We start from the raw sequence: 144,179 nt of genomic DNA on the forward strand, positions 1-144,179 counted from the left end.
GCCAGAGTGTAGGAAGTAAAATCTGCGAATCGATAAAATAATTTTTCATTCCAGAGACATATCGTGATGTGGATGTTACGACTAAACCTTGGAGAAGAGGTTTGTTCACTTACCTTTCCAAATTTCAAAATATTTTGGCACTCATCATCGTTGTTCCAACAAGGTAGTGCATCTGTGAATCCAATGACGTATGGCTTTCGTCGAACGTACATCTGTTGCACGAAATAGTAAGGTTTAACCACCAAGAAGCATGAGTATGTCATAAAAGCAAACAAAACAACAATGGACCAGACATACCATAAAATAAGGGTTAATGATGCGTACTGTATTGCTCGTTGGGTTGCTTTGAATGTAATTGACAAAATCACACATTGTCTGGTTGCACAAAATTACGAATTTCAATACATACAAACCGATGACCTAAAAATTGATAGTGGTCAAATACTTACAAAATTACTGATAGTGTTCCCGTCTGCAAATTCATCTTGCATCTGCTCGATGTCATCTACGAACTCGTCAGGGCGTTGCCGCCCACCCTTTCCTGTGGATGTTGCACTGAGTGCACCATGAGCGTGGTATTCAGGATTCGACATTGAAATTATTGTCTACAGTAAACAACACAAGTCCAAATACGACATGAAAAGGCAAATATTGATTAAACCGCTCAGGCGTTTCAAAAAATATACGTCTTAAGCGCTAGTGCTGGTACTGTGGATGTGATTGTTTTCTTTTTCGGCGTCGTGTTTGGCTGTTTTGCTCCCATCGTCCTCTCTGTTGGCGTTGTGCCTGGTCGTTTTGCTCCCATCGTTCTCTCTGTTTGCTCTGTGCCTGGTTGTTTTTCTTCCATCGTCCACTCTTTTGGCGTTGTGCCTGGTCATTTTGCTCCCATCGTCCTCTCTGTTGCCGTCGTGCATGGTCGTTTTGCTTCCATCGTCCTCTCTGTTTGCTCCGTGCCTGGTCGTTTTTCTCTCATCGTCCACTCCTTTGGCGGGCGTGCCTGGTCATTTTGCTCTCATCGTCCTCTTCGTTGCCGCCGTGTCCGGTCGTAGTGCTCCCATCGTCTTTGGCGTCGTGCTGGGTCGTATTGCTCCCATCGTCCTCTTCTTAGCTGCCATGGTTGGTCGTACTGCTCTGATTGTCCCCTTCTTTGGCGTCATGCCTGGACAGAGATATCGATGACACCTTTGCAACGCAGATACGAAAACACCCTCCTCAGTCAAATACAAAGGTAAAGTTCTTTAACATGCTGCCCTTTTTCGAAAACAGCTCGCTAATTAAATGATTGTGTTTTAAATAAATAAAAATATGTTTTTTTGCATGCCGCCCTTTTTCGATAACCGTCGGCAAATTAAATGATTGCGTTTGAAGTATTTAAAAATACGTCTTTCTATACGCCGCCCTTTGCGTTTTAAATATTTAAAAATACGTCATTTTACATGCCGGCCTTTTTTCGGAAACACCCCGCAAATTAAATGATTGAGTTTTAAATAATTAAAAAACTGTGGTTTGTCGATCGCATTATAACAATCGTTCAGTGGAAGATTGACACGACCCGAACAAACCCGTTTTTCAGGTATGAATACTCTTTCACGATTATTCTATTGATTATCGTATGTGGATACATCGATATATTCATGCAACATACTTTTCTTATCGATTTTTTAACAACAAACGTTCATTATCGCGGTTTGTATTGAAGGTGTCCTTGCCAAATGAACAATTGCTGACCGGGAACCGTACCGTACAGATTTTGGAGCATCAACCTTTTCTTATCGCTATTGACTGTTATCATTTACTCCATCAGAACTCGTTAAATTATTGTTCACGGCTTACATCGCCAATCCTTTTTGCGATATTCTTTCGAGGCAGAAACAAATACAGCGATTGCTAAACAGAAATGCTCTATCTTAGCGATGCCAAAGAGGTTAGGCAATGCCATGATTTCTGAACAAACATCTATTTTCGATTAAAGTTTATTTATTACCGAGATCCACAGACGAAAGGATGTAATAATAAAGAATTAAACAATAAAAGAATGTCACGTTACGACAATTCATTATACAATTACAACAAAAACCTAGCGTGATAAAAATGAAAATCTAGGATTTATTCCGAGGCACTTGACGAATCAGATAAAATATCATAGACTTGTCTCTCACTTTTTATTGGTGGACTGTCTATCCTGCGTGGCCTCTTGGTTGCACCCATCTTATTAAGAAAACTGGTCATCATCTCTACCATTGAGTTCAATTGAATCCCCATAGTGCTTACTTTTGTCCTTAATTTCTTATTCTCCCTCTCCATAAGTTCGAACCTTGTGGCAGAGACAATGTTCTCTTTTAGAGCAAGTGTTTGCTCTTTCTCGCGCTTTATTACTAAGGGACTAGTCGTAGTAACCAGAGAGAGACGCCGTTTTGGTTGTAGAGGCTGGGATACAACATGAGAAGGGGCAGTTGGGAGGCATGAGTTCACAATTTTCTCAATCTTCCAATTTCGTCGCATTGGTTCCCAATACCTTTCGAAATAGAAGGGATCAAATTGTCGTTCTTCATGATTATATGATACGGCAAGGAAACCACTTGAGTTCCAATTTAATAATTTGTCCCTGTAGCGATCGCGCCAATTCACGTTCCTGCTCCCACCACTATTTATCTTCCTTCTCACTTCCAATGGCTTATTTGGGATAGACTGCCCCAAGCCAGATTGTAGGAGAACTCGACTACCTTGCTGCAACTCGGCTTCAAAATTGTAGAACAACCACAAATCGCGGTCAGACAATCTAGTAGCCTCCGCAACAACGTCTTGATCATCGTCCTCCCCATCTCCATAAGGTCTCCAAAAAACTTGTACATTGGTAATTCTTTTTAATAACAAATGACAAATATATTACAATTTATTTACGCATGATATGGCAACAACGATATGTACTACGGAAGACAATCCTATAGCAATGGATACTTAAGAATGCTAAACATTACAACGATTTATAATACTCAATGGTAAATGCTGACGCGATTATAAACAATTTTAGAAAGCTTACTTCATTTAGTTGCAGCCCATCTAAAATGGATTTAGCATTATGAACTGTGACGTTTATTCTAGCTCAGCGACCGATCTTTGAAAAACCACAAATTGGAGGGTCACAACGTGGACTCAATGGGATAATATGTTCCAACGCCCAGGCCTAACAAAAATAATATTATTAGTAACACCACAACCTGCAATGAGATTTGTCTACAATTACTAAGTATGTAATCAACAAATACCTGAACAAATGGCCAAAATCCCTCAACTATTTTCGTACCATTACTCGCACGGTGGAGTTGACTGCACAAGTGTGCGAGCATAGTGGCACCCCAGGCATAGTTGTCGACTTCGTCTGAGTCTACCAGGTACTGCAGCCACATGAAACTTATTCTCGAACCAGAACAATCGAAAAATAATGTAAGACTAAAAAAATATAGAAGGAAGTCGCGCAACTCTTGGTCAGTTATTTCAGATGCACAAGTAGCGGAGTGGCCTCCCCATTTATTTTGAAAAAATGACACTTTCATTGATGTGGAATTGATTCCACCAGAAATACATTGACTTCATTCTTCCATCAACATTCCTAAAAGGGACGTGCATTTTTCTCTTGCGTTATAGTTTGAATGCCGTAATAGGACAGCACTGTCATCTCACTTAAGGTCAGTGATCCTCACCACATCTTTTAGAGTCATGGTGATCTCAAAAGAATCAAACTGGAATGTGTTCGTCTTATCATTCCACTTATTTACCAGGTGGGTCATGGTATTCTAGCAAGTTTCAAAATATTGTTGGTCCAAAAGGCCACCGAAGTGCATATTTCGTAATTGGTCCTTCTGATATGCACAGAGCTGGCCATACCACGACAGAACTACAGGCCATTGACACCGACCTCTGAGCTTTTCACCTGGTGCTCTACTTCTCCTGTGACCTTCATGTAACACAAAATAATATATTATTTCTACAAATTGTAAATTAGTTCCATTTATACTTATAAATAATATTCTACTAATTGCTATAAATAATAATGGTTGCACACAAACTATCACAGTAATCGCTATACATATTAATACGTAACACAGTAATCGCTATACCAAAATCGTTAAACATATTATTAAATCTTCACAGACAAGACAAATATATTTACCTTGGTCGTTATTTTCTTTTGTTCTCCCTCCAACCTGGGACTTTCTGGTGGGTCCATAGTCTTCAACTGTCTTTCAATCTCCATCTTTACCGGCTCCACCATCGCCTGCCTTTCTTTGACCTTCCTTTCCTCGTCCACCTTCTCCATCCTTTCTCTATCCTTACTTTTCTCATCCTCCTTTTCCTTCCTTTCTCTCTCCCATTTCTCCTCCTCCTTCTGCTTCTTTTATCTCCTTTTTCGCTTGCTCCTTCTGCTTCATTTCTCTCTCCCGTTTCTCCTCCTCCTTCTCTTTCCTTTCTCTCTCCTTTTTCTCCTCCTCCTTCTGCTTCCTTTCTCTCTCCCTTTTCTTCTCCTCTTTCTGCTTCCTTTCTCTCTCCCTTTTCTTCTCCTCCTGCATCCTTTCTCTCTCCTTTTTCGCCTCTTTCTCCTTCTCCTTCTCCTTCCTTTCTCTCTCCTTTTTCTCCTCCTCCTTCTGCCTCCTTTCGCTCTCCCTTTTTGCCTCCTCCTCCTTCTGCTTCCTTTCTCTCTCCCATTTCTTTTCCTTCTTCTGCTTCCTTTCTCTCTCCTTTTTCGCTTCCTCCTCCTTCTCCTTTCTTTCTCTCTCCTTTTTCTCCTCATTCTTCTTCTCCTGCCTTTACATTTCCTTAGCTTCCTTAAACTCCTTCTCCCTCCTTCTCCTTTCCTTTTCTTCCTCATACTGATGAATATTCTGTTCCTTCTCTTCCTCCTTATTCATTTGCCTTCGCCTCTCCTCCGCCTCCTTCAGTAGCCTTGCCTTGTTTCGTATTGTTCTACGCTCCAAGTCTCTCCTCTGAAATTCTGCCTTAGTCTCCTCCACTATATTGCTAAAATACTTTTCCCACTCCTCCACATTCTTCTTCTTCCTTTCCATCTGCTCTGCGTTAATCCTCCACCTTCTATTTATATTCTCATCAATATTTCTTTGCTTTGCCTTCTCTTTGTCATCCTTGTTCTGCATCTTTCGTTCTTCAGAGTTCTTCCTTTGGTCCGCAGCCTCGATATCTGATGGATAATCCTCCGCATAATACGATTCCAAGGTTTTTTCCCTGTCTTCATCGTTCTCAATCTTAAGTATATTTTGGTATCTTTCAAAAACCTTAGATAGATGGGACTGGCGGATCACTTCTCTAATAGACAACCCATAGAACGATGAGGTATCTCTAATCTGATGAGGCGCAGACATTGCTAACCTGCACAACACATTATACAATCATCATGATTAGAAATCGTCGAAATATTTGGGTTCATAAGTACACATCGTTGTAAGATTTATCAAACTTACAAATCGTTGTATAAGAAGCAATCTTGAGATTGAAGAAAGAAACCTTACACAAAACTCACCGAAACGATGGGATTTTGGATACTCCAATTGTAGAGTCAGCAATAGTAACAACTAATACGCAACAGAAGGTGGCAACGATGCTGCGACTGTGCGTAAGACAGAAACTAATGCTCTGGAACAAAGGAAAGGATGCTCTGGCAACAACAGATGAAAGCAGAGTATGCTCCGGTAGAGTTTTCTGCTTAGAGCGAGAATGGATTGTTTTGAACTATTTAAATCCTACAACATAAGGCTTTCTACATACGCAAACTTTGCATAACGTTTTGGCACGATAACGATGGAGGGCAGTTTTGTCCTTTTCACAAACCGACGATTCAGTTTTCTAGAAGGAGGGCATTTATGTCCGTTCGAGGAAGAGGAAGCGAATGGCGGTAAAGGGTACTTAAGTCTTTGTTGCGGCACCAAATTATGATGCAATATGATGCGGACACACATGGGGATACATGTCGGTCTGCATCTTATACGTGGCACTATTTGGAACCCCCGAACATGAGATCTCAGTATCGGCCCTGTTCGGGGGGGGAACATATAACCTGCTTTGGGTCTGGACTAGGAGATTGGGGTTGTCAATTGTGAGCGGTTTCTGTTTCTATATTATCTTTCATTTGGAAGGTGAAATGAAAAACTTGGCAAAATATGCAAGCTCGACCACAAATCATGCCCTTTCCTGTGAAAGAGTCTCTTTCTTTCCTAGGAAATAGAATCCCTTTCTTAAGAAAACAAAGAGAAACAAATCAGCAACTTTCCTGTCAAGATGGGTTAATACCTCCCCTTGAACCCTCCAAAATGTGCCTTCTACAACCTGTCAATTGTGGTTACCAAGAGAAGATGGAGAGCAGATCGTGTTCAACAGTACTGATTGGACTTGATCCGCCTCTTTATTTTTGGGTATGATATCAGTCTGAATCTGAGTCTAATCGGTCTCACCCTAAGAGAAACCATACTCGAACCCGATAAAAACTACATAGACCATATCCACTAAAACAATATTTTTTTATCATTTTTACATTGAAAATTTGCAGATCTTAATCAGAACTCGGGTTGGGCCAGAATCTAGTATAAAATTTTACAAAAGATACCCAAGTCCATGTATTAATAGCACCTTAAGATCTGAACCCGAGTCTTCTTATTTATCACCATGCTCGGACCCTATAGGGTTTGGGTGGGACGGATCCTGACCCTCTGAGCATAAAAAGTTTACTTTGTTATGGATTCTAACTTTTATGATGTTAAAATATTTTGTTACTATAAAATGATATGTTTTTTAAATTATGTTATTAAAACATGCATATATAATTAACATCTTTTAAGGAAAAACTCACAAGGTTAAATAAAGTAAAAACGAAGGTTTTTTTTTTCATTGTTACTTTTTTCATGCACAAGAGGCATTTCTTAGGCACCCGCTTCTTTTCTTCACTTGTGGGGCACTTCTAGGGATGGCAGTGGACCAGGGAAACAATGCCCCACCCCCACCTTGCTCCGTTTGGACCGGGGATGGAGGACATGAAACAGGAAGGGAGATGGGGATGAAGGTTAAAATCAAAACCCGTGCAGGAATGGAGGCAGGGATGGACTTAGGCTTTCCCCCGCCGCGTTCCCGTCCTAATCCCCGACTTGCCCCACCCTGTCCCCAATCCTTCTTTAGGGATGGCAATGGACCTAGGAGAAGCGAAGATGGAGGACATGAAACAAGGGTGGAGGTCAAAATTAAAACCAATGCTGGGATGGAGGTCCGGATTTTAAGACGGGCCAAGGTGGAGACCTTGTTCTCCGCCCCGATCCACTGCCATCCCTAGGCATTTTGAGAACACTCACTTCTTACACTGGTAACTTTGATGCCCATTCATGTGCTGAAACTTTTAAAAGAGCAGTATGAATAGTGAGTTTGAGGGAGTTTGAGGATCTTAAAATAAAGGATATAAGATATATTGTTTGGTAAACCATCTGGTCTAATTTGAGCCCCATATCAGTAATCTGATATCCGACCAAATGTGAATCAGATTAGAAAGATTCGGTGGCCAATTATGAATCAAATTAGAAATCGGGTTAGAATTCAGTATTATTTTTGCATTGAAATCCAAATCCAATGAAAACCCAAAATCAATTAAGTGTAAATATCGGTTCTAGACTAGTCGGATCAGGATTCAGTTTTATCTCTTTATATTGAATCTGATTAGGTCAGATCCAATTCGATTTTAACTTTTCCATTAGAATCCGTCACGTTGGCATCCCTAACCGGAGACAATCAAATGCACCCTTATTGTTCAATTAGTGGGCTATGTAAACCTTACTTTCTAATCACTAGAGTATGTACATTATTCTAAAATCCACAAAAATTTAAGTTCATCAAGCATATCTTGCATATGCACAAGTAGAGCTTTCAATCATCAGAATTTATGTTTAGAAAAATGATCTGTATGACAAAAATGATATGTTTTAAAAATGCCTCACAATTTATTAAATTTGCCAAATAAACAATTTTGCTGGTTACCATTTTTTTATGCTTCACGACGCTAAAAGTTGATGGACCCATGAAACTTGTCAACAAAATCTCACATGAGGTTGCGATATTTAAAAAAAGATTGTAAAATTTCATCACTTGTGAAACTTGTGATGAGTATCGCAAGGCACGTTGTGAAAATCCTTTGACTGTTATAGAAGTTCATACATTGCGAAATTCCAAAAGACTATCACATGAAGTATTGCAGAATTATGAAAAACTTGTGAAAGTTTGATATTGCAAAATTGCGATGAGTATCGCATCGATATTGTGAAATTCGGTTTTATATAAATAATGCTTCATTTTTTACCCTTTATTTGCATTTGGATGGCTTATTTTCGTAATCATAAGGTTTTTCTGGTCTCCAATCCTTTCGACAAACTTTTGATGACATCCAGGCTTTACAAAAATCCTTCATCGGTGGTGGTTCATCGATAGCAGTTCACCGACGATGGTAAATCCCGAAAGCATGGGCGACACTTCATTGACAGTGAATTTTTTTTATAAAAGCATAGACGGTGAGAAGATCAATGACACTTCATCGATGATGAGTTTTTTTGATAAAAGCATCGATGACAAAAAGATCAATGACACTTCATCAATGATGAGTTTTTTTAGTAAAAGCATCAGTGGTGAGATATTATTAGGGATGGCAATGAACCGGGGGAAAGCGGGGCCCCGCCTCACCCCGTTTGGACAGGGAATGAAGGGTATGAAACGGGGATGGAGGCGAGGACGAAGGTTAAAATCCATCCCCGTCCGGGGGTGGAGGCGAGGATGGACGTGCACTTTTCCCCGCCCCGCCCCGCCCCGTCCCCGCCATGATCCTCGCCTCATCCCCGCCCCAACCCCGCCCCGACCACTTTTCCTCGCAATATCCCCACCCCGCCTCATCTCTGTTTGAATCGGGGATGGAGGACATGAAACGAGGATGAAGGCAGGGGTGGGGGATAAAATCCATCCCCGCCAGGGAGGCGGGGCAGGGTGGAGGATAAAATCTTGAGGCGGGGCGGGGGTGGAGACCTTGTCCCCCGCCCCGCCCCACTGCCATCCCTAGATATTATAGTATGGTTATGTTCTCATCATAGAGAACGTGAAGGATGTTGATGTAGGAGGCCTTCACTCTAAAGAGTTGTGATAGCCGAAAAGATATAATAGACAATGATGATATAGAGTTGACGTATCTCATAGTCATTGTTCGTTCAATCACATGGTATGAGTGGGATAGGAAAAATCAAAAGGACAACACAGAGCTTAGAATCAACGATGGTATTCTGTGTTTTTTTTCATCAAATATACGATGAAATACAATATTCTTTAGGCCAAAGAGATGAATGTACATCTGCACATATTATGATTTCTTCCCATCAAAGAGGTAACGAGAAGAAATATTCTTGTGAAATAATTAAATAAATGCAATGTATGAGTAACTTCATTTTCTGAAAAATAAAAAATTCACACTTATACATATGAGTTTCTTTCAAAGATGTGTTTGAAGATGATAATGTAGAGTCAGCGTATCTCACACTCAGCGTTCGATCACATTGTATAGTAGGATAAAAAATTTATTTTGTGAAAGAATAAAATGAATGCAAAAAGTATGCGCGATTTTATTTTATGAAAGAATGAGATGTATGAGCGACTTTATTTTGTGAAAAAGTAAAATAAATGCAATGTATGAATGACTTTGTTTTGTGAATAAATGGAATGAATGCAAAATGTTTAATCGACTTTGTTTTGTAAATGAATGGAATGAATGCAAAATGTTTGAGAAACTTCATTTTGTAAAAGAATGAAATGAATGCAAAATGCATAAGTGAATCCATTTTTGTCAAAGAATGAAATGAATGCAATGTATACGCAACTTTATTTTGTATAAGAATGAATTGAATGCAAAATGTATAAGCGAATTCATTTTGTGAAATAATGGAATGAATGCAATGTATGAGCATCTGCATTTTGTGAAAAAATAGAATGAATGCAAAATGTATGAGTGACTTCGTTGTATGAAAAAATAAAATGAATGCAAAATGTATGAGTGACTTCATTTTGTGAAAGAATTGAATGAATGCAATATCAAAATTGCATTGAAATGACATCCGTGAATGAACTTTACATCGAAATGTCGAAATGTATGAGCAATCATGAATGAACTTTGCATCAAAATGATATCTAAGTTTGTATTCATTTTGTCAAAATTGCATTCACATTTTATGTTGTCAAAATATAATATACGGGTTACAATAAATGATATTTTGGCAATTTGTGTCCTACTTGCAATAGCACTTCAGTATATTTTTCATCAATCTTTTCATCGTCGTTGCTTTTATCAAACAAATTCATCGTTGATGAAGTATCGCCAATGCTTTTAGCGAAAAAAAATCATTGTCGATGAAGTGTCACCCATGCTTTTATTGAAAAAACTCAACATTGATGAAGTGTCGCCCATGCTTTTGGGGTTTACCACCATCGGTAAACCATTGTCGATGAACTGCCACTGATGAGGGATTTTTGCAAAGCCTAAAAAAAGCGTAATACTAGTATGATATTCATCACAATTTTGTAATATCGGACTTTCAAAAGTTTTTCGTATTTTTGCAATACCTCACACAATACTCTTTTGAAATTTTGTAAGGTACAAACTTCTGCAACACTTAAAGGATTTTTGCAATCTTTTTTAGAATATCGCAACCTCATAAGCAATTTTATTAACAAGTTTTGTGGGTCCATCAACTTTTAGCATTGAGACTCGCAAAAATAAAAAAATTGCAATTGCAAGGAGTAAAAGCATTAAAAAAAAGTGAAAACCTGCAAAATTATCCATTTGGCAGATTTGGTGAATTATGAAGCATTTTTTAAAACTCATCATTTTTGTTGTACAATTATTTTTTGTCTATTTTATGTATTGTAAAGCTGAAAAATAGCAAGAAAATCACACTCGGATGGTAATAATATCATGATTTTGGGTTTCGTAACTCTTGAATGCCATGCAATAATATCATTATATCATTCACAAAGTCTAAACAATATTAGGGTGTGTTTGATGGTGTGTCCAAGATTAGACAAAACAACAGAACATAACAAAGAGAACACATGTTACTGTTATCTAATAATTGTACTATATCTAGTGTTTGTTTCGATTGAATAATAAGTTGTGTTCTTTGTGTTCAACATTTAATTTTTACGTTATGCAAACAAATTGAACACATATGGATAATGGGTTGAATAACTTAGTTTTGGATTGTACAACTCGATCAGCCTGCCCAACCATATAAGTGTTTTAACATATTTATTATGTATTTTAGCTTCAAATATGAATCTTAGATTTAACTTAAACACTAAAAATTGTTTAAAATTTGGTAATTTAAGAAAAATAAGAATTAATATTATATATATGCTTTAATTGATGCCATATTGGATCTAATTGTGAAAGTTTATCAAAAAAATATGGATTTTAGCCACAATTGTGGATCTCAAATTGAATCCAAGTATGAAAAAATATTTAAATTTTGGGTAATTAGAGAAAAATAAGAATTCATATTTTTTATATAGAAATGCAAAAACCACAAATAAAGCATAAACCCCTAAAATGCAAGAAAATAAACTTAGAAAATACCAAGCTATAAAAAAAATAAACCATAAAGTCAAAGTAACCATAAATAAACTATAAAATTAAATATAAAATACCCTAATTCAAACTCTAATTAAAGAATATCAAAGAAAAACAACACTAATCAAATACAATAAAAGCCTTAATCAAATTAAGTATAAGAAACCATAATTAAAGAAATTTGATTCAAAACCCTAATCAAAGAAAATCAAAGAAAAAGCTCTAATCAAATAAAATATCAAAAACCCTAATTAAAGATATTTGATTCAAAGCCTTGATAAAAAAAATCAAACAAAAAAAAGCCCTAATCAAACAAAAAAACTCTAAAAAATAATTAACAAAAGCTCTAACCAATAAAAAATACCTAATCAATGAAATTTTTTAAAAAATGTAATCTGAGTAAAGGAACAAAGAAGAGAGAGAAAGAGGAAGAGAGAGTGCAAGCCTCACTGTCGGCCTCGATGCCCACTGCTGGTCTCGCTGGCCTCACTGCCCGGTGTCTAAATAGGAGAGAGAGATAGAGGGGTGTGGAGGGGGTGAATGAGAGAGGGTGAGGGTTAGACCCCCTTTTGGCCAATGTTTTTTTTAGTGTTCCTCTTGTTTCGTTCTAATCGTAACAAAGGGTGGAAGGCGTTTCACCATTTTGCTGACACACATTTAACCACCGCAATGCCGCACAAGACACGCGATCAAACACCCTTGTATGTTATATAATACCTAGGGGTGGCAATCGGGTCGGGTCGACGGGTCAGAATACCTCAACACAAACATGACCCGTTTAATAAACGGGTTGGATGTGACAAACATGAACACGATCCATTTATTAAACAGGTAACCCGACTCTGACCTGTCAACTCGTTTAATAAACGGGTCGGGTCGACACGACATGATTACACGACACGGCGACCCATTTATTAAACGGGTTGGTGGGTCAGAGTTAGGGTTATATATATATATATATATATATATATATATATATATATATATATATATATATATATATATATACAGGTCGGTGGGTTGACGGGTTCGTGTAAACGGGTTGACCCGCCTGCCTAACCCGTTTATTAAACGGGTCAAACGGGTTGGCATACCCCTAACACAACATGACCCGTTTAATAAACGGGTTAGGCGGGTCGACCCGTTTACGACACAAACCCATTTAAGCCGAACCGTAACCCGGCTAAGAAGCAGGTTGGCGGGTCAGGTCAGATTTTGCCACCCCTAACTCATGTCACAAATAATGCACTTATATTGAATTAATGATACTAATAATTATTTAAAAAAAAATAGTTTTTTTTATGACGAGAAACCTTCCAAGAACCGGGTGGTCATTTAATGGTCCCGCCCCTCTATGAGAGTGGGATCACTACCACCCAAATCAATTGGGAACCCACCGATTTAAGGCACATGCACACCCGGTGAGAATCAGACCTTAGACTACTTATGTGTTTTTTGTAAGTTTTAGTTGTAAAATAATTGCACAAAGCAAAACTCTCTGAAAGATATGGGCCAGCATCAGCTTGAAATGGACATTTAAGACTTTGATTGGACTTGATGATATAGTGACCAATCCCAAGGTGGATTCATAAAATAAAAATCCATAGAAAAGTCTAATTCATCGCTGTTATTTTATATGGTATTTGTTATTTTATATGGTATGATAGACTCCCAATATGAAAAACTGGTGGCAAGAGAAGGGATGGTAAGCATATAAAAGTAAAATAAAAAATGTTTAGTCCCATATGGAAGAAATAGAGTAAGATCATGCCAAAGTGGTGAGCCATACTTGCCTGGACGAGGTCTATCGGCGATCAAGAAGGTCGATGGCTTAAGAAGACGCTTGGACGGGGTTTATCGGCGATCAAGAAGGTCGATGGCTTAAGAAGACGCTTGGACGGGGTTTATCGGCGATCAAGAAGGTCGATGGCCTAAGAAGACGGCCTGCATTGCACATAGGAGGAGCGTCTTTCTACCATCTCCTCAAACGGAGGAGTGGACGTCATAATTTGTGGTAGCGAGGGAACGCGTTTGTGTGGCCTCAACAATGCGCAAAGTCTAAAATTAGTTTTTGTTTGTTTGAAAGGTGGTAAATGGATATGCTGAATTTATTCTTAATGAATTATCTTATTTTTTACAATTATTTTGTTTTTTTATTTCATAAATAAATCAATTATAACACATTGTGAATTACAGTTAAGTTCTTTTTAAATTGTGATACGACGGCCACAAAGGTGGGAACAATTTGCTTCCTTCTATCAAAGCAAAAGATGAAAATATTGCATGCAGATAACACCCCAGGGATGCCCGCTTGGCCAGCAGGGTGGTTGTGAAGGTGTTGAGAGGAAGGTGTTAGGTCAAACCCCATTGATGCACGGGTGTGTAGTTTTTCACAACGTAAGGCAGGATGGTTGTGAGACCCACCTGAGATTTTACTCTTTTTGACAAGGGTTCCTCCTCACCAGAAAACAATAATGCATGTTATTGCCTAATCTGGTACCATTTGGAAAGAGTCAAGAATTTGAAGTCTCAGCCCCCACTTTTTCTTCGGCTGATGACAACTTTTTTTTTTGAAAGCCAAGCTGGGGTTAGGCAGACCCCTACCAGTTATACAATGATATCATTGGGATTCGAACTTGCAACGCCGCCCAACACAACACAAGGTGATGTGTAGGGGTGGCAATCGGGTCGGGTTGGCATGTCAGCATACCTCAACCCGACCCGTTTATTAAACGGGTCAGCTGTGGCAAACACGAACCCGACCCGTTTAATAAACGGGTAACCCGACACGACCCGCCAACCCATTTAATAAATGGGTTGGGTCGGGTAAACGGGTTTTTAGGTTCGCGGGTCAGGTTGACGGGTTGACGGATCGGGTTGGCAGGTTGGCGGGTCGGGTTGACGGGTTGACGGGTCGGGTTGGCGGGTCGGGCAGACGGGTTGGCGGGTTGGCATACCCCCAACCCGAACCCGACCTGTTTAATAAACGGGTTACACGGGTCGACCCATTTATTAAACGGGTTGGCTTAAGCCCAACCCGAACCCGCCTAAGAGGGGGGTTGGCGGGTCGGGTTGGTGGGTCGTGTCAGAAATTGCCACCCCTAGTGATGTGCACTAGCCATAGGCGGAGCGGGGGGGGTAGCCCAGTCCTACCTCCCGAAACAGTTAATTTTTTTTTTAAAAGCCCAGTCCTAACCCAGTTCATAGGTTTTTATCCATTTTTTTAGCCCAGTCCTAACCCAGCCCAACCCAACCCTGACTGCAGCAAATAGTTTGATTTGTCCATATGACATAGAATTTTATTAATAATTGTAGCCATTTTTTATTTTATCTCAAAAAAATTTTTTTTTATCAAATTTGCCTAATTTAATACATTTTTTTAATGAAAAAAATGTATTTTTTTAATCAAAGAAATATTCGACATTGTAAGCCATTTTTTATATTTACAAGGAGAAACCACCCCGAAGATCAGAGACAAAAATCATGTCTATACATCCTAATAAGGCAATCTAAGGCCCTATTTTTACTAACCTAAAATGTAGATCACATTTCTAAAGTTAGTTTCATGAAAAAAATAAACAAATAAAAAATAAAACTCATTTTTAAGTAATAAACATGACCAAATGTTAACCCTATTATCATTATTCTGAAATCATTTCTCAAATTAATCAATGGTAACCAAAATCCCAAAGTAGGGTTAAAAAATGAACCCAATAAACCCAACAGGGTATCTTTGGTTTGACTTGTTTACCAGTAGAACGAGCTCGTGTCTTGGCTCATGTTCATGTTCAGCCAAACCGTGCTCAAGTTAGACTCATCATTGAACATGAGTAGCTGGCTCACCTAAAAAAAAAAATTGTGTTATTTATATATGAAATATATGAGTAACTAGAATATGAGAACTACGGTGTGAACTGGGCGTTTTCAACATTTTTTTTGGAAATCCAACCATGTAGATGTGTTTGGCATGAATCATGTATGAAAAAATATGTTTTTTGGGCGCTTGAATATTTATGAAGATTATGAGCTATTGATTTTAAAGCCTTAAAAAAATCTGGTTTATGCATCATAATCGGATCGGATGATTCGAGATCTAGTTCTTATAAAACCAAGCATGATGATCGTATCCATAAAGTTAGATTCAAAAGAAAAGAACAAAAAATCTATGAAAATCGTGGTTCACAGTAGTTCTCATGTTCCAAAATATATATATTTTATATACTATACTTGATATATATATATATATATATATATATATATATATATATATATATATATATATATATATATATACAATGAATCATACTTTCATTTCATCCATCTTACTTTGTATATTACACTTAAAACATATACCACAACTATAATAATAATATATTTTTTATCTATTGGGGCTGGACTCGTCTACTCGTGGCTTGGCTCACCAGCCGTACGAGTCAATCATGACCGAGCCGAGTCGCGAGATGTTCTGTTCATTTATCAGGCCTACCTCAAAGATTTAAGTTCGTCCTTGACCTACGGATTAAAGGCAATTTGGTCATTTGAGATTTGAGGTTGGGTCTTTGACTCTTAGCCTCTTAGGTCTTCGCCTCTTCGCCCCCTTGTTCGCTATAAAAGCCCCAGTCGACCCTCTCTCTCTCTCTCTCTTCCACGATGATCTACGACGCCAACTCTTCCCTCTTCAGATCCTTCCTCAGCCAGAAGGGCAGCAGCGCCTCCGATAAGAGGTCTCTCTCTCTCTCTCTCTCTTCATGCCTATGTTGGATGTAGAGGCCAGTATATTTTGTCAAGGTAACATATGTTTGTATGAAGTGTTTTTTTTTATCATTTTGGTCCTGCTGCCACATAACTGGTGTCATTTAAACGCGCGTTTTCGGGCGAATCGGATATCTTAGCAAAGTTTGGATATCACAGAGTTTTGTGTTCTACATCATTAGTCCTGTGCAATTTTATGCGTTTAATGTATTAGTGGTACTTTTCAGTTTCATGCTGATTTCATTGCGCTTTTAGTTTTTTCTCATTAACGTTATCATGATCATCAAAGTAGTTTCTACTCAGCACCACATTTTTGGCAAACCATATTTTGGCAAAATATGAAAATGGTGTTTCACTAAGCGATTCTCTAATTCAGATACGTTAAGAAGATTCACATTAGTTTCGTTACGAATATTGGGAATTTTACTTTGATTAATGTTAAGAAAACTACGAAGATTTATAATTAAAGCTTTCTAATAAAGCTGTGCTAATAGCATAGTGCTTTTCTCTCCATTATATAATGTCTAATTTAGGGGTCAATTTCAGTTGTTTGGATTGCTTGTGACATGTGCTTGTTGTAAATCAAATTTTTTTTTGTGCTTTACTATTATTGCAATTGCTATTGAATATAATTGACCTTTGTGAAAAAGATATAAAATCTGATCTGATGTATTGATTTTGCAGAAGGTCTCTTATGAAGAAATATAATCGCAGTATATTATTTGGTGTATATTTTTGGTTTGATGAAAATATGTTGCAAGACTCATGTAATTATTTATACAGTCTAAAGTTGAAATTGATGCATTTAAAATTTCCTCTTCTACTCGGTTTGGTGAGCAGCCTGAAAATTATTGCAATTATATGACCAAATTAACTTGTATTAAGGGTTCAAGGTCATAGAAATGCATCTATTCTTTCCTGATAAGACAACTTTTAACTGGTTTTAGATTATGATTAAGTGGGTATGTTATATAGTACTTCTTTTTCTCTTTTCTCCCTTTTTTGCACTATTATAATTACCATTATAGATCTATATAAGTCACCGTGAGTAATCCATTTGAAATCATAAATATGGCCAATTTTCAAGGTTCCTCAAAAGCTAGACACTTGCGTAAGCGAATTTATCAACTCCTTTACCAGCGCCAACGACAGAAACGTGGAGAAATGAGAAAAGAGAGGCTGAAAATTTTAGAAGAGCTAATAGTGGGAGTCAGTTGAGAGAAGCACATTGGACTATTGAAGCTAAAGAAATGGACAGTGTTAGCCACTATTTGTGTGATTGGGAGAAGGAGGAGGGTGTGTCTAGTTTTCAGGGTCAGCCTCCTCTTGTAGGATATTCAATAAGTCAAGGTCCTCACACTTGTGCAAGTATCATTATTTCATCTGTGGCACATATCGTGAATTCCAATATCTGACTTTCTAACAGAGTTCATGCCGATAACACTCTTTTTCCAGTTTGCTTTGTTCCCCACGTGTTATTTCTGTCATTACAAATTTGTAATGCTGTCTGGTACCTGTTTTGAGCAGTGGATGAATGCGGTAGGATAGTCCAGTTGCCTCCAACAACAGCAGCCTCGCCATCATTTCATGTGGATGATGATGGTCACAATCTCAATGGTTGTATGTTTTTCATCCCACCTTCTTGTTGCTGTCTCAGGCACCATCTTCATTCATTTATTCATACATTCTGCTACTACTCATTTAGGCATCGTACAGTTACTTTCTGAACAATTTTGTGAGACATCAAAAGTAAAAGTAAGTAAACAGTGCCCAAGGGATCAAATACAAATACAGTCTAAGTGATCTATCTAAGCCATCACATTTTGACACACCATATGCTAGACTTGAATATCAACGTATTTATCAAAGAGAGCGGCGGCAACATCTTGCTGCAAACCACAAAGCTCTCAGAATCCACAGATTGCTCCAGTACAACTCTGGAATACAATCACAGAAGGATGAGAATCAAGGTTTCCTTTTTCCTCATCTGTTACCCTTTGTGATTGCCTCCAATAAGGTCATGTAATCCGTTCTAATCAAAACTTCTTTATCTTCTAATTTTTCTGTCATGGAGTTGTGCTCAAGAGAAATTATCATGGTGACATATAACAAAATTTGCAGTTTCTGATCTAATTACTTTAGTTGCATTGCCTTCACCTATCAATGCTACCCAAGAATCACAATTAATTGGGCACATCAATGAAAATGTTAAGTTAACTTTTATGCGCTCATGTTGATCTGTTCTTTTAGCATTGACAATGACTACCTGTTTCCCGATTTACCTATTCATTTTCCATTACATGTGTAGCACTGTAGGTTTACTCCATGCTTTTTCCTATGTAGTCAAAGGCCCCGACTAGCCACCGACTAGTCCGCATAGTCGGTCTAGGCTTAAGTAAAATGCCCAGGCTTTGCAATTCCTAGGTAGGTACCTTAAAAGGTACCAATTTTTTACTAGGCAGTAGGCACCGACTAAGACGCCTAGTCGGCGACTAAGCTGCCTCTGCCTAGGCACGAGGGCAGTTTAGTTATTTATTATTCTTATATATTTTGTTATTTTTTTATATATAATTATATATTTGTGTGTGTTTGTGTGATTTGTTCTGTGAAATCATGAAAACATGCTTAGTTATTATATATATATATATATATATATATATATGTGTGTGTGTGTGTGTGTGTGTGTGTGTGTGTGTGTGTGTGTGTGTGTGTGTGTGTGTGTGTGTGTGTGTGTGTGTGTGTGTGTGTGTGTGTTACTTTGCTTTTGGGATTTTTTCGGTGAAACATTGAAAGCATGCACAGTTATTCTTAATTGATTATGCTTTTTACATATGTGTGTGTTACTTTTTCTGATGATTTTTTCTATAAAAGCCTAAAAGAATGTTTAGTATTATGAATTATGTAATATGTTATTTATATATGTATGCGTTATTGTGCTTTTGTGAAAGGTTTGAAAGCATATTTTGTTGATTATACTGAATATGTTATGAATAATTGAAATTATATATATATATATATATATATATATATATATATATATATATTGTGAAAGCATGTGTAATTTTGTACGTGTAATGAAAAATCTTATTAGTAAAAGAATTAAACATATTTTTATGTATATTTTGTGTACTTTTTGTATTTTAATTGGGGTACCGACTAGCCCCACCTACTCCTCAACTAGTCTTTTTACGGATCAACTGACTAGGCACCGCCTAGCGCTTTTGACTCTACATAGAAACTGCTCAGGATGTTAAAATTCCAAATGTTGAATCACAAAATCAAAAGACAATCTCATAGTCACTTGCACGAGGTGAACAAGTAGATGTGTTAAATTTATCTAGGTGCTTCACTTTCACTTTCTGAAGTTAGACAAGAACAGAAATGCCTCTATCAACGGGAACGGCGGGCATGACAGAGGTCCTTCCAAGACAATCATCAAGAACAGTTTTGTTCTAGAGGAAAGCCACATGATTACAAAAATCAAGGTCCCTATTCCTTGAGTAGATGTCTTTTCCCCCCTTTTTCATTCCGCCAAGCTTCAGCTCCATCATATTCTCCTATGATTGATCCCCCACTGATTATTTTAATTATTGAAAAGCTTGATTGATGCTGCATACTTGTCATGCAGTGCATCAACCTGGTCCATTACATGAAATGCCTCCAATTGGAGGTGCTTCTAATGTTGAGCTAGTCGTAGGTATTTGTGGTTCCTACTTAATAATCTTAATTTCTATTCCAGCAGTATTACATTGCCAGTTCCCATCTTCTCCAGTAACTTCTAGTCTCCTTCCAATTGTGTAGGACAATGGAACAAACAAACTACTTCCAGTCGTATATGTGATCTCTGCTTGTCTGGTAAGATCAGTTAGTGCACGTCACCTTGTGTTGGGGATGTTGCAAGTTCAAAACCCAATGGTATCATCGTATAACTGGTGTGAGTCTGCCTAATCCCAGCTTGCTTATCCAAAAAAAAAACTACTTACAGTAAAAAAAAAAATTGAGGATCAACAAGCCAAGGCTCTGAAGTTTGACCCTTCACGTGCTTCCTTAGAAGCAGTAGCTAAACATGAGCGTAGGCGACTTTATCAATGTCTTTACCAACAGCAGTGATGCCAGCGACTAGCTACAGAAAGAAGAGTTCAGTGGCAGTCATTGATCACATATTTCATATTAAATCACAAAGTGAAACCATGTAATATATGCCCACAATTGTACAGATGATGCCGGATATGCTGTTCACATTGGCTCAAATTTTTGCATGAGCATGAAGCTGTTTGACCCATAGTCACAAATATTAGCGATATTTTCAAAATATCGTGATATTATTGTTGTATTTTCAGCAAATTATATTATAGGTAAATTATCGTGATATTTGAAAATATTGCCAATTTGATAATATCACAATATTATCAATTGTTTTTACTGTTTTTATTTATTTTCTACATCTTAAATGTGTTTTCTTCTTTATTTTGTATTTTTGCTTATTTCTTTATTATATATGTATTTTATTATCTAAACATGATATTTTCTTACTTATTTTGCTATTTTTATATATTTTTTATTTTTTTAAGCCTCAAGACTTTGCTGAGATTTATCACCAAACCTATAATACCACGAGAAATAGCCTCGCCGAGATATAGCCAATACCGATATTTGTGACTATGGTTTGACCATCACTTTTGTATAGCAATGATGGCTGTAAATTTATTTTGATATATTATCATAATTATTATCTTTGATCTGAGTACTTGCTTCTCCTGCTTATTCTCATATTTTTAATGTTACATGTGATCTCTCTCTCTCTCTCTCTCTCTGTGGAGCAAAATTGTGTACCACAACCAACAATCTTGTTGTATGTAAAAGTTTTGTCTTTTGCTTGTTCGGCTCATATGTTGAACTTATGGTTCAGAGAAGAAGTGGAAACCTGTGTAACTGCACAACCATCAGTAAGTGTCTGGAGCAACTTTATCTCTGCCGGCAACTTGATTTTAGTTTGAGACTGTGATGAATTGCAGCTTTGGCCAGGGGCTGAGCCAGGATTCTAACCTAGGGTGGGCACAAATACAAAGTAAAAAAAAATAACTACAAACAATGTCTTTTTAGGAAAAATTACTAACAATATGTTTCAAAAAACCAAATCAAAATGTTATTTTCTACAAACATCATAAATGGTTCATTTATGCTAGATAAAAAACCTTAATCTTCTAACCAAAATCAAATCACACAATATTCTTGGATTCATGTCGAATGGTAAACAAAACAACAAACAAAAACCTTAAAACTATGAACTAAACATTTATATCATTTTAAAAAACTAAATCAAAACTGATCACTACAAACAACATAAGTTATGCATTTATGCTAAGTAATAAAAAAACACAAATATTCTAACCAAAATCACATCTTGCAATATTCATATATCCATGCCTAATGATAATTGAAAAAAAAAACACAAAAAAACCCTTAAGCCATAACTAAACATTTATGCCGTTAAAAAAAAACCCTAATCCCTACAAAGTACAAACATTATAAATTATGCAAATATGATTAATTAATAAAAAACTCTTAATATTCTAACCAAAATCAAACCACATAATATTCATGGATTCAGGCCTAATGGTAATTAAACACACACACCTTAAAACCATAAACTAAATTTTATGTCATTCTAAAAAAAATAAATAAAAACCGTAAATCCTAACAAACATCACATTTATAGATATGCTAATTGAAAAAAAACTAATTAAATATTTACTTCATTTGAAAAACTAGAATAGAAGACATAAATCCTAACAAAAATCAAAGATTTAGGGGTTTGATAACCAAAATCAAACATTTATTAATGGAATCACTCTTAATGATAATTAAAAAGAAAATAACAGATAAAAAACCCTAAAACCTTCATTATATGATCAAGTAATAAAAAAAAACAAATCAATACCCAAAATTCTAAAAGAAATAATAGATTTATGCTAATTGAAAAAGAACAAATAAAAGCTCCAACTCCAATGTTCTAACAAAAAATCAGCCATTCATTTTTCATGCTTAGTGCTAATTAAAAAAAACACGCACACATACAAAACCCTAACATGGGCGGACGGCCGGAGAGAGAGAGAGAGAGGACCTGATGCAGGGCAGGACCCGATTGGGCCCATCGTGCCACTCGATCCACCACACAGGGCAGATGAGAGACCCCGTGACTATGACTCACCTGCAGGGCCGGAACCACGATGCAGGGAGGTACCCCTGCGCACCTACGTCAGGCGTGGTGGAGCTCACGCGCCCCAGAACCAGCTGCAAAGAAGGACTGAACCGGATCGTGGGTCGGATCCAAATCTGGACCCACGACCCGATCCAGTAGACAGTCTTTAAAAAGCCTGTCTAGGGTTGCGTGAAGGATTATTGAAGACTCAAAAGCTCCAGCCGACTTTTCTTTTCCTGCAGTTTTCCTTTTCTTTATTTGTTTACTGTTTTCCATTGCATTCTTTCCTGTTTATTGCATTTTCTCATTGCCTATTGAGACATTTCTGAGTTTAATAAAGAAGTTCAGCCCCATCGATTTACGGTGGGCCATTATTTCTCTCCTCCTTCAACGTGAATTGCATCAAAGTGGTATCAGAGCAGCGGGCGTTCCAACTTCATCAGCGGTATGGCTCTTGAGGAGGGAACCGATCCGGTACAAGGCGAAGTGCGTGAGGAGGCGAGCAGCGAAGATCCCATGCTGCGTGTCATGGAGGTGTTGACGAAAATCCAGGAGAACGTGTTGCGTGTGACCCGAGATGTGGCAGGCCTATCGAAGAGACTGAATGGGATGGACGATCGGTTGACAGCACTTGAGGCGCGCAAGGGAACGTGCGCAATACCAGGTGCTGACGTCGATGAGGGCGTGTTTGCAGATCTGAACCTCCAAGGGGCTGAATCACACCAACCGATACCTCTACAGCGAGTGACCACGCCTGTTTCAGCATCCACGAAGGGTCCAGACACCTCGCGACAGCACCAGGGGATCCCACCGAACAACGATGCCCTGGTAAGAGCACCCCACTCCCGACAAAGGCTGACTGCGCCTGTTTCACAGGTGGGCCAGAGCCTGCAGGGCCCCAGTGTTGCGCTGGGCCCACCTGCAGGCCCAGGATCGTGGCAGGGACCCGCTCGGGCTGTGTCGCAGGGTGAGCTGAGTCGGCAGAGACCCAGCGTCACGCTGGACCCTGCTGCTGGCCCGGTCCTATCAGTCCAGTTTGGGAGAGACGAACATTTCTTCCCCGACCCCACACGGGGAGGCTCCGTAGCCGCATCCCTGCGAGCTGGAATGGGCGAACATTTGTTGATGGATCCAGATCCAAGAAGATCCAATCCAATTTGTAATGCAACAGGACCCAGGCCTGTATCACTGGGACCAGCCATTGGGTCTCAGGGAACGGGTTTGGGTCTAGACACCCCTTACCCAGCCTACCTAGTTGGTTCCGGTTCGCGGGCAACCCCGAGCCAGAACCAACCCACTAGTCCCGACCCTCAACAGATACCTCAGACCGACCCTAACCCATATCGGACTCGGACGGAGCTCCAGTTTGGATTTGAGCCGGGTCAAAACCAGACCCATAATGCTATGGATCGGGGATCGAGTTCAAACCAAGCTTCTTATCCCCACAACTCGAACCTCGATCCAACCCACTCATATCTGGGTCCGACGAGTAGTGTAGGAGTGGGCCCGATTCACATCCCATCGGGCGAGTCAACCCATCCATATACCCACCAACCCCCATACCCATACCCGTACCCAAACCCAAACCAACCTGTTTACCCAAACCTGACCCAAAACCCAACCCAATATCCGGCCCCATACCATACTCCTAACCCACAACCATATTATACCAATCCTACCCGTCCGGCACCAGAACCTCAACCGAACCCTCCCCCGAACCTTGGACATCCCGTCATCCCAGTACCACCATACCAGCCGCAGATGGTGCCCGCCCACGGGCAAACCCGACCGAGGCAATGTCAGCAGGAACCGGCGCGCTCCGACCGCCGACCCCCCATCGGGAGAGGTCGACAGCACCAGCAACCCGGCGAACAATACCACCATATGGGCAATGAAGCAGCTTGGGATGACGACATTTTCTGGAACGAGCATCCTGCAGGGATAGTGGAGCCGCGGCAACAGAGACCACCAGACCACTCTTCCACTTATGGCGTGAAATTGGATCTTCCGGAGTTTGCGGGGCGATTTGACGCAGAGCAGTTTTTCGACTGGTCTTATGCAGTGCAGTTTTTCTTCGATTATCACACAGTTGCTGAACATCGTCGTGTCTCGTTAGCTTCTACACGATTGAGAGGCCTAGCACAGACATGGTGGGTGGAGCTACAACGATCAAGGGAGCGACAGGGATTAGAGCGCGTACAGTCGTGGGAGGAAATGCAAAGACTGATGCAATCAAAGTTCGTGCCGTCGGATCACGCCGAGCGAGCCTACAAGGAATACCTGACCCTGCGCCAAGGTTCCCGAACTGTAGCAGAGTACACCGCGGAGTTCCATCGTCTTTCCCTGCGTGTGCAGATCGAGGAAACAGCTCGTCAGCAGGTCACGAGGTACATTTCGGGTCTCCGCCCTGCTATCTCTGATGATTTTAGTTGTGTCACGGTCGAAACATTAGATCAAGCCAGCAGTTATGCCATGAACATCGAGGACAAGCTGAAGCGGAGGCAGGAATATCGGACAACCCGTAGTGAGCCCTCCAACCGACCCAAGCCGAGTTTCCCAACCAGGGGAGCAAGCTCCCCTAGTGACTCAAAACCTAGGACCGACCTTAGCAAATCTGACTAGTCAGGTCCAGCTTTCCACACCCGGTCCAAAACCAAACATACTGAGTCGACCCTTCGTTGCTTTAGGTGTCAAGAGTTAGGACATGTCGCGTCCAAGTGTCCGACCGTGAGCAAGAACACCCATCTGGTTGAAGGGATTGTCGAGTCCGCAAGTGAGAGTGATAGTGAGGACAATTCATTAGTTGAGGTTGAGGATGAGCGAGGAGTTATAGAGTTCGACGGCAACGTCGAAAGTTTGTTGTCCATCCGTCATGTGTTAACCACACCCCGAGAATTGACCCCATCGAAATGGCTAAGGAATAACATTTTTAGGACTCGATGCAACTGTGAAGGTCACGCTTGTGATGTCATCATTGACACCAGAGCATGTGAGAACATGGTATCTTAGAGTGTGGTGTCTACCTTGAAACTCAACACCGAAAAGTTATCCCAACCCTATAAGATGGCCTGGTTCAAGAAAGGAAATGAGGTTCCCATCACTCAGCGTTGCCTAGTCCGGTTTTCCATGAGGGAACACTACCACGATGAGGTGTGGTGTGATGTGGCCCCTATGCATGCGTGTCACATTCTTTTGGGACGTCCCTGGCAGTTTGATCGCCAGACCACTCACGATGGCCGCAAGAACACTTACTCTTTTACCTTTAATGGCCATAAGATCGTCCTTCTACCAATCCGGGAGACGGGTTTCCCCACAGTTGACAAACCCGAGCGAGTCCCCCGGCTCGCAGGCCTCTCGTACCGGCTTTTCCTGGACCACTGCCAGGAAGATGGCTATTGTTATGCCCTGGTGGCTAAGCCAGTGATGAGTTCACCTGTGTCCATTCCCGCGGATGTTGCCCCTCTCCTCGAGGAATTCCGCGACGTTATGCCGGATGACCTTCCTGATGGATTACCTTCGACAAGGGTGGTTCAGCATGCCATTGATTTTGTACCCGGGTCGAGTCTACCCAACCTTCCCGCTTATCGCATGAACCCTTCCGAACACACGGAGTTGTTACGACAGGTTCAGGAATTACTGCAAAAGGGTTTCATTCGTGAGAGTGTTAGTCCTTGTGCCGTGCCTGCCTTACTCACTCCCAAGAAAGATGGGTCCATGCGCATGTGTGTCGATAGCCGTGCGATCAATCGCATCACCGTCAAATACCGTTTTCCCATTCCTTGTCTAGATGATATGTTTGATATGTTATCTGGTGCCTCCATTTTCTCTAAAATTGATTTAAAAAATGGATATCATCAGATTCGTATACGCGAGGGAGACGAGTGAAAAACAGCATTTAAGACACGTGATGGATTGTACGAGTGGTTAGTCATGCCGTTTGGGTTGTCTAATGCCCCCAGTACCTTCATGAACATGATGACCCAAGTTTTGCGTCCGTGTCTTGGGAAGTTTGTTGATGTCTATTTTGACGACATCTTGGTCTATAGTTCTTCATTGTCTGATCATTTGAGTCACCTGCGTCAAGTCTTAGATATTTTGAGAAAGGAAAAATTGTATGCCAATGCCAAGAAGTGTGAGTTTATGACATCCAGTGTCGTGTTCTTAGGGTTTATTGTGTCTTCTGATGGCGTCAAGGCCGACCCTGCTAAAGTCCGAGCGATTGTCGATTGGCCTACCCCAAAGACTATAGGAGAGATCCGTAGTTTCCACGGGTTAGCCACCTTTTACCGACGTTTCGTGAGAAATTTTAGTACCCTTATGACCCCCATCACGGAGTGCCTAAAAGGTACTAGCTTTCATTGGACGCCAGCGGCTAGCAAAGCCTTTACGATCATCAAGGACAAAATGACCAGTGCCCCTGTCTTAGCCCTCCCCGATTTTAGTGCAGTCTTTGAGGTTGAATGTGATGCCTCTAAAGTGGGGATTGGCGCCGTCTTGAGCTAGAATCGTAGGCCTGTCGCCTTCTTTAGCGAGAAGCTGACTCAGGCCAGGTGCCAATACTCCACTTACGATGTTGAGTTTTATGCCGTTGTACAAGCTCTTCGTTATTGGAGGCATTATCTCATTTACAAGGAATTTGTCTTGTACACGGATCATGAGGCATTGAAGTACCTGAATAGTCAGAAAAAGTTGAGTGTTCGTCATGCCAAGTGGGTCAGCTTCTTGCAAGAGTACACCTTTTCGCTTCGGCATCAATCGGGTACCCTGAACAAGGTGGCTGACGCTCTTAGTAGGAAGAACAGCCTGTTGATGACTATGTCGGTGCAGGTCATAGGTTTTGAACAATGCAAAGAGTTATACCCTACAGACCCTGATTTTCACAAAGTCTGGGAAGGATGCACCTCCTCCGCTCGTAACCTTGACCCCCGTTTTTGTATTCATAATAGTTACCTCTTCCGTGGCAACCAATTATGTGTGCCCAATTTCTCCCTCAGGCTTCAGTTGATTTCTGAATTACATGAAGGTGGGTTAGCAGGGCATTTCGGGCATGATAAGACGTTCGCTCTCTTAGATGAACGATACTTTTGGCCCAAAATGCGCAAAGATGTCAAGTTTATCCAAGGTTGTCATGTGTGTCAAGTGTCCAAGGGTCATCGTCAGAATAGTGGTCTGTACACCCCGTTGCCCATTCCTGAACGACCGTGGGAGCATGTGTCCATGGATTTTATCGTGGGCCTTCCCTGCACACCACGTCGTTTTGATTCAATTTTAGTAGTTGTTGACCGGTTCTCCAAAATGGCTATCTTTATTCCGTGCAAACGCACCACCGATGCCTCTTTAGTCGCTTCATATTATTTCAAAGATGTTGCCCGTTTCTACGGTCTACCTCACACAATCACTTCCGATCGCGACACGCGTTTTATGAGCCATTTTTGGAAATCGTTATGGACCCTGTTAAAAACTAAGCTCCAGTTCAGTAGCGCGTATCACCCCCAGACTGATGGTCAAACCGAAGTTGTGAACCGCACCTTAGGAAATTTGTTACGGAGCTTAGTGGGCGAAAATGTCAAAACCTGGGATCTCGTTCTGCCTCAAGCCGAGTTCGCCTATAACAACTCCATTAACCGGTCCACTGGTAAATCTCCGTTCCAAGTAGTGTATGGTCGGTCTCCCACCCATGTCGTTGACCTCGCCCCTGTGTCAGATCTCTCAGCTCCAGCTCTGGATGCCTTTGATGCCGTTGAATATATGCGTGACATTCACATACAAGTCCGGACCAAACTTGTTGAAAGCTACGAGACCTACAAAGCTTTCGTGGATCAGGGTCGTCGTGATGTCCATTTCGAGGTCGGTCAACTTGTCTGGGTGTACCTGCGCCCATAGCGTTTTCCCGTCGGTACCTATAGCAAATTAAGTCCTAAGAAGTATGGCCCCTTTAGGATCCTCCAACGGTTAGGTTCGAATGCTTACCTCCTTGAGCTGCCCGATGATTGGCATATTTCCCCTATTTTTAACGTGGCTGATCTATATGCTTACTGTGGCAACAACAAGTCGACAGAGCCGACTTCTTCCCAACCAGGGGAGTATGATGCAGGGCAGGACCCGATTGGGCCCATCGTGCCACTCGATCCACCACACAGGGCAGATGAGAGACCCCGTGACTATGACTCACCTGCAGGGCCGGAACCACGACGCAGGGAGGTACCCCTGCGCACCTACGTCAGGCGTGGTGGAGCTCACGCGCCCCAGAACCAGCTGCAAAGATGGACTGAACCGGATCGTGGGTCGGATCCAAATATGGACCCACGACCCGATCCAGTAGACAGTCTTTAAAAAGCCTGTCTAGGGTTGCGTGAAGGATTATTGAAGACTCAAAAGCTCCAGCCGACTTTTCTTTTCCTGCAGTTTTCCTTTTCTTTATTTGTTTACTGTTTTCCATTGCATTCTTTCCTGTTTATTGCATTTTCCCATTGCCTATTGAGACATTTCTGAGTTTAATAAAGAAGTTCAGCCCCACCGATTTACGGTGGACCATTATTTCTCTCCTCCTTCAACGTGAACTGCATCAGGACCACAGCAGGGGGGAATGGCCGGTGTCGGTGGATCCTCACAGGGAGGGCCGGAAGGCCGGAGAGAGAGCGAGAGAGGGTGGGATTGAGGAAATGCATAACCAAAGGGGGGTCGGCCTCTTTTGGTTGGGCACCAGCGCCCACCCTGACACTGCCCATGCTATCAATGGCCCACCCTGACCCATATCCCTTTTAAGGGATTTCAGCGGGTCAGGGTATTGCCCACCCTCTCGCTAATGTGGCTCCACCCCTGGCTTTGGCCATCTGACAGAGTTGGCAGCTTATGGATGTTAACTACTTTTATTTGAGATTGTTTTATGGCTTATGTTTGGCTCTTGATCTTTTCGTGGTACATCTTAGGCCTTCTATTACACCTATTTGTGGGCAACTATGCCAAGAAATCACATAGCCTTCTTGATGCTGACATCGTTTTGATCAATGCACCAGGAAAACGGAGGAGCATAAGCCCAAGGAGCAGAAACCAAAAGCTAGCGAGAACAAGCCAATCATGACCGAATGAGGTGTTTGAGACCATGGCCTGGGGGTCTATCTCATGCATAGAGGTCTCCTTTTCTTTTGTCTTGTTTTGTCTTTCTTTCGTTGAGCTTAGGAAGCAGGCTTGAAATGTGAAATTGAACTTTTCTTAATCTTAACTGGTTGACTTGTTTATGTTTGAGGCACGAAGTAAGTGACTATATATGTGACTATTCTATTGTTAGAAGTTTCTTACTATTTCTTTGATTGAGTCCATTTGCTTAGAGCCTAACTTGAGCATACTTTTGACTTCACGCCGATGATGGGCTGTATAAGCTCAGTGATCTGTATGGGTGGCTCGATTCTTGACATTAATGCCTTTGGTCATTGTGCTAGAATGCTCATGGAGACGATCTGTGTTTATTGCATGGTGGGGTTTGGTTTTCTGTCTGATGACCCTTATTGTAGTAATTCTCTTTATGTAGCAAAAGATCTTGATTTGTGTCAAAGCTCGTGCTATGTGCTTATGAGATTAGCAAAAGATCTTGATTTGTGTCAATGCTCGTGCTATGTGCTTATGAGATTCACAAAAGATCTTTATTTGTGTCAATGCTCGTGCTAAGCCCGAGCAGGTTGCGAAATATTGGTAGTAAGCTTTGTGAGTTGTCCGGTGTGGGTTCTTTGTTGGTTTTGTTGCTAACATGAGGCATACTGAGTCATGCTGATTAAGTAGGAACTTTGAACTTTCAGGCCCTTGCTATGACTGGTCTTGCAAGTAGTTACATTTCCTTTCTACCTGGACAAGTGCCTGCCTTGAAATGGTGTTATGAGTCTATGCTTCATTGGAGTCCAGATTGAGTTATTGGAGCTTACATAAGAGCATGACCTTTAGGACCTTTGTCAAGTTTATTCACGACTGAGACTAGGTTTCATGTCGAGCTCAGAAGCCCTGCCCGATAAGGTTTCACCCTTATCAAGCAGAGCATGAAGAGCCCAAACTTGGCTCTTTTACCAGCCCCACTATCAGCCATGCACCATATTATCATGTTTTTTGGATTTAATTTCTTGTTTCTAAACCAGCCAGCGATCCTAATCGCCCAAACAGAGCTGTGGTCTTGCATAATTGCTGAAAATTAAGGAAACTAATCAAGTTCACGATATTAAACGCTTGAGTTTGTGAAATCGTTGCCATCAAATCTTGACCGTCCATTCATCAAACGGGCGTAAGGTCACGCAATGCAGAATCTGCTCTCCAAAATACTCTCTCTCTCTCTCTCTCTCTTCACCATATGGTGTGCATCATTCGTTGGAATTTTCTGTGATTTCTACAGGTGTGAATTTTTGGCATTGCACATGCTATCAACGATGATAACATTTTTTCAGTTTCCATGAGAATACAAGCACAATGTCCAAACTACAGAGGCGATTCAACTCAAGCTTTCATGAAAGCAACCCAAATTAGATGCAATTTACTTTGTTCGTTTAAATTTAATCATTTTCTCATGACCTTTTTTTTTTTGAAAGGCAAGCTGGGGTTAGGCAGACCCCCACCAGTTATTATTCAAAGTACCACTGGGGTTTGAACCTGCAAAGTACCACCACAAGGAGACGTGCACTGACAGCTCCTACCAACCAGGTGGAGCCCCAGTATGTTTCTCATGACTTCTTTATTTGAAAGCGTGTGGGTCGAGCCCATTGCTTTCAACTCTTTCGTTTAAGAGGCTGTAGGGCTCAGCTAATGAATGTCAACTTGCATATCTGGCTCAGGTGTTTTCTCCCATGGTACCAAATCTTTTACTTTGCAAAGTCTCAGCATTAAGACTATTATTGACCATAGACTTTCCATAAATTATTTGCTCTACTTCATTCATCTGTAAAGAATTGTTTGATACAATTTTAGGACCTTGTTGCTTTGATGACAAAGAATCAACAAATTAATGAAGCAAATGTTTAGCCAGTGCTCTGTGAAGCTTCCTCACAAGGCTTTCGATACAATTCCATCAACAGATCTCCATAATCCATTATGAACACGAATTGTGATTCCACTAATTTGGCATGGTGGATGCAAGCGTAGATACTCGATAAATTGCACATAGCTGTTTATCCTGCATTAATGTTGTTCATGGTAGGAAAGCACAATCCTTGTCAATAAACTGGTAAAATCATGGCAAAGAAAACAAGGTATTCAAAAAATAATAGGATCTTTGTACAAACATGGGCCACAAATATCGGCCAATTTTTAAAATCTCCCGAATTTTATCAGAGATTTTTAAAAAAACAATAATTATAAAAAGAAAAAAGTGATGTTTTCAGAACATCACCTATTTTCAAAATATCGTGTTTCATCCTGATATTATTGCAACATTAATGTGAATTTTTATATTTCTTATATATTATTGTATTTTCAATGTTCTTATATTTTGTAAAACTTCTTATATATATTTATTGAAATTTAAGTATACCACTATTTTCCCAAGATTTCTTCAAGAAAAAATCTTTAATTTATCCTGAGATTTGCCTTTGCCAAGTAAATCTCAAGAACAAGATTTGTGACTATGGGAATAAGACACCGCAAATCAAGAAGGTAATCTATCGATTATATCCTCTGTTTGGAAACTGGTAGTCTGAGGGAGTTTATGCATTTGGAAAAGTGGTAGCTGCGAAATCCACCCTTAGTGCAAATATAAAAAGGGAGAGAGTCTCACTTCTCTCAAATGCATAAACTCTCATCCTAACTACCAGTTTCCAAACACCCACCACCAAGGTATCTACCAAATGCAGAAACTCCACATCTCAGTTGTCAGTCTCCAAACAGAGCCCTAAACCTAGGAGGTGGGCCACGTAAGGCAGGGTGGTCGCGGGCCCCACCCAGGGTTTTCCTTTGCTTCGGTGAGTGTTCCTCGTCATAAAAAACAATCATTACCTAGTTAGGCATGACTCGATCACTGTAAACCTACAAACAAACACAACCTTTTTTTCCTATTTGGATAAGAGACGTATAAATTGAATCGTTTGCAGGTTTGTCTTACCTTCTGGGTGTGACTTGATCCTGAACATATATAGCCAGGGTGTTGGTGTGGTCTAATCTTGCACAACCAAGCTTGATCAAGAGTGCTTTAGGAAGCCCTTGGGATCCCTGAGCTGGCTTTGACCCAACATGACTCTAGCTGGGAGCTGGAGTGCATTTTCTTTAGTCTGAGGTTTAGATCATCAGCTTCAAAGCCTGATTTAGTAAGTAATACATCAAGCAATCAAGAAGATGAAGGAAATAGGGTTAAGCACAAGGATGGATTCGGACACTAATAGATTCGGACACTACCTATGCCGAATGATTACAAGAACTTAAACACCGCAAAGTATGCGAAACATGTGTTGTTAGTGTTTGGACTCAGTTGGAGTCTTTGGGCGATGACTCATTGTTCGTGAGCGAGCTCACATATGACTATACCCTAATAAAGAAGAAGAATATGGTGTTTTGATCGCTTTCATGAGCGATATGTTCTTGTACGCCGCGTGAGGCTGAGCATGTGAATGGGCAGACCAAGTCCTCATTTGCGTACCCCGCGGAGACCACGAGGCATAAACACCTCGAATGGGCTTGCGCTTCAATGGTGAACTCAACACAGCAGCATCAAGAGCAGGACAGGAGATGCCATTTCGAGTATGCCATTTCGAGTATACAGAGTGCCAGCAACAAAGGAATCACTTGCCAGACCAGCCCTATCAATGTTGAGCCATCCACCAACTTTCCAAACTCTAAACCAGTGCAACAATAAGCAATGTTCGGGCAAGAAAAAGAAGCAAACATATAGAAGCTGATTTTGGCCGCACTCAATCAAGATGTTTACCTGTTCAACCTGTCATTGATGGCTATCAAGTCCTTGGAAGGACTTTGACCGACGCAGGCAATAATAACTCTTCCAGTTGTTTGACATCAAAGTGTCCATCTGCATAAACCATCAAGAAAGCTTACTACGAAGATAATGAAAATAATAAACCAAATTAGCTTACAGAACAAGTATCAATAATTCATCAAAAAAATAAAGCAAGATTGCCAACAATGTTGAGCGATGTTGAATGAAAAGATAAAATGGGCTTGCATCTACATATTCTGTTTTATTAATTTCTCTTTTTTCACCGGGTTAATCAACTTTAGAATAATACATTCTCTATGTAATCTAAGTGTTTACCAACATAAGTTGTGATACTTGAGAATCATGGTGTGTTTGTATATGTATATATGGAGAGAGAGAGGAAGAGGTTCACTAAAGCCTAAAAGGCAGAATAAAATAAGTTGCTTACCTTTGATGATCTCAGAGGAGAGACATAAACATTACGTGATGCAGACACTTTTTTCGGGGACATGTCCCGAAGACTAGGAAATAGTGACACTCGAGGTGATCCTGGTGGTTGTCCTGCTTATAAAAACGAATGGTAACTTAAAATGTCTAATTTATGATCTAAGGACATCAACCAACAAAACTGGTAGTACCATAAATGTTGCTTTCTTCAGACATTTGACCAGCTTTAGTGGGAGTTTCTGCAGGGCCAAGCTCCATAAGGAGAGGTTTTACTGCTGGTACAAACAGCTCATTATAGAATTTGATTATATGAACATGCTCCTGCCCTGTTTTCTGCATCCAATCCATGCAAGTCCAGTCGACAGATAATAGATCCAAGATATAATTATCAAACAAGAATTAAACACTGTTGTGCTTGCGAAGGCAGGAATGGAATCAGTACCCCACGATGACTACTTGACAGCCAATCCATGAAGACGTAAAGAAAAACTTGAGGTTTACACTGTGGTTGCTTTTTATAGTTTAAAATTCTCTCTCTAAATGTCAAGCTTAAATTTGATATCTGCAAGAAGAAACATGGTATTAAAAAGAAATTTTCTCTAATGAACCAGAAAGGAGCTAACAACTGAATAAAACCAAATCAATCTTTTGAATGAGCTTCTGGAATCTGAACAGACCTTTGAAACCCCATAAAGACTGCAGAGGATAAGCTGATCAATATGCCTATTGAAAAACAGAGCTGTCTGATTATTAAGAATCTGCTGAATGAGACTGTAAACCCTCTCCATGACAGTATTAGGTTGTTCTAATCTTTCACATAAGCTTTAGATTCTGATAGCAGCCAATTTGAAGACCTGTGATTGGTGACACATTTGACATCAGTGAAGATGAAAAAAAACAAAAACATTGATTTTCAAATAATCTTCTTCAGATGATGAAAATTCATAGCAAGTAGCCAAAATCTATATGTACACATGCTTGAATATGATGCAATAGCAAACAAAATAAGAACAATATCATTGATTTAACGAAAGAAAATCAAGTGGCAAGCAGATATTTAGTGACCTTGCTAAAGAAAACATTGACCCCTGTCTCAGCACATGTTTCACCAGCTTCTGCTGGATTTGGTCATGTTGGACTATCAAGAAACAAATATTTCCAAGGTGAAGCACTTCGCAGAACAAAATCAAAATACACAAATAGAAACCTCAAGAATGATAAAAAGAATCAGCACATATCACTCCATTACCTAGCAAAATTTGACTGTAGATGAGCATGCAGCTTTGATTTGAGACAGGTAGAGCTCACCAGGTACTCTTTAACCGGTGATGTGACAGAATTATGCTCTACCAGAACACCCACAGAATCTGTGCTGACACTTTCTGGAGACATTGAAACGTGATTATCTGATCAAGTCAATAAATTTACACCTTGATCAAGTAATCAACCTCATGTTGCATTACTGATGAAGGAAAGAAAGTAATTCAAAGGCAGGAAATAAAATATCCAAAACGGGAAGCTTAATGTGTGGTGTATGCACCAAGTATCATCCAAAAATGAGCTAATTACAGTTGGAAAGTTAAGCAGATCGATGTCATGGATTTGCTTAACTATAATTTATCAACACAATAACAATAATCCAGCATAGTATAGCAAAAGGCAGTATCCTATCTCATGAGTTTCAAGATGAAATAAAAAAATTAGTGTCTTTCCCCATTGAGAGGGAAAAAGAATGACACCTGTTTCAATTCTGTCTTAAGGTAAAACACACATGAGATTCAGATTGTTATTTCATGATTATTTTATTCAGATTGCAAGACAGATACGGTTCTCAGACTAGAAACCAGAATGCAACCAGGCCTGACTAAGGAGAATAAAATAATCATGAAATATATAAGAGGGTCACAGATTGCTGCTATAAATAGATAAACAATGAATCAATTAGGCAAGACTAAAAAAATGCTATCACATGACACTGCCCATTTTTGCCTTGTTCACACAATGTATTGTGCACTCACAAACAAACAGTTCACACGGTGCCTTGTGCACTCAAACAAACAGGACTAGACATAACACTATTTCAAAAAAGCAATGTGGACAATATACTCACCAAGTGAGGTCTCAAGTTTCTGCAGAGCAGGCAGAGTCTGCAGACCTCCAGTGGAGATGTTGTGTTGCGTTGCAATAGCATCCAGTGATGGCATCGGTTCTGCCAGAAGTCCTAGACGGTTTATCTCTGCAGCCAGAGCTGGTTTTGAAACAATTAAAGAGTTATACATTGAGGAGCCTTTTTCCCATGCCATACTCTCTAACACTTGCTCTTCCAAAGAATTGAGATGCCGCTTCAACTCCCTAGGAAGAGTTTCTTCATGTCTAACAAAAGTCTCTATGACCTTACTCAAGTCAAAGGCAGTAATACCAGTTCTTTCCAAAACTGCAGGGAGCATTATAGTCACTGACTTATGTGTTGCTAAAACCAATACAGCCGAGCAAGCAAGCATGCACCTATGAAACCTCTCATTTGTTAGCAATGATGTCAAATTGTTACTGTAGAATGTCTGAGATTCTGTCCTACATATAGCAATGAGAACCCTATAGTACAATTTCAGTGCTTCCGTCCTTTGTTCTCCCCACATGTTATTCATTTGCATCACGGTTTGCAAGCATCCAGCAATACATCTCTCTCCAGGAACAGACATGGGGAATACGGCCTCTAAGATTATGTTAGCTTGATGCTTAACATTATCAGTTAAGTCCTTATCACATAGTGAGAGAAACCGCTGCAATTCAGGTGAAGGCTGTAAAGGAAGGGGACCAAGGACTGTCCTGAGCCACTCGGAAGCAGTCATGGTTATGCTTACTGGTGTAGGTGCCATTTTCAAGTTTGAAAGACTTGTATGACTGTTCATAGTTGAAGATGGAGAACTTGGAAGCCATGAAGAGCCTGTTTCTGTCTTTGCTGTTGAGGCAAATGACTCACACTTGCACTGCACAGCATTAAACTATAATCATCAAATGGAAATTAAAATGGATGCTGAGAATGTTTACATTAAAGGCATTAATAAGTGCGAGCTGATCAGTCAAATCCTGGAAGCAAAAATTAGTTAAAAGCAACAGACCTTGGACACATAGGTGCACTTTGCAGCTCCTGACAAACTTCCAAACAAACTGTCCTCCCCATCTACTAAAATACGTACATCCAGCTCACCGGCATCACAAATTGCATCTTCATAATCTTTTTCTAGTATTTGCATACTTGATGACAATAAATGGTCCTCCATTAAATCTTGAAAGTAAGTGAAACCATCTGGAGAACAACAACAACAACTACGCCTTCATCCCAAAACAATTGGGGTCGGCGATATGAACCAAAAAAGAAAATCATTCCGGGACTTCCACATGAATCCTTCTCCTCCAATCATTTTTATCCAATGCCATGTCCTTGGTGAGGTTCAAAGCATTCATATCCTTTTCTATCATCTTCATCCAAGTCTTCTTAGGCCTACCCTGACCTCTTTTAACTAATATATTTTCCCATTTCTCTATCCTTCTAACTGGAGCATCATTAGGCCTTCGCCGAATATGTCCAAACCACCGTAAACGATTCTCTCTCATCTTATTTTCAATGGATGCAACGCCTACCTTCTTATGTATCTCCTTGTTTCGAATCTTATCTTTTATTGTATTTTCACATATCCATCTAAGCATACGCATCTCAGCTACACTCATTTTTTGAATATGATGTCTCTTGGCAGCCTAACATTCCGTACCATATAGTAAAGTGGGCCTAATTGTCGTCGTATAAAACTTTTCCTTTAACCGCAATGGCATCCTACTATCGCACAACACTTCAGTTGCACTTTTCTATTTCATCCACCCAACCTTTATCCTATGATTTACATCTTCATCAATTTCTCCATACTTTTGAATGATAGATCCCAAATATTTGAAGCAGTCATCCACCGATATTTCTTGCTCACCAAGCTTCACTACAATCACATCACTACTTCGCTGCTTACTAAACCGACATTCCATATATTTTGTCTTACTCTTACTCAACTTAAAACCTCTTGCTTCCAATGTCTGTCTCCATAATTCTAACTTAGCATTAACCCCAGCTCTAGACTCATCAATCAAAATAATATCATCAGCAAACAATATACACTACGACACATTTTCTTGAATTGATCTCGTAAGCTCATCCATCACTATAGCAAATAGGAAAGGGCTTAATGTAAATCCTTGATGTAACCCAACCGTTATAGGAAAATTGGTTGCCACCCCTCCACAAGTGCGGACATTGGTTACTACTCCTTCGTACATATCTTTAATTATACTAATGTACTTGAGAGAAACACATTTCTTCATCATTGTTCACCAGAGAACATCGCTAGGTACTCTATGGTATGCTTTCTCCAAATCAATAAAAAACATATGCAAATCTTTGTTCCTCTCTCTATATCTCTCAATAAGTTGTCTAAGAAGAAGTATAGTTTTCATACTTGATTTTTCAGGCATAAAACCAAATTCATTCTCCGATATCATGACAACCTTCCTCAACCTATACTCAATCACCCCCTCCCAAAGTTTCATAGTATGACTCATGAGTTTTATACCACGATAGTTTGTACAATATTTTATATCACCCTTATTCTTATATAAAGGTACCAAAGTACTCTTCCTCCACTCATTAGGCATCTTATTTGTCCGCCAAATCTTGTTAAAAAGATTTGTCAACCATTTTAAACCTTTCTCATCCAAGCATTTCCAAACCTCGATAGGTATACCATCTGGGCCAACTGCCCTTCTTGATTTCATTTTCTTCAAAGCCTCTGCAATTTCTTTCTTTTGAATCTTAAGCATGAAGCAACAATTCATCTCATGAAAAGAAATGGAGAAGTCTCCAAAATTCTGAGCATGACTTCCATTAAATAGCTTATCAAAATAATCTTTTCATCTCTCCTTAATCTCTTCATCTTTGACTAAAACCCTTTGTATTTCATCTTTGATACATCTAACTATATCCAAATCCCTCAATTTTCTATCTCTCATCTTTGCAAACTTATAAATATCCTTCTCGCCCTCTTTGGTATCCAACTTATCATAAACCTCCTTATATACCTTATCCCTCACGTTTTGAACTACTTTTTTAGCTTCATTCTTTGCTATCATATACTTCTCCAAATTCTCATTATCACGACTCTTACTTAGATTTCTATAACACTCTCTTTTAACCTTAATAGCTAATTTGACTTCCTCGTTCCACCATGATGTATCCTTACCTAGCGGTGCATCACCTTTAGACTCACCCAATACCTCCTTAGTCACCTTTCTCATGCCACGTAGTATCTTATTCCATATTTATTCTGAATCCTCCTCGAGACACCAATCAGCTTCCTTAACTACCTGCTCTACAAACATTCCTTGTTTAGCTCCTTTCAGTGCCCACCACTTAATTTAGGATCTATCCTATGTCTATCCCTTTTGCGGCATTTTCTAATTCTAAGATCTAAAATTAAGACTCTATGTTGTGTAGCTACACTTTATTCCGATATAACCTTACAATAGATGCAACAACCCCTATCTCTCTTTCTAAGTAAGAAATAATCTATGTGACTCGTATTAACTCTACTTTTAAATGTCACTAGGTGAAACTCCCTCTTCCTAAACCAAGTGTTTGCTAAGATCATATCATAGGACAAACCAAAATCTAAAATCCTTTCTCCACTTTCATTTTTTTCTCCTATACCATAGCCTCCATGGATACTCTCAAATTCATCCCTACTAATGCCTACATGTCCATTAAGGTCACTGCCGATGAAAAGCTTTTCTCCATAAGATATCCCTTGTACTACTCCATCTAAATCTTCCTAAAATTGACGCTTAATGGAATCATCTAAACCTACTTGAGGTGCATAAACACTAATAATATTAATAATATTCGTACATAATACTAATTTAATAAGTAAAATCCTATCACCCTTCCTACGAACCTCAACTACATTATCTATAAACACACGACTAATAACAATCCCTACTCCATTCCTATCCTATTTATTCCTGTATACCAAATCTTATATCCCCAAGGTTCTATCACTTTTGCTTTCTCACCTACCCATTTGGTCTCCTATAGACATAAAATATCCATGTTTCTCCTACACATAACATCTACTAACTCTACCAACTTACCAGTTAAAGACCCTATGTTCCAAGTGGCTAACCTAATTTTATGGTCTTGAACTATCTTCTTTACCCCCACCCGTCCAACAAAGTGAGGGAACCCTTGCCTATTTGATACCACACCCGAGCACCGGTGTGACGCGTCGCTTCTTGGCGACAACCTAGCAACCCTTGCCCATTTATCACTGCCTCCAAGCCTATAGAGTACAACGTGCCGCTCAGTAGGGAACGCCCCAACAAAATTCTCATATTGGTTCATATTCATAGGGTGTGACTAAGTTTTTATGTTGGCTGTCACTGGCCTGCCGCAACCCTCCTCCTTTATCCAGGCTTGGGACTAGCAATGTATAACTAAACAGCTATACACAGGCGGAGTTCATCTGGAGAACAAACAAACAATTTAAAAACTTTTTCACGTAAGACCCAACTGAGTTTCAGTAAATAGAATTATTAATGTACAGTCTAATATACCCTTAACAATATCATCAAGAGACTCTGCATTGCATTCTGAAGCAGGACAGGGTTTTTTTCTTCAAAATTTCAACTATCAATCTATTAGCTATCTCCATTTTTTTCTTCAGATCATCCTTCAAAGTATTATAAGTATTACGTAGAGAAGCAAGAAGATCCACGCCCTTATCACACTTCCTCACTGCAATTAATAAGCCAGTATCAATCGCTTCAGTCTTAACTTCCTGATCGGAATTCACACCACTAAGACTCTTTAAAGCATACAAAACGATCGCAAACCATAATCTTTCCATTTCTTTGGGCTGAGAACAACCAAAAAATGCGTCAACAGATCTGTCCTGATCACTCACACAAAAAGCAATCCAAATACTCACACAAAATCGAACAACTAATGTCAAAGACAAACACATTCAGAACAAAAAAAACTCATTATAACAAAATCAAACCGAGAAAGAATAGACGGCAGACATGTGCGGCAAAATAAGATGCTTGTTTTCCCGGAACAAAGCTATTGCACGGGCCGTCGTGCTATCGTCGAGCGATAATCCAGCCTGGAACGAAAAAAAAAACTTCAGCAATCAATTCGGTGATTATGATGAGCGAAAAAATGTTACTGCCAGGTGAAAAATTAGGATTTAAGGAAATGGAGATCTCATGTCTAGAGGCACGTTCTTTAGAACTTCAATCTACTCACTCCGAAAATTCCGAAGATGCGAAAAGGGGTTTGTTACGACTGAGTTCCCAGGATACAACTACATGTATAACACATATATATGATCAATTTAAAAAAAATATATTAAAAAACAAAACTTCAAATGCTTGGTAAGCTGGTGGTATGCATGGATTGGAATAGGCAGCTACTCTCTTTCTCTAATATAGATATATACATATATATGGTTAATATTTGATAATGACTTCATGATGTACAAACATTTGTTTTATTTTTTTGTTGTTTTTCATTATATTAACCTTACATGATTTAGAAATTTTGCTTAGTGGGAATCGACTCTTAAATCTTCCAATTATGACATGTAGGCAGGTTTCTACGAGGCTTTAAAAAACCAACAACCTAAAATGTATGATATGATTTAAGGTTATAAAATAATGTTTTCCATCCAAAAAACCTAAGCCAAATATTGATTCCCACTATTTTGAGCATGCTTAAATCATCCATGCGGCTGGATTGGATCAAAACAATCGTGGAAATCTAAAGACATTTGTACTCAATGACCTGTTACCAAATGGTATCATATTTATAGTTAATATTTGATGTTATTGAAGCCGCAAAACTATTGAGCTGAAAATCATAGGTTCAAGCTTTAAATACCCAATCTGATCACATAGATGTGTTCACCATAGTTTGTTTGCTAAGGATCATACCTTGAATCATGTGATTTCAATAAAAAAATGTGTGTTTTTTTAAACAACAAAATTTGAGCACATTGTGGGATGCTAGCTTTCAAGCCCTTAAAAAAACTGCTTACATCTTACAATTACATTATTCAGAGCTCATCTTTTACCAAAAGAAAAACTTGCAGATCACATCCATAGGGCTAGGTTTACCAAAAGCTCAATAGTTCTTTGCCTTTAATTGCAACAAATATTAAGGCACGCACACACACATACATATATATAGAAAGAGAGTAATGTGCAAGTTTCATACCATTTATCTCTCACAGTCCCAAAACCCTTTAAAAAACATATTGACATTATGAGATCTTTCTACTCTATTTAGTAGAAAACATGTATTGCTTTAAACATTTTTATGAGATATCATAATTAAAACTCATAGTAGGGGGTTGTTTTAACAAATTTGACCTCATGGATGTGTTCAACGTGGTCAAAATAGCATGGATTGACCCTTGGATCATAAATTTTTAATGAATAAATGTCTTTCTAAGCTTGAAAATTGGTACATTGTAGGCCAGTGATTTTTCAACCCTCTCAAAATATGACATATGCATAAAAAAAACATGAACAAAAGGTCAGTTTCTACTAAATTTAATATGTGGAGCACATCATGAGGGTCATATGTGCAACAAAGCAGAAAAAATAAAAGCATTTCATTTTTCACCAAGGGTTCTTTACCCACCTGGGTAGCAAACATTACCCCATATATAAATACATATATGGAAAATATTATAGTCAGGGCCCACTTTTGTTAGGTTCTGGCAAAAAATATGTCTGTAGGTGTTTTGGGGCGAATTAAAACCTGGAGATGTATTCACAATTGTTTATTTATCAAGGCAAATGTTTTGGATAAAATAAGTTTACAAAAAAAATGTGGACCTTATATTGTCAAATTTTACATGAGCCATTGATTTTCACCCATAAAAAAAGCTTGTGCATGAAAAATACTTAATTGAATGCATATTAACTACTAAGTAAATTATGATAAACACATTATTGGTTTAGATCAAACAAAAATCACTTGCAACCACATTTTTTGCTTGAACCTAATGAAAATAGGATCTGACTAGAACAATATATATATATATATATATATATATATATATATATATATATATATATATATATATATATATATATATATATATAGCATTTGCTTTCCACTTGAGTAAGTATGGATGTCAACAGTTCGGGTCGCGAAAATAGAATCCTATAACCAGACTCACATATTTTAAAACTTTATTTATATTATTATATATAATACTTGGGTCAGGTGCCCATAAAAAATCATGACCCAAACCCAGCCTTCATATTGCTCGGGTTGGGTTCAAGTTGACCCAAATATTATTCCGGATGGCACTTTCCTTACACATACCTAACAAATGGGGTTCAGGTCGAGAAACCGGTGCAAAGTGGACCCGTTGACAGCCCTATGGGTAAGGACTGGTTGACACTCACAGGGGAACGTTATTTTTTAACCAATCTTACCTCATGAAAGTGTTATGGTCAAAATAATAATAATCAACCCTTGGACCATAGTTTTTTTACTATGTGAAAATGTTTTTTTATATTTGAAATTTTGGTACATTATAAGCCATTGTTTTTTCCAACCCTCGTAAAATCTGGCTTATACCTCAGAAGAACATGATCCAAATGCCAGTTTCTACTAAACTTAACATGTAGGTCACATTGGGAGGGTCAGCTGCCCAAAAATTTTGAAAAGAAAATAACATACTACATTTTTTACTAGGGGGTCCCTCACCCATGAGCATAGTGAATATTATATATGAGACAATATTGGCAAAACTAGTGTCTAAGGAACCCTTGAGTTGAGATTCATAGTAGGAAGTTGTTTTGACTAATTCTAACTCTATGGATGTGTTCATTGTGGTTTAAATAGTAGGAATGGACTCTTGGATTATATTTGTTGACATAAAAACATATTTTTATAAGGATAAAAAAAATTAGGTCGTTAATTTTGTACTCCCCTGCAAAATCTTACTTAATAAGTAGAATAACATGATCAAAACACTAATTTGCGCTAACCCAAGCATGGGTGTGTTTTTTTCATTTTATTTTTAAATTCTGACCCTACATATGTGATATATGTACTTGATTTTATAGGGATCAGCTCTTGAAGAGTTTGATTCCAGCACATGGATGAGTTTTTATGAGGTTAGAAAAACCAACGATCCAAAATTTTTGTAATTTTTTAAGGCTCCAAATATCATTTTTTTATCAAAAACACGTGATCCAGGTGTGAATTCTTAGTAAATCGACTATGCACAACACATTTATAGGGCCGGAACCACATAAAAAGCACCAGAGAAGCTAAAAAATTCATTTAGCAAGCGGTTTAGCACCAACCCATCTCTCTCTCTCTCTCTCTATATATATATATATATATATTGGCTACACTTACCCATGTAAGCAATTATGGGTTAACATTTGGTCAGGTTGTCACGATGTTTGAACAAGCTGTTCATTTTTCATGAAATTAACCATATATATATATATGTGACCAATTTTTTGACTTATAGAATCACGTATTTTCATCAAAAAATTTTGATCAAGAGTTGGTTCCTAGCATTTAGCTACAATGAATGCATTTATGAGGTGTGATTGGGTCGACATGACCCGCAACTATAATTTCCAAATCATTAGGATGGAGAGGTTGCCATAACCAAATGTTACCCATATACTCACGTGCTATATGTGTTGCATGCAAACATGCTAAATGAGTTTTTTGAGTTTTTTTTTTATCATACATAATACTTGTACTTGATTTTATAGGGATCAACTTTTGGAGCATTTGGGTTAGGTTTGTATAAGGTTCAAAAAACCAATATTCTAAATTCTTTTTAAAAATTTGAAGCTTCAAATATCATTTTTTAATAAAAAATACATGATCCAGGTGACAGTTGCTAGTAAATTGATCATATCGAATACATGTATATGGTCAGAATTGCGAAAAAAACATTAGAAAAACCCAAAACATATTTAGCATGTTTGCATCAAAGAGAGAGAGAGATTATGAACAAGATATGACAGACTGTATACTATAAAGCGAATATATATTTACTTTAGTTTTTTTAGTTAGATGTTTTAAAATAAAAATATACTGTAATATGTTTTAGACATGCTTCTTTTTCGACGACTATGAACACTTGGATGGCATATCAGGTGCAATCACATTGCACACTTTAGTATGCCACTGCATCTAATCCGACCTCTATTTGGGCCCACAGCTGGCAGACTGTACCTAAGAGATGGATGGCAGTTAAGGATGGCAGTGGACCGGGGTGGGGCGGGGGACAAGGCCTCCACCCCGGTCTTGTCTCAAAATCCGGACCTCCATCCCCGCCTCCATTCTCGCATGGGTTTGGATTTTAACCTCCATTCCCAATCCAAATGGGGGCAAGGCAAGGCTAGACGGGGCAGTGCCCCGTTTTTTTTTGGCCCATTGCCATCCTTAAAAGAATTAGGGCAGAGCAAGGCGGGGATCGAAACAGGATGGGGCAGGGCCGGGTGGGAGAAAGGGTAAGTCTAACTCCACCTCCATCCCCACAGCGGTTTTGATTTTAACCTTCATCCTTGCCTCCATCCCCGGTCCAAACGCGGGGCGGGCCCGTTTCCCCCCGGCCCACTGCCATCCCTAACGGCAGTAAGGTGCAGCAGCACACTTAAGGTGTGAAATGTCATTGCACCTGATCCTCTCCCGCCGAAGTGAGGAAAACTTGGGTTAATCGGATATCCGACCCAAATCCGAACCGTTATAATTAAAACTCAAAAAAGTTAAGAAGGGAGGAGCGGTCCTTCATCTCCTTCTCCTTTTTTATTTCCAAGTTATTTCCCCTATTCCAGTCCTCCTTTAGGGTCGGATATTTTATTCATTGAAGTCTGTATTTTAAGAGATTTTTTTTATGATTATCTCGGGTTCGAAGAGGAATTGAGGGGTTGTTTCTTGTTGTTCTGGGGATTGGGGCCAGATAAGCGAAGGAGGTCACCAAAGCCGCGAAGAAAACACCTCCAGCACACGAATCGAAGGGTTGTTTCTTGTTGTCCAGCTGCTCGCCTTGATGGTAAGCAGAGGCCGTCACCCCTTTTCATTCTGTTGGTATTGTGTGTTCTTCATTTATTTTTCTTCTTTGTCCCCTGTTTATCGTTGTATCATGTGGTTCTGTTTATTCTGTTTACTTGTCTTTAGATGATCTGATATATTGGCTTCATACCCAATTCGAGTATGGTGAGCCGGAATGGACCATATCAATTTTTGATGTTTCATTGCATGTTTTGTAAATGGGTATGGTTTATGTAGTAGAAAACGTGTATAAGATTGGGGATTTCTTAGGGAACTTAAAAATCAAGGGCACCAATACTTTGCCATGAAAAAGTTGAGTTTCTTTTGTCAAAAAAATTCAATCTAAAACGTTTTATAGTAGAGAAGCAGTAGCAGACACATCTACGGAATCAAATTAAGTGAAAACCACCTGCAACTACGACCGTTTGACGTGGTCCACGGCAGTCCATACACTAGTTGGTTTAAAAATGCTAATTACTCTCTACGCATTCCCTTACGCTTGAAGTTGTGATTTGTTATTGGAGGTAAGCATGAAGAAAGGCGTTGCTATACATTTGGACGCTAGGGACTGCCATGTTAAGATAGTTTAGTTTGGACCAATGTTGTCAAGAATCGGTATCAGCCTTGAATCATTTTCAAAACGGTTCAGAGAATTGGCCGATTCAGACTCCGAACCTAATCGAGCTGAATCTGCCAATTTTTAACCAACAGATGGCAAATTTCAATAAAAATATTAAAATAATATTGAAAAGATTAGAAAACTATTTTAAATAAATTCTGAAAAATATTTAAAGAAAAAGATGAGTCGGCTTGTTGCAAAACGATTTTGGGCCGATATGGTATGAATCGGCATGAATCAGATGACTCACAATGATACTGACAACACTGGTTTGGACTGTCATTCCTTTTGGTAAGAAACCTCAGAATTAGCCATTGGCTTAACTCTATACCTCCCTTCATCCCTTCGGTAATGGATAGAGAACGAGTGAATGGTATACTTGTGCTACATTTTTAAGAGACACCAAGATTCCCCAGCTTGCTCACCAAAAAAGAAGAGAGAGAGAGAGAGAGAGAGAGAGAGAGAGAGAGAGAGAGAGAGAGAGAGAGAGAGAGATCCAACTGTTTATTATTGACACTTTGATAGAGATAAGTCCAATTGAGGCGGTGTATTTGTGAGAATTGGAGAGAGATGGTTGATTGGCTAAGAGAAGGAGGGTCGGCTATGGGGGAGAGATGAGTAAGAATGAGAGAGAGTTATAGGAAAAGGAAGGAAATCCCAATTGAGAATTCAATTGAGCCGATTTCGAACTAAGGCTAAAGCCAAATCCTTTCTAGAATTAGGGTCTGTTTGCATGTCACGGAAAAGGGGAGTTTTATGCGGAAATGCATGGGTGCCTGTGCCATTTCCGCGGGGCCACAATGCAACACAAACATGGGAGCTGCTTTCCTTACGGAAAGAAGCCCTCATTTTACACGCTGGACCCCCCCTCCACATATTCAGTTCCTGGGGGGTGGGGGGGTCCGATTCATTTTCCGCAGAAGAAGGTGCCACGTCAGGGTCTGCCACGGCACCCTCTTCTGTGACAAGCAAACGCGCCTTAGAGAGGCCAAAGAGAAATTCTCTATTCATCAAGCATTGTGAGGAAAATGAGTGCATTGGCCTATTTATAGCTTCTATAGGCACAAAAGACTAAAAAGCCCCTCACTAAGGCACCAAATACCCCATACACTCTCAAATAGGTCATGGACTATGTCACATGGATGTGGATGCAGGTACTAGATACGATGTGGATTTGCTTGGTATGATGCAACAATTTTCAAAAATTAGGATTCAGGGACATGGCTCTACATATATTATATGTTTGTATAATTATATATGATAATATATATAATCCATTACAATTACAAAATATATTTATAAACATATTTTTTATCATGTCGAACACTGTGTCTACGTGTCGGATACATATCGTGCATTGTGTCAACATGTCAGACACGGCGTTGACCATGTCCTGTACTAATCGCACCGTGTCGCACATCCGGATCAGTGTTGTGTCATACCAACACACAATTCGCCCCTTGAGGGGTATGTCCCTGTGACATAGGTTATGGACCCAAAATACAAAGTGTGAGAGGTCCAAAACAACATAAGAGACCCGCACCAAGTACAATTATTGTCCAGAACCCCCTTATATGGGTCGCGGATCCAATACAAGACATGAGAGGACCCAAATACAAAAATTTTGTTATCACATTTTCTAGAGCTGTAGGCACATTGGATTTGAGTTACTCTTGTATTCTATAAGATTGCAATTCAATTTTTGGTTGATCCATCCTGCAAGGGGTTTCAATTGTATAGGGATCAACCCAGTTGGCCATCTAGTCATCCCCACCTGCAGGACCAGACCCAATTGGATAAAACATTAGCGAACAGATATCGTCAAGCAGCATCTTTTTCTACTTTTGTATTTATTCAGTCAGATCCTGGTTGGGCCATTGTTCAACTAACATATGCTTGATGCACATCATTTCACAGAATCAGATGTCTTTACTAGGGCCAGACCCAAATGCTTTTCAATCAAGCTCAAGAATCTTGTGCACTGCTGTTCAATCGGCAAATGCCTCTTCAGAGTCTTGGGGTGCATCTTTTTGTCCTTAGAAATTGTATGGACAGCACCCACATGAAGAGCTTCATTCCTTGAGAGCCATTTTTCCCAAATGCTAATGCAAAAGGAGAGTCCTGCTAGCATTTTTTGAACCGACATGGCTTATGGTAGATGGAGGGCTACCATATTATTTCTGAATTTGTTAAATCATGGCCATTTATTATTTTACTAATTTTGTAAGGGTGGGGTGGGGCAGGGGGGGGGGAGGGGGAGATTTTTTTCCCAGCAACAAGGGTGAGAGAAAATAGGCGATCTAGGTTCTTTGTTAACTTTCCAAGGATAATACCAATTAGGCACCCAGTACTCAAATTTCTGAAGGTGAACTTGATCTTTGGCGAGTAGCCTATTGTAGGCTGCTAAATGAGGAGGCGAGTTGCTTTAGGAAGATGATTATGACTCAGATTAGATCTTTATCTCTCTATGTGCCACACTGTTTTATTTTGATGAACACATCTTTATCAATGATTTTATCCCAAGTGAAAACAACCTACAAAATAGTCAGACAGACTAACTCAAGTCAATTATCTTTGTTCACTTGAAGAATTACATTTTTAATTTTCTCATTGGAAATAAGAAGTATCTTACTCTTTGTTGACTTGCAGTCCCGCTGGCAATGTCTACATGAAGTCTTGGATACTGTCTTAGTAGGTTTCTGGAAATTCCATTGAATGACCATGCATCTCCTCCACTTGATTTTTTCACATCAAGCCTTATGTGTAACAGAAAGAATGATGCATTATTATCACCTCCATTAAGCCCCTGCACTGGAGTTTGTTCGCTAAAAAACAACTCATATTCAAGGGGCTTAAACTAATTGTCAATGAAAAAGATCCTTATCAACTGGGTTTTATATCTGCATCCCTTTTGTCTTGTGTACTATTTGTGTATACAGCTATGCTTCTAGGTCACTTCATTTTGTTCTATGTAATGATGTTAACATCAATTGAACATGGATGTGATATAGGAAATTGAATTGCATGCTTAGGACATGCATTTCTGATCAACGTTTTACAGTGTTCGGATGTGGCCAAATTTTGCTAAAATGTTCTTTGGTTAATGTTGAAAAGCATAAATCTAAGCGGAAGATCATGTGAATGATACAAATGCAGGTCATGTAGCCTTAGTAGTTAAAATTGCACCTAGATGCTTGCCTAGGTGGTGTTAAATAATGTAACATAATTTCATATGTAATCTCATAGTTTTTAGTTTACTTTTATAGTTTAGTTTGGATTAGGTTAGTTTCTTTGTTTAGTTTGGTTTCCTTCTTTTATTTTTTAGTTTCTTTTTGGACATATCAAAACTTTATGCTTTTTTGACTAAAGTCAAAAAGCACATAGTGAGAGAGTCATTGGACCCCCAATGGCTCTATTTAGAGCCGTTGGGAGCCCAACTACTCCCTCATTCCTCCTCTCCTATGTATTATAAATATGGGGTGTTACCCCCTTGTAAATTTGTAATGTATGCTTTTGAAGGGTGTTTTTACCCATTCAATAAATATATTTTTCTTCTCTCTTTTGTATACCCTTTTTTGGGTATTGTTGTATGAACCCTTGTAGTTCTTGTGTGTGATCCTTTTTCGGTATTTTGGTTGAAGCTATTTGAAGCTTCGTTTGGTGATGATTCAAGAACTCATCCTCTTACATTGTATAAGAGCGCGATTGTGATCAAACAACTCTTATCAGGGCATCGGGAAGTGTGTCATTCAAAGGTTGAGAAAAAGTGACATTCTTTTCAAGTATATGTGAAGTTGTGTTCTTGCAAAAGCTTGGAGGAGCACTCGTACTCACTATCCGTGGTAGAGTACATACTTTCTCCTATCTTCCTCTATTCTTTTTCTCTCTTTTCTTTGTCATTCCAAACCTTGTAAAATGGATAACAATGATAATGTCACCATTAAACCCATTAAACTGAACGACTCAAACTATATTACATGAGCTTCAATTATGAAGCACCTTATATGAGGAAAGGGGTTGTGGGGATTAGTGGATTGAACTAATTTAGAACCTAAGCTAATTCTTACAAAGGTTGAAGGAGAGAAAGAAATACCTCTTACGGAGGTTGAAAAAACCAAAGCCATTACCACTTATGAGAAAAAGTGGAAAGAATGGAGAATGAGACACGCCAAGATTATGTCTTGGTTCATAAGTAGCGTAGACATAAAAAAATGTTCAAGCCTTGCAAAATTTGAACATGCCAATGATGCTCGGGACTCTGAGAATGTATTCTCTTAAAGATGTTGCCCATATATGCAATTTACAAAACCAAGTTCGGAATATGGTTCAAGAAGACAAAAGTATTAGAGAATACTATAATAGTTTGTCTGAATTATGAGAAGAGTTAGCTCTTCTTGAACCAAAGTGACATTGTCTACAAGACATAAAACTCTACAAAAATCAAATTATTGCGGAGCATTCTTTTCAATTTATTAGTGGACTAAGATCGGAATTTGAATCTACCAAGTCCATTCTTCTTCATCGAGGAAAGGTTTCCTCAATAGAAGACACAATAGAGGAGTTGAGCATGGAAGAGAATAGGCTTAAGAATAGAATCACCAAGAGTGATGGTGACTCAGTTCTAGCCGTATCTAGACCGGGAAACCATGTTCGTATATACAAACCTCCAAATTATGGGAGGACAAATGATGAGAGAAATGGAAATGAGTTTGAGAAAAGGAAAGTGGTTTGTTACTATTGTCGAGAGTCGGGACTATCAGATTTCGTATGAATGGTTCAGCTTATGCACAGGAAAGTAGAGAGAGAGAGAGAGAGAGAGAGAGAGAGAGAGAGAGAGAGAGAGAGAGAGAGAGAGAGATGCACAATCGGCTGGGGCGGCATACCAACTGGGGCTCGACCTCCAAACCCTAGGATATATAAACTATACAGGTTTACAATGATCCTTGTAATATCAGAGATATTACAAGGATGCCATTAATGAAGCTAATTTGACATGTGTTTCATTTAACATGTCATGCGTATGGATCTGGATCCAGATCCATACGCAGTGTATATTTTAACACCCTCCCTCAAGTTGTACGTGATTTTGTAGCATGTACAACTTGCTCTTCAATAGCCAAAATTGACGTCCAGTTAACCCCTTGGTAAACAGGTCCGCCACTTGATCTTCTGTTCGAACATGACGTAGTTCTATCTCCTTCATCTCAACTTTTTGTCGTATAAAATGTTGATCAATCTCAATGTGCTTCGTTCTGCTATGCTGAATAGGATTACATGCAATGTTGATTGCGCTTTGATTGTCACATAGAAGAAATGATCGAATAATTGTCTCCCCAAGATCACTCAATAAGTGTCTAAGCCATGTGACTTCTGCCGTCCCTACAGCCATCGATCTGTATTCAGCCTCTGTACTCGATCGTGCCACTGCCTTTTGTTTTCTGCTGCTCCAGGACACTAAATTGTGTCCAATATATACACAATATCCAGAGACAGATCGTCGCTCATCTGGATCTCCTGCCCAATCTGCGTCTGTATAAGTGATGAGTTCATGTCCTCTATGCAGATTATCGTTCTTGCGATAAACAAGTCCGTCTCCTATAGTTCCTTTTAAATAGCGTAGAATGCGCTTCACAGCTTCCATATGACCCTCCGTTGGAGCATGCATAAACTGGGATACCTGATTTACAACATAAACTATATCAGGTCTGGTAAAGGTCAAGTACTGTAACATCCCCACGAGACTTCTATACGTTGTAGGGTTGACACAAGGATGACCATCTTCAGAGCTCAGCCTTTGATGTAATACACTAGGAGTACTGACTGGTTTACAATTCGTCATCCCGGCTCTTTCCAGAAGGTCAAGAGTGTATTTTTGTTGCATGAGTGTCAATGTGTCTTGTTGTCTGTCAACTTCCACACCAAGAAAGTACCTCAACTCCCCTAAATCTTTCATCTTGAAAGTTTTCATTAAAAACTGCTTCACGTCTTGCACATGATTATCTGAACTCCCAGTGATCACAATGTCATCAACATATATAAGAAGAAGTATAACAATGTCTGCCTTTTGGTAAATAAAGAGTGAGTGATCCAGAGAGCATCTTCTAAAACCATAACTCTGAATTTGCATAGAGAAACTTTCAAACCAGGAACGAGACGTCTGTTTCAACCCATACAGAGATTTCCTTAGTTTGCACACCCAGGCAGTAGGATCCTTCTCGGCATAACCAGAAGGTTGTTCCATATACACTTCTTCCTTTAAAGTTCCATGCAAAAATGCATTTTTAACATTCATCTGACTAAGGCTCCAACCTCGATCGACTGTGTTAAAATATGTAATCTCATATAATATCTCATATGTAATCTCATAGACATGTAATGTTTTATCTCCTTTCTAGTTAGGATTTTTCGTTTAATTAATTCTAGTTAAAATACAACTAGAATTAGCCAAACCAGTCCATCATTGGACTGATTTGGCCTTTACCTTTTTGACTAGTCAAAAAGGTACCTTTTTGACCAAGTCAAAAAGGTAAATCCAAAAAGAGTTGTTGTAAATACTTTTGTTTTGGGTTTTTATCTCAAATCAATAAAATTGTTTATTTTTCATTTTTATACCCGTTTCGGGTTGTGTGTATTCTTAAGTTCTCTTTGTGAACCTTTGTGGTTCTTATGATGTATTTGTGAGAACTTGTTGAGAGACATTTGTTGTAGCGTATTTTTCACTTTCTTACATGGTATCAGAGCAAGGTCGGTGGACGTGTATTGGGAAGCGTGCCATGCAACTACTCTTCAAGAAAGTGAAGTCTCTTTGAAGGAGTGCTCATGTGTAGCCTTGAAGGGCGTGGAAGGCTACTTATTTTCGATCTTTGTGGTTAAAATATTCCTCTTCCCACTTGCTTTTCTTCTTCCCCTCTCATTTCCAAGCTTGTAAAATGGATGACAATGCTAATGTCACCATTAAGTCCATAAAACTCAACGATTCAAACTATGTAACATGGGCTTCAATCATGAAGCATCTTATTTGGGGAAGGGGTCTATGGGGCTTAGTTGATGGAACCGATAAGGAACCTAAACTAACGCTCACTAAAGAAGAAGGTGGAAGAGAAGTACCTCTTTCGGAGGTGGAAAAAACTAAGGCCATCTCCACATATGAAAAGGAATGGAAAGAATGGAGAATGGGTCACGCCAAGATCATGTCTTGGCTAATTTCTAGTGTAGACATAAAGAAGTGTTCAAGTCTCGCAAAATTTGAACATGCTAATGATGCGTGGGAATATCTTAAGAGAATGTATTCTCTTAAAGATATTGCTCATATATGTAACTTACAAGAAAATGTTCAGAATATGGTTCAAGGAGAGAGAAGTATTAGAGAATACTACAATAGCTTATCCGAACTATGGGAAGAGTTGGCTCTTCTTGAACCAAAGTGGCATTGTCCACAAGACATTGAGCTTCGCCAAAATCAAGTAAATGCGGAGCATTTTTTTCAATTTATAAATGGGTTGAGACCCGAATTTGAATCAACCAAGTCCGCTCTTCTACATCGGGGAAATGTTCCCTCTATTGAAGATATCATTGAAGAGCTAAGTATGGAAGAAAATAGACTCAAGAAACGAGTCGACAAAAGCGATGATGATACAGTTTTAGCTGTATCTAGACCAGGTAATCACATTCGCACATACAAACCTCCACATATTGGGAGAATAAACAATGAAAGGCAAGGAGGCGATTTTGAAAGGAGAAAAGTTATTTGTTATTACTGTCATGAACCCAGACATGTTAAAACTTACTGTCCAAAGTTGAAAAAATCTTATGAGAAGAAGGTAGCTGTTGTTGAATCAAAAGAATCAAATGAGACATCCATTGGAAACATGTCCCTGTCTCAGCTGGTGGAGGCTCTACAACCTCTTCTTAAAGGAACTTCTCCCTCAGCTGGAGCTGCGATCTCTTCTGTTGGCACCTCCGATCCAGGTAAACCCCTATGGCTTCTTGACTCTGATGCTTCTTTTCACATGACACCAAATTTAAAATTACTGTCGCATTGTTATGACTCAAGTGGATCGAGTGTTTTTACTGCGGATGGAACATCCCTTGAGATAAAAGGAATAGGAAATTTCGAAAATAACTCTCAAAACTCAAAAGGATTTTGTGTTCCAAAGATTAGATATATCCCCAAACTTAATCTAAATCTCTTATCTGTTTCTCAATTAACTGATCATGGGTGTAATGTTTCCTTCTCTTCTCATGATTGTCAAGTACAGGATCACCAGTCAGGGAAGCTGATTGGGGAAGGCCATAGAGAAGGAGGCTTATATTACATGGATTTTTTGGAATTACCCAAGAAAACATTATGCTGCAATGTTCAAAAAGTAGGCTTGGATCTTTTACACCAAAGATTTGGTCACCCTTGTATATCCAAGCTTCAGTACTTTCCAAACATGGAAAAAATTTATAATTTTGAAACTTTCACTTGTGAAAAATGTATTCTTGGAAAAATGAAATGACTAGCATTTCAAGAAAGAACTTTTGTCTCCACTCGACCACTTGAATTAATTCACTATGATGTTTGGGGTCCTGCACCAGTTACGTCAAAAGGTGGGTTTTTATACTATGTAATTTTCGTGGATGACTTTACACGATATACCTGGATTTACTTTCTCAAACACAAATTTGAAGTGTTCTCTTTTTTTCAAATATTTCATAATATGGTCAAAAATCAATTTAAGAATGATATTTCAATATTTCGCACTGATTCAGGGGGAGAATTTTTATCAACTGAATTTAAAGAATATTTGAACTCACATGGAATTTCACACCAAAAATCTTGTCCTTATACCCCTCAACAAAATGGGTTAGCTGAGAGAAAACACAGACACATTATAGAAACAACTAGAACACTACTTATCACACATCAAGTTCCTAAAGTTTTTTGGGCCGAAGCTATTTTAACTGCTGTGTATCTTATTAATAGGATGCCTTCATCCTCAATAAAGAATATTTCTCCTACTGAAAAGCTTTATAAACAAAAACCTGATTATTCTAGACTGAGGGTGTTTGGGTGCAAGTGCTTTGTTTTTACAGATAAGAATGATAAATTCTCTCCCCGTGCTATACCCTGTACTTTTTTAGGATATGCAAATAATAAAAAAGGATACAGATGTTTTGACCCTAAAAACAACAAGTTATACGTTTCAAGGAATGTATCCTTTCTAGAAAATGAAAGTTTTTTTGAAAACAAAAATTCTACTGAAATAGATGAGTATTCCTTCTTGTTGGATCTAGTTCCAAAGGATAGTGAAAGAGAAATTGATCTAGATGATCAGATGGATGTGATTGATTCTGATCCTCATAGAAATAGTCAAGATTGTATTCAATACTCTAGACGAGGAAATTTAGAAAGACAATGTGCCCTGGATAAATACACAAGGGAACATGAATCTGCCTCTTCATCTAGAAAATCCACTAGGATCTCGAGGGTTCCTGCAAAGTTTGTGTCATATCAGTCTTTTTCACCAAAACATCAAGCCTTTATTGCTCTAATTCATTCCTATGAAGAACCTCCCAGTTATGATATAGCCAAGGATCAACCAGAATGGGTCAAGGCTATGAAAGTCGAATTAGAAGCCTTAGAAAAAGCAAATACTTGGACCATTCAAGACCATCCTCCAAACAACAAGAAACCTATTGGTTGTCGCTGGGTGTACAAGGTGAAAACCAAGAGTGCTGGCACTCTTGAAAGATTCAAGGCCCGGTTGGTGGCAAAAGGCTATTCTTAAGAATATGGAATAGACTATAAAGAGACCTTTGCCCCAGTAGCTAGAATGACCACTGTTAGAATCCTAATAGCTCTTGCATCAATAAAGGGATGGCATATCTTTCAAATAGATGTTAAAAATGCTTTTCTAAATGGAACTTTAGCTGAAGAAGTATACATGGACCCACCACCAGGAATGAATATACCTAAAGGGAAAACACTTCGCCTAAACAAGGCTTTATATGGTTTCAAGCAAGCTCCAAAAGCTTGGTATGATAAGTTTAGTAAGGTTATGCTTGATTTTGGTTTTCGATTTTGTCTTACTGACACAACTTTGTTTGTTAAGAATTCTGCTGCAGGTATTATCATCCTTCTACTCTATGTTGACGACATGATTATCACTGGAAGTGATAAACAGGGAGTTTATGATATTAAAAAATTTCTCAAAACACATTTTGAAATGAGTGATTTGGGTTTTTTGAAATATTTTCTTGGTATAGAAGTTGCCTACTCACCTAAAGGTTACTTGCTAACTCAATCTAAGTTTGCATTAGATATTGTTGCCAGGTCAGGTATTTCAGATGAAAGATATGTTGATACTCCTGAGATTGTGAATGTCAAAATGAAGATTGATGATGGAGAGCCACTCGAAAATCCGACTCCATATAGGCAACTTGTTGGGGCTCTATCGTATCTATCTATCACAAGACCTGACATTACACATGCGGTCCATACAACCAGTCAATTTCAACATGCTCCAAATTATGTTCATATGGGAGCAGTTTTGCGTATTATTAGATATATCAAAAATTCTATTTCTCGAGGATTATTTTTATCCGCTTCCTCTAACTTAGAATTGCTTGCTTATACTGATGCAGATTGGGGTGGTGATCCAAATGACCGCCACTCAACTACAGGTTTTTGTGTCTTTTTAGGAGAATCCTTGGTGTCTTGGCGATGTAAGAAGCAACAAAAGGTCTTTCTCTCATCAACTGAAGCTGAATATAAGGCAATGTCTACAACTACTATGGAATTAGTCTGGCTTCGACGTCTACTTTTCGATATGGGAGTTGAAAGTCCAAAAGCATCAAATCTGTGTTGCGACAACAAGAGCTCTATCTATATTGCAAGCAATCAGACATTTCATGAACGCACCAAGCATATAGAAATGGATTGTCATTATGTTCGAGAGGATTTTTTGCGTGGCACCATCAATCTTCCCTATGTTGCTTCAGAATATCAGCTGGCCGATTTCTTCACCAAGCCTCTCGCTGCTCCTAGGTTTCACTTTCTCTTAGGCAAACTTTCGGTTATCCAACCGTAAGTTTGAGGGGGAGTGTTAAAATATGTAATCTCATATAATATCTCATATGTAATCTCATAGACATGTAATGTTTTATCTCCTTTTTAGTTAGGATTTTTCGTTTAATTAATTCTAGTTAAAATACAACTAGAATTAGCCAAACAAGTCCATCATTGGACTGATTTGGCCTTTACCTTTTTGACTAGTCAAAAAGGTACCTTTTTGACCAAGTCAAAAAGGTAAATCCAAAAAGAGTTGTTGGACTCTCCAACGGCTCTAATAGAGCTGTTGGGGAGTCCAACAACTCTCTTAAGGCTTCTCTCTACCTCTCTATAAATATGGGGCTATTCCCCTTGTAAATACTTACTCTTGTTTTGGGTTTTTATCTCAAATCAATAAAATTGTTTATTTTTCATTTTTATACCCGTTTCGGGTTGTGTGTATTCTTAAGTTCTCTTTGTGAACCTTTGTGGTTCTTATAATGTATTTGTGAGAACTTGTTGAGAGACATTTGTTGTAGCGTATTTTTCACTTTCTTACAGACTGCTAGGGATATGATGACACGAATAGTACCCATTTTGACTACGGGACTAAAAGTTTCATCGTAGTCTTCACCATATTGTTGTGTGAATCCTCGAGCAACAAGTCGTGCCTTATATCTGTCAATACTTCCGTTAGGCTTATACTTTGTTTTATAAACCCATTTTGAGCCAACTACATTCTTTCCTTCTGGCCGAGGGACTATTTCCCAAGTCTGACAGTCATGAAGAGCTTTCATTTCTTCATTCATAGCTTCAGTCCAATGACGGGATTGAAGAGCTTGATTAAAACAAGTGGGTTCATCCTATTTTGTGAGCTGAGACATAAACAACTGGAAATCAAGGGAGAAGGTCTCATAACTCACCCATCATTGAATAGGATGCTTAATGCGTGACGGCCTTTGAGCTGGATCAGTGGCGATGCTGCCCACATTCTTCGGCTCTGTATTTTTGTCCCGTCTAGTGTATATCTGTCCAGAGAAGCGTTCTACTGGGGTTGGCTCAACTGGAGACTCAACTGGTGATAATTCAATATGCATCTGTGGGTCATGTATCTCCCTACTCAAGCCGAAGGAAGGACAATTTGTCTGACATGTTTCTCCTGTATTAGCAAAAAGATATGCGCTTATCCATGGATCATATACTTCTAATTCTCGAGATGGCAACGTTGCAGAGTCATTGACCTCAAAATTTCGTTCGTCAAAGACAACATTTCTGGAGGTCCTGATACGTTTTGTAGTAGGGTCATAGCATCGATAACCTTTGTATTCATCTGCATACCCAACAAATCTGCACTTGACAGCCTTGTCCTGAAACTTATTTCGCAGAGATGAATCAATATGTACATAACATACACAACCAAAAACACGCAGCTCATCGTAAGTGGGATGTTGCCCAAATAAAGTATAATAGGGAGATTTTCGATCCAAAATTGCCATAGGAAGACGATTTATGATATGAACAGATGTGTGAAAAACTTCTGTCCAGAGACTAACGGGCACATTGCTATCATGTAACATGCTCATCGCGCTCTCGACAATATGCCTGTGTTTCCTCTCCGCAACCCCATTTTGTTGAGGAGTATGAGGGCAAGAAACCTGTCGACTTATTCCTTTATCCCGAAGAAAGGCAATAAACTCGTTCGATGAATACTCTCCTCCACCATCACATTGTAAATGCACAATATCACAAGCAAACTTTGTTTTGACCATCGAATGGAATTCCCGAAATATTTGGAAAACTTCATGCTTGTGTTTTAAGAAATATATCCAAGTATAACGGGAATAAGAATCAATAAAGATAACATAGTAACGACTGCCAGAAAGAGAAGGAATAGGTGCGGGTCCCCAAACATCGGAACAAATAATCTCAAATGGCTTTGAAGCTCTTTTATTTATAATATGAAAAAGGAGAACATGGCTTTTGCACAGTTCGCATGAAGAACATTTATTATTATTATAAAAAAATGGACATAAACTAGACTCTGGAAGGAGACCATCAGATACAAGATTTTCAACGAAACCCCGACTACAATGTCCCAAACGACTATGCCAAATATCTGGCTTATTACAATGAGATGAATTAAAAACTTCCAATGAAGGGGAAAACAAAGACTCTGAAGGCGAAGACACTGAAGAATGCTTGGACGACTTCAACTGGAGGACTGGGACTGAAGACGAAGGCGAAGACACTGAAGGAATCTCCTTGAAGACGTACATGTTTCCTTGTCGCTCCCCCTTAGCGAACGCCTCCTTCGTTCGTAGATCCTTAACATAAACAGAAGAGAGAGTAAATTCGACGGAAGAATTCATATCGTCAACAAGTTTAGCTACAGAAACAATGTTCTTTTTAATATTAGGAGCAAGAAGGACATTTGACAAGTGAAGTAAGGACTTGGACATAGGGATATGTGCATTGCCAGTATGACTAATGGAGTGATAAGTTCCATCTCCCGTAACTATACTACCTTTTTCAAAATAAGGCAATAAGTGAGATAACTTACCTGCATTACCCGTAACATGTGTGGCGGCACCGGAATCAACATACCATTCGCCTTGTTCATTTTGCTTGATCGTCATCTGTGACAATGCTGACAACAAAAGTTGTTGCACATCTGTGGAAGAGGATGGCACTTTTGTGTCCACAGTAGTAGCTGATTTATTCTCAATTTTGTTTATTTTACCTCTATTTTGTAGATTGAACCAACAATCAGCTTTTACATGTCCTCTTTTGTTACATAAGAAACAAGTTGGCACTCTTCTCTGATTCCCTGTATTAAAAATCCCTGAAATATTAGGTGTAGGCAAGATACCACGTCCTCCGTGCCCAAAACGTCCGCGACCTCTGCCTCCTTGGTGCCCTCCATTCCCTCGTCCAAAACCTACATAAGTGTCCATGGCCAAAACTGAATGAGGACGAGCTGATTCATTTCCTTCTGCCCGTTGTTTCATAATCATCTCATGCTGGAGAAGTTTCGCTTGAAGGTCGTCAAAAGTGGGCAAGTGAGGAAGGCGTGATAAAGCTGTGGTAAACATGTCAAAATCAGGACCCAATCCATTGAGAAGTTGTTGAACTTTATCTTTATCTGCAATAGCACTTCCAATAACCGCTAATTGATCAGTAATACTCTTCAAGCGGCCTATGTATTCCATGACTGTCATGGAGCCTTTCTTCAAACTTTGAAATTCATTTTTTAAGTACATGACTTTGGCTTCTGGTATCTGAGAGTATGTCTGAGACAGCTTACTCCACAGATCCGCCGCAGTGCAATCATCTGAAAGAGTAACCAACACTTCTTGAGAGAGTGTTGACGTAATATAAGCAACCAAAGACTGATCTCGCTTCCTCCAAGCTGTATACTCTGGATTCTTAATAGAAATGGTAATTGTGTCACCCTTCTCATCCTTGGTTTCCTGCAAAATAAGCCGTGGTGGTATAGGAACTAAACCATCCAGATGTTCATCGAGATCCTGACTCCGTATAAAAGGGAGGATTTGCCTCTTCCAAGTCAAAAAATTAGAATGAGTAAGTTTTTCTGTAACGAGCTGACTCAAGAAATTTGCAGAGGGACCGGATGACAATGAGTAATCCATATCAATGGGACAAGAAATAAGCAAACAAAACGAATGGATAGAAACAAAGAGGTTTGAGATCACTTAATTAATCAGGAGAACTTCAACAAGACATGTACCTGTGCTAATAATATCTGGAAATAACCCAAGCCTTTTTTTTTTTTTGCAGATTCAGAATCGAGATTGTAAATTGTTACAATCTGACTATAAGCGTTGCACAGGGGACACCAAAAAAAGGAGGCAATAAAAGAAATCAAGTGATGACTGACAATCGAGATTATAAATTGTGCATAAAAAAAAAAATTCTAGAACCAAAGAATGAATAAACACTGACAGACGTTAAGAGTGGAAAACAAAGACTGATGACTGACAGTCGTCGATGGCTGCAGTCGTTGATGGCTGCAGTCATTGATGACTGACAGTCGTTAAACAAGAATAAAAAAAAATTTGCAGACGAACCTGTTTATGAGTAGCAAACGATGGGATATCACGTTAAGAATCAAGAATAAGGGACGAGTTGCAGAAGAAGATTGGATTACTCAAAGAGGAGAATAAGAGACGAGTTAAGAGACGAACCTGTTACCGAGAAGGAGAATAGAAAAGGAAGGAAGAGGAGCCAAATAAACCTATTTCTTCAGATCTCGCTGAACACGGCCTCTAATAGGATTCCGCAACCCCTTAGCTCTGATACCATATCAAATTTCGTATGAATAGTTCAGCTTATGCACAGGAAAGTAGAGAGAGAGAGAGAGAGAGAGAGAGAGAGAGAGAGAGATGCACAATCGGCTGGGGCGGCATACCAACTGGGGCTCGACCTCCAAACCCTAGGATATATAAACTATACAGGTTTACAATGATCCTTGTAATATCAGAGATATTACAAGGATGCCATTAATGAAGCTAATTTGACATGTGTTTCATTTAACATGTCATGCGTATGGATCTGGATCCAGATCCATACGCAGTGTATATTTTAACAGGGACATCTAAAAACCTATTGTCCGAAATTGAAGAAACCATATGAAAAGAAGGTTGCCTATGTCGGACCTTCTTAAGAATCAAGTTAACCATCCATCAGAAGCATGCCCTTAACACAATTGGTAGAAGCATTGCAACCTCTGCTCAAAGGAGCATCTTCATCCACTGGAGCCGCCGTATCTTCTATAGACATCTTCGATCCTGGTAAATCTCTTTGGCTCCTTGATTCAGGTGCTTCATTTCATATGACACCAAACATTGATATGTTATTTGAATGTTATAACTCAAATGGATCAAGTGTTTTTACTTTTGATGAAACATCCCTTGAAATCAAGGGAGTAGAAAATTTTGAAAAAGGTTTTCAAAACTCAAAAAGATTTTGTATTCCACAAGTTAGGTATATTCCTAAGCTCAACCTAAATCTTTTATCTGTCTCACAATTATTTGACCATGGATATAATGTTTCCTTCTCCTATCGTGGATGTCAAGTGCAGGATCACTAGTCAGGGAAGCTGATTGGGAAAGGTCATAGAAAAGGAGGCTTGTACTACATGATTTTTTTGGAAATACCCAAGAAGACATTGTGTTAATGTTCAAAAAGTTGACTTTAGATATATGGCACAAGAGACTAGGATTCAAGCTCCAATTTTTTCCAAAGATGATTTTGTTTTTGTAATTTTGAAACTTTTAGATGAGAAAAATGTATTCTTGGAAAAATGAAAAGATTACCTTTTCAAGAAAGAACTTTTGTCTCTTCACGACCATTTGAGTTAATATATTCGGATGTATGGAGACCCGCACCTGTTATATCAAAAGGAGGTTTTATGTATTATGTAATCTTCGTAGATGATTTTGCAAAACATACTTGGATTTATTTTCTTAAACATAAATCCAAAGTTTTCTCACATTTTCAAATATTTTATAATATGGTAAAAAACCAATTTAAAAATGATATCTCAATTTTTCGCACTAATTAAGGGGGAAAGTTTTTATCAAAAGAATTTAAAGATTATTTGAACATACTAAGTATTATACATCAAAGATCATGTCGCTATACTCCTCAAAAAAATGGTTTAGTTGAAAGAAAGCATAGACGTATTATAGAAACAACAAGAACTTTACTTATTGCACATCAAGTACCAAAAACTTTTTGGGGCGAAGCCACTCTAACAGGCTAACAACGGTTTGTCTCATTAACAGAATGCTATTTTCTTCGCTAAACATCTCTTCTGTGGAAAAACTTTTTAAACAAATTCCAGATTACTTTAGGTTAAGGGTTTTTGGGTGTAAATGTTTTGTTTTTACAGATAAAAATGATAAATTCTCGCCTCGTACAATTCCTTGTGCCTTTTTAGAATATGCAAGTCACCAAAAAGGTTATAGATGTTTTGACCTTAAATTTGAAAAATTATATGTATCAAGATTTTTTTTTTAAGTGAAAAGTCTACGGAAATAGATGAGTACTCTTTTTTGTTGGACTTAGTCCCAAAGATTGATGAAGGTGATATTGATGAATATAAAGACAATCAAAATGACCTGATAAGTACAAAATCATTTAGTAATGATCAAAGTTGTATTCAATATTCTAAGCGGGGAAGTTTAGAGAAACCATGTGCTTTAGAAAAATATACTAAAGAACATGAATAAATATCAACTAGAAAGTCATCTAGAGTGTCAAAAGTTCTCCAAAAATTTGTGTCATGTGATTCTTTTACATTAAAATATCAAGCCTACATTGCTTTGATTCACTCCTACAAAGAGCCCTCCAACTATGTTGAAGCAAAAGAACAACCTGAATGGGCCAAAGTTATGACAACAAAACTAAAAGCCTTAGAAAAAGCAAATACTTGGACTATTCAAGATATTCCACCAGGTAAAAAGTTATAGGGTGTCGATGGGTATACAAAGTTAAAACCAAGAGTGATGACACTCTTGAGCGGTTTAAAGCCCGATTAGTTGCTAAAGGCTATTTCTAAGAATATGGAATAGATTATGAAGAGACTTTTGCCCCCGTTGCTAGAATGACTACAATAACGATCCTAATAATCCTTGCCTCTGTAAAGAAATGACATATATACCAAATGGATGTCAAAATTGCATTTTTAAATGGAAGCTTAGCCGAAGAAGTATACATGAACCCACCATCTGTCCTTAACATTCCTAAAGAAAAAACCATTCACTTAAATAAGGCTTTGTATGGACTTAAGCAAGCCCCAAAGGCTTGGTGTGATAAGTTTAGTCATGTTATGCTTGCTTTTGGTTTTCAATCTTACCTTACTGATACAACTTTGTTTGTTAAGAATTCTGATGTAGGCATCATTATTCTTCTCCTCTATGTAGACGACATGATCATCACTGAAAGTGATAAGTAGGGAGTTGACAACATTAAAAAGTTTTTTAAAATACACTTTGAAATGAGTGATTTGGGTTTTCTAAAATTCTTTCTTGGAATAGAAGTTGCTTATTCTCCTAGAGGCTATTTACTAACTTAATCTAAATTTGCTCTAGATATTGTTGACAGGTCTGGTATATCAGATGAACGACAAGTTGACACTTCCGAAGTTGTAAATGTCAAAATGAAGATTGATGATGGAGAACCACTTGAAAATCCAACACCTTACAGACAACTTGTTGGGGGCACTGTCTTATCTTTCCATTACAAGATCTGACATTGTGCATGCCGTTCATACAACAAGCAAATTTCAGCATGCTCCTACCACTGTAGATATGGGAGTTGTTTTACACATTATTAGATACATTAAAACTTCTATTTTTCGAGGACTTTTCTTGTTTGCTTCTTCCTTTTTAGATTTAACTGCTTATACTGATGCAGATTAGAGGGGTAATCCCAATGATCGACACTCAACTACTGGCTTCTATGTATTTTTAGGAGAATCATTGGTCTCTTGAAGGTGCAAGAAGCAACAAAAAGTCTCACTTTCGTCAACTGAAGTCGAATACAAAGCAATGACTACAACCACCATGGAAGTAGTCTGGTTAAGGCGATTGCTTCACGACATGGGTGTTAGGAGTACAGGAGCATCACGGCTGTGTTGTGACAACAAAAACTTTATTTACATTGCCAACAATCGAACATTTTATGAACGGACTAAGCATATCGAGATGGATTGTCACTACGTACGAGAGAAATTTCTATATGACCCCATTGATCTTCCATATGCCTCATCTGAATATCAACTGACAGATTTCTTTACCAAACCTCTTGCTGCTCCTCGATTTCACTTTCTCTTGGACAAACTTTCGGTTCAACCGTAAGTTTGAGGGAGAGTGTTAAATAATGTAACATAATTTCATATGTAATCTCATGGCTTTTAGTTTACTTTTATAGTTTAGTTATGATTAGGCTAGTTTCTTTGTTTAGTTAGGTTTCTTTTATTTTTTAGTTTCTTTTTGGACATTACGACTTTATGCTTTTTTGACTAAAGTCAAAAAGCATAAAGTGAGAGAGTCGTTGGACCCCCAACGGCTCTATTAGAGCCGTTGGGAGCCCAACAACTCCCTCGTTCCTCCTCTCCCATGTATTATAAATATGGGGTGTTACCCACTTGTAATGTATGCTTTTGAAGGGTGTTTTTACCCATTCAATAAATATATTTTTCTTCTCTCTTTTGTATACCTTTTTTCGGGTATTGTTGTAAGAACCCTCGTGGTTCTTGTGTGTGATCCTTTTTTGGTATTTTGGTTGAAGCTATTTGAAGCTTCGTTTGGTGATGATTCAAGAACTCATCTTCTTACAGGTGGGGGTAACTAAGTTGGTATTTGTGTTTGTCTGTCTTTTATAATGTTTAAAGCATTATAATCATGTTTGGATTGCGTATGTTGAAATACTTAAGTTTTTCATGCTTTTTCCTTATCTTTTACGACTTTTTATATTTTTAGTTTAAATAATTTTTTTTTTTGCAAATCTCTAGACTCTAGGTGACTCTGGGCGCTTTTAACTACTAAGCTTGTGGCTAATTGCAATGTTACATTATTATGTTTACTTGTTTTGCAGAACAAAGGAATATAAAGTATATTCTCCACTAACTTTTAGTTTTATCTTTCATATCTTTCAATGCTTGGCATGGCATTGAATATTTGTTAGAATAATTAATAATGAGATAATCTACTCTACATACCTATGTCATCATATAAATTTATTATATCTATATTAGTTTCATCTACATGTCATAACTTTCAACAAATTCTGTCATATTTTCCTTCATCTGTGTTGTATTCATTGCCACATCTGTGTCCTAGTAACATAGGTATGTAGAGTAGCACTGATTTTAACCCCTTCTTTCTATTATCCTAGTATTAGAGGTCCCAATGGACCCTTAAGTCATGAAGTCTTAATTTGTAATCCTCAAATTATGATTTCTGTTTGAAACAAGGCTATTATGTGCTGAACATTACTGCAAATTGTATACAATTCCCTCACAATATTCTAGTTGCTTGTTCTGATCAAATCCATACAAACAAAACTCTTGGCTCTCCTTTCTTCAAAAAAGGAAAAAATGCCCTGGCTCCCCTATTTCCGCAATATGCAGTCACCTTGACTGTTGATTATGATGACCCAGGTCTTTGAGTTGCATTGGTGTTTATGAACATTGTAATCAGTATTCCACTTAAATGTGACTGAAGCTGTCTGGAGTATGGGAATAAAAAAAATGGATCATGGGAGATGTGAGTAGCAATCTTAAAGAACAGGATGCAAAATTCATGGGTGGGTTTCTTTCAAAAAAAAAAAAAACTCATGGATGGGAAACCTTTAGAGTAGCTGGGTTTGGGTTTGTCTTTTTTTTTTGGTTGGGGGTGGGGGGGGGGGTGTGCGGAAGAGGATATTTGTGGAGGTAGATTATTTTTTAATGTTCTTTTTTGGGTGATGCAGGAAACGTGCCCTTCGGTGAAGAACATCCTTCTCTTGGATTCAGAAGGGAAGCGTGTTGCTGTAAAGTATTTTTCAGATGACTGGCCAACACTCAGCTCAAAACTGGCATTCGAGAAATCTGTGTTCACCAAGACCCAAAAGACGAATGCCCGGGCAGAAGGTGAAATTCCCAGCATGTTTGTGTGTGTGTGTGTGTGTGTTTTCCATATTGGAATCTATTAATATAAGAAAGCTTTTGATAACTGGGAGGCGGGTAGAGATTGTATTATATTACATGGAAGTTTATCAGTTACATGGACATGCTAGCATATGCATGTTAGAACCCTTTAAATCGTGATTTCTTCATGCATTTGTTTATAATGTTCTTGTCAAGGTGTCTTTGTTACTGTTGCAAATCATTTGATTCCATATATATATATATCTAGGAAAGGGGAAGGTCTAGCGGACGGACCGTCCAAACGGTCCAGCATCATCTGGACCGTTTGATTGAATGGTCTAGATGAATATGGACCTTCCTCCCCCTTTCTTTCTTCCCGATGACGATTCCCTTCCTCCGTGACTTCGATCCCCACTCCACCTTTCTGCTCCAGCCTCCACCCACTAGGCAGGTGACCGGACGCCGAACGTCCCAATCGGCAGCTCCTCCGCCGTTCCCTTCTGCACCTCCTGCCACTGCTCTGCCTTCCCCTTTGCCCCACCTCTGTCTCTATTTCCATCTGTCTGCTTGCTGGTCAACGTCTGCATACCGGTGATCGACGATGGAAAGGGTGAGAGGAGGGAGAGATGGTGGTGGTTGACTTTTGGGCCTGTGTGTGTCTCCCCGTGGCAAGCCAGTTGCCAGCTTTCACTAGACGACGGTGAGACGGCCATAGGCTGGCAGCGGACTCTCTCCCTCTCTCTCTGCGGCGGCCAACCACTGTTGAGGTTGGCTCGCCAGATGGCTGCTGGATGCCGAGCCCACTACCTGCAACTACTTGCTAGTGGCAGCGGCTGGGGAACGGGAATAGACAAGGGGCAAGTGATGGTGGAGGTGGTGGAGAGACGGAATGGGTTGAGTGTTGGGTGATGGCAAGGGTGGGCCGTCGGGAACGAGAGAGAGAGAGAGAGAGAGAGAGAGAGAGAGAGAGAGAGAGAGAGAGAGAGAGAGAGAGAGAGAGAGAGAGAGAGAGAGAGAGAGAGAGATCTTTGATTTTTGATATGATGAAAAAAAATCAAAGTGGGGACTATTGAACCATATATTGACAAAAAAATCATATATCAACTTTGAGAAATACAGGACAGGTGTAACCTCTGAAAAATCCATTTTTTTTCATTCCCATATTTCAGAATGGAAGACAGTTATGAGATATATTTGTCGATTTCCATTTATGATTCTATTAAGCTTTTCAAATAAATATTCATTTCTACTATGTTGGAAAGCCAATTGCATTTTTTGCTGCCTCGTGTAAGCTATTTTTATTTTTATTGTTTACAATGCATGTTGCATTTGGAAGACTAAGTTTGTTTATGCAGAGTTAGAGCTGAGTGCTAAAATGTCCCTGGAATGCATCATGTTTCTTATAGTGCTAAAAGGAATTTGGATCCCAAGTATTAGATATATTTAGCTTATATCTGTGTGAGTGATAGTGATTCACATCTATTGAATTATTATTCTTTTTTAAGATGACATTGATGTAATGAGATATTGCGGAAATATAAAGAGTGCATACAAGCACATACAACAATGAATAAAAGAGAAAATATCACAAGTCCACGAAGGGACAATACAAGCACAAGCCTTTAAGAAGGCAACAATATACAAAGTCTCTTATTGAAAAGAGAGAGAAGCTCTCCAAGATAAGAATACACAAGGGGATCACCCCTATTTATACAAGAGGAAGAGGAGGAAAAAGGAGGGCCAAAGGGCCTCAAAAGGAGAGCCAAAAGGGGGCTCCCATAGAGTCGTTGGGAGCCCCCAACGGTCACATTTGTGACCGTTGGGGGCTCCAACGACTTCTATGTTGGAGCCCCTTTAGGTCCTCAAAAAGAATAAAAAAGAAATGAAAAAAATAAAAAATAAAGATTACATTTATTCAAAAAGGGAAAAATAGTTGTTTTCTAAAACAACTGTGAAATTACAAAAATACCCCTATCGGGTATTGATGTAATATACAGAATATATATATATATATATATATATATATATATATATATATATATATATATATATATATATATATATATAATAGGTACATTTTAACAATTGATGCCCATCAATATGGTCATATTTCTTCTTATAGTAAATAGCTTATGCATTTTGTATTTTTTTTTGTGTATAGAGTTTTTCCATTTTCTATTATAATGCAATGACTTATTGCGCTTAAGTTGGAAGTCTACAACAACAACAACAACAACTACGCCTTCATCCCAAAACAATTGGGGTCGGCGATATGAACCAAAAAAGAAGATCATTCTGGGTCTTCCACATGAATCCTTCTCCTCCAATCATTTCTATCCAATGCCATGCCCTCGGTGAGGTTCAAAGCATTCATATCCTTTCCTATCACCTCCATCCATGTCTTCCTAGGCCTACCCCGACCTCTTTTAACTAATATATTTTCCCATTTCTCCATCCTTCTAACTGGAGCATCATTAGGCCTTCGCCGAATATGTCCAAACCACCGTAAACGATTATCTCTCATCTTATTTTCAATGGGTGCAACGCCTACCTTCTTACGTATCTCCTTGTTCCGAATCTTATCTTTTATTGTATTTCCACACATCCATCTCAGCATACGCATCTCAGCTACACTCATTTTTTGAATATGATGTCTCTTGGCAGCCCGACATTCCGTACCATATAGTAAAGCGGGCCTAATAGTCGTCCTATAAAACTTTCCCTTCAACCGCAATGGCATTCTACGATCGCACAATACTCCAGTTGCACTTTTCCATTTCATCCACCCAACCTTTATCCTATGATTTACATCTCCATCAATTTCTCCATACTTTTGAATGATAGATCCCAAATATTTGAAACAATCATCCACCGGTATTTCTTGCTCACCAAGCTTCACTACACTCCCATCACTACTTCGTTGCTTACTAAACCGACATTCCATGTATTCTGTCTTACTCTTACTCAACTGAAAACCTCTTGCTTCCAATGTCTGTCTCCATAATTCTAACTTAGCATTAACCCCAGCTCTAGACTCATCAATCAAAACAATATCATCAGCAAACAACATACACCATGACACATTTTCTTGAATTGATCTCGTAAGCTCATCCATCACTATAGCAAATAGGAAAGGGCTTAAAGCAGATCCTTGATATAGGAAAATTGGTTGTCATCCCTCCACAAGTGCAGACATTGGTTACTACTCCTTCATACATATCCTTAAGTTGGAAGTCTCATGAATCAAAATTTAAAATTTTGCAGCAGAGTTCCTTTTCCCCTCTCATTTGTGGTCGAAGAGCCCATCTTTTTGAGATTTAGATTGATGCTTACAAGTTTCTTGCCAGTCCGCATTTTTTTTTACTGGTGGATTGCATCTGAAAGGTCATGTTGTTTCTTTCATATGTGACTGCATTCTCAAGATGCAGCAATATTTTACCGACTGTTATAACTTACAATGATTTGATTCCAGACATGGAAAGGTTTAATTTATAGGCCATGAAGTTAGTCGATTGATGATGTCTACTGGCTTATTATTGATTGTCCAAAAAGGTTTTGGCACATACCAATATGGCTAGATGTCCCTGTAATAAAAAAAGTGCAGTATTCTCTGTTTTTTGTTTATCGTATGTAGTTTATGCCTTGTCCATTGCAATGCAATGACTTATTGGACTCTGTCTCTTTGACATAGGGCTGTCAACGGGTTGGATCCGAAGTCGGGTACCTGCCCAACCTGGATCTGAATTATCAGGTCTGACAAGAAATATGAAAACCCGTATAAAATATGGGTGAGTTTGAGACTTTGGATTGAAACCCGACTGGGGTCGGATCTGGGTATAGGAAACATTTAAAAAAATTGCGTCAGGTACCCGACATTGTTTTTTGGATATGTATAAGGCTTCTATTAGGCCGATACTCAACCCGAATCCACACTTTACTGTGTACAGTAAAAATGACAACACTACGTATCAAACTTAGACCATCTCTCTCAAAGACAAATAGAGCACCATCCCGATGGAAACAAAAACATACATTTCGAAGAATTGAAAGTGCCATGTTTGCTTCCCATCTCATAATCTGATATCATCATGCCCCAGGCTTGAGACCCAATTATGGATATTGCATACAACCTAAGCCAACTGGTTTGACTACATACTTAAAGATCCTAGTGCCTGGCCATGTAGAAAAGCCACTCTTATCCGGATTCCTTCTTAAACATTAAATAAATTTATATTAGTTTTCCCTCATTCATGTTTTTGGTTTTGTTAGCTTAACAATTTATAAATACACAAAAGGGAAAAAGGTTTAATATTTCTCAGTTTTGAACAAAACCCACACCCATAAGTTGACTGTTTTTTCTCATTTTGTAATTCATAAATCTTTGTTACAATAAACTAATTTTTTGCTTTCTAAAATTTCAAATTGGATTGGTCAAGCTAGTTAGGTTTAGTCGTTAAAATTAAGCTGGGTTTCTTTGGGTCAAGTATCAGTTTGGGCTGAAATAATTGTCATACATTGGGTTATAGAATTTTAGGATATTAAAATAAAATGTAGGTAGGTTTGAATTTTCTTATTTCAACTAGAACTGGAACCTAATCCCATAATAATATATGTTGGCAGATTAAGGGAAGACCTGACCCATTCTGGACTTGACCTGTTGAATGAATAATGCAAATATGGGATTTGTTTAAAAAAATATGGGCGGGTTTGGGAATTTCTTTTTCTGATCCGACTATGACCTGAACCTGCTCACTGTTTATATGGGCAGATCAGGGTCGACCCCAATCCAGCCCTGATCTGACCCATTGACAGCCCTACTTGGACATCAGTTTTTTCATCAATTTGTAGTCTCATGGATCACAAGTAAAAATTGTGTAACAGAAATTTTATCTTTTCTAACCTTATGTGCAGCTGAAATAACCATATTTGAGAAATATGTGGTTGTCTACAAGTTTCTGGCTGATCTGCATTTCTTTGTGACTGGCGGTGATGATGAAAATGAGCTCATTTTAGCAACAGTCCTTCAGGGCTTTTTTGATGCTGTTGATATTCTGCTGAGGTTCACATCTATCAACATAACTACCTTGAGGAATTCCTCACATTTTTTTTCCATCCCCATAATAGGAATAGGATTTAACATTTATTTTTCTCACTCTTTGTTTACATGATTTTGGTCCAGAAACAACGTTGACAAAAGGTCAGCTCTGGAGAATTTGGATCTCATCCTTCTATGCATTGATGAGATTGTTGACGGGGGGTACGTAAATTATGCTCTTTAGTGCATTGTTTTCATCATCATTGTCATCATTGTCATCATTGTCACTTGCTGCGATTTACACCAGTAATTACTTCTTTGTTGTTCTATGTGTTTGTTCTTTCTTGCTTGTTGTATAGTATGGAAGGAAACTTGTGTATCTCTAATGATTTTTTTCAAATTTTCACGCTATTATTGCTTTCTGTTCATGCAATGTCCATGTCACTCATTTGGTGGTGCTGATATTTTTACATGGTTTTTAATACCTTTGGTCGGTTAATTAGATGAATTTTTCTCTATAAAATTCGATCCTGTTGTTCAACTTTATGCAAGATGAACCATGGTCACTGGAAATTTCTTGTTATCCTCGGATGCTCATTTCCATGGAATCTGCTTCTAGAACAAGAAGCTAGACATTTTCAAAGCTGCTTCCTAAGGCATGTGTAATTTCTAGCACGGACAGGGTATTCTGGTCATTTCTGCACACTCCAAGACAAAATTATAATATATATCATTTGTATTTCGAGGATCACATCCCTATGCGGTACATATGTAATATTAAAAGGTTCTTATGCCCTAATGTCAAAAAACACTGGTTATGGTTGCACTCGTTTAATCATAAGGAATGTCCCATAGGGTGTGAGTCCCATTCAGAAACCTGTGACTGCTTTTCTCTTTTCTTCTTCTTCCCTCCATCTTCTCCATTATGTCTCTAGTGTGTCTGACATCTGAAGTGCTACAAACCCAAGTTAACATGGTAACAGAGTAGGTTTTTCACTGTGATTGGAAAATTATCTCTCTCTCTCTCTTGCTTTCCTTTATCTTTATTTCTGCCTTCTTTTTCTCCCTCCATTCTTTGGCTAGATCTGATTTTCATTCTGGTTCTTGAACAGCTCACCACCTATGTTGATGTTCGCATCAGTTACAATTGACGTCATCAAGCTGACAGTCACTTACAAGAAGTAAAATGAAAAGGGAAGGTTTTTTCATTGCAAACCAATTTCTTTTGTTGCAACAAACTCTCCTTTTTGAGGACCTTGGATCATTTAGCCTACATTGAATTGTGGATATAGTACCAAAAGGTCTTTATCTGGATCTTTATCAAACTTGAGTTACTTGAATCTTTTGGATCTACTTTTGGATTTCGAATATGGTGCCAAAAGGTCTCTATCCAGATTTAGATTTACTTTGGAGCTTGGATCTTTAACTAGATCTGATCTGTTTTGGACATTGGATCTTTAGTCAGATTTGAATTTGTTTTGGATTTTGGATATCAACAACAACAACAACTACTACGCCTTCATCCCAAAACAATTGGGGTCGGCGATATGAACCAAAAAAGAAAATCATTCTGGGTCTTCCACATGAATCCTTCTCCTCCAATCATTTCTATCCAATGCCATGTCCTCGGTGAGGTTCAAAACATTCATATCCTTTCCTATCATCTCCATCCTAGTCTTCTTAGGCCTACCCCGACCTCTTTTAACTAATATATTTTTCCATTTCTCCATCCTTTTAACTGGAGCATCATTAGGCCTTCGCCGAATATGTCCAAACCACCTTAAACGATTCTCTCTCATCTTATTTTCAATGGATGCAATGCCTACCTTCTTACGTATCTCCTCGTTTCGAATCTTATCTTTTATTGTATTTCCACACTTCCATCTAAGCATACGCATCTCAGCTACACTCATTTTTTGAATATGATGTCTCTTGGCAGCCCAACATTCCGTACCATATAGTAAAGTGAGCCTAATTGTCGTCCTATAAAACTTTTCCTTCAACCGCAATGGCATTCTACGATCGCACAACACTCCAGTTGCACTTTTCCATTTCATCCACCCAACCTTTATCCTATGATTTACATCTCCATCAATTTCTCCATACTTTTGAATGGTAGATCCCAAATATTTGAAACAGTCATCCACCGGTATTTCTTGCTCACCAAGATCACTACACTCCCATCACTACTTCGTTGCTTACTAAACCGACATTCCATATATTTTGTCTTGCTCTTACTCAACTTAAAACCTCTTGCTTCCAATGTCTGTCTCCATAATTCTAACTTAGCATTAACCTCAGCTCTAGACTCATCAATCAAAACAATATCATCAGCAAACAACATACACCACGACACATTTTCTTGAATTGATCTCGTAAGTTCATCCATCACTATAACAAATAGGAAAGGGCTTAATGCAGATCCTTGATGTAACCCAACCATTATAGGAAAATTGGTTGTCACCCCTCCACAAGTGCGGACATTGGTTACTACTCCTTCGCACATATCTTTAATTATACTAATGTACTTGAAAGAAACACCTTTCTTCATCATTGTCCACCAGAGAACATCCCTAGGTACTTTATCGCATACCTTCTTCAAATCAATAAAAACCATATCCAAATCTTTGTTCCTCTCTCTATATCTCTCAATAAGTTGTCTAAGAAGATGTATAGCTTCCATAATTGATCTTCCAGGCATAAAACCAAATTGATTCTCCGATATCATGGCAACCTTCCTCAACCTATATTCAATCACCCTCTTCCAAAGTTTCATAGTATGACTTATGAGTTTTATACCACGATAGTTTGTGCGATCTTGTATGTCACCCTTATTCTTGTATAGAGGCACCAAAGTACTCTTCCTCCACTCATTAAGCATCTTATTTGTCCGCCAAATCTTTTTAAAAAGATTTGTCAACCTTTCTAAACCTTTCTCACCCAAGCATTTCCAAGCTTCAATAGGTATACCATCTGGGCCAACTGCCCTTCTTGATTTCATTTTCTTCAAAGCCTCTGCAATTTCTTTCTTTTGAATCTTGCACATGAAGTCACGATTCATCTCATGAAAAGGAATGGAGAAGTCTCCAAGATCCTGAGCATGACTTCCATTAAATAGCTTATCAAAATAATCTTTTCATCTCTCCTTAATCTCCTCATCTTTGACTAAAACCCTTTGCGTTTCATCTTTGATACATCTAACCTTACCCAGATCCCTCGATTTCCTATCTCTCATCTTTGCAAGCCTATAAATATCCTTCTCGCCCTCTTTGATATCCAACTTGTCATAAACCTCCTTATATACCTTATCCCTCGCGTTTCAAACTACTTTTTTAGCTTCTTTCTTTGCTATCATATACTTCTCCAAATTTTCATTATCAGGACTCTTATTTCTATAAGACTCTTTTTTAACATTAATAGCTAATTTGACATCCTCGTTTCACCATGATGCATCCTTACTTAGCGGTGCACCGCCTTTAGACTCACCCAATACCTCCTTAGCCACCTTTCTCATGCCACCTGCTATCTTATTCCACATTGATTCTGAATCCTTCTTGAGACATCAATCAGTTTCCTTAAGTACCTGCTCTACAAACATTTCTTGTTTAGCTCCTTTCAATTCTAGGATCTATCCTATGCCTATCCCTTTTGCGGCATTTTTTAATTCTAAAATCTAAAATTAAGACTATGTTGTGTAGCTACACTTTCTCTCGATATAACCTTACAATCGATGCAACAACCCTTATCTCTCTTTCTAAGTAGGAAAAAATCTATGTGACTCGTATTAACCCCACTTTTAAATGTTACTAGGTGAGACTCCCTCTTCCTAAACAAAGTGTTTGTTAAGATCATATCATAGGACAAACCAAAATCTAAAATCCTTTCTCCACTTTCGTTTCTTTCTCCTATACCATAGCCTCCATGGATACTCTCAAATCCATCCCTACTAATGCCTACATGTCCATTAAGGCACTGCCGATGAAAAGCTTTTCTTCATACGATATCCCTTGTACTACTCCATCTAAATCTTCCCAAAATTGACGCTTAATGGAATCATCTAAACCTACTTGAGGTGCATAAACACTAATAATATTAATAATATCTGTACCTAATATTAATTTAATAAGTAAAATCCTATCACCCTCCCTACGAACCTCAACTATATTATCTATAAACTCACGACTAATAACAATCCTTACTCCATTCTTATTCCTATTTATTCCTGTATACCAAATCTTATATCCCCAAGGTTCTATCACTTTTGCTTTCTCACCTACCCATTTGGTCTCTTGTAGACATAAAATATCCATTTTTCTCCTACACATCACATCTACTAACTCTACCAACTTACCAGTTAAAGACCCTATGTTCCAAGTGGCTAACCTAATTTTATGGTCTTGAACTATCTTCTTTACCCCCACCCGTCCAACAAAGTGACAGAACCCTTGCCTATTTGACACCACACCCGGGCGCTGGTGTGACGCGTCGCTTCTGGGCGACGACCTAGCAACCCTTGCCCATTTATCACTGCCTCCGGGCGTATAGAGTACAACGCGTCGCTCAGTAGGGAACGCCCCAACGAAATTTTCATATTGGTTCATATTCATAGGGTGTGACTAAGTTTTTATACTGGCTGTCACTGGCCTACCGCAACCCTCCTCCTTTATCCGGGCTTGGGACCGACAGTGTATAACTAAACAGTTATACACAGGCGGAGTTAAAATATCTTTATTTGGATATAGTGTCAAAATATCTTTATTTGGATCTGGATCTACTTTGAATCTCTGGTATTTAAATGGGTAAGGATCTGTTTTGAATCTTAGATATTTAACTGGATATGGATCTACTCTTGGATCTCAGATATCGTGACAAAAGGTCTCTGTCTAGATCTATATTTACTTTGAATCACAGATCTTTATTCAGATTTGGAGTGATCTTTTATCTCAAAATTTTAACTAGATTTGGATCTGTTTTGAATCTCATATCTTTAATCCGATCTGGATTTGTTTTGGATTTCAAATATAGTTCCATCTGGATCCGTATCTATCTTGGATCTCAGATATAATTTTGGGATCATTTAATGGATCCAATTGTTTTCAAGTCACTTGTTGTCGTTTAATTCAATAATTAAAGTACTTCTCTATGACAACTTGTACATTCCAATGTTTGTGACCTGTCCCGTGTGATTCTTTATCTACATCTCATTTTTCTGTAATTTTTTTAGATGATTGTACACATTATACATGGGTCTTTTTCTTAAGTACAAATCTAAAGTCTTCTCCATATTCTAGTACTTTAAGGCCTATGTTGAGAATCACTTTTCAGCTAGTATTGGTACATTCAGAAGTGATGGAGGTGTGGAGTATACCTCTAGTGCCTTTAAATAGTACTTGTTATATAATGTATTAAGCATGAAATTTCCTGTCCCAACACACTTCAACAAAAGAACATATTAAAAGGAAGCGTATATTCATTGTAGAGACTGTTGATCCATAGGCCCTCGTTTCTGTGAGCTTCCAACTCTAATACCACTAACGTATGCAAGTTTGCCAGCTCCCAATCCTGACTCATAAAAAGCTCCATCTTTGCCAATCTCCAGAATAGAATTTACATTTTCCTTCTCTTTTTTGAGCTACAAGTAGTCTACAAAGAATTGTTTCACATCATCCTCAACATTTGGATGTTCTTTTAACCCCTTTCCTTGTTCCAGCTCAATGTTATTTCATTCTAGCAACTCCCTTAACATTTTGTTTGCAATAGTTGCATATCAAAATTTCCCTTTTTGAAAGATCATTCGGGTCATCTTCTTTACATTGAGCCCAAGCTGGATCTTTTCTGATAATTTTTTAGGCCACAAACTGCATAAACATATGATTATGAAAACTAACATAAATTAGATAAGGAGAACATATATTAATATATTAATATAATCCTTTACTAAGGTCAAGGGGAGAAAGAGAAAAGGCTGATTACAAAGAAAAGGATATATATATATATATACTCAAAGCCTTCAAATAACCATTTGTCTAAAAGTTACAGGCATTAGATGTTCAAACATTCTGCAGTGGCTATTTGTGAAAGAAAAAAAGGTATTTGGCCACTCAACGCAATGAAAAATTAGACCATCATAAACTTGCTTGATAAGTTGTTTTTTTGAAACTTAAAAGCATTAAACACTTTCATAGATCAAAATTGGTCAACCCTCCAGCCATAAATTTACATGTCCTAGCTTGAGAGAGAGAGAGAGAGATGACATGCACCATGGACTTTTTTTTTACCTTTCTCGTGCACCACATCTAAGACATGGAAAACACATGCAAGCTATGTCACATAGGTGCGGGTGCGGGTGCGGGTGTGGCGATGTGACACTTTAAAAAAACTTGGGTGTGGGGGTGCGGGAGGGTATATATATATAATTTTTAACAGTTAGCAGTAACACTAATGAAATAAAAAACAAGTATCATAATATCATCAATTCATCATGCATGCAATAAATCAAATTTGCAATCTACAATTCTATTCTTCATCTATGTCACATGGGTGCGGGTGCGGCACTTTCAAAAAACTTGGGTGCATGGGTGTGGCAATATATATATATATATATATATATATATATATATATATATATATATATATATATATATATATATAAAGTCCAAAAGTTGGACATAAATGACCCTGGGTGCAGTCAACGCACCCAGGGTCAGCTTTCTCATCTCTCTGAGGGCTTAAGCTGTCTCAACCCACAATTTAAACAAAAAAAAAACGGACCCGGACCAGAACCGAGTCCAGGGAAGGGTTTTCCCTTTAAAATAACTTTTTAATGCCTGTGCAGCCGCGGGCCTTCGTTCCCCCCCTCCTCTGCTGATAAGGGCAACCCCTTTGGGGTTTCCTGATTTGCGTCCTCCCGTGCCCTTTAAATCACGCAAGGGTGCGGGCGCCCCTGCGCTCCTCCTCCTCTCCCTCTTGATTGTGCACTCTCTCTCGCTCCCGGCGTGCGACCGAACCCCGATGCTGACTCTCTCTCAGGTACGCATCTCCTTCTTCTCCCTTTCTCTTCTTCTTTTCTTCTTCGTCTCCTTCTTATGTTTGCCGAAGGGACAGCAGGAGGCCGACGACTCTCTACCGTGCCCTCCCCCTTTCTCTTTGCGTTCGCCGGAAGGTCGACAGCCCCCTGTCGCATCCTTCCCCCCCCCCCCCCCCCCCTCTCTCTCTGCGTTCGGCGGAAGAAAAGTCAGGACTCAGAAGCATTTTTTTGTCCAAAAATTGGACATAAATGACCCTGGGTGCGTTGACCGCACCCAGGGTCTCGTTGACCGCACCGAGTGTTGCACCCGCACGCGCATTCAAGTCGCGTCGCATCGACGCGGGTGCGGCACCCAATTTGTCGAGTCCCCATGACATAGTTTTTCATCATAAAAACTAACACCACAATTAAATCAACCTAAATATATTATGTAAACAATCAAACAAGTAAAGCAGAAAAGACTTAAATTATACATTATACTAATAAAAGAAGCAAACAATGCACAATCAAACAAGTAAAGTTGGCCTTAGTCAGGCCCCGCTCGATTCGGCCCAACTCGAGACAACAACAACATAAGCTACTGCTGTTCGAGCACAAGGGGAGATGGCTCGGCAATCAGGTCGAGCCGGCCCAGGGTGTTGGACTGAATTGCATTGAGCTCGGCCTTAGCCGGGCCCAGCTCGATTCGGCCCGACTGCTCGAGCACAACAAGGGTGGCTTGACAGTCAGGCCGAGTTGTGCCCTGTCCCAAACCAGGACAGGACCGAGCTGGTTCGCTCCACCAACAAGAGCAAGGGAAAGGGGAGAGGGGCGGAGCAGGGCTCGGGTTCGAGAAGACCGGAACCCGCGGCCAGCCGAAAGAGCAGGGCTCGAGGCCCTACCCGCCAATAGTGGCGTGGCTGAGAGGCGGTGAACCCGGCCACCACCGTCGCAGGTGGCCGAGTCGTGCCCTTCCTACTTTCGGCAGAGGCAGAGAGGAAGAAAAGAGGGTGATGGGGAGTGAGAGAGATTGAAGGAGGTTGGGGAAAGAGAGATAAATAGAGGGGAGAGAGAGCAGTACGCAGAGAGAGAGGCAGGGTGGGGGTTTAGCCGAGAAGAGTGAGAGAGACGGGAGGAGAGAGAGATTGATGGATACATACCTATAGTCGCTGCGCCGAAGATGGGTTGGGTTGGAGACAGCTCAGAGGAGAAGGGGAGGCGTCGGGGTCAGGCGGGCTTTTTTGCCCTAATCTCCTGCCCAGCCCCATTTTATCTGGTTTTTTTAAAGTTCAGATTTGGACTGTTATGACCCTATGTGTGTTGACCACACCCAATGTAGATTTGACTGCACTCGCACCCACACCTGCGTCGCGTTGATGCGGGTGCGGCACCCTGTTGGCCGAATCCCTGTGACGTAGCATGCAAGATACTTTAACTGTATCTTTAACTAGTGGACCACTATGTTGCGGGCGAGAAAAAGATGGAGAGCTTCGAAGTTATGAACTGCTGTATCATCCTCTCTCTGTTCTAGGCCTTTCCCAGCACAAGCAGATCATTCAAAGAGGAGCTACCAGGCCATGCATCTTGTTTCTGTTTTTCTTTTCCCTTTTGGGTTTCATTTGCAGTCTATGACTTATATTAGGGTGATGAATCCATGTAGGCTGTGAAGACCACATGGACCTGTGTGGTGGTTGAACCGTCGAGCCCACAGAGAGACTCATGAGCATGCAAATGATCATTTTCTCTTCTACACATATGGATCAATTCTGGTGACAGTTAGTTTAAACATAGTCACAAATATTTACACAGCTATACAAAAATGGGCTGAACCTATTCAAGTATATGTTTGAGGATAATATCATTCAACTTACAAAATGTCAATGAGGCCCGTTTTTGGAGGACCATCAATATGAAATTGAAGAAAGGGTTTTTTGCAAAATAGTCCAAACCTTATTGGCACAATAAAAGATAAGATTCGAAACGAGGAGATACGTAAGAAGGTAGGCGTTGCATCCATTGAAAATAAGATGAGAGAGAATTCGTTTACGGTGGTTTGGACATATTCGGCGAAGGCCTAATGATGCTCCAGTTAGAAGGATGGAGAAATGGGAAAATATATTAGTTAAAAGAGGTCGGGGTAGGCCTAAGAAGACTTGGATGAAGATGATAGGAAAGGATATGAATGCTTTGAACCTCACCGAGGACATGGCATTGGATAGAAATGATTGGAGGAGAAGGATTCATGTGGAAGACCCAGAATGATTTTCTTTTTTTGGTTCATATCGCCGACCCCAATTGTTTTGGGATGAAGGCATAGTTGTTGTTGTAGTCCAAACCTTATTGGCGATTTGCAAAATAGTCCCTGCACTATCAGATTTTGCAAAATAGTCCCTGCCATGATGATCTCTTCAGCAGATCTGATTTGACCATCTTAGTATATCTTCTCATTTTTGTTTTCAGGATTATCCTTGAAACTGAAGCAAGTGTGATTGCCAGCAAAGTGGCTAGAGATGGTCTTGATGGATCGGCACCCTTCTCTGAACAGGTACTATATCTTCTTGCTGCTCGATATGTTATATATTAATTTATTTGTGTGCTTAAGATCTTCTTTGACTTGCTGTTCTGCAGACAATATCCCAAGCCTTTGCCACAGCAAGGGAGCACTTGGCGAGATCACTTCTTAAGTGATCCATCAGCATTGTGGGCTAATATGGCTTCCCACTGTGCGATGGATTTTAACTGCAGGAAACATTTTAGAGATAGTTGTGCAAGATGTCCAGCTTTTGGGTATGCAAGAATATATTTATTACTTTCCTATTGAGATTTAAGTCCTTATGTGGTGTTAGAAAATGCATTATTATGGTGGGATTTTGTAAGTCTCCCCTCATTTTCTTGTGTTACCCCTGGCTGTGAAATGTTGTATGACAGGACACAAAATTCATGGTTTCAGAAACGACTTGATTTAAATCAGAGAAAAAAAAAGGTTTGTCTCATGGAAAGTGGTCATGGGCCCCACTAAGCGATGCAAACATGGGGGCCACTTTCCACTACCCAAAATCAAGATGGCGGATCAGGTGCAATCACACTGCACACTTTAGCGTGCCACTGCACCTGATCCACCCTCCATCTTCTGTTGGGCCCACAGACGAGAGAGACTGTACCCCAGAGATGGAGGGCGGTCAGGTGCAGCGGCACACTCAAAAGTCTGCAATGTGATTTCACTTGATCTGCCCTCCAAAATCGACGCCCGACCCTATTTTCTGTGGAGGGAGGGGGGAATCAGACTTGCTTTCTGCAAAAGGGGTCTCCATGAAAGTCTTCCCGGAGTCAAACTCTCCTTGAAACTTGATGTGTATAAACTTGACGCTCTGGGCAGCTTGCAGCAGGGGAAATGATCTCGACTGTGAAGTACTCTTTAAATAAGGAGGTTGTGCTAATTTTGCTGATGCTAATGCAAGTACTGGGAATTGGAGAGAGTTCACAACCACAATGACCTCAGGTAAACGAGTGTAGGTGATTGTTGATTTTTCGGCCAACCAATGGTTACATTGGTGACTTTGTTGAATGAATTTGATACATGGGCATAGCGCACAGTGTTTTGGGCACATTGACCTAGTGCATACTGCATAATATCATTGTTGGGTAGACTAGCCTAACGTGGACAGGGCCTTTCCTTAGGTCAAGTCCAACTTGGCAAGGTTTATCGTGTGCAGGTCTGTATTCGGATGAGAGTAAAATAATCTGGATGGTTTGAATATTGGGAAAATTGTAACTTTATTAGTAACATCAGAAAATGTTTAAAAGTATTACCATTAGGAGGAAAAAAAATTTATAGAATGTCTTAATTGTGCGAAGACCTATCATAATATGGAAAATATTTGCTACTAATGAAGGTAAGGAACTAATGAGCTAAAAATCATCGGGGCAAGTTGTATCAACTCAATTTAACCACAGAGATGTGTTCAGCATGGTTTGTTTGCTAAGGATCAAGACTTAGATTTTCTGATGTTAAAATGGTATCTTTTGAGTTAAGAAATTTTGGCACATTGTGGGCCGTTGATTTTTGGACCCTTTTAAAAACCTAATTACTTGTTGTAATCACATGATTCAAAACAAGTTTTCTACTAAACAAACCATGTAGATCACATCTGTAACATTTGATGTACAAAAACTTAGAAATTTTTGAAGAAAAAAGTGATTTCTGCTCATTAGTTTCTTACCTTCATTGATTGCCAATATTTACCCATTATAATACCAATAAAAAGGCTAACACCATATGCAAAGAGGGAAACTGTTGAGGACTTTGGAGGGAGGGGAGGCTGTGAGAAGTGAAGCAAGATTTAAGGTGACTGAGGTCAATGATTGGGTATATGGGACTCCCTTTAGGCATGTGGGAGAAACTATCTTGGTGTTTTCACCGTAGCTTTTTTATCTCAAAGTTCAAATCAGGGTACTTAAAATGACAAATTGGGATCCATAAACTAAGGTTTTTTGATGTCTCGTGCTTTCAACCGACACTTGATAAAGCTTAAATCAAGTGACATGTAAAGTTAAGCTAGATCTTAGTTAAATCTTTAGGGTTTCTAAACTTTGCTAGTTTCTGAGAACTTTTGAAACAAGAATTCAGAATGGTTCATAACTTCATACACGCAGGACACAGTACAATGATCCTATCTTAACTGTTTAAGGGAAACTTTGAGGCATAAAGGTGGGAATATATATATATATATATATATATATATATATATATATATATATATTGTTGTGACCATGGCCAGGGATCACTTATGGCATTTAGAGGATCTCACAGAGTGGCATCATCCTTTCATCTGCTTGGCTTGAGTACTATGTTGCAGATTGGAGTGCCTAATATTAACAGCCTAATCCAACTGGGGATGCCCTATGGTCTGGCTAGCAAGTAAACGAAAGGAGGTTAAGAAAAGGTTCAAAGCGTGGAACAACCCATCTAACAGTGAGTCAGTCTTGTCCCTAAGTTGTGGCAGGAGACCTTCCACAGCGCATTGCCGCCATCAAGGAAACTATTTCCTTATTGCAGTCAGTGTGGATGCCGATGATCATGAAGCTATTGAGCAGGGTATCGACTTAACAGATTAGCTTCATTCGATCTTTGAAATGGAGGACGCTTTATGGAGACAGAAGTCACGTTGTTGATGGATTGAAAAGGGGGGGCGACAAAAATACAGCTTACTTCCATGCTATGGTCAACCGAAACTCCATGAGAAAACATACTGCCTATCTTACCAAAGAGGATGGAAGGCAATTGTGCACAAGACTGGAGGTTATTTGGCTTACAAGTTCGTGTATGAAACAGGTCACTTAGTCTCGGGAAGAAGTGACTCTCTTGAGGTCCAAGCCTAGTTGTATCCTAGAGATTTAGTCGCACCAATTCACAATTCAGGTATTCAAAAATCTCAAAGTGGGGCAATTGAAGTCATAAAGATAACAATCTTAAGAATGTGCATCTAGGTTTGAAATCTCGATTTTTTCAAAAATCTGGTGTTTGGTTACTGCGTTCCAACAATTTTAGAACTTGAATCATGACCCCTAGTTCGACATCCAAGCGACGTGAGCTTGAGAAGCTTGATCTTTTTAATGGGTTAAACTTCAAGCAGTGCCAATCAAAAGTATTTCTTACTGTCCGAGTTGTACATCGACTATCTCCTCAAGAAGTCTTGTCCTACAGTTGTTGCTGGAGAGGTTGACAAGGCCTTTATGCGTGTACGGATCCATGGTTTGCTTCCTCAACCTAAGGCACAACTTCAAATCTTCAATTAGTGCACTCCCCAACTAAAGGGGGCATTTCACCAATATCTTTAGGATCTTCTTGTTCATTGTCTTGTCTTACACTCTTGAGTAACAGTTTCTTTGGATGGAGCTGGAACATCATCTTTGACTCGATTCCTCATCAATTGGGACTAAACTTCATAGAGAGTACAAACTTGGCGAATGAAGGAAGATAAAAAAAGATATTTAGTGGATTTTATTTGGTCCAAGTGGAATTTTTAATGAATTATTATTTCTTTCAAAAAAAAATTCAATGGGAAATATGAACTGCTAAGCCCAATTCTAAGAATTCAAAATCAATATTCATTGATTAAACCAAAATGTTTTTTTAGACCAAATAAATGTAAAATGTTATGGATCTGATCAGTTCGATCCATGAACTTATAACTGTTTCGAGTATTAAAATCTAGCAAAAGTTGCGACTTGAGCTATTAAGCTTATTTGAAATTGCCAAAATCAGAAGGATTCTTGGCAGGGATGCAAATGGGCTGGAGTTCAAACCTGCTTCTAAACTGGATCCGACCCGTATTATTAGATCTGGATAAAACATATTTAATACAGGTTGGATTCAGAACAATTGTGCTAAGGTCTAGGTGGGTACCGATCAGAATCAGGTAAGTAAATATGTTTGAAACCAGGTTGGGGCTGGGTATAACCCGACCCCATTTACATATAGCACAAGAAATTCAATATATTTGACCCATTTTCAGTGGATCCAGTACCATAGGGACTCAGATAATGTTCAGATATGGAATTCTACCGTGATATTCAAGCCAGGTTCAGATATGAAACGGGATCCATTGTTTGAAATTCGGATCCAGTGTCGGTCAAGCTTGATCCGATCCATAGGTTTGCATTCCTAGTCGTTGGATCTAATCTAACCAAGTTGATCCGATATTAGAGAAGAGCACAAATAGTTTTGAAACTTGATAAAATTGTGTATTTTCTGTAAAAGTAAATTTCTGAAATTATGTGGGTCCCGGTTTGAGAATCCATTTTCATGACCCGACAAAACCTACCATTAGCAAAATTCATTAGTCATCACCGAAGACATTTTGCAACGTCAGAATTTTCAGATCCAATGGCCTACATAGGTATGCATCTGCATGCCTGTCTGCACAGGTGGAGTCCACACCAATGCATGATCGTACGTGTACAAGGATAAATAAATAAATAAATAAATATACTTGGAGAAACCACCCTAAGCCCAGAGACCTAGCCTTGCTGGCTCAGCCTTCTGTACCTACGGTCTCTGTCTATGTCGGCGTAAAACTTTGAGGGCTTACCCCTTGACCCCAGGGAGTCGCTTCGGCTTACGCAAGGGGTGATGCCCATGGGATTTGAACCTAGACTGCCCGTCAAACGGTCTAGGCCTCATCCCACTAGGCCAAACCCCTTGGGTCTGTGTACAAGGATAAATATTGGATACAGTCATCTGCAAGTGAAATCTAGTACTTGTAAGTTGTTTTGGCTCAATCTGACGGCTTAGAAATGTTCAGCATAGTCGATCAATTCACTAGGGATCTGCCCTTGGATCAACTTTTTGATGAAAAATACATTTTTCTAAATTTATGAATTTAGTGTGTTTATGACCGTTGATTATTAAATTGCCAAAAAAAATGCTTACATTAGAATCGGGATTTAGATGCCGAAATGCTTAAAACTATTATTCTTTAAGTGAAAGAAATGGACTGGTTAGTTTAGGCCTGGTGTAGTTCTTGACCTAGTTTGGATCCCACTTAAAAGTTCAGATGTGATTAGAATATAGGCAAGAATATTAATATTCAGCCCTATATTACTGGGATCAAATCCAGATGGTGCATGGAGGCTGCTGTTGCTTTCTCATGGTTGGGACACTTAAGGCTGGGTGATCGTGTCCTCAACCCCGAGTTTTACTTCGCAGGGAGGCGGGCCTATTAAGTGACTTGTTCTCGGTGAGGGTTTTCCTTCCTTAAAAAAAAGCCCTGTTTTCGTTTGGAAAAAATCAGACTTTGATACGTGTTATCCAGATCCAATAATATGAGTTAGATGTGGTATAACCTGGTTCAAAAGTCCTACTAAGAGGAAGTGTTGAGCTGCCCCTTTTTATTTTAGATAATGAAGGAATTCAATTCTATGGAATTGATTTTCTTCATTAGGCCGCTAGGCAGGCAATCTATGTTCAAATCCCATGCGCGTCAACCTTTGCGCAAGTCGAAGCGTTGTAACTTCCTAGGAGCAAGGGGTAAGCCCACAAAGTTTTACACTGCCAAGACAACGATCATAAGTGCGATAGGCAGAGCCAGCGATCTTGTGAGTGGATTCTTCATGCAAATATCAAAAAAAAAAAGTGGAACAATATTCTAATTCCTATATACACTAAGACTAAAAATAAAAAGGTTTTGGATTCCAATTTCCCCAATTCTGTGAATCCACACACCCTAAAATAACAACCATGAAATATCTTACTGCCACATAAACCTCTTTAGTGAGCCCTTTCTAACTCTTTTACTAAAAGGATGAGGGTCAATAGCAGCGGCTCTTTAATGACGAGAAAAAAATTCATTGTTATTGATCAAACAATAACAATAATATTTTTTTCTTTGCTATTAGCTTCATCCATAACGGTGAGCCATGAATCTTACTGCTATTACTCTATGATGGTCATAAATCTGGCCGCTATTAGTTTCATCAATAACGTCAAAGAGGATATCCCTTGAAATGCCTTGCTTCTGCCTGCAAAGATGAGGGTCAATAGCGGCGAATATTTGTCCATGCTATAACTTCATAATAACCTAGCCAAGACCATCGCAGTCGCCAGCCTTGATAAAGCAATAACGACGATATTATTTATTGACCGACTATTCCATAGCTGACAAAAGTAGCCAACAGATGCATCTGTATTTTATTTGAAAAATGAATCGCTTGAGTTACCGACGTTAGGGGTCGAGTCCCTTCCGACACCTAGACTCTTTCTCACCTCCTCTCTCCTCTCACTCTAAATCGAGGTCCCCTATTGCCATCACCAACCCTGTTTCTTCGACCTCCTCTCTCTATCAGCTGAACTCTTGCCCCTCATCGTCGTCAGCCCTCTCTCTCAAGCCACCTTCATCGTCGACTTCCTCTCCCTCAGTTGAGCCCTTGCCCCCATTGTTGCCTGCCCTTTCTCTCCAGCCACCTCCATCACTGACCCTTGTTCTCTTTCTGGCCATCTCCATCGCCTGCCCCCTCTCTCTGTGGCCACCTCCATCGTTGCCTGTTGAAATATGGATCGTATCCAATTTGATGTGACCCAGCATGACATGGGTACATCATGGGATAACATGACTCATGGGAGTTACAAGACAGTTATTGCAACTGTCCATGCAGGGTAACCACTAATAGTGATAACCACCCACTACAACCTCTCACTACATGCTTTTCTTAGAAGTCTATAAAGAGGCATGGTTGCTTGATGAGTACAACCAAGGGTGTCCTCTTTCTCTCATTCGTGTTCAGGGTCCTGCTCACCATCAACTTAATGGCCTGGGCTCATCGTGTGTGTCGATAGGCTGAGAAGAACGCCGTGCACCTGCACCAACGCTCTTTGCATCTATGACCTCTATCGGTATGTGTTCTTGCTTTTATATTCTGGTTTCATTTTAAGAATGCCAACAATGGGTTATGGGCCCACACAAAGCATTTTGCTGCGTTTGTTTGTGGTGTGGGTGCATCGACATTCATGTAGCACTTGCCAGAACTTCTATCGGCATTCTCCCTCACCGGACTTGGAAAGTTGGATGGCGATGGGGAAACTTATGTTGTCATTCTCCCTCACTGAACTTGTTGTTGGCTGGTTTCTGTCAGCGATTGGCCGTTGACGCCAATGACAATATGGCAGACCGCAGAAAGGAGGTTAGCAGAGACACGAGGGTGAAACCCCAATTGTCTCTGCCTGAGCTGCTTCAACTCGGGAAATCATCGGTAGAAGGTATTACTACAGAAATCAGGGAACTGAGTTCCCTAATTTGCAGTTTTCAGCAATTGCAACTGCCAAACTTTGGGCAGATGCTATCGTCGACAGAGGAAAGTCAATGCCGGTGATGGGACATCATCGTCGATGGCATCCGGGATTGACTGTATGAGGTAGCCGATGGTATGCGTCACTGCAACAACATGGAACCGAAGTTTCCTGCCTGCAATCACTGTAATCGCTGGTGGACGACAGAGGCCGACGATGACTGGTTTCATCGACCGATTGTCGTCATCGGCTGCTTTGGCTGATCATTGGTGAAGATGACAATCGACGACTGATGTATAAAAAAAAGGGGGATTCTATTTTTTTGTTTGCTTTCGGGCATTGCAACTGCCAACGGATGACGGTGGAAGACAACGACTGACCGTCGCCGTCGGCTGCTTTGGCCAGCCGTCGGTGGTGATGACAACCTCGACGATGCATGCATATAAAAAAAATGAAAACCCTTTTTCCCTTACCTTCATCGGCACCAATAGAGAGGACACGTTGGCAACAGTCTATCGCTATGAGGTGGCCTTCGTCAGTGGAACCATCAGTGTCGGGGGCCGCTTGAAGAGGGGGGCGATGTGGGCGGTGTTCAGTTTTTGTGTAAACTGAAGGTGTTCGGTTTAAAACCGAACACCGTCGGGTTTCCACTGTAGCTACCTACAGTAGAAACCCGACCAGGAAGCTGGATCCATTATGGACTGGGTGGATAGGGTTTGGACCCAATGTCTGGGTCAGACCCAATGTCTTGGTCGGACCTGTAACTGGAGAAATGGTCAGACCTGAACAGATTAGACCCATCATCCAAATCCATTATGGATCAAGTTGGGTCTGGATTGGGTTGATGATCCGTATCTAACCCGAACATTATGGATAGGTTCTGGGTCTGGATCGGGTTGAGGACCCAGATCTGACCCGGGTCTTGTTTGGACTGGGTCTAAGTCTGGACTGGGTCAGGTTCCAGGATCTAACTCGGGTCTTGTTTCGACTGGGCCCAGATCTGGATGGGTTATGGATTCAGATCTGACACGAATCCTATTTTGGTCAGATCTGGATCTAGATTGAGTTTGGATCATGGGATCCAATATCAGACCCATTTATAAATGGGTCTGGATTCGACCTGGGATCCATTAAAACTGAATATGGATCCAGGTTGAATCAGATCAGGTCCGAAATAAGCTCTATGTACTATTTAAACCTTTAAAGGACTGAACTGGTTCTATTACCGATATGGATTATTCTAGGACCGATTCAGAGCCACTTTTGATTGGTTCCTATCAGTTTTTCACCGGTTCCTTAATGTAGAAACTCTATTTTCATGAATCTCTAAAGGAGCATGGATTTTCTCATTCAGTTTAAGGGTTTATAGGCTTTTGTACATGTTTTAGATCAATTTGATTGCTTCAAAACCAGTTCACGCCCTTAGTTGATCGGTTCAGGGCCGTTTAAGACCGGTTCGAAGTATTTTTAGACCTGTTCCATAATAAGAACCCTGGGTTTTACCCATAAGAGCATGTTTTTGCTAACTTTTCATGCTTTATAGGTGTATATTATCATGGAGGCATGACTTTTTATATGTATTTAATATTATTTAAGTTATTCATGATATTTAAGAATAAATAATGACTAAATTCATGACATATATGATGTGTTTTCATCAAAATTTATTTATACATATATGTTGAAGCATGAATTTATATTTTTGATGATATAATACATATTTCATCATGAATATACATGCATTATCATGTGTACATGAGCATGCTCTATAATACGAATATGTTTGCGGTAAAAGATCTCGATTAACTGATTTATTCAATCACCAAAGTGATCTAAGTTATGTTGATTGTGCATTCCTTGGACCATGTTAAGATTCAGTATTATGATTGTGTATGACATTATGAAACACTGATTCTTGGTGTAAGTTTTATGAAATAGATTTTTAAAACAATATTTTTAATAAAAGCAATGTGATAGCCAATAAATAAACAGTTTTATTACAGACCCAATGAATTAAATAAATCAAATAAACCCTAAGCTAAAAAGAAAAGAAAAGGTCTTCAATGATCGAGCTTTTTGTCTCTTCCTTTCTTCTTCTACCTGCTAATTGATCTACGAGGGCTCCCTGAGGGGCCTTTTGAGGAGATCTTTTTGGGATCTCAGAGGGCTCTTCAAGGGCTCACTGCATGTCTGAACGCTTTCTTGCAAGAATAAAAAGACAAAACACAAAATAAAGTACAAAAACTCTCAGAAATTCATTGTTAGTTTCAACCAAAAATTACAAAAACATAAAATAAACTATCATGAAATAACTCATAACATGTAACTACCCATTGCACTAAAAGACAAAATAGTAAAACTAACTACTAACAAGAAACTAAGTAACTAAAGATCAAGAAAGTAATTAAACTAATATGAAGAACTAATCACTAATCTAACATGAATAGCTATAACTAACTACTAAATAAAGAAAGCACTAACAATAACAAATAAAACAATGCTAACCGAATTATAATGCTTAATTAAAGCTTAAGATTAAGCTAACAATTAAACTAATGACAAATAACAAAACGTGTTGTACGGATTTCAACATCTAAAAACAATGACAATAATAAACATCAACCTATGCTAACTATACTAATTAACTAATTATTAAATAAAACTAAGAATCGACTAATAAGTATTTAATTAGAACTAAACTATTGCAACTACTAAATTGAAATAAATGATTCACAAACTAGCATGCATTAAACTACAACTATCTAACGAATTGAATGAAATAAACAGGAGAACAACACAGTTATTCAAAAAAGAATGCAACTACTGCTTTATCAAATACATGAAGATTGACAAAACCTAAATCGACTACCATTACTTAATCTAAACTAAATTTTAACTAAACTAATTTATAAAAATAAACTAATTAATTCTACTATAGTAGCAACTAACATGAATTAAAATTAGGAACTACTAAAAAAATGACTATCTACTTTGGCATGCAAAACAATAAAAATAGCTATACTAAACTATTTGCTACTTTTTTTTTCTTTTTTTTTATATTTTTAGATGCAAGAAATAAACTAAACTAAATTAAATGTAAGAAATATGCAATAGATAAATAACTACATGAAATGATATGATAAATGCCATGCAAAAACTAAAACTAAAACTAAAACTATAGAGATAGGGGAGAAGAAACGTACCTTTTGATCTGTCTCCAACAGAGGAGTTGAGAAAAAAAAAGTAATTTTTACCTTAGAGATGCACGCGCCTCCGTCAACCAAGGCAAGAAGAACCAGTGATAGAAAAACATTAAAAGCAAGATGAATCAAAGAGAGAAAGGAAGAGATCGAGGGAGAACCGGTTGAGAATGAAGAGGAGGAGAAAGAGAAGAGAAGAGGGAGAAGAGGCCTGCATTTTCTTAAAAGAGAAAAACGTGGGCTGTAGGTTGAAAAATAATATTTATACTAAATATTAGGTTAAAACATGATTTTCTATGAAAGTCTAAAAAATTTTAAAACAGGTCTTCCTCAAAAATGTGTTTTTCAAAAATAATTAAAATTAGTAAATACACTCCAAATCAAATTAGGCTACGAATTAGAAAAATTCTAAACTAACTAAAACACTGAAAAGCGCAGGGCAAGTTCTAAAATATGCAATTTTATGTTATTTTCAATTTCAATGCAATTTCTCAAAAATAAAGATAAGAATGGGTTTTTAATACAATTTTTCTATAGATCATGCATAAAATAGTATGAGTAAAATGTAAAATATATGCATGATCAAATTCTTCTATACTTATCGTTTGCTAGTCCTCGAGCAAATTGACAAAAACAAAAACAAAAACAAAAACAAAAACAAAAATAAACTAAAAAGAGCAAAAACCTAACTCACTTTCGTAGGAATCACGGTTGCATTTAGCGTATACAACAAGCTCTTTAAAACCCCCAGGTTACCTTAGTGAACGAGTAAGGTCTCATGAGGATTTGCAGTGATGCTACCCACAAACATCTCTGTCATGTATGCATAAAGATTTTAATTCAAGAAGCATTAGGCAGTTAAGGAGTTTGTTTTCATGAATATTTCATGCCATTATACTTTCAAAACATAATTAGAGTCTTTTGCATGCCACCACGGAGTAAAACCTTTTCTTTTACTTTTCTAAATATCATAATCCTTTATGCTTTATTCTCAGAAAATCAAATACATACATATCATTATTTATTTCTCCTTACTTATATGTTTTATGCATGAGTTTTCTCAATACTTATTCATAAGCAATGAACTTTTTCTTTTTCAGATTTTTTGATTTTTTTCACATTTTTTCTTTCTTTTTGTTGAACACTATATCAAATTTTTAGTTTTTGTGTCCTGTGTAATGAGCTTTGGGTCAGTGACTCCTAGGCCAGACGACCTTAGGACACCAGATACAAAGTATCCCTTGGACTTAATTGCTTGAATCACTAGACCTTCTATTTTTATAGTTCTACGTATAACTTGCTTCTTGTCATGTGCAATGTCAACATCTATTAGGCTCTCTATAAAGTCCATGTAACGGGCTTTCAGGCTGGTGGCTCCCAAACCAGATGACTTTAGGGTACCAGGTGTCATTAGAATTAATTTGTTAGTTTAACATTTTAATTGTTTAGATTCAAATAAAATAGTTTAGCCGAGTTTCCCTTTTTATCAATTATCGGTTTCTTAGAATAGTTTAGCATTACTTTCATTTAGGCATGTTGTGTTGTAGATGGTTTTTGTGCAATTCTATTATTTAGTTTAAAACTACTTCACGTCATTTAATTAGCTTTGTTCTGATTTTTTTTTTGTCTTGCATATCTAGTTTTGTTAAAAGAGAAACAACTGATTCTTGTTCCTTTAGTTTATTACTTAGATAACATTAGCTCTAGATTTTTTTGTCAAGTTAGTTTATTTTGAATCACCGTTCAACATATAGTGCATGATAATTTAGTTTAGATTATCAATAGTTTGTTAGCAAGTTAGTTTCTTGATTACTTAGTTAAATTGATTATTAGTTTGTTACATTAGTTGAATACTAGTTAGTTAGGTTGTTTTAGTTGTTAATAGTTTGTTCATAGTTAGTTCATGTTATTAGTTTGTTCCTAGTTAGTTTGAATCTTGGTTTTGCTGATTTATTTTGCCATTTAGTTATTAGATTTTTGTTTCGTTTCATTCGTACTGCTTTGTTTTGTTTTTTATTTTTGCAGAGAAGAGTTTGGACGCGTGGTGAGCCCCCTTTTCGTACCCCCGAATTGCCCTCTGAGGTTCCCTCAAGCCCTCAAAAGTGTCATTTGAAGTCCCTTCAGGCCCTCAAAAGTGCCCCTCAGGGAGCAAAAGAAAACATAGTCTACATATAAACATAGAGGGAAGGACAAAGAGAAGCAAATCAATTCAAGAGGGACTACTAAAGACTCAAGCACTGAAGCCTTTTCTTTTCTTTTTAGAATGAGGATTTTCTTTATTTAATTCAATTGGGTCTGTAATAAAACCATTTATTTATTTGTTTAAGCTCTCTGTAAAGGCAACACTTTCTTGTTTATTTAGTTAATTAATTTTTATTTTTAAGACAATAAAGAGTAGTTTAGATTGTGTGCTTGAATACAAAGTATTTTTCATTCCCTTAGGTCAAAACGTGATTTTTTATGAAAGTCCAATTTTTTTTCAGAAATTCCAAAACAGGACTTCCTCAAAAATATGTTTTTCAAAAGAAATTTTCTAAACTAATTAAAATTAGTAAATACACTCATAATCTAATTAGGTTACGAATTAGAAAAATTCTAAACTAACTAAAACACTGAAAAATGCAGGGCAAGTTCTAAAATATGCGATTTTATGATATTTTCAATTTCAATGCAGTTTCTCAAAAATAAAGATAAGAATGAGTTTTTAATGCAATTTTTCTATGGATCATGTATAAAATAGTATGAATAAAATGTAAAATATATGCATGATCAATTCTACCCAAAGGTAGGTCATTGTGTTCCAAATTCAGACAAGGTATAATAGTAGATGTGTATACCAACCCATGAAGCATGTTCGTACCCAAAGGTACAATGCCAAATTGCCTAATGGTTACATGATATACTAGTTTCACCAGTTGAAGTCAATTTCTTATGAATTGAGGAGACAAAACAACTATGAGTATTATCAATTTCACTAAAGCGGAACAATAATGACCCAATTATGCTTGTCTTAGAAAATATAAATAATAAAGGATCTCAATTTTTACTTTTTCAACACGAGTCTCATTTGAGAAATTAAAAGTTTTTTTTCTTCGTTTTTTGCAGTACCAGGTCCTTTATTATTGACGGTTCTAGTAACATCTCCATTTTAGATGGATCTAATTTCTCAGATTGAAAATAAATAATATTATTAACTTTAGGTTACATAGGCCTGGATTTGACTCTTAGAATTGATGAACCTCCCACGATTACAGAGCAGAGTACAATTGAGCAGAAGGCTATCTCTGAAAAGTCAGAGCACTCAATTAGACTTAGTTTGTTGCTTTTGCAAACTCGAGTGGCTAAAAACATTTGAGGCACCATCCGTCACTGCAAGATAGTGAAGGCATTCTTGGGAGCCATTGAGGCTCAGTTTGTCAGTTCTAATAAGGTTAGGTCCAATACACTAATGTGAAAGTTGGTGTCTATGAAATATTCTGGCAAAGGCGTAGCTAGGGGGGCAGGATTGGGCTGTAGCCCAGTCCTGCCTCCCGAAATAGTAATTTTTTTTTTAAAAGCCTAGTCCTAGCCCAACCCTGATTCCATATGAAATAGATTTTTATCCATTTTTGTAGCCCAGCCCAGCCCTAACTGCAGCAAATAGTTTGATTCGTCCATATGAAGTAGTTTTTTATTTTATCTCAAAAAAAAATTTTGGGGGGCGCTGCCCCCGAACCCCCGACTATCACACAATTTTTTTTCTACACCGCTGTTTGCCCCTCCCTCACATAAATCCTAGTTACGCCACTGTATTTTGGTGATAGTCACATCCTACAGTATATTTTGGAGATGAGGAACATTGCATCTTAGCTAAATGGCATAAAGTTTGTCATTTTAGACTCGTTTATGGTCTATCTGATTTTGACCTCGATGGCTATCAAATATGGATCCTTCAAAATCTTCTACAACACACATAATGATGAATGGTCTTTTAATGATCTCTTGACCAAGAAGAAAGACTAAAGGGTGGGAGGGTGCTGATTGCACATATGGCCTCTCATTAGGAACAACATAAGTCGGGGGCAAAGAAAAGTTCCTTCAAGAAGAAGAATAAGAAGAAAACCTCTAGAAAGAGTTCAAACTCTCAAGAAAAAGCTAAATCACAGGCATAAGGTTCTTTTATAAAGTCTTTCTTCTATAAGAAGAAGAGACATAAAAATGTGGACTACCTGAAGCATAATAAATAGCTCGAGAATAAAGGTAATAAGTTATTTATTTTTTATGAGTGCAATTTAATCCATGTTCCATTGCATAGTTGGTGGATCTATTCTGGTTCCACGATGCACATTGTCAATTCTTTGCAGGGATTTCTGAACAAAAGAGAACCAATAGAGCATGAAAGCAACATCCTCTTAGAAAATAAGATGTGTTTGCATGTCAAGAACATTGAGATCTGCAAAGTTGTGTTGGGGTCAAGATTCATTTTAGATTTGGTTAATACATTTTATGTTTTATCCTATAGTCAGAACCTTATTTCGATTTCAAAACTGGATAAGTTTGGTTTTATCTTTAAATTTGAAAACTCTAAGCTTATTATTATTAAAAATTATATTCCTGTAGAATTTGCATATGTGTGTGATGGTTTGTATCATTTAAAAACTAAATTCCAAATTCAAGAATCTCACTTCATTGAGAACATAATGATTGGCAATAAACGTGGCCTAAAAGAGCATCAATTCTATTTGCTTTGACTTCAAAGGTTAGGATACATCTTGAAAGAGAGAGTCTAAAGACTTGTGAAAGAAGCAATTATTAAATCCTTTGATTTCACAAATACAAAACCATGTGTCAACTGCATAAAGGCTAAGCAGTCAAACACATATAAGAAAGATGTCAAACGTAGCCATAAAAAATTAGAAATCATGCATACAGATGTTTGTGGGCCTTTTTCTCAGAGTTACATGGGTGAACAATATTTTTTTACCTTTATAGACGATTACTCATTGTCTATGTATCTCTACTTATTATTTGAAAAATCAGAAGTCTTTTAGGTTTTTAAAAACTTGAAGAAAGAAGTAAAGAAACAAACCAGTAAAGTTATTAAAGTGGTTAGGTCTGATAGAGATGACAAATATTATGGCTGTTTCACTGAGATGAGACAAAATGAATGGTCATTGACGCGATTTCTAAAAGAGAAAGGTATTGTACTTCAATATAATATGTTTGATAGTGCTTACCAGAATTGTGTAGCTGAAAGAAGAAACTTTACACTTAAAAAAATGGTTCAAGCAATGTTGAATCACTCTAATCTTCCTTTGACTTTGTGGGGTGAAGCTCTTAGGACAATAGTGCATATTTTGAATAAGGTTCCTACGAAGGCTATCCAAAAGACTCTTTATGAGCTATGGACTGATAGGAAACCTTCTTTGTCATATATGTGTGTATGAAGATGTTCAACTGAAGCTAAATTGTATAACCCATATGTAAAAGCCTTTGATCCTAGGATGACTAGTGAATTTTTCATTGGTTATCCAGAAAGATCAAAGGGCTTTTAGGTCTTATTTTCCATCTCATACACTACAAATAGTAAAAATAGATAAAGCAAGATTTCTTGAAAATAGTTCTATTGAGATAGATGCATCTCAAAGTTTTGAATTTAGAAAAATATAAGATTCATATTCCATACATGCGAAGAATAAGGACCTAGTTTTTCGTATCATTGTCCATTTGGATAATGCCAAGGAAAATTCGGTCAATGAACATCAATCTCAAATAGAATAAGTTGTTGATGAAGATATACAACAACAACATGATGTAAAGGCTCATTTTGAACCACTTATAGCACATGTATGAAGGTCTACGAGAACCAAGAAATCTGTTATCCATCCAGACTATGTGGTGTATTTGCAATAACCCAATGATTTCATAAACATTAATGATTATCTATTCACTTTTGCAGAAACCATTAAAAGTGAAAGATCAACACATTGGATCAATGCCATGAAAGAAGAGCTTGATTCTATGGCAAAGAACCAAGTGTGGGATTTGGTACCTCGACCTGATGAAGTAAGACTTGGTTGTAAGTGAGTCTTTAAGACTAAGATAAACTCTAAAGGGCAAGTGGAGAGGTACAATGTTAGACTTATTGCAAAGGGTTTCACACAGATAGAGGACATTGATTATAATAAGACTTTTTCTTCTGTCTTAACCAAGGAATCATTGAGGATAATCATGACCCTTATAGCTCATTTTGATTTAGAGCTACATCAAATGGATGTAAAAACTGTTTTCCTGAATGAAGATCTGGAAGAAGCGGTATATATATAATAACCTTCTGGTTTCAGTGTAGATGACTCAAATCATTTAGTTTGCAAATTGAAGAAGTCAATTTATGAACTTAAACAAGCCTTTCGACAGTGGTATAAAAAGTCCAATCATGTTATTTTAAACTTTGGATTCACTGAAAACATTGTTAATAACATATATACCTTAAGGCTAGTGAGAGTAAGTTCATAATTCTAGTTTTATATGTTGATGATATTCTTCTTGCAACTAATGATTTGAGCATACTACATGAGATAAAAGATTTTCTTTCCTCTCATTTTGACATGAAGAACATCGGTGAGGTTGCATATGTCCTTGGAATTGAGATGTGTCGTGATAGAACTAAGGGTGTCATTGGCCTCTCTAAGAAATCTTATATCCTTAAGGTTCTTAAAATATATGAGATAGAGAATTATTCTCCTAGTTCGACACCCATAGTGAAAGGGGATAAATTGAGTCTAAAGGATTATCCCCATGATGACAATGAAAAGACTTAGATGACAATTGTCCTATATACTTCGGCAGTTGAGAGTTTACAGAACGTTCTGACCTGCACTTGACCAAATATCACATTTATTGTTGGAATGCTTGGTAGATATCAGTCAAATCCATGCATTGCGCATTGAAAGACAGCGAAGAAGATCATGCGTAATTTACAAGGAATGAAAGACTATATGTTGACCTACAAAAAGGTTGATCACCTCGAGGTCATTGGATACTCTGATGCGAACTTGGGAGGATGTCTCGACAGTAGAAAATCCACTACTGGATACATCTTCATACTGGCAGGTGGTGTCATCTCATGGAGAAGCGGAATGAAATCTATAATTGTTGCTCATACTATGGCGGTAGAATTTATTGCTCTATGCGGGACTTCATCTTAGACCATTTGGATAAGAAACTTCATTATGGGTCTTGAGATTTTTTATGTGCAATTTGCAATGAACGAAAGACTATATGTTGACTTATAGAAAGGTTGACCACCTCGAGGTCATTGGATACTCTAATGCAAACTTGAGAGGATGTCTCGATAGTAGAAAGTCCACTACTAGATACATCTTCATACTGAAAGGTGGTGTCATCTCATGGAGAAGCGAAATGCAATCTACAACTGTTGCTCATACCATAGAGGCAAAATTTATTGCTCTATACTAGACTTCTTCTCAGGCGATTTAGATAAGAAACTTCATTATGGGTCTTGGGATTGTGGACTCTATTGAGAGACTATTAAAGATCTTTTGTGATAATAAAGTTGTTGTGTCTTTCTCGAATAACAACAAAAACTCAACTTTGTGTCGACATATAGAGTTAAAGTACTTTGTTGTTAAATAAATGACTGATAATTATTTAATGTGTATTGATACCATTGGTGTGAAGGAAATGACTAAGGATCCCTTTACTAAAGGGCTAGTACTGAGATTATTTTCTCAACATGTAAAGGGGATGGGTCTATTTGATTCCTTCTGATGTATGACAATATATTATGGTTATATGTGATCACATTTGTGAAGCTAAATTGATTATCTATGGTTTTCTGTATTATTGATTTTGTATAAAGGATCTCTCATTTGGGTAGAGAGAATAGTAGAATAACAATGTTAAAGGACCAACAAAATGAGTTAAAGACCAACCTATTCATAAAGATAATTTTAACATGCTAAAACACTGAAAATGAATTATATTGTAGTACATGAAAATATGGCATTTCATAAAGTGTTCATCTTCATGACTCATATGATTTATTCTTGTGATACAGGATAATGTGAACCCACATATAAATTGAATCGAGATAACAGTAAAACCTTAATGAAGTATTTTTCCATGTCAATGGATCAAATGAGAGATCATATCTAAACTAATGTGACCTAGTTTGACATGGGTACATCATGGGATAGCATGACTCATGGGAGTTACAGGGCAGTTATTGCATCTGCCCATGAAGGGTAACCATTGATAGTGGTAACCTCCCACTACAGGCTTCTCTTAGAAGTCTATAAAGAGACATGGTTGCTTAATGAGTGCAACCAAGGGTGTTCGCTTTCTCTCATTCGGGTTCAGGGTCCTTCTCACCATCAACTTGACAACCTGGGCTCATCGTGGGCGTCGATAGGCTGAGGAGAACATCGTGCACTTGCACCAATGCTCTTTTTATCCATGGCGTCTACCGATATGTGTTCTTGCTTTTACATTTCGGTTCTGTTTTAAGAATGCCAACATGACCTCCTCTCTCTGATCATGACTTCTGACTTAGATATAATATGATCTGTGGGTTGGAGGATGGGTCCTTTGCGTGATTAGTCGGTAAGAAATTGTAAATCCATTGCGTGTGTTGTTTTCTCTTGGTTTTTATGAGTTTTTATAGTTGATTTTGTCGACATTGATTTGGTTTAGATCTTTTTTTGAGATTTTTTTTTTAACTTATGGGATTTTAGTAGTTGTTTTGGACTAGATTTCCATATAGAGTCTAAGCAGCAAATCTATTGAAACTTTCTCCCTGAAAAAACACTTTTTATCTAGAGTCTTGGCAGTTCTGGTTTATTTTTGCCCCCCAAGTATATTTGGAGTTTTTTTTTGGCTTCCTGATTTTTCTCTGGTTCGTTTGGTGAATTAGTTATAAGCATTCCCTAAAGTGGGTTGTACAAGATTTAGTTGGTTGTCTTGTTTGGTAGCGTTCATACAACTGATGCGAAGGTTATCACACCAAACTTGTGTTATAGACATTTTATAGGATATCTTTTTGGTTCAGGAGAAGGCTCTATATAATGCAATGGTTGAGTACGAGGACTCTGTGGCATACTATCAAAAGTAATAGGTAAATTGGTTTGGATTCAAAAGAGTTGCATTACATGGCTGAAGTACTTTTAATATTTATGTTTCTAAGATTTTGATATTGCCCTTAAATCCAATAGGATGTTGGTGGAGATGCATCAAGTTCTCATGAAAAGTCTAACTCTAGGACAAAACAAAGTGAAGATGAGGTATTGTTTATGCTTTGTCTTTTTATGTCTCTAGAAGATTGCATGTTTGTGTGTGGTGTACGTACAATTACTTAAACTAAGTTTTGGTTGAAAGACTCAAAATGCTTTTGCTATTTGTCAATGTGAAGGCAGTTAGTATCATGAAATTGTTGTTAGATTAGCAGATACGTTTATGATTTATTAATTATCAGTATTCATGTTTGGCATTAACAATTGTGAGACAGGTTGCCAGTGCATATCTAGTGTATCAAAATGTTCTAATTATGATGAGTATTTTAGATACTATAGTAAAGCATTCTTGCCTTGGTGTTATCTATCCTCACTTAGTTCCTTATACATGGGTGGTTGCTCATTTTTATTTGGACTTTTTTCAAGTGTATTGCAGGAATATGATTGAACTACTACAACAGTAGTTGATGGAGCTGATTGATAGTTTTGTCTATACTTGGTGGTCATCTCCAAAATATACTCTTTTGCTCATTTTGTACACACTGCTGGACAATGGCATTTTACTAACACAAGCTGTGAAATTCCTCGGATTTCTGGTGAATTTCATGCTGAAAGTGGCCTGATGAAAACTCTGAGTAAATTTAGAAAGGAAAACTGTATGTGAATCTGGTCACAGACTAAAAGATTATTTCATGTCTACTGTACACGTGTACATTTTGTTGTCTCATCGACAATCAAGGCACATCGATATCGATAACAAGGCAATATGTTAGCCTTGTTATCATTATATGTTGATAAAAGCTTATCGTTATATCGATCAAGGGATACTGATAATTAAGGCAAATTGCTATAATGATAATCAAGGCAATATGTTAGCCTAGTTATCAATAATCAAAGGATATATCGATAATCAAGGCTAATAAATTGGCTTGACATCGATAATCAAGGAAAAGGACAATTCTCAAGGGGATGTGATTTGTAGAAGTGCATACAACTGAAGATTTTTTTTGTTATGTGTGTGTAATCTATATATGTATCGAACTATGCTAATTCAAAGCACTTTTTTTTTCTAAGAGAAAATAAAGATATTTCTTCTCTCGTATTCTCGATTTCATCTTTCTTTCATGGTATCAGAGCACTTAGGTGACATCCCAACATGATGGATAGCAGAAATGAAAGCGCATCAAGCCAGAATTATGAAAAAATAGAGAGCCTATTTTTCCTCCATCAGTCAGACAACCCTGGCATGGCGCTTGTATCACAACCATTAACCGACGACAACTATACCAGATGGTGTCGTGCTATAACTATGACACTGTCTGCGAAAAATAAGCTTGGGTATATTAAAAAACCAACTTCTCTCGCAAAATCTGTTATTACCTGGGAACAATGCAATAACATGATTCTGTCATGGCTACTCAACTCGTTGCATCCAAATCTATCCTCAAGCGTCATCTACGCTGAAATCGCTGTTGAAGTATAGGATGAACTCCGCGATCGATTCTCTCAATCGAATGCTCGACCCATATATAAAATTTAGCAAGAAATTATAAATCTCAAGTAGATGCAAACCTCTCTGGCAGCTTACTATAAAAAAATGAAAGGCTTATGGGATGAGCTATTCACATACATTACCAGTCCACCGTGTACATGAAGAACTGTGAAGGCCATTCATGAGCAACAAAACCTGGAAAGACTTATGCAATTCTTAATGGGATTAAATAAGAGCTACAGTGCCATAAAGAACCAATTTCTCTTGATGACACTGTTGCCGAATATATCTAAAGCCTTTACACTACTTATACAAGAAGAAAGGCAACATGATCTTAGGGTCACGACTAATGAAGAGCTGATGGTGGCAATCGTAAACAAATCCAATGCTCAGATCTACATGAATCTAAATAGAAATTGGCAAAATTGTGTTTGTCCAAAATGTGATCACTGTAGAAAACTCGATCATGTGAAGGGCAAAAAACTCGATCATGTGAAGGGCAAATTTTTTCACCTACACAGGTTTTTAAATTGATCTGGTATGCCCTCTAATGCCTGTCAATGAAGTTAGGCCAATACCAACTCTACGTCTTCCGAAGGCAACAAGTCTATGTCAACGACTTACCTAAGAACAACTTGACCAAATACTAACTGCAATAAATTTAGGTAATCCCAAACCAGCACCTGCGGTCAACCTAACAGGTAATCTTGATGCTTCTTTTGTTTGTTCTATATCACCCGAAAATTAGATCATAGACACGGGTGCAACATACCATATTACTAATTTCTTGTCAAATCTAATGCTTCCAAGGTTCACCATTTTCCCTCCTATTGAACTACAAAACAAATCATGTACACATGCGACTCACATGGATAGTGTTTGATTGACACTAATTTTTTTTCTATCGAATGTCCTTTTTGTTCCAGAATTCAGATTTAATCTTATTTCTGTGAGTAAATTAATCCAATATCTGAAATGCAATATTTTTTTTTACCATGAACATTGTGTTTTTCAGGACCATCTCTCGAAGAGGAAGATTGGAGTGGATAAGCGACATGATGGACTTTATGTTTTTTAGAACAATGATATTTTTTCTTGAGTAGTTTGTCTTTTGATTCCAATATCTGGCACTTAAGATTTGGACACCTTTCTAATACTAGATTGTAAACTCTTATAAACGATAATAAATTACATGGTTGTATTCCTCGTAATCATTGTGATATCTATACTATGGCCAAGCAAACTCACCTTCCTTTTTCTAGTGGATCGATTTTCTTGTCAAAACTTTTTCAATTAATCTATTGTGACATATAGGAAGGATATCAAACCACCTCGTTATTAGGAGCATGATATTTCTTGACCATAGTGGACGACTATTCCAGAACCACATGGGTTCATCTCATGCGGCATAAATTAGAAGCCATAGTCCAAATAAAAAATTTATTTTTACTTGTTGAAAATCAATTCAATAGCAAGATTTTGAGTCACATATCTAACAATGGAACTGAATTTTTCTCAAATGACATGTAATTTTTTTTAAAAGAAAAAGGTATTGAATACCAACATAGTTGTGTTGCGACCCCCCAACAAAATGAGTGGTCGAGCGCAAGCACAGAGATCTTCTCAATGTTGTGAGAGCTTTGAGATTTCAAGCCTCTTTACCCATTAAGTTTTGGGGAGAATGTATTTTAACATCTGCATATATCAGTAATCACATTCCTTCTAAACCGTTAATGGACAAAACACCTTACGAGATACTTCATGGGAAGAACCCTGTTTATGATCATTTTCGTGTTTTTGGATGTTTGTGTTGTGCCCACAATATACATCACTCTCATAAATTTGATAATCACGCATGCAAAGGAGTTTTCATAGGGTATCCATATGGTCAAATCGGTTATCGTGTGTATGATCTTGAAAGAAAAAAGGTTTTTGTTAGTCGAAATATAAAGTTTTATGAAAATGTGTTTCCCTTTCAAGATCATAACAATCCAGATAAAGGGAAAGGGTGTATCCTACCCATTTTCATATTCGAGCCTCAGCCTTATGAGATTCAAGAACCCAGTGATATTCAAGTCAATGAGATCCCTAACCCCGATCACCTTGGTCCAAACCTGAATCTTTCAATCATGGAATTCTTGAACCAACTCAAGTCTATATCCAAAGATCCAAAAGAATCCATCAACCACCACCGCATCTCAAAGACTACAGTTGTTACACAGTTGCTCCCATACTTCAATCAATCGACACGAGAGAGGAGGTTCACAACACGGATCATGACTTGTCCAAAGTCATAGGCTATGATCACTTTTCCAAAGGACATTGTGTTTTCTTAAGTGTCATTTCTCAACATTCAGAACCCAAATCATTTTTCTATGCTATAAAGTTTCAGTATTGGCGTGGTGCTATGACTTTAGAGATTAGGGCATTGGAAAAGAACAACACTTGGTCGATTGTGGATCTACCTATGGACAAACACTCCATTGGTTGCAAATGGGTATATAAAATTAAACATCACTCTGATGGCTCCATTGAAAGGTTTAAAGCTCGACTAGTGGCCAAGGGCTATACCCAAATTTAAGGATTGGATTATAATGAGACTTTTGCTCCTGTTGCTAAGTTGGTAACAGTGTGATGCTTAATAGCTATTGCAGCAATAAAGAATTGACATCTATATCAAATAGATATTAACAACGACTTTCTCCATGAGGACCTTGATGAAGAGGTGTATATGAACTTACCACCAAGGTTTTCTATACAGGGAGAGCATAAAGTTTGCAAGTTGCATAAATCACTATACAGACTCAAACAATTCTCTAGAAATTGGTTTGCCAAGCTCTCACACTATCTACTTCAAGAAGGATTTGCCCAATCCAAAGATGATTATACATTTTTTTCAAAAGCTACTAATGCAACACAAATTTTTGTTCTAGTTTATGTGGATGACATTATCTTTGCAGAAAATGATATTGCATACATTGAACAACTTAAGTCTCACATCAATGGGTAATTTTGATTAAAGGACCTTAGTCAATTAAAATATTTCCTCGGCATTGAAGTTGCAAGATCTAAAAATGATATTTTCTTATCTCAACAAAAATATGCTCTTGAAATCCTGCAGGACATGGGTTATCTTGGAGCCAAGCCAAGTCAATTTCTCATTGAACCACATGTCAAACTCAGTAATGAAGATGGAGATTTGTTGGAGGATCAAGGCCCGTATAGGCGTCTAGTGTGCCGGCTGTTATATCTTACTATAACATGACCCAATATTGTTTTCACGATCAATATTCTAAGTGAGTTCAGTAGTTAGCCACGACAAACTCATATGGATGCTGCTATACGGGTCCTTCGATATATTAAGAGTTCTTCATGACAAGGAATTCTAATGTCATCCTTCAGCAAGATTCAAGTAGTTAGTTACTGTGATTCAGACTGGGCTTCCTGCCAATGACTCGTTGATGCACATCTGATTATTGAGTCATGATTGGGGACAATCCTGTTTCTTGGAAGACCAAAAAGCGATTTACTGTGCCACGGTCATCGATCGAAGTTTAATATCGATCCATGGCCCTAACATGTTGTGAACTCACATGGATCAAGTACTTGTTGTTGGACTTCAGCATTGATCATTCTCAACCTATGACGCTACATTGTGATAACTAGGTAGCTCTCCACATTGCCGTCAATCTAGTTTACCACAAGCGCACTAAACATATTGAGATTGATTGCCACCTAATGCTGGAGAAAATTCAAAGCGGTCTAATTTAAACGCGATTCATTCCCACACATTCTCAGTATGCAGATCTTTTCACCAAGGCACTTGTCTCTGACCATTTCTCTCGTCTTAAAACCAAGTTGGGCATACTCAATCCGCATGCTCCAACTTGATGGAAAGTAAAAGATTATTTCACGTGTACATTTTGTTGTATCATCGACAATCAAGGCACATCGATACCGCTAACAAGGCAATCTCTTAGCTTCGTTATCATTATATGTTGATAAAAGCTTATCGTTATATCGATCAAGGGATACAAATAATCAAGGCAATTTGTTAGCCTTGTTATCAATAATCAAGAGAGATATCGATAATCAAGGCTAACAGATTGGCTTGACATCGATAATCAAGGAAAAATGGTGATTCTCAAGGGGATATGACATGTAGAAGTGCATACAGTTGAAGGTGTTTTTTTTGTTACATGTGTGTAATTTGTATATGTACCGAACTATGCTAATTCAAAGCACCTTTTTTTCTAAGAGAAAATAAAGATATTTTTTCTCTCGTATTCTCGATTTCATATTTCTTTCACAAACCTAAGGAAGTTGTTCATGCTTTCTGCTGACATGCACACACTATTGTTTGTACTTGTTTTGGAGTTTTTAGATGTTCTAATTTCCATATAGCTGGTATCCCTTCATGGAATGCTCTGATTTTATTCTTTGCTTGTCTTTTGTTGCAATGTTTGATGGTGTGAGTCCATCTTTTTAACTTCAAGGTTTAGCCTATGTTTCTTCATCTCGTGAATCTGGGTAATAGCTAATCGGAATTAGATATATGTTTAAAATCCAGTATTAGATTTGTTCACAGCAAACTGCCTTGACACATATATACAACTGTGCATAATTGAAAAACTTAAGATGGTCAAAATCACAAGGTCCTATTGCTTCAGGGATCAAACTTTAGTTATAAATTTTATGTTTTGTTTATGTAATTTTTTATTTTTAGTAATTTTGGTCAATTAGATTGTTCACTATTTGGTCTCAAGTAAGAGATCTTGGAGTTCCATCTTAGAATGTAATGGATTTGTTTGTAATCGATTAGCAAAATTCTGATTTTTTTTTTTTTTGCAGGTTTACAGCTTATAAAGGTATGGGCGAGATCCCTTTCTCTTATAGTCTATAAAGGCAAGTTAATTCTCCACTTTATATCCTATAATGGCGAGATGGGATCTTGCCGTTATAAGCTATCTTGTCATTAAAATAACCCCACCATTATACGCTACCTTGTCACTATTAGTGTTTTTAGTTCTGGTGAGATTCTTAGCTTGTGTTGGGTCACCCTTTAACAACAATCTGTAAATGTTGTTATTGGTCAACAAAGGTCATTTCTTAATGATGATTTATTGATGAGAAATATCATTGTCAATAGTAGTGAGAAATTGAAGAATAGCGGCGAGAAAAATCACCTCTATTGACCCTCATCCTTGAAGTGTTGCATACGTATTTTAAAGTAGCCCCCCTCCCTCCCACACTCCAAAGAGTGTGAGAGGAGTTGAACAGACTTTGAGCAAAGCTCCCTTTTTATCAAAATAATAGACACCCATCTCATCCTTTGTTTCGTTTGCTTCGTTTCTATCATGTATGTTAGTGTGGCTCTCTCTTGAAGTTGTAAGGTGTTGAAAGCATATAAGAATAGTATGCAAGTCTGGTGTAGTTGTTTTTGTGATGTCAAGGATTGGATTTTATCTGATATCCAGAGGCAGAACCAGAAAATCTATATGGGAGAGGCTGGTTGTATACATATATATAAATGGAAAACCAGTAACATCGAACTGGTAAAACATCGAACAACGTTGAAGGCACCCTGCGCGTTGATTTTGTGATCGCTGCTAATTAGTTGGGCCGTAAAATGACTTTTAGCAGAGATCACAACCACCGCTAGAAGTCATTTTAACTTAAACAACGACGTTCCATTCGCCGCTGATCTGTGTGTAGTATGCGACAGATGTTTTGTTCGATAACAGTAGATTTGCTCGTCTACTGTTATGGGTTACTCATACATATAGTCCTACTGTTATGGGTTACTCTTATATATAGTCCCTGGAATATGAGAACTGAATAACTTAAGAACCTGGTCTCCATCGTTAGATCAGATTTGATTGAACGGTGGAATACTGGTCTTTAATTTTTTTTCCTGCAAAACCTACGTAGACATTGCAAAACTTGCATTTTTCTCACTCTCTTTGTCTTTCTTTTTCTCCTCCCCCTCCACCGGAGGACGGTCGGTCCGCTCTCTCTCTCAGAGTCTTTCTTTTTCTTGTGAACTTTGTTACAGAGTCAATCGACCTATTATATGCTAGTTTTTAAGCATATTCTTTAGCTTTCTGACTCTTCCCTGTTTTCTTATTCTTCCAAGCGAAACAATTAGTTTGAACTCATGCACTTCCTTCTTCAGATTCTCAACATGTGTGCATGCTTTAAATGTAAATGGCATAAAATTTTCTTTTATGGCCCACTTTGAAATAACTTGCAGTATATCTGTTGTGCAGTGGTGGCATCTTAATTTCAGGCCTCGTAAGATTTTGAAAGATTTGACTAAATCTCCTTATACACAAAAAAGAAAAACGGGGCATTGCTTTGAGCCAGTTTGGGCTCGTCCAAGAGGGTAAATGAGCAGGCCCAAGCACTAAGCCCAAAGAGTCGTGCTTGATCAGTTAGACTGAGCTCAATTAAGCATGGTAAAGCCTGATTAAGCTTGTCATGTAAGTATGTAGATAACTTTGGTTCCATAAAAGGAAGCCTGGTAAAGCTTGATTAAGCTCGTTATGTAATTATGGAGAGGATTCAGTTGGATTGGGGCGATCAGGGAGCATATTCCGTCTGGCTTTACGCAGACCGGAAAGTTTAGGATACGTGGAGCGCGTTCAGACCCCTCCTGTCAGACCCCTCCTGTCTATCACAAGTGAAAATGTAGTTTTGGGTTGTGTTTGGCAAATCTGATATTGCAAAGAGAGCAGATCATACACCAACCACAACCACTTACTCTTGCCCCCTGTGTACCACTTGAACAGATGTGAGGCGGGAGTTAGTAGCTGTGATTGGTGGGTAACATTGGTAATGTTACTGTTTTATATGATCTGCATTCTCTTGCAGATCATATAAAACTGTGCTTGCCATTTTTAGCCTACCACAAGCGAAAATCTATTTTCTTGGATTGTTTTTTGCAAATTTGATGTTGCAAAGAGAGTAGATCATATAAAACGGTAGATGACATTAGCAATGTCACCTACCAACCACAACCACTTACCCTCGCCCCCTAAGTCCCACTTGAACATATTGGGTGGCGGGAGTTAGTATTTGTGATTGGTGACATTTTCTTGCCAAAGTGTTCAACATGGTCCATTTGCTAGGAAGTGGCAATTGGATAATGTTTTTTTTCAAAAAAAAAAACATGATTTTTTAAGCAATAAATAATTTTAAAAATTTTAAACCATCAATTTTTAAATCTTATACAAATTTATCTACATGTCGAGATCGGAAGATCCAAGAGTTAATCTGTATAAAGTCAAACATATAGAGTAGATCTATATGGTCATATTAAAAAAATAGAAAAAGCCCGTCTAACAATAAACTTAATTAGTTTAATGGTAGATTAACCCACATATATATATATATATATGTGTGTGTGTGTGTGTGTGAAAACATGCTTTGAGTTTTTTAGTGATTTTTTTCCCATTCCGACTCCATGTTCAACATGATTGAGTTAATAGGATTTGACACTTGGATCATGCTTTTTTGATGAAGAAATGATATTGGAAGCCTTGACATTTTACATAGATTTTGGGTCATTAATTTTTCAAACCTTATAAAATCTGCTCGTTCTGGAATTAAATGTTCTAAGAGTTGATCCCATGTAGATCACATCTGTATGTATGGTGATAATTTAAAAAATAAAGCAAAAAAGACTAAAAGCCCTGTTTAGCATGTTTTCATCTCTCTATATATAGTCGATCTAACAATATTAAACTAGTCGTATTTAACTTGTATATTATTCTCTACTCCTTTAGAATCACTATCTATCACTACCAAATGTATAAAAATAATGGATAATCAATAGAAGAATCGACGATTGGTCGTCGATATTTGATGCAATAAGTTTAAATTTGTATATCTTCATTTTACTTGAATTAGTCACTCACCATTGCATTGTCTCGGCTTGCAATATCTACCATCGAATTAAAAGTCACATTGTGATCACCAAAGGGGCCGATTTGGTAGGAGCTGTCAGTGCACGTCTCCCTGTGATGGGATTTTGCAGGTTCAAACCCCCCTGGTGGCACGTTGATTAATAACTGGTGGGGGTCTACCTAACCCCAGCTTTCAAAGACAAAAAACTTATCTGCCTAATAATCTCAATTGAAAAACCATTATTTAACTGATCTTTTATCTTTCTTATGATACCTCCTTCTCTTCATGGTTGATTATAGCAGTGACTGTTCATTTTCCTTATTTTATCTTGTTAAGCTCACCAGTCAAAGGCACAATGAGGGATTTTTCAAAGGGTGTTAAGCCCAAAATTAAGCACCCAGCCAGCTGAAGGCGCGGTTCGCATAAACCATGCTATGGCTCATCGCAAGCGGCTTGAGCCCGCTTGTGGGCAAGGTGAGCTCAGCTTTGAGGGCCTTGAGCTATTGTTGCATTGAGTGTCTTCCTGGTTTTAGGAGTTCAAAAAGGGTGTATTTGAGAAATTATTGTTGTACCAACTAGTTTTCATGTTTACAGTAACAAACTCTAGTTGTGTTCTAACCATTGGGATACATGGAGTTGGGTATGGTTTGTGAAAATTCATACTATAAGACTCGGGCCCCACTCGAGTTCCGGCTAAGACCCATAAATCTTCAATGTAAAAATAATAAAAAATATTATTTTATTGGGCATGGTTCAGGTCAAGTTCACGTAATCCTTATAGGATCCGGATATGGTTTTTTCTTGTAATGAGTCCCAATAGATATCATCATCTCAAATCAGGTCTAGGTTCGGTTTCATCTGGATCCGAATCAAACCCAACCCGTTGACATCCCTATGCAAGACGCTAATGGTGGAACGCCAATAATAATTAATGATGGTGAGATGGTGGAGAAATACAATGGGATGAAACTTCAACACTAGCTTTAAAGCATGCATGTACCATATATGTACAATCAAAATGATGCTTTCCTATGGCATAGATCTTGATTCCCGAGGGTTTGATCAAGAAAAGCTTACCATGAATGTCCTTTCTTGCTTTTACACAAGAGAAAGAAAGGGCATGCTCATAATATCATCACCATTATACATTCAAGTTATCTTGCATACGTGGACCAATTAAAATGGGACTCATGACTAGAATAGCACACCACTCACGTTTTATTGTCAAAATTTTATTTTATTTGCACTAAATAAAAAATGGTAAATTCATAAAATAAATTAACAAGAAAATATTGGTAACTTTAAGTGTACCATGCTCTTTAGTAGAAACAACTTGTTTATATATATATATATATAACATTACACTAGTTGTGTTCACCATTAAATAAATTCAATCATATAAAGTGAAAAAATAGCTTTTAAAAAATGAAAATTTTAAAAATATATGGTTACTTTTTTAGGTTAAAAAGGTAAATTTGATAAATTTATTAATACTATTTTGGAAAAGTATTTGACTTTTTAATTTCCTTCAAGTTTAAGGATGGCAGTGGACTGGGGCGAGGACAAGGTCTCCACCTCTACCCCGTCTCAAAATCCTATCCTCCATCCCCACCTTAATCTTCGCATGGGTTTTGATTTTAACCTTCATCCCCGCTTCATGTCTTTCATCCTCGATCCAAATGGGGCGAGACCCTATTTTTCCTCAATCCATTGCCATTTCTAAAGAAGGATCAGGGACGGGGCAGGGCTGGGCAAGGTGGGGATCAAGGACGAAGATAGAAGGGGTTGGGAGAAAGCATAAGTCCATCCTTGCCTCCATCCCGGCACGGGTTTTGATTTTAACCTCTATCCTTGCCTCTATTCCTGTATAATGTTCTCCGGGGCCTCATCTTCCCTCTCCACTACCATCCCTATTCAAGTTCAAAAAAGTCATTCTTTTAAGAGTATTTTAGTCATTTTATAGGCTTGAATTTAACTATTGTTAAAGACAAATACTTGATGTTAGATTAACCCTTTGTTTTAGTCAAAAACATGGTTTAAATTGCCACATTGTGTATAAGCAAGTTTTCTAAAAACCACAAAATTCAAAGGTCTACGTTGTGTCAAAATTTTATTATTAAGACAAAAATACCATGCTGAAAACAAATTTTTTTTTTATAGGCAACCATGCTGAAAACATACTTTGTTAAAAAAGTAAAAAAAAAAATTATTGTGTCGATGCAATTAGACTATAGAGCATAGTGATCTAAAATGTAGCCGCTATTTTCTTTTGAATTAATTAAATAGCACAACTTGCCAGATATTTACAGAGAACCTCAAACTTTTCAATGAATTTCAGTTAACGACTTATTTCCGTTCATGGTTTCATTAAAACATGTTTGCTCGTAAAATCATTGTGGTAACCTTCGTTTAGTTAAACATAATGACTAAAATTACAGCAAGGAGTGAGGGTTTTCAGGGTGTTTTTCACAAATATGAACCTGTAGATATGTTCGACACAGTCGATTTGCTAGAAAATGTCTGTTGGATTGTGTTTTTCTTAACGAAAAAACATGGATTTCTTTTGAATATTTATGAAAATTGTAAATGGTGGGTTTTCAAATCTTATAAAAACCTACCCAAGTGTCAGAATTGGATGATCTAATAACAAGCATGTAGAACACATTTAAACCATCAAATTTGATAAAAAAACATGAAAAAAACTCTTCTAAAGCCTAATAGGCTAACAGTAGGCACGGATTGAAGTAAGTAGCTCTCTCTGGTTATATATATATTATATATGGATTTATATATAATAATAATGAATTAGGATTTTTGTAGATTTTTTTTTTCTCAAATCTCATAATTTGGATGCAATCTACGTACTTGGTTTTATAGGAAATTACTTTCCTATCTGCCGACTACGATGCATAAGCAGAATCTTTTAAGACAAAAATTTCATAAACGTTCAAACAACTAAAATTCATTTTTTTCTTCAAAAATACATGATCCAATAATAGATTCTTAGCAAATGAACCGTGTTGAACGCATATACATGATCGGATTTATGCCACCCTCCTAAGTAAGGATCTCATAAATGTATTCAACATGGTCAAAATAGTAAGAATTGACCTTTGGATCATAGTTCTTCAATGTAATAATATTTTTTTGAAAATAAAAAATATAGTACATTGTAGGCCATTGATTTTTCAATCCTCGTAAAATCTAATATACACCAGAAAAATCTGATCTAAAAAGTTACTTTCTAAACTTAATATGTAGATCACATCAAAAGAGTCAGATGTGCAAAAAAACTAAAAAAAATAAAAGTATTTCATATTTTCATTATGGGGTTCCTTATCCATGAGGATCAGTGGAGGTTTCTAAATTTATATATATATATATGCTAAAATAAGGTTTTCAACCTTTTTGGTGTATTTTTTTTTTCATGATTTCAACCCTATGATGCGTTTGGTATAGTTGATTTACTAGGAATTGACACTCTGATAATGTGTTTTTTATTAAAAAATATATTTAGAGCCTATAAAATTTACAAAGATTTTGGACCATTGATTTTTCAACCTTATAAAAACCCACCCATGTGTCAGAATGGAACTCTCCAAAAGCTGATCCCTATAAAATCAAATAGGTAGATCACGTTTGTATGGTCGGAATTTTAAAATAAATAAATAAAAATTTAAAAACCCAATTTACCAAATATGCTAAATAGGTTTTTTTGGTCTTTTATATATATATATATATTAATTCCTATCATAAAGGTATGATCTACCTACTTGATGTTATATGAAAAAATCTTAGAGCATTCGATTCCAATACATGGGTGGGTTTTCATAAAGTCGGAAAAATCAAAACAATAAAAAAACTTTATAAATTTTTGAAGCTCCAAATATAATTTTTTTCCAACGAAAAACATGATCGGCTATGAGTTCCTAGTAATTTGACCGTGCCGAACACATTTATGGGGTCCGAATGGCGAAAAAAACACCACAAAAGCTGAGAAACCTATTTATCATGTTTGCATTCCTATCGAAAATGAAGTTTAGCATGTTCGCATTTGGGCTTTTCCCTCCTCACTGTTGAAAAAAACAATAAAATGCAAACCCTCGTTTCCCTTTTACCCTTCGCCTTCGCCTCTCTCTCTCTCTCTCATGGCCCCTCGCTGTTGCAGAGGCGAGAAGAGAGGAGGGCGCCGTTCCTCCTCCGCTCTGAGAGCACGCCCTTAGATCCCCGCTTTCTTCTTCCTCCGTCTCGTCGCTGACTCGTTTCGTATTCGCTCGATCCGATCAGGTATCTCTCTCTCTCTCTCTCTCTCTCTCTCTCTCTGTGATCCTCTGTCCGTTTCTTGATCTTGATCGTCTGCCTCTCGGTTCCCCGTTTCATCGATTCCGCGTCCCTCTTTTCGTGATCGCTGGATCGGCTTATCATCCTTTGGATCTTGGAGCTGCTGACGCCGGCTTTCTAGGGTTTATTCGGTTGGGGGATCGAGCGGATCGGGGATTTTCGCGCTTTACTGAGTTGAGATTTCTAGAGTTTAGCAATTCCTTTGTTATTTTTTTTCCTTTGATCGCTTCGTTTTTGTTGTTCTAGGGTTTGTAATGGCTTCTCAGCAAGCTGCTGCTGCACCTTCCCCTACTGCTCAAGTGGTGCGCATTTTGAACTCACTTTATTTGGTTCTTTTTTTTGACTTACCGTGCAATTATGCATTTCGGGTTTTCCATTGCCCTGTCTTCTTACTTTCTGTTTCGTGATGGGTGGGCGTTGGGATGATTGTCAGGTGGGGATTGCCTTTGTGCACCAATACTACCACATTATGCACCAATCGCCGGAGTTGGTTTACCGGTTTTACCAGGACTCGAGCAAGCTCGGCCGCCCCGATGCCCAAGGAATGATGAGCTCGATCACTACGCTGAAAGTATGTGGTTTCTGTGTATTGTTGTTAGATCTGTGTTATATAGACAGCTTCATTTATTCATTTGACTTGCAAGCCTCCGAGGATATTTGTTGTTTTCGATTTGTTTATCTATTTGATATAATTAAGTGTTACTGATGGCGAATTTAGTCTACCATCCCCAATGTGTGTGAACTTACGAGTGCAGCATTGCATCAAGACTATTAGGATTGATCTTCTATGTGATTTTGCGATTTTTTCTCTGTCGTGGTTTGGAATATGAAAGTGTATGAGTTGCAGTATCTGTTATTAAGAAGCCACAGACGTTTTTGCATTATCAGGTTAATACTGGATTTTGAATCCATTTCTGCATGCAATCTTGTGGGTTGTTTTAAATTGTAACCATCTCATCGTTGTGATGCGTGTGGGTGGTGCTGATTTTTGGTATCTTAAATGAGTGCAGGCAATCGATGATAAGATACTCTCGATGGATTACAGCGAGTTCAGAGCGGAGATAAAGACAGTGGATGCTCAGGACTCCCTCGATGGTGGAGTTCTTGTTCTTGTAACCGGACACTTGATTTCAAAAGTCAATGTCACGCAGAATTTCACTCAGTCCTTCTTTCTGGCGCCTCAAGAAAAAGGGTACTATGTCTTGAACGATGTCTTCAGATATGTGGAAGAGGTCGGATGGGTGGAAGGAAATGCCGGGGTGGTGAATGATGCAAGTGAAGCCGCTCATGGGGCACCTCCAGCACCAGGGCAAGGTGTGGAATCCTAAGTGTTTTGTTTTGTCTGTCATACAGCATGTTCCATTTGATGTTCAATACGTCTTTTGTGTGCAGAGCCTGCCCCTGTTCAGGAGAATCACGTGGCTGAGCAAGGTACTCAACTGTCTGAGGAAGATCTTGATGCAAAGGAAGTCTATGATCATTCTGATAACGAGGAAGGTTCTGGTCTGGACGAACAAGTTATAGTGGATGATGTGGCTGATGAGACTCACACTGAACAACAGGCTGCTAATGATTCCGCCTCTTCAGCTCTAGAAGACACTCCTAAGAAGTCGTATGCCTCGATTGTAAGCTTTCTAGTTTGTTTGACAAACTTTTAGACTTTTAAAATCCTCTTTCTCGAGTGGTGAGTTAGGGTGCGAGAATGGTGTATCTGTTTATGATGTGTCATGTTGTAGGTGAAGGTAATGAAAGAGAGTCCTGCACCTTCATCAGTTTCAGTGCCTTCTCCTGTGAGACCAGCTGCTGCAACTCCGGAAAGGCAAGTGGCTCGTCCCCCGGCACCAGCTCCTGTACCTGAGGTGTCTGCACCCACTTCGAATGCTGCTGAAAGCAGCAGTCCCCAAGAGGCTGAAGGTCTTTCATCTAATATTATGTTATGAATTTTGTAGATTGGAGTTTTGGCTTTTATGTTATGTATCACACCTGACTGCTCTGTGATATGACAGCTGCTGATGGGCATTCGATCTATATAAAAGGTCTTCCCATGAATACTACTCCTTCCCAACTCGAGGAGGAGTTTAAGAGGTTTGGTCCCATTAAGAGTGGTGGTATTCAAGTGAGGTGTAACGAGGTGTGGCTGTAACGCCTCGAAATTTTAACCCAGATTTTTGAGGATTTTTTTTTAATATAGCGGAAACAACTAATAATTTCAGGGTTAAGCATTTCAGAACGATACAGGAATGTAAAAACAAACCACATCATTTATTTTTATTTCAATAATAATAGAATCAAACATCAGAGTTTTCACATTATGAGTCTCAAAACAAAGATTCCAATCTGAAAGAAAGTAGGACCGCCAGGGAACAAGTAGATCAAGTCTTGGTCAACGCCTCATCCCGCGTCGCTCAGGTCTATTTTTTGCCTGAAAATGATAAAAATTGTAGGAATTAGACTACCACGTCTAAGTAGGAAAATTGTAACTCTTAATGCAGGTATATCATGAATCTAGTATGTGATGTGGTTGTCGTGTGTAAATTTCAACCTATTAAGAAGCGCACAAAGAAGACTATGTAACAGCAGAAACAGACATATATTTAAGCCGGCAAACAGATTATGCAACAGTTATAATTAAGCAAGTCAAACATTTTATGCAAAGACAACAATTAAGCAAGTAAAACATTTAGCAAATAAAGCATATTCTGCAACAACAATAACAGTCATGTATAACATTCATGTAACAACAACAATATGAATTCGATTATCTCATATCTACACATTTCAGGATTTCATTTCATCACAAGCTCATAACATCCTGAAAGAATATAAAAATGTCTTCTTAGTAACTCAACTCACTGTGATGCCTAAAATGTTCTAATTGATGTTTATCTTTTCTTATCCCGCGCGTACTTGCGGGATAAGATAAAATAATCACTAATTAGATCAGTTAGGTATCAAAGTGAGTAGAGATATTAGAGGGACATTTTCATACTCTTTCAACATATTTTATATTCGGAGCTTGTGATGAAACGAAATCCTGAAATGTGTAGATATGAGATAATTGAATTCATATTGTGGATGTTGCATGAATGTTATGCATGTTACTGTTATTGTTGTTGCAGAATATGCTTTAATTGCTTAATACCTTACTTGCTAAATTGTTGTGTTGCATAAAATGCTTTACTTGCTTAATTATAAATGTTGTATAATCTACTTACCTGCTTAGATATATGTCTGTTATTGTTGTTGCATAGACTTCTTTACGTGCTTCTGTAAAGGCTGAAAATCACACACGGCACCCACATCACATACTTGACACGTGATATACCTGCAAGAAAAATTACAGTAATTCCTACTTAAACAGTTGTAGTCTAATTTCTATCAATTGACTATTTTTTAGGTAAAGAATAAGGTTTATGAGCGGTTGCGGGATGATGCATCAGATCGAGATTTTTGGATTTACTGTTCCAGGGATCGCTTGGGTTTATTGTAATTTTTAACTGTTCATATCATTTAAAACTCTAATGTTAATTTTCTTGTTTCCGCTGTTATAAAAAAAATCTTCAAATTTTGGGTTAAATTTTCGGGGCATTACAGTGGCCCTATCAAGGACATGCTTCTTAATTACATTTGTATCAAAACAATTCTTCTTTTTCTAATCTTATTATTATTTTCATGATCTTGGTGCAGCAACAAGGATTCTGTTTTGGTTTTGTGGAGTTTGAGTCTCCCAGTTCTGTGCAAAGTGCAATTGAGGTAAATGTTCTGGAAAAGTTTATAATTGTGCCATTGAAGTTATATGAAATGGAATTTGATTTGCTACTAAATATGTTATGTTAATTCCTTCCTGTTCCTTTGACTGTTGGCACACCAACGCATTCAATCTATTTCCTTATCTCTTCATAACCATACATTTGTAACAATAGGGACAGTGTTGCTTCAATTTCAATTGTCTATAGGTGTATTGAGTCTATTCTTTTGAGTAATATACTTGGAAGCCTACAGTGATTCCATGGCACCATTTTGTACACATCTACTGCATTTCAAAATATCCCTAACTCGGCAGCATAAACCTACTCTGTATTTTGGATTCCCTCAACTCTTTGTTCTGGTTATATATTTAAAATTAAAATATTTGTTTTCTGATGTTGCTTGTATTTAATGTGTAAGAAATACAGTTTAGTGATGATTTTCTATGTAGGTGGCTTTTTTCTCATTTCTTTTTCATTTGTCTTTTATGGTTTCTATATGTATGCATACTAAATGTTCTATATATTTATATTTCGCATTAATTATAGATTGCAGTTGGGGATTTTGTAGAATCTTTGGCTGCTTGCAGCTGTTTCTGGCTGCACATTATACAGTAGAGGAAAACAAAAGGGACCAAATTAACTGGGAGTTTTTTTTAAATGTGATTTTCAATCTGGTATTGTTTGGCCAAGTTAGTATTCTCTGAGTTCTGATTTCTTTAGCTTGGTTAAACTCAAGTCAGTGCCGTAAATCCTATACTATTTCCTCAATTTATTGATCCATGACTTGGTACCTTGCCATTATAAGATGTTAAAGATGTCATTCCTTTTTGTTTTAGAGCTTTCATTGTTTTCTGAAAAAGGTTTAAAAACGTGGTAAATTCAAAACTTGTGAGATCTGGTAACTGGTTTATCTACGTTTTTCTATATAGCTGCTTCCGAAAAAGTATTTGTCACAATTATGAAGTTTAGGTAGTGAACATGATGCTATTTGGGATATGAAAGTATTTTTCGCGGTTATGAATATTAGATAGTGCACAAAAGCCATGTCACATAGTTACAGGTGTGGCTATGAGGTATGGCATGGTGTGAAGAGTACGGCAAGGGAATGTCTGGAAAGATGGGTAGGGGTGTGGCTGTACACACACACACATGTGCCTGATAGTTTTATAAATATAATACAAAATGGACAATAATGATTTGATCAATGTTGACTCAGTCCAGAAAATGAACAAAAACAGTCGGGCTTGTGTTAACCACAACCAAGCCTAGACAGACGCAGCCTAGGTGGCGCCTAAGCGATCTAGGTGTAATATAGGGCTCCATCGCCCAGGCGATGGGGTTGCGCCTAGGTCGCCTAGGCGCCGCCTTTGACAACTAAGAGCTTTAGTCTTCCTGAACAAGTTTTTTTGCTGATCTCTTACAGTACTTGTGTGCATGTGTGGGCAGTGATGAAGAATCCAAGTATACCTATAAATCTCAAGACCCTACCATGTCATTGTCTTGTCTACTAGAATTCATTATTTATATTACCTCTGGAGCTAATGATGCTATCTTAGTGACATTTAATTGTCTTAATTCATGAGCAATCAAACCAAAAGCGCAAGAGTGCCTTTTGGATTTCCTTCGACACCAAACCACTCTATCAGTTGCGTGAGCAACTATGCCTAAGCCCCAAAATTTGTGCTAGCCTTTGACATTCCATGCCTTTTTTGGTCCCTAAGAAAAAAGAAAGACTCTTCATCGTCTACACTGTTCTTATTGTCTACTCAACTCTTCACTGCTTGATAGTGGCGAATCACTACTGAGCAATTCACATCTGACTTTTTCACTGACAGACAAATGGATCTTTGATCCAAAACTCTTGGCCTCTCATATGCTATGGGAGTTGAAATGTGACACCCGAACCCAGAGAGTAGTTTTTTTTTTAATTAGATTTAAGAAAAACCTTGATGAAATACCATTTAAATAATCATCCCAAGATCAAGAAAGGAAATGGGTTTCAATACTTTGATATAAATATCCATATTCATTTACAACAAAATGTCAAGTTTTCATTACACATTTCATACTTACAGCAAAACCCAAAATCTCAAAAGGTGCACCAGAAGGAAGTCCAAAAGTCCATCCATCAAGGTTCATTGCGCTCCATTCCGCCTTCACCTTAGTCCTTGAAATTTTTAATGACGACAATGAAAAATAACTTGTCGTCGTAGAGTCCCACTACTCACATAATCACCAGTTGACCTTCAGGTTTACTCAACACAAGATAACAACTCAAAAAGTTGACTCACCCCAAAAAGGAGTAGAGTAGACTCTTCACACATAGGGGTCAACCCTTAGAACACAGAACACCAATTTTACAAGAGAAGTCGACTCTCCCACAAGGGTCGACTCTTAGAACATAAAATCATAACGACATTAAAAAGGAGTCGACTACTCAAACATAAGGGTCGACCCTCGTATACCTCACGTACCAAGCACACAAATTCATCCCATGTCGACCTAAATGCATGAATATTTTATTTAATTTATGTTGTTTTATATGTGATACTTAATGAAAGTGCTATAGGATCGAGGCAACGAGCACTAGAGGGGGGGGGGTGAATAATGCTTTTAAATAGCGTCTTTGGAATTTTGACGGATTTTGAGATTCACAAAGCAATCACACAAAGAACACAATAATTTATCCTGGTTCGGTCTTTCTCAACCTACATCCAGTCCCAAGCAAAACCCGCTTGAGATTTCCACTATCAACCTTGTGTAACTATAAGATCATACAGACCAAATCCAGTCTCACTTTCAGTAATAAACCTATTAAAAGCAAACAACTCCTTTAAACCAAGGAGTCATTTCCTTTTACAAAAAAATGAAATAAGTAACAAGTTACGAACAACCTACGGGCCCTTCTTATGAATGCAAATGGGATGCAATTGACTTTTGAGGTTGTTGAAATACTCAACTCACGAATTCACTGTCTCTCAAAGGAATTTGAGTGAAAAATTGAAGTGAAAAATATAAAGTGAGTGAGAAAATGAATATGAGTGAAAAGTAAAGAGTAATTCAATGTAATTCGATTGGATTGCCTTGCTTTTGAGTGTGGAATGCACTCATATTTATAGTTGAAAGATTCCATACGTTGAGGGTATGAAAGGGTGTCAAAACAATCTATTTTGAACGATCAAAACGTTTGAAAAATGAAAAGACACGCCTTTTAAAAGTTTCAGGAAAAACGATAAAATTAGTCTACTGGAACAGTAGTTAGTTGACTGATAATTAACTATTAGTAGACTGACAATTATCGTCGGTCGACTAATGTGTTTACCAAGCCGTTTGAAAATATGAAGTTTTGAAACTTAGTCGACTGATAATATCATCAGTAGACTGAAAAATCTCTAAGTCGACTGCTGCTAATTTTTTCTGAAAATACATGTTTTGTCCGGTCGACTGATAAAATCATTAGTCGACTGCTGCTAAAAATTTTCAGAAAACAGACATTCTGTCCGGTCGACTGATAAAACCTTCGGTCGACTAATTTGGCAAAAATGACATTTTGCTTAAAAAATTTGGCGTGAAAGGATTAGTCGGCTGATGAGTGTATTGGTCAACTAATAAACATGAAAAATTAAATAAAGAGTTTTCTAAAAAGATTTTCATGAAGGGTTCTTTTAGAAAAGTTTTTCTAAAGACTTTTTAGGTGAAATGCAACCGAAATATGCACTCTAAGTAAGGCTCTTACAAGAATCTAATACTTTTAATGAATTTTATATTTGCACACTAGCCTTCAAAGTTTCTTCATCGAATTCTTCAATTCTTGTCTTCTTTCTTCATTGCCTTAGCTGAAATGCTATGTCACAGGGATTCGGTTAGCAGGGTGCCGCACCCACGTCGACGCGACTCGACGCGGTAGCGGCACCGGGTGCGGTCAACCCGATCCTGGGTGCGTTGACCGCACCCAGGATCATTTAGTTCCATTTTATTTTTTGGATTTTTTTTAAAAAAATTTGCCCAAATGGGCTGCGATTTTTTTTAAAAAAAAAAAATATGCTGACAGCAGCTGCTGACAGTTGTGAAATTTGAAAAAACCCGCCGACCCCTTTATTTATATATATATATATTACATTTTTGCCCCTGCCGCACCCCCGCACCCCCGCACCTGGGTTTTTTGGAAGTGCCGAATCCCCGCACCCGCACCCGCGCCCGCACCCGCACCCGCACCTATGTGACGTAGCTGAAATGTAGTTGATTCACTTGTTCATCATCAAAACCGTGTATTTGAAGTATCATGTACGGCTTCATTGTCGTAACACTTAACACACACTTTTTTGTTACGATCCTGCTTTATATCCAAGGAGCACCACTCCCCTGGCCACTGTGGGCATCTTTGGCCTATTCAAGGGTGTTCATTCAACAATTTTTTTTTATGTCTTTTAACCTTTGAAAAATACCAAGATGCTTAAACCAGAGTTCAGGACCCTTCGTCAAGGCATCTCTCTCTCCGGAACCCATAATACGGGAACCTTATCCTTTTCTGAAGTCAACGTAGTGGACTACTGAAATTACTGTAATAGTTCCACCTCTGCCTCGAGTATCAGAGTCCCGGTCCCCTAATCCTTGTGGCCGGGGACGGTCCACGATTGACCAACTAGCGTGCTTGTTCATCTTTGACAAGCGTGCTCAAGCCACACATTTTGGTGAGCACAAACCAATCTTTTAGTTTAGTTTGTTCTTAATTAATTCATTATGCATAATACTGTACCCTTTCGGTATTTTAGGTTAATGCCCAAACCAACCACACTCTACCTGACATCATTAATATGTCATACATGCAGTCACGTATTGCATATTCTTGCAATTTCAAAAACTAGAATCCCGTATTCACATAGGTACCATAATTCGTATTGTAACACTTGCAAATACGAACACGAGCAAAGTCATGCATGTGCAAAACACATAGTGCCACACTTGCACTACTGTCAAAACAACACTTCTTTCACCAATAATACCGAAATGAAAAACATATACAATCATATGCATCATACCATGCATGCTCATATATTCATGCATTTAAACATAAATCAGATCCCTTTTTAGACCACCAACCATAATTTCATGCAATAAACCCCAAAATACTACAAGCATAGGTATCCCAGCCTGTTCACGAGGCGATTCTCTTGAATCCCAGGCTTAATGGCCCAAACCCGAGCCTAAAACATGAAAAGTATGCATTTTGTTACTCATGAATTGACTCTCCTGGTGACAGGAGTCGATTCACCCTTGAGTCGACTCTTCAAAAATTATGAGTCGACTAAACTAAAAATGAGTCGACTCTTGGCATCTTTGAGTTGACTTTTCTAAAAGAAGAGTCTGCTCAACCCAAACTATGAGTCGACTCTCCAAACAATGAGTTGACCCTTTGGGAAGCAAGGGTTAACCCAACTCCATGAGATTCGACTCCTGTGCTTCACAAAGCGGATAAACTCTTCCAAAACACCAAAGATTTTGATTGAAACACTACCTATCAGTGTTTCAATATGACAAACCTCATCCCAACCTTCTAGGGTGAGAAAGAACAACCCAAATATTCAAAATATACATGTAAATATCAAATACATGCTAAATATATGCATTCTTGGTCATAGAGCATGATGCATAAAACTTACTAAATTTCAGAACTTTAAACATACTTTTTTCCCAAAAATCATCAGCTTAGATTCAAAGGACAACATGCTCAAAATACCCAACATGACAAAAACTGAATGTCAAATCATGGATTAAGCATGAGACATTCAATTTTTCAAATCATCTCTTTTCTTATTATGATTTCTAAAAACATGCTTAAGAACAAATCGTCTACATGCTGCATACTTCCTAAGGGTCATGGGAGTAGGGCACTGTACCTTTCTGAATCGTGCAAGAACACCTGAAAATACACTCCAAGAACTATCCCATATCAGTCCCTACTTTGTACGAAACCCTCAAGGTACCAAAACTTCTCCAAGAAGTGGATTCAACTGGTTCAGCCTCTCCTTTTGCCACAATCTCAACAAGGTTTGAGAAAAGAAGATGGAGGTTATTGAGAGGGAGAAAAGACAATTGTGCTTACTGTTTGGTAGTGAAGAAGAGAATGGTAAAGTGAAGAAAGGTAGAGAGAAGAAAGGTTATACGTATAAAGGATTAACTTAAGATTAACCCATTATTTATACCCATTTTAAGATGGGTTAACGTGGCCAATAAAGAGAGAGAGGGTGGAGCCACTTGGCTTCACCCCAACCTTAGCTGTCCTTCAAAAAGGGCAACTTTGCCCTTAAGAATAAATTTATTTCAAATGGGTCCTTATGCTTACCTAAATGCCCCTCTTTGGCTACATAATAACCATCATGCCATAACCCTTAAAAGCCAATCTCTTTTTCAGAATTTTCTTCTTTATCCCTAGGACATTAATACCCTAATTCTTTATCAGTAATGTCAGGCATGTCCCTTGCCCAAAAAGCCCATCATATTTTTAAAAAACGATGATTATGCCCCTGATTCCATACGCGGCCGATCCAAACTGACCGGTTTGAGACCCAAATCCGTGAGAAATGAATATTTATCGATTATAAAACATTTATAACTAAAAAATGCACATATATAACTGAAATTCATCATTTATAAGATCTGAAAAAGTCTGGATGTTACGAGAAATATGCGATGATCAATTGAAGTGCACCAATAAATATCAAACTAAGAGTAATGGGTCGGTGCTAAACCCATTTGGTACTAAATCGCATGCTAAATATGTTTTTTGGGCTTTTTTCATTTTATTTTTAAATTCTGAGTGTATAGATGTGATCTATGCACTTGATTTTATAGGGATCAGCTCTTGAAGAGTTTGATTCCAACACATGGGTGAGTTTTTATAAAGTTCGAAAAATCAACGGTCCAAAATCTTTGTAAATTTTGAGGCTCCAAACATCATTTTTTTCATCGAAAACACATGGTCCAAGTGTGGATTCTTAGTAAATCAACCATGCCCAACACATTTATGGGGCCGGAACTGCGTAAAAAGCACCGGAGAAGCTGAAAACCCCATTTAGCATGCGGTTTAGCACTGACCTGTTTTCGATCAAACTAATATCTAGTAGACATTGAGAAAATCTCTGTTCCAGTGATGTATCAAACATTATTTGGAGGTAATCATGTGCTGCTGATGCATGTGTAAATTGGTGTTTGTGAACCTCAGAGAACCAAAATATAACAAGAAATTGCTGTAGTTAATCAAATTTTATGTCATAGTTGCAGAATTATTAATATTTATTTGGTTCACGATGGCTTATCATGTTGAATGAAGATTTTTTTTTGTTTTCTACAGGAGTGAGGATGAAAATGTCTTGTTAAATTCCGGTTGTCTGATTTGAACATTAACCTTCATCCTGTTGCAGGCTTCACCTATAACTATTGGTGGTCATCAGGCTTATGTTGAAGAGAAGCGAACATCTGGTTCTCGAGGCAAGTGAATTATAGAGAGGCTTTGTGTTTCTCATTGTTATCTAATTTGTGCTTTATTTTTGCGTTTAGTGATCCTCGTGTAAGAGCTGCCACTTTCTTAAACTTAGTTCATTCTAGACAAATGGTGCTCCGATATACTCTATTTTGGCATGAACATTTCCATCATTTTCTCATATCCTGCATGCATGAGGGAAAGAATATTGGTCACTATGCGTGGTAGTCTTTGTAGGAGCAATTTTGCTGGTCATTAAACATTTCACTTTGTGGGATGAACGAGGTGCTATATTTTTCATGGGCTTTATCTTATTCATCGTAGCGGCATTCTTGTTTTCTGGGAGTCTGCTTTCATGATGGAGAGCCACATGTTGAGTGGCTGCACTTTAACACGGGTGCCACTCTGGTAGCCTTGATGTGTTGAATTGAATGCCATTTGTTTTTCAGTGAATGACTGGACTCTTGCTTCTGAGAACAATATCATACACCAGCAAATGGTATATTGCACCACCTAAACAATCCAGATCACTGCTGGCGGGGCCTACCTGTTGATACATGTGCAGCCTAGCCTGAGTGGCATAGATCTGGGATTGTGGTTTCAATACCCAACCAGTGCTACCATCCGCAGGTAGCATAGAGCGTTTGGGTGAATTTTAAAGTTCCGTGTACATTATTTCCTTAGAGCCACAAAATTGACAATGCTTATGGTCATGGTGCAGTCGCCAGGGGCCGCTTCCCAAGTGGGATGGATGGATACGGCAATGATGGGTCAAGAGAAGGGCGTGGCAACTATGGTGGTGGGAGAGTCTATGTCAGGGGAGATTTCAACACCCGGGCAGAGTTTGCAGGCAGGAGCAGTCGTGAAGGCTTGTTGAACCGTGGTGGGGAGGGAGGATACCAGAGGGTTGATCCTGTGGTAAATGGAGGCGGCCGAATGAACCATGCTGGTTGATCAAGAATGAATTTATTGGTGAAAGCTGTTGAACCCTGGGTGCTGGCGCCTGCTTGAGCAGTACAATTGAAGTATCACAGCTGATTGGGGTCTGCAGTCATTTCTAGATTATTGGTGTGAGTGATTCTTGGGGTCCAGTTAGGACATTGCAAGGATTCTTTGGCTGGTGGAGTTGAAGCTTAGCCTGTCTGGTGGTTGAATTTCAAGGCTATCTGAATGGTTCTTGCTGAATTGTACTCTAGCATATGATGGTGAAGCTTACTCTTTTTGTCTGGCCTTATGGAGTAAAGGTGTTGGTTAGTTAGGGTAGATAAGTCGAATGTCATTTTTTTTAAAATTTCTTCTTTTTTCTCCTGCCGCTGCCCCCCACACCATTTTGTGTAGCTAGATTATTGGTGTGAGTGATTCTTGGTATCCAGTTAGGACATTGCAAGGATTCTTTGGCTGGTGGAGTTGAAGCTTAGCCTGTCTGGTGGTTGAATTTCAAGGCTATCTGAATGGCTCTTGCTGAATTGTACTCTAGCATATGATGGTGAAGCTTACTCTTTTCGTCTGGCCTTATGGAGTAAAGGTGTTGGTTAGTTAGGTTAGATAAGTAGAATGTCATTTTTTTTAAATTTCTTCTTTTTTCTCCTGCCCCCCCCCCCCCCCCCCCCACACACACACACACACACACACACACACACACTTTCCATTTTGTGTAGCTAGGAAAGAGGTTGCATCGTTCTAATGTGTTGACAATGTAAAGGCATTGTTATAATTTTGAAGATCTGTTGTCCTTGCCATTTTTCCATTCTTAACTCTCTTTTTAATTTTTTCAGCTATTAGTTTGGAAACTGGTAGTCCGAGTCAGTTTACCCATTTGAAATGAGTGCCAGCGAGTGGATGTGACACTAGCCAATCACATGACAGCATTGCATGGGGCCTACAGCTACATGGTTCCGGCCCCACATGAAATGCTGTCCTGCGATTTTGCTTGTGTCAAATAGCCATGGCACTTGGCCGCTCTCTGGATCCCTGCCAAATCCATTCATTAGTACAAATACAAAGGGAAGATGACCTAACTTCCATCTCAAATGCATAAACTCCCTTCCCAGCTACTAGTTTCCAAACATCCACCACTAAGGTAGTTTGACCAACTCTCATCCCAGCTACTAGTTTCCAAACAGAGCCTTAAACTAAGGTATGTACATTCTCTCCAGCCCGGTAAATACAGTGGCTTGAGCAAGATTTTAAGCATGTCTTGCTGATTGATATATAGCGTGGAGCATGCGGTCGTTGTTGTACTTTCCTTTGTCCAGGTGTTTTTAGACAACAGTATAAAGCTGGAAAGATGTATCTTGGCGATAAACCAGGGAGGGTTGCATGTGAGAGGAATTGATGCAAGTGACTTGGAGGGATTCAAAAGGACCGGGTATGGCTAGGATGTGTATCTTGACGAACTGAGCATGAACATGAGACTTTTTTAATCTTAAAGGCTTGTTTTTGTATATGCATACAAGGAGAATATCAGTCAGTATAGCTGAAACTTATAGTTTCAAGCTTTATTTGATCGCCTAAGGGGGGTTGGCAATTTGGCATAGTAGGGTACGGCTTTGGCTGCTAGACGGGTGGTCAAGGTTTGATTCCCATGGACATCTCTTCTGTGTAAGCTGACTCCCAGCATAGGCCCTGAGGGCAGGAGTGCTAGCATCGAAGTTTTACGCTGATGGCACAACTACAGGGATGGCAGGCTGAGCCAGTGGGACCAGATTTTCATGTTGGACATGGTTTCTTTGGGTTATAAATAAAAAAAAGCACTTTATTTGATCAATCTGACTTGGCAGATGGATTTAATGCATTCAGCATGGTTCAGTTATTAAGACATGCACTTTGCATCCAGTGCTGCTTGATGTAAGCACATGATTTTGTCAATCAAGAAACTTCAATGCAGTGTATACCATTGAATTTGGAAGCCTTTAAAAAATTGCTACAAAAATCAGATTATACAATGTAAGAAAACAATTTAAAACATATATTAACTAAAGAAGCCATGTGAATAATATATGTAGGGCTTAATCCATAAAAAAGCTAAGAGAATATGAAAAGAACAGGCTGTTCCTACTAGAAAGCATGGTACAGTCAACTGTAGCATATATATATATATATATATATATATATATATATATATATATATATATATATATATATATATATATATATATATCATAATGGTGTAGAGCATTTGGTTGAAGCATGCTCCCTGAAGGATGGGGGAAAATGATTTTATTTTTTGTGATGAGTTTACCTCGAACTAGGCTAAGCTCACCACCTACTCGAGATGCGGTTCAGCCTAAATGAATTGTGCTTAGTTAAGTGAAGCTTGGTTGTAGCTGGTTCATCTCTTACTGCATTCAGCATGTATAGGTGTATCAGACAAATCAATTGATTTCAAAAACATGGTTTGTTGGGGCAATAGAAAAAAAAATTATCAAGGTCCTTAACTCTCTTTTTATCCACCCATCTGCCATGATATTGCACCAGTTTCTCTCCAATGACTACCTTATCTCATCATAATATGCCTTCACTTCTTTCACAATAACATTTAAAACTTCTTCTTTCAAAGTATGATATGAAGGCATGATATTAAGACATTTTATATCCATGCCCAATACTGATTATGGCATTTGCCATGGCCTGAAAATTAAAGAAATTTGTCGTATTGAAAGGAATGCAGGCATTATAGAACCATCTTCCAACCGTGACATTCTCCTGCTCGACTAAATGTTAAGAGTCAAATTTTTAAATCTTCCAACCGGTTTGTGCAAAAGTATATCTACATAAAATAGTATGGAAACAAGCAAAACAATGAATTAGCGAGCATAAGAAACATGTATGGGAAGTTATTGAGAGTCAGGTTGGGGTTTCACCTGAAAGATGGGGAAAGCTTCTGCCAAATGTGTGGCTTTCTAAGCTGAACAGGGAGAGTTACCAAGTAGAACAAATCTGCCCAATCAAGCCTTTGATCATTTGACACAACAAATGCTTGTCCATATCCCTCAATCTCACCATGGAGTTGTGAAAGGTTTTTCTTTTCTTCAAATGGGCTGCCAAAGAATCCCCATATTTCTCCCTTCATTTTTTTCAATTATTTTTAAGCTTACCTCATGGTATAATACTTAAAATATATATTATATATAATATTTTTATGTATACGTATGAGAATGTGAAAGGTTCACTCAATATGCATGAAAGCCATGCGTATTACCCCACTCATCTCCCACTTATAAAGAGGATGCTTGATGACTGGATACGTGGTTATTGGGTTTTGTTCTGAGTCTTTGGGTTTTATGGTCCTCCTCACCTTTTGACCTGATGGCCTGGGCCCGTTGAGAGCGTCGATTGGCAGAGAAAAATGCCGATAACCCACATCGGGTAAGTGACACTCTCCCTTTACGTTTTTCTCCAACAGGAATGATTATTCAAGGAAGATCTATTCAGATTCCTAATGGAGTATCGTTCATTAGAAAAGATATTGGAATAAGTATGATACAAATGATTCACACAAAAATGCAATTTTCCCTACAAATTTGAAAAATATAGATTCCTTTAATTTTGGTACAAGTTCCACTAAAATTTATTTCATTTGCTAGATTATGTGGCATGCAAAATTTCACTTTCTTTTGCAGTTAATAAACCATGAGGTAAGCTTAAAAATAATTGAAAAAAATGAAGGGAGAAATATGGGGATTCTTTGACAGCCCATTTGAAGAAACGAAAAACCTTTCACAACTCCATGGTGAGATTGAGGGATATGGACAAGCATTTGTTGTGTCAAATGATCAAAAGCTTGATTGGGCAGATTTGTTCTACTTGGTAACTCTCCCTGTTCAGCTTAGAAAGCCACACATTTGGCAGAAGCTTTCCCCATCCTTCAGGTGAAACCCCAACCTGACTCTCAATAACTTCCCATACATGTTTCTTATGCTATCTAATTCATTGTTTTGCTTGTTTCCATACAATTTTATGCAGATATACTTTTGCACAAACCGTTTGGAAGATTTAAAAATTTGACTCTTAACATTTAGTCGAGCAGGAGAATGTCACGGTTGGAAGATGGTTCTATAATGCCTGCATTCCTTTCAATACGACAAATTTCTTTAATTTTCAGGCCATGGCAAATGCCATGACCAGTATTGGGCATGGATATAAAATGTCTTAATATCATGCCTTCATATCATACTTTGAAAGAAGAAGTTTTAGATGTTATTGTGAAAGAAGTGAAGGCATATTATGATGAGATGAGGAAGTCATTGGAGAGAAACTGGTGCAATATCATGGCAGATGGGTGGATAAAAAGAGAGTTAAGGACCTTGATAAATGTTTTTTCTATTGCCCCAACAAACCATGTTTTTGAAATCAATTAATTTGTCTGATACACTCAATACAACAAATGTATTGTTGAGGGTTTTTTATTAGGTCTATGGAGCATGCCGGTCCACCTCCTATCAATGATTTCCGATATTTTCTGGCCTAACATAACTAAATGTTATGTTAGCTTCGGCCACACAAATCTCGGATGCGTTCCTTAGGATTGGTTTGGCCATTGCCTCAAAATCAAAGTCTCCCATGGCGGCCAGTTACTGAGCATCAGTGAGACTAACAAGCTCCCTACACTCCATCCATCCATCACCCATCCCCCCTACTCGTGTGTGTGGGGGCCCGCATGCTGGCCTCATCTGCTTTTCTCTCAAAAGCTGAACTCATACACTCCACTGATGAAAAAAAACATGCGCAATGCTGCCCCATGTTCACATAGACACGGCCAAAAACTAAGAAGCAAATAGACACGACCAAAAACTAAGAAGCAAATCTAGTGGGGGCAGGGCGTCAAATCTCATTTCCCTCGTTGTACTTAAAGGAACAGACCATGCACAAGACCATGAAATTCAATGTCTTTTGTATTGCCCTCCTCTAACAGTCAATCTATACAAAATGAGTAGCACACGGTGACAGGTGCTATTATTTCTTTCCTGCAGCAACATAAAAAAAAATTAACAACGTTATCAGTGAGAACCTGCACTATGCCTGTCCTACCTCCATCACAAAAGAAGACAATTATCTGCGCCAGTCAGAAGAATTGAATTGCATCCTTCACTTCTAATGTAGCATCTACCGCCTTCACAAACATCGTACCTCGAGGACAAGTAACCCAAAAAATGAATGAAGTCAAAAACTTTTGTTTGTCCATCTATCACAAATGATTGTGCACCCTGTGTCCTTCTTAAGTGAGGTTTCTGATAGTTGAACCTTATCGGGGTCTTCTTTTTCCTCTACTCCAATGGTAGTGCTCAAACTATGAGGGGCCTTTGAAGCCCGCACCCAAAAACTGCTACAGCATAAACATGGGCTGGTAGCATGAATTGTTCTGAACTGCATAAAAGCTTGTCTTCATATAATATAGGAAGAACCTCCCAATAGCTCTCCTAGCCGCTTAGAGAAAACACTGTGGGAAGTCTGCTTTGCTGCTCTTCAAGTTAGAGAAGGATCTTAGACCATCCGGTGACCGGCTTCGAGAGACCATTTCGGTCCACACTGGAGAACTCGTCTCTCGGGCTAGGCTCTATTGGGCTGTGCGGAGGATCACCTTTCTTTACTAGAAGAGCAGGAAACAAGACACTAACATATGTAATTAGGGAGGTGAACCAGGTTCTGTTCTGAGCCAGAAACCCACTCTTAGTTTTCGTATGATTAGATTGGGACGGCTAAAGGCTAGGTGAACCAAATTGATCGAAAACATAGTCCGACTTGCATGTCTTAAGCATAACGCTGAAGTAGCATGATTGGAGCTTCTTAGCGCTTAGGCTACTATCTATAAGCTTCAACCCCCTCTTACTTAGATAGAGGAGATAGTAAGCAAGACTTTATAAGCTATGATCTTGCTTCTCTTATGAACGCCTTCGCCCCCTAAAAAAGACCGGTAATTCTGCATCCACCGGCCGCATCTGAGATGAGCTAGAGGTCATAAACCGATTGCTTCTGTCTTCTAGGGAATAAAATGACATTCCATAGTAAAGGTACGAAATTACGCTATGAAAAGCTGGCTATCGAGAAAGAGAAATCATATGTTAACAGACGATTTGCGGCATATTGCTACTTCTTCTTCCTCCGCACTAGGAAGAGAAAGATCTGTTCGCTACGCCCGGTTAACTTTCATAGGAAGTTGAAAAGCAATAGCAGGCCCGAGTTTCATTGCCATTACTTGTCCTTGGTACGAGGTCAAAACCCTCGCTTAATTTCATCTCGTAAGTCACTTTGTTCCGCAGCCCAGACTGATTTTCCTTCTAGGCTTCTAGTAGCCCTTCCTCCACCAAGAGAAACCCTAGGAGAAGACCATGCTACCATAGAAAAGGGAAAGCCCACCTCGGAAGCCATTTGACGATGAGTTCACAGCTTAGGATCAGAAGGAAAGATCACATCCCGTCTTTAAAGCAATGGTCTACGACTCCGCAGCTTGCTTAGGAGAGCTCCTTTGTTATTTTTGTTCTACCGTTAAGAGAAGGATCACAAGGATGAAAAGAAAGGGGACAATCGACACGACCCGCGACCAGACCATCGGCAAAACAACCGGCATGATAATCGCGGTAGGCCATTTGATAGGCATAGACCTTTCCAGCACAATTACGGATGCTTCTTCTATAAGGGAAACCACCTCACACGTGAGTGCCCCAATAATCCCAATAATGTGAATAGGACCATCAACGCCGCTCGCATGGAGGAGGAAAAAAAGGAAGAAGAGCCCAAAATGGGGGCCTTGCATATGCTCAACGCCTTAAAGGGATCGACTGCTGGCAACTCCAGCGTTAGCAAGGAGTTGATGTACCTGGATGTTGTAGTCAATGGGAGAGGCACTAAGGCTATGGTGGACACAAGTGCCACCCATAATTTCGTTTCGCAAGAGGAGGCATTCAGGGATAGAGAGGGAATGCCTTTCACAGCCATCGTTCAGGAGATAGAGAAAGAAAGGCCTTCAATTCGAGAAAAGGGAGAGCCGCATGAAGCGGTTAACTCCGAGGCCAAGCCCATCCTTGGAGTGGCCAAGGGTGTGGAGATTCAAATCGAGAGTTGGAAAGGAGACACCAACTTCTCCGTGGCCCCATTAGACGATTTTCAAATGAGAAAAGGTATTGAATTCCTTAGTGCCGCTAAGGTAGTCCCTATGCCGCACCTACGGGCGGTAGGCATCCTGGATGAGAAGACGCCTTGCATGGTGTCTACTACTAGCAACGGCAAGGCAAAAATGCCTATGATATCAGCCCTACAACTAAAGAAGGGCTTGAAGAAGGGGGAAGACACCTTCTTGGTAGCATTGAAGGATAAGGGGAGCGAGTTGGCCCAGGATGTCCCACCAGTTCTTGAGGATGTATTGCGTGAGTTTGCGGATGTGATGCCTGCTGAATTACCAAAAAGGCTACCTCCTAGGAGGGAGGTAGACCATCAGATTGAACTAGAGCCAGGGTCCACCCGGGATCCTGCTATGGTCCCTTATAGGATGGCACTGCCAGAGCTAGTTGAACTAAGGAAGCAACTCAATGAGTTACTCGAAGTTGGCTACTAATAGTTAGGCCCTCAAAGGCACCATTTGGAGCCCCTGTGTTGTTCCAACTCAAGTATGACGGCACGAAGCGATTGTGCGTAGACTATCGGACTTTGAACAAGATCACTGTTAAGAACAAGTACCCACTGCCACCACCACCACTATTAAGGTAGTAGGCGGCGGACCTCTTTGATCAATTGGGTAGAGCGAGGTACTTTTCAAAGCTGGACTTGCGCTCAAGGTATTGGCAAGTTCGCATCGCGGAGGGGGATGAGCCGAAAACGACTTGTGTAACGCGATACGGGGCATTCGAGTTCTTGGTTATGCCCTTTGGACTAACCAATGCGCCGACCACCTTCTCCACCTTAATGAACAAGATCTTCTACCCTTACCTCGACCGCTTTGTGGTAGTATACTTGGATGACATCGTGGTGTACAACGACACCCTGAAGGATCACTCTAAGCATCTATGCACCGTCTTTAAAGCTCTTTGAGACAACGAGCTCTATGTGAAGAAAGAGAAATGCTTGTTTGGACAACAAGAGATAACTTTTTTGGGCCATGTTGTGGGCGGAGGCAAACTACGCATGGACAAAAGAAAGATGAAAGCTATCAAGGATTGGGAGCCGCCCACCAAGATTGCTGAATTGCGTTCTTTCCTGGCTAAGCTAATTATTACCGACATTTTCTCAAGACGCTATTAAGCCCTAATCACCGCTCCATTGACGGATTTGCTCAAGAAGGACCACAAGTGGGAATGGTCCTCTGAATGCCAAGCCGCATTCGACAATCCTTAAGGAAGCCGTCACCAGCGAACCCGTGCTTCGCTTGCCAAACCACTCTAAGTCTTTTGAAGTGCACACTGACGCCTCTGACTTTGCTATTGGCGGTGTTTTGATGCAGGAAGGTCATCCCATAGCTTTCGAGAGCCACAAACTAAATGACACAAAGAGACGGTACTCCATGCATGAGAAGGAGATGACAAAAATAGTGCATTGCTTGCGAGTGTGGCACCACTGTTTACTTGGGGCACCGTTCATCGTGAAGACTGACAATGTCACCATGAGCTATTTTCAGACCCAGCGGAAGCTAAGCCCTAAACAAGCTCGATGGCAAGAGTTCCTGGCTGAATTTGATATGGTCCTCGAATACAAGCCTGGGGGACCATATCAAATGGTTGTCGATGCACTAAGCCGAAAAGCAGAGTTGACTGCTTTACAAGCCCCAGACCCTGTGGTAGCTTGCGTACAAAGCACTCTCATCGATCGGATCCGCGAGGGCATGAAGCACGACCCTGCTGCCCAGAACCTTACTACCGGCAAGACTAGGAGATTTTGGCTAAGGGACGGATTGTTTTTTGTGAAGGGTGAGCGCATCTTCGTTCCGCAATGGGACTCGCTACGACGCGATTTGGTCAAGGAGTGCCATGATACCAAGTGGGCCGGTCACCTAGGACAACATCAGATCCTTGCTCTTTTGGAAAGGGCCTACTATTGGCCCCAGATGCGGAACGATGTTGAGGAATATGTGAGGACCTGCCTTGTCTGCCAGCAAGACATGCCCAGCCATTTGAAACCGGGTGGTTCTAACGAACCCCTGCCCATCCCAAGCCGTCCATGGAGAGTGTCTCCATGGACTTCATCATGGCCCTACCCAAGGTGGATGGGTACGGTTCCATCATGGTGGTAGTGGACTGGTTTTTAAAGTATGTTGTCTTTGTTGCCGCACCACCCACCTGTAGCGCTGATCATGTGGCCCAACTATTTGTTAAGAATGTGGTTAAGTATTGGGGACTTTCATAAACTATTGTCAGCGACCGCGACCCTAGATTCACGGGACGATTCTGGACGGAAGTGTTTCGCTTATTGGGGGTCAGAGTTACTCTTCTCCACGAGCTTCCATCCCCAGACCAACGGGCAGACCGAACGGATTAATGCCCTACTTAAGGAAGACCTACGACACTTCGTCAATGCTAACCAGCGTGATTGGGTTCATCTACTAGAGCCCAATTTTGCTATAACTTGCATAAGAGCGAAGTGTCTAACCACAATCCGTTCGAGCTTGCTACTGGACAACAACCACTCACACCACACCTCGTCACAGCCAAATACCAAGGAAAGAGCCCTGCAGCTCATCGATTTGCTAGAAACTGGCAGGAGCAGACTGATCTTGCCAAAGCTTACCTCAACAAGGCTGCAAAAAGAATGAATAAATGGGCCGACGACTACTAATAATTATTGCGCTGACCCGTAGAGTATCAAGTGGGGGACTTGGTACTCCTCAAGCTACATCCAGAACGGACGATGGTCTTCTGTGACAAACACAAGGGACTCATTCAAAAATATGATGGGCCCTTCCCTATATCAAGAAAGTGGGAAACACCGCATATCGACCGGACCTTCCCCCAGTCTACAACGTGCACCCCGTCTTCCATGGGAGCAGTTTGAAGCCATATAACGCCGATGAAGAAGACGATAGCAGAAACATACCGCAGCGGCCGCCAACACCACTTCTCACCATCTACTCCAACGACGTGGACTACATCATCACCCACCGCAACAGCACCAGAGGCAAAGTTAAAGAGTACCTCGTGAAGTGGAAGGGACTACCGGACAGCGAAGCCAGCTGGGAGGACACCGCCAAGCTTCAACAATTTCTGCAACAAGTAGTAGAATATCATCAGTGGCTAGAGCTCGACGAGGGCGTCAAGGACTTCAACGGGGGAGGAATTGTAACAGCCCGCCAACGGGTGCACCAATCCCACCAACCACCGCGCTAGCCTTGCGTGGCTAGCATGGCCCGAAGGGCTTGTAAATATGTATATATGTGCAGCACATACCCTTGTTAGGCCACACCTAAAGCCCTGCGTGGCTCACAAGGGCCGCTAGGCCTTGTAACCATAGCCCTGCGTGGCTTGCATGGGCCAATTGGGCCTTGTAACGCATCCAAAAAGCCTCCCTTGGCAAAATGAGACCACCTTGAGGTCCCCCAAAATTTGTATGGTTCCTCAAGGGTGTCACTCACATGACGCTTAGTTTCTTGGTGTCATAGGACATGTTCTTGTTGGCAATATGCCAAAAGCCTTGGAATGCCACCCTGCTCAAACCATGAACTGGAGGGAGGACCATCTGTTTTTAATGCATTGCTCGACTCATCAGATTGGGTGCCATAGGCTAGGAGATAATCAGTATGAGGCGGTAGCCAGTCCCAGTATATTGGAGCATCACCACATCTCGGATGTCAAGATTATTGAGGATAAGATGAAATCTTCGGTCGTTCCCTTTCCGCGTATCGCCGGATCAAAACAAGGAATGGATGGAAATATCTATCGGATGGAGCAGAGCATTAGACTAGACAGACTAATTAGAAGAGTTATGACCACTGGCCGGTCGGTCGCAAGAGAGATCAACCTCTACAGACAGTTGCCGGATAGGAAGGCCTTTTTCAGAAGATTGGCCAATAGCTCTCTCCAAAAAGCAAATGAATCCATAAATGAAATGGATCTTAAAGAATAGGCATCAACGTCATCAAGGAAGCTCTTCCTTTTTCCAATCCAAAAAATAGAAACATTGATTAGCTGAGGAGTGGGGTCGTCTACCAGTCCATTGGGAAGTGAGAAAAAGGTTGAATTGAGCCCTACCTATTAAATCATCACGTAAAGAGAGTGACTGGTCGGTCCTCCACAATGGGTACCCCCTTCGGGGAAGCCCAATCTCTGTTTCCTCCCCTCCCTTCAATGGTAAAAGGGACCGTACTAAAAAAGAGCCCAAGCCATTCTCCTTCTGGGCCGGTGACGAAGGTTTCTCAGCAGTCTGGATGGAAGGGTGGTGTAGGTTTGATTGGGGGTGATTTCACTGCTCCTAGTCTGGGCTCTCGGTCGACAAAATCTTCTAGATTGTTTCAGAATCAAACATTGCTGCTCTGGAGGGGGAAGGGGCTACTGATCATCCTTTACGAATGTATGGTTCGTTCGGACAGAGCCAACCCTGTATTCTGGGGTGGCCCCCATCCAACCTGGTGGGGGCAGAGCCTGCGGTTCTTGTAAATCTGCCCCCTTGGTGAAATCAACTATGTTAAACCAGGAGATAAATGCAGCAAATAAGTTGGATAATAGCCAGGCAGAGAAGGAGAGCATGACTCTGAGAGTGACGGATCAGATCCCATGTTCTGTTCTTGCACAGGCATTTTTATCTAGGGGTAAGTTTGGAGATTATATGAGCCTGAACCGAGTAGATAAGTTTGAATGGTCTTCTTTTCTTTATTTTAGTCAAAAATAGGTATGGAGGGTCGAGAATCAAGCTTTCTTCAATAGACTCTGAAGTGACGGAGGTTGATGGGGAAAGGTGCATTGTCTATCCCTCAGAAGAAATATGGGAAGATGGAAAGGTGGAAGAACGCTCTGGTTGGCAACACTCTGGGCCCTACAACTATCTGAAACAAGTCAAACAATCAACCTGGAAGTGAAGAGGTGAGGTTAGTCTATATTCCCTCGAGAATGGATTTGATTTGCTAGCCTTAAGTGAGAAAGAAAGAATGAATGAAGGAGACCAGGCCTTGGTTTGTCAATGGGAGACTAATCGTGTTAAAGGAATTGTGCTTCTCCTTTGATTTGAAAAAGCCCTTCCTTCCATCTGTCCCAATCTGGGTGAAACTTCGCTAAAACAATAAAGGTTTGGGGCTCCGGGGAAATTCTATGCACAGCAGAATTGCTAGCCAACTAGGAAAACCTTTGTGGTGTGACTCAGCAAACTCCTATGTTGCTCGCTACGTTCCCTCCACTCGCTGCTGTCAGCTACGAGCTACACATGTAGAAGCGAGTAGCAGCAAACGTTAGTCGTCGCTAACATGCCCTGTAGTTTTGAAGCTTATCCGGATAGCTCGCCCGGTGCAATCTCCTTCCCCAGGAGCCATAGCCCAGCTACACTACCACTACCCGTGAGATGGAAGTAGGGCACTTCACTCACCTCAGAGTGAGTGAGATGATCCAAGTAGTGTAGGGGAGTTCGGATACAATCATACCACCAGAGATAAAAATATTTTTAGGGGTCAGTGGCAGAGACCACTCTTCTAATAAATGATCTATCTATCGGCCGCTTTTCGAGCGAAGACCTCCTTGGTCACCGAGCATGGCAATGCTCAAGAATGAGATGATACGAGCTTTCCTCCAATCGCTTTCGGACGTTTAGCTTGGACCCTCACCACATTATTTTGCGTCACCTACCGCCTAGTCGTAGTCCCGGTCATCTTTTCACTCGGGGCTCCCATGCTTAGCATCACATCCGTCTCTGGAGGCATCCAGATCATCACTTGTGATTCATCATTCTGATTGGACCCAATAATGCCGTCATCGGTAAAGTATATTTCTGATTTATCATGAACGGGGCCCTCTCCCTCTTTGGTTATGGTTGGCCTTCCCTGATCAGGGTGTGCTAACCTGCTACGAAGTGGGGATGGGTTGAGGGTGGCTCCTTAATGCGCTTATCCTCCTCCTTATTGATACTATTTTCAAATAGAGAAGTATGACTAGTATTGGGGAGGGTGCAACTGGCTGGCAGAGGAATGGGTGGTTAAGTCTTCGTACCTTAGGATTCTCCGAAAAAAAGGCGTTGGACTATGGGACTCCATGGGAAGTCCTTCTCTGGCTTCCTATCATACGAGTTCCATTCGCTCAATATGAACTTTCTTCGAAGATATGGCGTTCTATTTCAGTGTGATGATCGGTTGCGCCGCAGCCCCTTTGGCTCTGGGTGAGCTAGGGGATACTGGTCAAAAACACTTCCTTTATGCTTGATCTTCTTTTCTTTGGAAGGATAATAGACGCATTGTCCTTTGGCTATAAAAAGAAGGCAACCTTATTTTGACTTGTGTACTATAAAGTACTCTTTCTCCTTCCCGCCCCGCAAGGGAGCCGTGAAATCTTATCTCTTTCCCACTTTGTTCCTTTTTTATGTTTTTTTTCTTGTGTGCGTTCGCGCCTACTACTATTAAGGTGGTGGTGGTGGTCTATGCGTCTACAGGAAAAAGTATTGCTGTACTGATTGATTGACGCCTGTTTGTTCTCTCAGCTAAGCTTGAAGGCAAGGGTATAGATCGGCTAGGCCAGAGAGACAGGCCGGTTCTTCCTAAATCAAGTCATTGAAGGCTCTGCATTCAGCATGGTTCAGTTATTAAGACATGCACTTTGCATCCAGTGCTGCTTGATGTAAGCATATGATTTTGTCAATCAAGAAACTTCAATGCAGTGTATACCATTGAATTTGGAAGCCTTTAAAAAATTGCTACAAAAATCAGATTATACAATGTAAGAAAACAATTTAAAACATATATTAACTAAAGAATCCATGTGAATAATATCTGTAGGGCTTAATCCATAAAAAAGCTAAGAGAATATGAAAAGAACAGGCTGTTCCTACTAGAAAGAATGGTACAGTCAACTGTAGCTTTATATATATCATAATGGTGTAGAGCATTTGGTTGAAGCATGCTCCCTGAAGGGTGGGGGAAAATGATTTTATTTTTTGTGATGAGTTTACCTCGAACTAGGCTAAGCTCACCACCTACTCGAGATGCGGTTCAACCTAAATGAATTGTGCTTAGTTAAGTGAAGCTTGGCTTTCGCTGGTTCATCTCTTACTGCATTTTTTTCTATAAGGAACCGACAAACCACCACCGGAGTAAAAGACCTGGTTGTGCTCAATAGGGATACACACAAGCCGAGCTCGAGCTAAGCTTGGCATGTTCAAGCTCGGCTCGCTCACTTAACCTGGTGTTCAGGCTCAACTCGAGCTTAGCCTGTGTCTGAACTATGGTGTTCAGGCTTGGCTCATGCCAAGTTTCGAGTCGAGCCGAGCTGGGCTCGTTTAGTTCGTCCTGAGCAAAAAGGGCCCAGCTAGCTCAGGCTCGGCTCGTGTACAAGCTCAAAAAATCATTTTTAACCCATTCGATTGGGACTACTGTTGCACTCAAATGAGTTTTACATTCTATATAAAAATGATAAGACAGTTCCAAATGAGTTTAACCCAACACATTACATAGTTTCTGCTAATTTTCGTGAAGTTTGTACAAGAAAAACAATGTTTCAGCAAAAGAGCACCAAAGCCCTATTAGTTTGGATCATGGATCCGACCCGCAGCACATTCCAAGGATCCATCTTGGGATGCGTGGGCGGTGGCATATTTGTAATTTATTTTTATTACTTGTGTAAAGTTATACCCTGTACAACACTTATAAATAATAAGTGAAAAGGAAAAACCCTATTGTCGCTGACTCCCCTCTTCTCTCTCTTCTCTCTTTACCTCATCTTTGTCTCTTGCAGGTTGATCTTTCTGACATGGTATCAGAGCACAGGCGCGGAAATCAATCATCTAGAAGACCTATAAGGACCAGCACGTGCTTCTAAAGGACGTCAGATTTTTTCTTTCTCCTTTCCTTAATCCTCTTTCACGTCATTCTAGTTTCTTTTTCATTTTTTTTTTATTTTCAACATTTTTCTGGTACGCACGTCCTAATATTCAATTCCAGTCTTCCGAATCTTTGATTTTCTCCCCAAAAATATTTTTGTTCAATATTTTTCTGGTTCGCACATCACTATTGATCTGTGTGACAAAGGCATTGATATTATTTTTCAGCACACAGCATTGCCGTTTTTCTCTCAATATATTTCTGATTCAATATTTTTCTGGTTCGCATGTCACTACTCCTCTGTGTGACGAAGGCACTGATATTATTTTCAGCACACAGCATTGTTGTTTTTCCCTCAATACACTGTCAATACAGTCGGCATTCTATTTTGGTATCATTCCATTCCTATTTCCTATCTGTTATTGCATCTCATTCTTCATATAATCCATGAATTCCAAGTTGAACCCTAGTTTTCTTACTCACCTCATGACCCACAAGTTATCCCATGATAAGTACTTACTTTGAAAGCGTCAAATTGTGCCTTTTATTCGCAGTCATGGTCTTTATGGGCATCTAGATGGGCGATCACTCGCCCCACCTACACACATCATGCAAGAAATAACAGGTGAAGATGGGAAGGTGAGTCAACTTCGAACCACCAATCCTGCTTATGACATATGGGTACAACGGGATCAGACATTAGTTGCGTACATAACTTCCACACTTTCTGATCGTGTTTTACAAACTATTTCTGATGATCAATCTGCTGCTGAGTTGTGGAATGAACTAGCTCATTCCTTTTCTCAGGTTTCCGAATCTCGGGCTTTGCAACTCAAGTGGAAATTCCAATCCATGCGAAAAGGAAACAAATCTATTACAGAGCTCATGGGGGATGTCAGGGTGATTACAGATCAGTTAGCTGCCATTGGAAGTCCTGTATCAGATAAGGATATGGTACAACAGGCATTAGGTAGTCTTGGACCTGAATATCGCATGTTTTGCACGGCACTCCAGGTTGTCTCAGTTCTTCCATGTTTTGATGATCTTCAATCTAAGCTTTTGCAATATGAGGTCAGTTTAAATCAGGAACACGCGTCAGATGATGCTCATCCTGTGATGATGGCGCATACGCCTATTCAAACAGGAGTCTTATTTACTCCTCGTCCCAATGGAACACCTATGAACAAAGGAGGATTACTACCTACACCAGGTGGAGGAGGCATTGGCTCAGGCAGTATACCACGAGGGGGACGTGTTCCTACTTGTTTTCTATGCAATAAGCGGGGACATGTTAAAGCAAATTGCTGGTACAATCCTCAGAACCGGAACAAAACAGGGAGGCCAGATAGTAGGCCAGGGCAGAAGGCAACTCAGACATTTGCACGCACTCCTCAGGGACAGGTTCTTCCACAGAACGTACAAAATATCCTTATGACTACTTTCAATCAGATGAACTTGCGCCAAAATGATGAAGGTATATGGTATATTGATTCAGGGGCAACAACACATGTTACTTCTGATGTAGGTAAATTTTCTCCTTACACTGGAAATGGCACTATAGTCATAGGAGATGGATCTCACCACCCCATCTCTCACACTGAAAATGTCTCCCTTTCTTTGCCTGAATCTC

The 144,179-nt window shown here is 38.9% G+C and overlaps 4 protein-coding genes and 1 non-coding gene across 6 annotated transcripts; 4 read left to right on the top strand and 1 right to left on the bottom strand.

Annotated features, from left to right (window-relative positions):
* The first annotated feature begins 13,531 nt into the window (after positions 1–13,531).
* On the top strand, positions 13,532–13,689 carry LOC149840630 (U1 spliceosomal RNA). Its single transcript, XR_016431778.1, has one exon. It is a non-coding gene; the product is annotated as a U1 spliceosomal RNA (small nuclear RNA).
* A 2,573-nt stretch (positions 13,690–16,262) lies between these two features.
* LOC149840631 (wound-induced basic protein-like) lies at positions 16,263–29,917 on the top strand. Its single transcript, XM_090004507.1, has 2 exons — positions 16,263–16,368; positions 29,615–29,917. The coding sequence occupies exons 1-2, from the start codon at positions 16,295–16,297 to the stop codon at positions 29,685–29,687; spliced, it is 147 nt and encodes a 48-aa protein (XP_089860633.1). The 5' UTR covers positions 16,263–16,294; the 3' UTR covers positions 29,688–29,917.
* Positions 29,918–33,501: 3,584 nt separating this feature from the next.
* Positions 33,502–42,700, bottom strand: LOC149840632 (retinoblastoma-related protein-like). The gene is made up of 9 exons (XM_090005106.1): positions 42,686–42,700; positions 41,040–41,144; positions 40,733–40,931; positions 37,062–37,249; positions 36,053–36,944; positions 35,251–35,348; positions 34,134–34,275; positions 33,944–34,056; positions 33,502–33,588 (listed from the first exon to the last, which is right to left on the bottom strand). The coding sequence occupies exons 1-9, from the start codon at positions 42,698–42,700 to the stop codon at positions 33,502–33,504; spliced, it is 1,839 nt and encodes a 612-aa protein (XP_089861232.1).
* Positions 42,701–45,827: 3,127 nt separating this feature from the next.
* On the top strand, positions 45,828–82,320 carry LOC149840633 (coatomer subunit zeta-2-like). The gene is made up of 7 exons (XM_090003234.1): positions 45,828–45,879; positions 45,993–46,085; positions 67,237–67,396; positions 72,305–72,452; positions 72,573–72,650; positions 81,895–81,979; positions 82,063–82,320. The coding sequence occupies exons 2-7, from the start codon at positions 46,083–46,085 to the stop codon at positions 82,120–82,122; spliced, it is 534 nt and encodes a 177-aa protein (XP_089859360.1). The 5' UTR covers positions 45,828–45,879; positions 45,993–46,082; the 3' UTR covers positions 82,123–82,320.
* Positions 82,321–115,205: 32,885 nt separating this feature from the next.
* LOC149840634 (nuclear transport factor 2-like) lies at positions 115,206–128,357 on the top strand. Of its 2 annotated transcripts, XM_090004508.1 has the most exons (10): positions 115,206–115,335; positions 115,636–115,691; positions 115,823–115,960; positions 116,400–116,703; positions 116,782–117,014; positions 117,126–117,303; positions 117,396–117,474; positions 119,077–119,142; positions 126,560–126,626; positions 127,340–128,357. In XM_090004508.1, the coding sequence occupies exons 2-9, from the start codon at positions 115,644–115,646 to the stop codon at positions 126,570–126,572; spliced, it is 1,059 nt and encodes a 352-aa protein (XP_089860634.1). In that variant the 5' UTR covers positions 115,206–115,335; positions 115,636–115,643; the 3' UTR covers positions 126,573–126,626; positions 127,340–128,357. The 2 variants fall into 2 exon arrangements, with proteins under 2 accessions (XP_089860634.1, XP_089860635.1); XM_090004509.1 differs by lacking the exon at positions 117,396–117,474.
* The last annotated feature ends 15,822 nt before the right edge of the window (positions 128,358–144,179 follow it).

The sequence above is a fragment of the Nuphar pumila genome, chromosome 4 (genome assembly GCF_984573655.1).
Source record: "Nuphar pumila chromosome 4, dmNupPumi1.hap1.1, whole genome shotgun sequence".
In the NCBI taxonomy this organism is placed as follows: domain Eukaryota; kingdom Viridiplantae; phylum Streptophyta; class Magnoliopsida; order Nymphaeales; family Nymphaeaceae; genus Nuphar; species Nuphar pumila.

Coding starts and splice junctions, on each gene's coding strand:
- LOC149840631 (XM_090004507.1), top strand. CDS start 16,295: ATGATCTACGACGCCAACTCTTCCCTCTTCAGATCCTTCCTCAGCCAG. Junction 16,369..29,614: donor AGCAGCGCCTCCGATAAGAG/GTCTCTCTCTCT, acceptor TCAATGCACCAG/GAAAACGGAGGAGCATAAGC.
- LOC149840632 (XM_090005106.1), bottom strand. Junction 37,250..40,732: donor GGATCTTCTTGCTTCTCTAC/GTAATACTTATA, acceptor GTTGTTCTCCAG/ATGGTTTCACTTACTTTCAA. Junction 34,276..35,250: donor CACCGGTTAAAGAGTACCTG/GTGAGCTCTACC, acceptor GATTGGATGCAG/AAAACAGGGCAGGAGCATGT.
- LOC149840633 (XM_090003234.1), top strand. Junction 67,397..72,304: donor GACGAATGCCCGGGCAGAAG/GTGAAATTCCCA, acceptor CCTTATGTGCAG/CTGAAATAACCATATTTGAG. Junction 72,453..72,572: donor GCTGTTGATATTCTGCTGAG/GTTCACATCTAT, acceptor ATTTTGGTCCAG/AAACAACGTTGACAAAAGGT.
- LOC149840634 (XM_090004508.1), top strand. CDS start 115,644: ATGGCTTCTCAGCAAGCTGCTGCTGCACCTTCCCCTACTGCTCAAGTG. Junction 116,704..116,781: donor ACCTCCAGCACCAGGGCAAG/GTGTGGAATCCT, acceptor TTTTGTGTGCAG/AGCCTGCCCCTGTTCAGGAG. Junction 117,015..117,125: donor AGAAGTCGTATGCCTCGATT/GTAAGCTTTCTA, acceptor GTCATGTTGTAG/GTGAAGGTAATGAAAGAGAG.